Source organism: Cryptomeria japonica, chromosome 4 (genome assembly GCF_030272615.1).
Source record: "Cryptomeria japonica chromosome 4, Sugi_1.0, whole genome shotgun sequence".
Taxonomy (NCBI): domain Eukaryota; kingdom Viridiplantae; phylum Streptophyta; class Pinopsida; order Cupressales; family Cupressaceae; genus Cryptomeria; species Cryptomeria japonica.
Window position 1 is genome coordinate 85,551,844 of NC_081408.1, and position 144,179 is coordinate 85,696,022.

The 144,179-nt window shown below is 37.0% G+C and overlaps 8 non-coding genes and 3 pseudogenes across 8 annotated transcripts; 4 read left to right on the forward strand and 7 right to left on the reverse strand.

Moving 5' to 3' along the window:
- The first annotated feature begins 10,247 nt into the window (after positions 1–10,247).
- On the forward strand, positions 10,248–13,025 carry LOC131055760 (laccase-11-like; annotated as a pseudogene).
- Positions 13,026–23,519: 10,494 nt separating this feature from the next.
- LOC131055748 (laccase-11-like) lies at positions 23,520–27,511 on the forward strand (annotated as a pseudogene).
- On the reverse strand, positions 23,556–23,627 carry TRNAM-CAU (transfer RNA methionine (anticodon CAU)). The gene has a single exon. It is a non-coding gene; the product is annotated as a tRNA-Met (tRNA).
- On the reverse strand, positions 23,762–23,835 carry TRNAV-CAC (transfer RNA valine (anticodon CAC)). The gene has a single exon. It is a non-coding gene; the product is annotated as a tRNA-Val (tRNA).
- TRNAE-CUC (transfer RNA glutamic acid (anticodon CUC)) lies at positions 24,458–24,530 on the reverse strand. Its single transcript has one exon. It is a non-coding gene; the product is annotated as a tRNA-Glu (tRNA).
- Positions 27,512–35,362: 7,851 nt separating the features above from the next.
- TRNAM-CAU (transfer RNA methionine (anticodon CAU)) lies at positions 35,363–35,450 on the reverse strand. Its single transcript is given in 2 exon segments — positions 35,363–35,398; positions 35,413–35,450. It is a non-coding gene; the product is annotated as a tRNA-Met (tRNA).
- Positions 35,451–35,637: 187 nt separating this feature from the next.
- TRNAM-CAU (transfer RNA methionine (anticodon CAU)) lies at positions 35,638–35,709 on the reverse strand. The gene has a single exon. It is a non-coding gene; the product is annotated as a tRNA-Met (tRNA).
- A 793-nt stretch (positions 35,710–36,502) lies between these two features.
- On the forward strand, positions 36,503–36,574 carry TRNAG-UCC (transfer RNA glycine (anticodon UCC)). Its single transcript has one exon. It is a non-coding gene; the product is annotated as a tRNA-Gly (tRNA).
- Positions 36,575–43,621: 7,047 nt separating this feature from the next.
- TRNAV-CAC (transfer RNA valine (anticodon CAC)) lies at positions 43,622–43,695 on the reverse strand. Its single transcript has one exon. It is a non-coding gene; the product is annotated as a tRNA-Val (tRNA).
- Positions 43,696–43,978: 283 nt separating this feature from the next.
- TRNAE-CUC (transfer RNA glutamic acid (anticodon CUC)) lies at positions 43,979–44,051 on the reverse strand. The gene has a single exon. It is a non-coding gene; the product is annotated as a tRNA-Glu (tRNA).
- Positions 44,052–61,241: 17,190 nt separating this feature from the next.
- On the forward strand, positions 61,242–63,387 carry LOC131055749 (laccase-11-like; annotated as a pseudogene).
- Positions 63,388–144,179: the final 80,792 nt, after the last annotated feature.

Genomic DNA, 144,179 nt, shown 5'->3' on the forward strand with positions numbered 1-144,179 from the left:
GAAGAAACATTTGATAATTTACCGTTTGAGCCTAATGCAATTGAAGAAGATACCGCATTGAATAATCAATTAAATGATGAACATATTACACCTTCTCTACTTGATGAATTGAATGTACATAATGCATCGATGTTAACACCTCCTATAATCATTTGTAGGAAACCAAAGTATCTAATTGACATTGATGAGAATATATTGAAGTCAATGCCCAATAAAATGAATGAACAAACTTGTAGGAGAATGGTTAAAAGAATATGGCAAAACAATTTTAAAAACTTAAATCAAACCGCAAGATGTCAATTAATTGTTCAAATGATTAAAAATTTGAATTTTAGAGAGACAATGAAAATTCTAGGCCTAAGATCATCTGAAAGTAACAGTGAAAGAACTATTGTCAGAAATCTATTTGATGCATATCAATCTATTGGTTCAAAATCACATAGTAAAGATTCTAATGCTACTCGACGTGTCATTACATCAACCATAATGAGCAAGAAAATAAAAAAAGATCATTTGATAAGCAAACCAAGTAAGTCATTGAACATTAGTAGAACAACATTAAGTAAAGCATTAACGAGGTGAGAACAAATAGAGGAACCTAACAATAATTCTCTTTGGGCATTCTCGGGTAGACTACCACGCAAAGACAAGGTTGTTATAGATGCACTAAAAACATTAATTGAAAATTTTTGGCATGACAACACAAAAGTATCACCCAACCAAAGAGATGTTGTTAGAAGGCGAATTGGGTCTAAAAATCATGAGCCACATGCGAAACACTATTTGGATATGACTCAAACTAAATTTTATGAAAGATTCCTTCAAAAGTTTCCTCAAATAAAAATTTCTCAAAGATTTTTTGAAATGACAAAACCTTTTTATATTAAGATTAATCATGTACGCACCATGTGTTGTTGTAGGATGCATATTGAATTTTCCATGCATTATGATATGTTTCGTCATATTTGTTCTACTTTGCACATAACGATGTTTTGCAAGAATGTAATATACAAGCACCTCCTAAGTCGGCAAGATAATTTATTTCAAGTGTGTTATGTAATAGACATGATGGTTGCATTTATTATAAGATGCCTTGTTTGGAAGGTTCTTGTGCTATATGTGGTGGTTTGCAACGTTTACCAAGATGCATACATTTGGAGAGCACACATGAAATTGGTACGAAACTAGTTTCTTTTGGAAAATACAAGACAGTCACATATGGAGTTAAAGATGGAAAAGATTTGAAGAGATGTGAGCTAGTGAAAAATGATATATGTGTAGCTCAATTTATGAAAATGTTTCAAGAGAAACTAGTTTATGAGTACATAATGCATACACATAGAGCTCGATGGTTAGATGAGCAATTCAAGTTGTGTAAGGACACATATCCTCTTGGCACCATTGTCTCTATCATTGATTTCGCTGAAAATTATACTCTACAACCTCAAAATGAAGTGCAATCTATGTATTATCACTCTACACAAGTTTCTATTTTTGTACACATAGCATTCATGCATGCAGATGATAGCACAGAGGAGGATAGAAAGGTTGTAAGAGAGTATCACTTCTATATAAGTGATGATCGTACTCATTCATCGGAGTTTGTACAAGGATGCTTTAAATTTTTCTATGATAGTTTAAGGGAAAGGAACATACCATACAATCGACACTTAATATGGTCAGATAATTGGACCGCACAATTCAAGAATGCAAGGATGTTTTATTGGCTAACAAGGATGCATGTGACAAGCAGTGTACAACATTTTTGGAATTTCACTGAGGCTGGACATGGTAAGGGAGAGCACGATGGTGCAGGAGCATGTGTGAAAAGAGCCCTAGCCAGGGAAGAATTGAAGTACGAAGGTGGTGCTGAGTTGGTAGATGTAGAAACAATTGTGCGATGGTGTAAGTCTATGATGGGTCCAGGTAATCCAGGTACGTCATTGGTTCGTAGATATTTTTTGTTGATTACTGAATCTAACATTGAAAACTATCTAGATTGTTGTACAGTTGCAGGATCGAGTGACATGCACTCATTTATGAGTTCAAATTCAAGTTCACTGGTAATTTATACGAGATAGATGGTATGTTTTTGCTCTTCATGCATGTATTGTTTGTGGGAAGAATGTGAATCAGAAGAGTGGGTTGACAAATGGTCTTGTAGACCGTTGGTTCCCATTGATTCATATCAAATTCCCAAAGCACTACAATTGAGCCAGATGGAGACATCAATGGATTTTGACCATGTATCTGACCTAGTGGATTTAGGTGATTTTTTGAGTTAATTTTTTTGCAAGTATTCTTTTTGGTTCATTTTGTTGTACATCATACTTTATTTTTGGTATTAATTAACACTTTATAAAATGCAGGTCATGTGTATGTAGTTGTTGCAAAAGAGAACAATGAAGAAGGAACATATTACTATTTTTGTCATTGTATTGAGCCAAAAAGAAAATTGACAACCACAATCATTGATAGAGAGGGTATTGAGTACCCAATAGGGTCTGTTGTCGTGATAGGAACATGGCTTCGGAGATACCCTATCAAGAATTCTGATGTTTGGTTGTTTGAGGACTTTGAAACACACAGACATATTCTTCATTTCTCTAACCTTGTTGTTGCAACAAATATTCATTTGATGAAGTATCGTGGTAGACCTCATAACAAGATTTTATGGAAAGTTCATGAATCTGACCATGAGCCAATACTTGACACAATACGGGTTAGAGTCAATCCTGAAGGCTCACTTGATTGATTCTACAGTTCAGAGTAGAATGATTTTGAGAATTTTGTATAAATCATCGATGAATTGTTCTATTTTCATTTTTTGTATATATAAATGCCCATGAGCTGATTTTTACATGTTTAGGGGCATGATTTTGTATATTTAAGTGGCAATGAGCTGATTTGTAAATATGTACATGCCAAATTTTGTATATTAAAATGGCGATGAGCTGAATCGCATATATTGTAATGCCAAATTTTGTATAAAAGCCCATGAGATGATTTGTATATTAAAATGGCGATGAGCTGAATCGCATATATTGTAATGCCAAATTTTGTATAAAAGCCCATGAGATTATTTGTAAGACAATTTTTTGTATAATCAAATAGCCAAGAGCTGATTTGAATAATATGTGACAATGTTTTGTGACTATTTTGTGTGTCAATGTTTTGTGACTATGTTTTGAGTATATGTGATGTGTCCCTGGTCAATCATGAGCATTCTTGATTCTTGTATAATCATGGATAATTATTTGAGTCATTATCGGGTCATAGGGGTGATAGATTGAGACTAGATACAATTTGAGCAAAAATTGTCATTGTTGTCAAAAAAATTGTCAAAAAAGTTGTCAAGCAACTTCTACATTGCGTCAGTAGGGTATGACTCTCAACATTTTGGTGCTTTGGGATGCACGATAGGGGCATGCCTAGTGTAAACATGCCCACCCAGACGTGCTCGCGATGTCGGTTTGTGCAAACGAGGAACAAAATCAATTCTAGCCAATCTTGCAACTTTTCCTTGCAAGCAACTGACGGTTTTTTGAGCAGGCAAAAAATGCTACTAATTGAAAATGGCTTCAAGTACTTGAAAATCGAGATAGGCCATTGTAGAGGATCCTCACATGACCCCATGAGATCAAATAGATCGACCGTATGAGTCATGGATTGGAAGAAATAGTCCATCAAATTTTGACAATTTTTTGGACTTAGGGCACTTGAGAGATCTCACCGGTAGGGTATGACTCTCGACGTTCTAGTGCTTTGGGATGCATGACAGGGGCATGCCTAGTGTAAACATGCCCACTCGAATGCGCTTGCGATGTTGGTTTGTGCACATGAGGAACAGAATCAATTCTAGCCAATCTTGCAACTTTTCCTTGCAAGCAACTGACAGTTTTTTGAGCAGGCGAAAAAATGCTACTAATTGAAAATGGCTTCGAGTCATCGAAAAATGAGATAGACCATTGTAAACGAGCCTCACGCGACCCCACGGGATCAAACAGATCGACCATATGTGTCGTGGATTGGAAGAAATAGTCCGTCAAAGTTTGACAATTTTTTGGACTCAGGGCACTTGAGAGATCTCACCGGTAGGGTATGACTCTTGACATTTTGGTGCTTTGGGATGCACGACAGGGGCATGCCTAGCGTAAACATGTCCACCCTGACATGCTCGCAATGTCGGTTTGTGCACACAAGGAACAGAATCAATTCTAGCCAATCTTGCAACTTTTCCTTGCAAGCAACTGACAGTTTTTTTAGCAGGTGAAAAAATGCTACTAATTGAAAATGGCTATGAGTCATCAAAAATCAAGATAGGCCATTGTAGACGAGCCTCACACGACCCCACAAGATCAAACAGATCAACCGTATGTGTCGTGGATTGGAAGAAACAGTTCGTCAAATTTTGACAATTTTTTGGACTCAGGGCACTTGAGAGATCTCACCGGTAGGGTATGACTCTCGACGTTCTGATTCTTTGGGACGCACGACAGGGGAATGCCTAGTGTAAACATGCCCACCCAGAAGCGCTCGCGACGTTGGTTTGTGCACATGAGGAACAAAATCAATTTTAGCCAATCTTGCAACTTTTCCTTGCAAGCAACTAACGGTTTTTTGAGCAGGCGAAAAAATGCTACTAATTGAAAATGGCTTCAAGTCGTCAAAAACCGAGATAGGCCATTGTAGACGAGCCTCACGTGACCCCACAGGATCAAACATATCGACCGTATGTGTTGTGGATTGGAAGAACCAGTCCGTCAAATTTTGACAATTTTTTGGACTCAGGGCACTTGAGAGATCTCACCGGTAGGGTATGACTCTCGATGTTTTGGTGCCTTGGGATGCATGACAGGGGCATGCCTAGCGTAAACATGCCCACCTGGACATGCTCGCGATGTCAGTTTGTGCACACAAGGAATAAAATTTGACCATTGCGAGCGTGAGGGTGCTCTCGTACCAAACACATTGTTGTTTAAATTCATATTGTCAATTTTTGTTGTTTATATTCATATTGTTAATTACATATGCAAATATTCATTTAAATTTATAAAAGGGCAGCCACCAAATACAACGAATACACAATAATGAACTGAATACAAGGAGTTTTGTATGGTTAATTCAACATTTTAGAAATTTTATCAAATCATATTCCACGATTGCAATGCTTTATATCATATATTTTTGTTGTTTATATTCATATTTTTGATTACATATACAAATATTCATTTAAATTTATAAAAGGACAACCAAAAAAATACAACGAATACAAAAACTCATTACACATTTATTGGATCGAATATCGATATTTATATATATATAAAAAGGCATGTCTGCCAAGTCAATACAAGTATTACAAAAATGTGGCATATGCCATGTCCATATCGATATACAATAAAAATGTAGAATATATCTACATGTATTGGTCATTCTATGACCAAAAATAACACTCTATGATCCTAAACTTCTGGTGGATCATCAAAATCAAGCCTCTTCGGTGCAGTACGCGGCTCTGTAGATGGCTACAAAACCACAATTCAAAAGCCAAGTTAGAATTCTTTTGTAGAAAATAGATCACAATTGACATCATAACTATGCATTTAACTTTAATTCCTTTGCAATTGAAATGTAGATTACCTCATCGGCTAATCCAAGAGTTAATGTCTTCGCTCTCCTCTCCTTGTCACTCTTAGGAGTTTTCTTGAAGACATACTTAAATGGATCCACGTTATGGTTGTACCACGAAGGAGTCTATTGTAGATTAAATGTACAATTAATACAATGTACTAACATAAATATATCAAAAACACTTAAAAGCTATAATATAGAGAACAATGACGTACTTGTGCCTCAGATGCTTCTCCAATGGACTGAGGATGGCTCACCATCGATGTAGAAATGGTCACTATTACCTATACAAAAAATGTACAAAGATTAAATACAATTAATATAATGATAAGTATTGAAGGTTGAAAACAATTAATTTTACATATCAAACAAAAGTGTATCGGATCCTGATATGCTTCTCCAGTGCAAGGAGGAGGGTTCTCCATTGACGAAATAGGTATGGATATTTGCTGTATGAAAAAATATAAGATTATAATATATCACAAGTTCATATGTACGCGTGCATATAATCATGAAATCAAGAAAATAAAGTAGAGATACATACCTCCACCCTCTCTTGATTCATGGGCGAATCAGGTGCATTCAACATATCCACAAAGCTCAATGGCCGCTATACATGTAAAATAGACAAAAAACACTAATCAATCTACAAACCCCAACTAATACTTGATTTCAACATTTTCAAACAATTGTACAACTAAAAATGTGTTCAATTACCTTCTTCACATGTTTTGGTGTCTTTGAGATATTCTTTTTCTTCGGACGAGCCCTAGACGCGGAGGGGGTGCCCTAAAAACAGAAAATTAACATGAGATATTAGTATAGATAATAAATTAAACATAATTTTAAAAATCTAAAATGAAATGACTTGCATATTCCATCAAAACAATACATAAAAAGAGTTGTACAAAATATGATACTGTATAGCCTTGTAGGCCAAAATCGATTGCCGACAGTGTGATGTCATCAATCTGGGACATTTCGTCCCCTGTCAACACCTACAAACTAGAAATTGGACCAAGCATTAAAGATAGTTAGTATATCTTGTATTTTTTTGAATTCAAAGTGTACTATTCTATTTTAACATGTTACAAAATTTATACCTCAGGCATCGAAGTTGCAGTTGTGGTAACTAGGGGAGGTGTATGGGATACCGCTACTGCATCCTGAAATGCATATTATTTGTCTCAATTTAAATCGATGTATAAATGAAAATTCATTTATGTAATTACAAAATTAAAGTGACTGATAAATAAAATGTTATGAATTCAAATCAACACACCTGTGTCTGTGGCTCATGGGCAAACACCATGTCCATCAACTCATCTGTCAGTGCAATATCCTCAACCGTGTGAGCCTGACATCTACAACCGCAAATCATGCATAGATGATATGAGTATCTATTTACATCGGCTGCATCATCTATCCCTGAGCATATCCCCGAGCAACTGACACACATATGCTCGATGGGCTTTGTGTCGCCCTCTAATGGCTCATCATCCAATACAATAGGGTGTGCAAATGATGTCCTGTGCTGGATGATGGCACCAGTCAATGTTGTGGCTGCCTAAAGAGTCTGTAGCTCCATCAACTCTTTCAACTCTAATGGGACAACCTGATGCACCTTGGGTTTGGGTGCTAGGGGGCGATGACTCTCTGCGGCTAATTGCCTACGCGCTCCAGGTCTATCTTGGGCAGAGCCACCACCTCTACCATGAAACTCTCTCATGTCAAAATAATTTGGGCGCACATTGAGCACAAACTCACAATATATTTTTCTCAAAAAATATAATGGTACCTCATAATTATTACAAGGTGGATCGTCAAAGACCATCCACCACCTTTGCCAAAAAAGATTCTTCATCTGCACATTGGTACACCAATGTATGGGAAACCTCTTTGCATTAGGAGGTAATGACTGACCAGTTTTGGGGTCAACAAAAAGGGCACATATTTGTTGTTTAGAAATATTTTTGTTTTTAACTCCATCGTATGATAGCCCATTGGCATAGAATTGACGACACCTATCCCTAAAGCTTCCCCATTTGGTAATTTCAGTGGAAACAGCTATGGCACCACTAGCTAATGTTTCTAGGCTAGTGGCAAGGGATTGATGATGGTCAAGTTCAGAAGTTTTCAATTTTACAATCAGTCTATTGATTTTGGATGTATTTTGCCCTAACTGATTAATTAATTCTTTCTGTGTTTCGACTGTGCGGTCAAAAGGAGGAATTGGGGGTTGTTCTTGTGTGTTTTCAGGAGGTGCATTTGGTTGTTCTTCTGGGTTTTGAGGAGGTGCATTTGGTTGTTCTTGTTTTGGATTAGAAGAATCTGGTTTTTGAAACAAAAAATGAAAAAACCTAATCAAAATTAATGAAATTAAATTCAAAATATAAAACAAATTGCATAAACCAAAAAGAAAGACAAAAAAAACAAAAACTAACCTTGATCCATAGCCCGAGGACAAATTTTGCACCCCGTTCGCGGTTTAGCTTAAAAAATGGGAAAAAAAGAAAGTAAAAAATGCGCTTTTCGGGTAAATGAGGACCCAGTTTTTTTTTTAAACTTTTTTCATCAGGCACTGCGTATGCGGTTTTACTAGGATTATTAGCGCGTACACACTCATTTTCCTATAAGTAGCGCATACACGCTAATTTTCCTAGGCGTAGTGCGTACGCGCTCAGTTTCCTAAGCTTAGTGCGTACGTGCTACCTTTTCTATGCTCGGGAAGAACAAACCTAAGCGCGTACGCAAGAATTTTAAATTTTAAAACCGCATACGCGCTGCTTGTTTTTCCAAGTTTTTTTTGGGTGGTGTCCACTTTTCTGACCACCATCTTTGTGCACATGCCCTAAATTGGGACCTATAAGAATGTATGCAAAGACCATAAGTGAAATTCTTCTTAAGACAAACTTCATCCCAATAAATAAAAATATATAAAAATATATATATATATATATATATATATATATATATATATATATATATATATACATAAGACAAGTCATCCACACTATGGCCCAATGGTGCACGAGTCTCCAACAATCTTAGATCATGTTATTAAGGAAATCAATAATCCATTATCTCTATCACAACCCCTATCACTCAATTTAATAATGGACTCAAGCATAAGAACATGAAATACTTTGCATTTCAAATGCTAGAAACTTTGACATTTTGATTAACTATTATCTCAACTCTTAGAAGAAAAGGTAGTCATGCAAAAGTAAAATATTATCAAATTTGAGACTCCATTCAACTACATTTGAGAGGGAATTTGACATTCACCAAGGGAAATGATATGAAGTGAACCAAATTGTAGATGAGAGAATTCTAAGGAATATAGATGATTAGAAACATAAGTCTAAACTTGAATCATGGAAATAAGATATAAGTTTGGGAAAACATAATACAAATTTAATGTGTGGGCACACAGTTATTTAAAGTAAAATGTTGTAACAAAGAAGCTCAAATTTGCAACAAAATCAAAGGATACACATTAAGACATGGAGCACAAAATTATTAATGAGATCGATTAAAATTATTTTTTATATTATTTATCAAGAGGTTCAAATAGAGTTCTAATAAATTGTTGAGTGTTTTATCAAGTGATTCTAGGGACTAAAAATTGTTACTTCAAGATGGTTGCATGTCCAAAAGACCTAATATTAAAAATTTTATTAAATATAGCGAACAAGGTGGTCCATTGTTTCACTTTTGCTAGAGTTTTTCTTCCCAATAATGTAGGTTCTATAAGGCAAATTTCTTGTATCTTTAATTGATTTATATTGTTTGATTTATTTTCCTTCCAATTTAATTTATAGATTTCCTATAAAATAAATAGAAAAATGATTTCAACATCATAAATGTATAGATTCTATTACAATTCTTGATCAATATGATTGTTAAATTTTACAATATTAATTATTTGTAAATAACTTACTTCAATGACTTTATAATTTAAATAAATTGAAAGTCCTTATTATAGTTTACTGTTGTGCTTGGATTTACATGTTACTAACATTATAGGGCATGCACTTCTCTCATATGACTCTTCACTTTCATTTTTTTTTTAATATTTATAATTTCACAATCAATATATTCAAGTCTAACCAACCAAAGCTTGACAAATCATAATAATAAATCTTTTGCTTTAAGCTCCAAAAATGGAGGTTGACGTGGTAGATTTTGAGGGATCTGTACCATTATTTAATCTTTCATAAGGCATTGTTTGTTGGACAAAACATTTTCTAAAAATTGTTTTAGAGAAAATGTGGGTCTATATTTGATGAAATGGTTTACAGAACATAGCAATTTGAGGTCGCACCAGACGTGGAGTAATAAGTTACGTAGTCCAACAACATTTATATTTGCTTATGACGTTTCCCTTTGATTTCTTATTGTTACCCAACAAACTCTTGTCTGATATTTTATTAAGATTTACGTCTGTGGCTGACTTTATGCTATGTATAAAGGACCAAGGAGTCAATTTAGTGAGTACAGAGAGTAACAAAGAAAGAAAAGAAAGAGAAGTTTGAGAAACAATGGGGAAAGCAGTGATCTCAGTGTTGCAAACAGTGACAGTTTTTCTTGTGGTTCTTTCTATTTCAGTCTGGATGGTAGAGGGAAAAACCAGGCATTAAACTTTTTTGGCTTTGAGACTGTTACAATCTATTTGGTGTGGATTCAAATTTGAAAGTATTGTATGTTGAGCTTTAATCTTTTATATCAGTATATGTACATTCTATAGTTTATGTTGGACAAGTTTAAACAACACATTCTGAGCTTTGATTTATGTAGGTGGTTCATTTGAAATCATGCAAGTTTCTCTAGTAGAGTCCATCTACTCAGATGAACGAACTAAACAAATCAAAACTTAGACTATGTTGTTTAAGTCGCAATGTTTACGCTTTGCTAGTACAAGTACGAAGCCTTTTAAAAATGAGTTCTTATCTAAAATCTAGATTTTGATTTTTTTGTGTAGATTCAAATTCACAAGTATGTGATTCTAAATTATATTTTGTGAAAATCATCTGGCATCAAACCTTGCCTAAACTGAACCAAACACAGATTATATCTTGATATTCACACTTGATCTTACTATGATTGGATTTGTAATTGATGGTGCAAATACAATTGAAGAATGTTAGTAGACTGTGTCATACCAAGCCCATTGTCACAGTGAATGGGCAGTTCCCTGGGCCAAATATTTATGCCAGGGAGGGTGATACAGTGCTCATCAAACTCACTAATCATGTCAAATACAATCTCTCCATCCATTGGTATGATTTAGCATTACTACTATTGTTTCAGAATTATTAAAAACTTTGTAAGGGGTTTGAATAATGGTTGCAGGCATGGTATAAGACAGCTGCGTACAGGATGGGCTGATGGGCCTACTTATATCACTCAATGCCCTATTCAAACTGGACAATCTTATACTTACAACTTCACCATAACTGGACAACGTGGGACACTCTTCTGGCATGCTCATATTCTATGGTTGAGAGCAACAATCTATGGAGCCCTTGTTATTTTACCCAAACTAAATGTGCCTTATCCATTCCCCAAACCTCATAAGGATATCACATTGATTCTAGGTCAGTAAAAGGGTTATCGACCATTGAATTGTATTTGATACGATTTCATGCTTAATCATGGTATATAACACTGAGTTATGGTTTCTTGTGTATGCAGGAGAGTGGTGGAATGCAGATGTGGAAGCTATTATAAATGCAGCACTTAAATCAGAAGGAGCACCCAATGTGTCTGATACTCGCACCATTAATGGAAAACCAGGTCCACTAGGCACCTTCACATGTCCTATGAAAGGTAAAGCAAGCAATCAGTCTCAATGTTTCAGGGTTTGATTTAAACAACAAATTTAAGCTTTGATCTGTTTAGATGGTTCATGTGAATCATACTAGCATAGCCTATTTATTACTGTGATTTCATATTAATGTGTGGGTCTTATTAGTGTGAATTCATATGAACCACTGAACCACTAAATTACTCTTAATCTTAGTGTGACTTCAAATAAACTACCTAAACAAATGGAAGCTTAGAATGTGCTACTTATGCTTCCCTAATGAGATTTGCTCACAGACTTACCATACAAACAATATTTAGTAGAAAGAAAGAATTACAGATCCTGAGTATTCTTACCATTCTTGCTAAATAGTGTGTTATATGAATGATGTAATCGTATAACAAAATATTGCAATCTCCATTGTATTGCAGATACTTTTGTTCTTCCAGTTGAGCAGGGCAAAACATACCTACTGGAATAATCAACGATGCACTGAATGATGAGCTCTTCTTCGATGTGGCAAGTCACCACCTCAAAGTAGTAGAGGTGGATGTAGTGTACACCAAGCCATTTGAGACCAAATCTATGGTAATTACATCGGGACAAACAACAAACATTTTTCTCAATGCAAACAAAAACCCTAGCAGGTATTTCATGGTTGCTCGCCCCTTTATGGATGCCCCTGTTCCTATAGACAACAGAACCGCCACTGCAATCTTGTAATATATCAGTGCACCCAATTCGTCTTTTTCCTCCAACATGATTGTCATGCCTAAAATCCCATCTCCAAATGATACCGCATTTGCCACCAATTTTAGTAACGCCATCAGAAGCTTAAATTCTACTCAATACCCTGCAAAAGTCTCGTAGACAGTAGGCCGCAATTTGTTGTTCATAGTTAGGCTTACATTGGACTCGTGCTCGTCCTGCATAAATGGCAGTCGTGCATCCGCTTCAATCAACAATGTAAGCTTTGTCATGCCCACTATTGCCCTTCTGCAAGCACATTATAACAACATCAAAGGGGTTTTCACAAAAGATTTCCCAGACAACCCTCCCAATCGTTTCAATTACACAGGCACAACGCCAAATAACCTCTTCACTTCCAAAGGAACAAGACTCACTCGTCTCTCATACAATTCAATAGTGCAGTTAATTCTTCAGGAGACCAGCGTGCTGACTGTGGATAACCATCCAATTCATCTGCATGGCTTCAATTTCTTCATAGTGGGTACAGGTTTCGACAACTGCAACCAAAATAAAGACCCAACAAGCTTTAATTTAATAGACTCGCCAGAGCGTAATACAGTGGGAGTTCCAACAGGAGGGTGGACTGCCATTCGATTTACAGCTGACAACCCAGGTAAACATCATTTTCTTTCAATTTTCCCTTCATCTCCTATACATTTTGGATATAATTATGGTATTTGATTGTGGAATCGATATGCACACAGGAGTGTGGTTCATGCATTGTCATCTGGAAGTGCACACAATGTGGGGATTGAAGATGGCATTCATTGTGGAGAATGAAAAAGGACCCAATCAATCCATATTGCCTCCTCCGAAAGATGTTCCGAAGTGCTAGTGTTAGAGGGTTTGATTTAAACAACACATTCTTAAGTTGAGTTTTGATTTGTTTAGTGGTTTAACTTATTCACCAATATTTTAGTTTTAGATGCGTCGTGTAATAAAGTCAAGACTTAAAGAGTGTTATTTAAGACTGGTTTATTATCATTAATATTTTGGAAACAAAAAATGGTCTTACATTGTTTCTACATAATTGAGTGTGAAAAGTTTGGCGCATCATAATAGTCTTGTAATATGCCACTTGTTCCAAATCAAATTTGGGAATATATAAAATTACTTTTTGAAGTTAAGTTTAATTGAATAAAAGCAAGAAATGTTTGAGCATGTGCAAGGGCATAGAAATATTTTGTTCAATTTTATCTCTTGGAACAATAGAAAAGATATATGTTAATGTAATGCACAATTGATTTGTTAATGTTACCAAATTGATATTTTTGATGTGTTCATTGTTTTGAAATTTTAACATACTCAAAAAAAATTGAAGATCAAGTTTAAGTGAGTTGAGATCATATTGGGTACAAAACAAAAATATCCTATGAGGTGCAATTATGATCTAAGCAAATACAAAATTAATTGACTTGCTCCTCTATGATCTTTGTTGTATGATGATACATTAAGACTAGCAATATTTGAAAATGCCTCAGGGTTCTAAGGTATTTTAATTCCAATATAGGGTATGTGTAAGATCATGGTGTGCCAAAACAAGCCCTTAAGTGGCAATGAAATTTTAGAAAATCAGAGTTATGCAACTTGACATGAAAATTTGAATAAGTTGTGAACATTATTTTTAAAATATGTAAGAAGAGAATATATAGAAAATTGAATTTAGTTTCTAAGCTACTAGTTGTTTTTTGGAAAAAAAAAAAATCCTATTTGATGAAAATTTCAAATGTCAATGCAATGGTACTAAAATTTCAGGAAAAAAATAAGAAGTAGACGTATGTCTGACCACCCTAATCACAATCAAATCTTAATATTTTTTTATAATATTTATAATATAAGTATTAGACTCATGTCCAGATGTGACACATTTTTTTTTAATTTTTTATAAATTAAATAATTATTTATGAAATTTTTACTACAGCTGTTCAGAAATTTAGAAACTCCTACGTCTGACCACCTTAACTTGGTCAAAAATTTATAAAATTTAATTTTTTTTATTTTTCCCTATAGTAGATGAAGCATAGGATGTGACGCATGTTTCGGTTTCAAAAAATGTTATATTGTTTGAAAGTTATGAGTGGTTTTCAATCAGTATATCAATTAGGACTATTGTCAGAATTAAATTAGAAAATAAATAATAATTATTTATTAAAGTTGAAATAAGACAAGCCTTATATTGTTGGAAAGCTGGGAACGTCTTTAAAAAACCCTTTTTGTTTTATCAATTTTGGTTACAAAAAAAGTCGTCAGCCACCAGTGTAAAGTCTGGAAAATCAAGGAATACTGAAAAACACATTTTTTCAGTTGACTTTCCAGGCTTGTCACTTCCAAGCCAAATACCAAAGCATTCCCAAGCCTAAATTGGAAATTTTAAAATTTGTCTACAAAAATCGGATATATCGGATATCGGATTTTATCCGATATCCGATTTTAATACAAAAATTTGCAGTCCCCAAAAAATTCTCTCTCTCTCTCTCTCTCTCTCTCTCTCTCTCTCTCTCTCTCTCTCTATGACTACTAAAATCCGATATCCGATTTAATCGAATATTAGATTTCTACAATGTAGCAGATTACAAATAAATGGTGGCAACAGGAATTTTTTTGGGGGACCACAAATTTTGTACTAAAATCGGATATCGGATAAAATCCGATATCCGCTTTTTGTACAAAAAGCCAAGAAAAAAAGGGTTTGTGGGCCATTCTGTAGATTCCAACGGCCCATAGTCTGCATATTCTATTTTCTGTTGAGGATCACGGGTTTTCAGATAGCTAGAGACAAATTTGTGCTTTTGGGAGATTCTTAAAGTGAAAACTTACATTGTCAATCACGAAGGCGCATGTGTGGAGGGAAATGGGGAGTAGTAGTCATCAGAAGTCTAAACGCAAAAGAAAACTTTCAAATGACCAAATTGAAGTGTATAGAGAAAGAAATAGAGAATGTCATAGGAGGAGAAGACAAGGTATGTTAAATATTGCTAATGTTACTTCAACTGAAGAGGAAATTGAATTTGAAAATGTGCCACAAGTTATTGAAAATGAAAATGTAGATTTTGAAAGTGAAAATATTGAAAATTTTGAAAATGCTGAAAGTGAAAATATTGAAAATTTTGAAAATGTTGAAAGTGATAATGAAAATGCTCAACATGTGGAAAATTTTGACATAGGAGGTGAAAATGTGGAAAACTTTAACGTTGAAGGTGGAATTGCTCAACCAAGTGAACCATATGTAACACCTAATTACTTTAGAAATGAAGACCCTCTCATGGATGAAAGACAAATTCCAAATCCAAGACCTTCAAGAACACTGGATACTGCTATGGACAGTGACTACTACTGATCATGAAGCAATACTTGATACTCTTAAACAAAGAGATGACCCTTCAGGCACACTTGAGTAGTAGGTCTTTAATGGTGCCTTATTTTTTTATCATGCATTTCATTTCAAACAATGATCATTAAACCTTAATGTTCAAGTTTGTTACGTGTATATTAAGGATGTGTTCAAAATGCATGTTTATTGATGAACGTTTTTTTTTGGCAACATAGTTTTTGCATGCACATAGCGAGTACACTCGATATAATTGGAAGGGACGTATTTTTGCAACAGGACTTATTATCATGCATTTGATGAGCTTTACAATTTTTGTTATTAGACAACACTATTTGATATTTTTTTATGATATAATTATCGCATAACCTTTATGCTCATGAAGGTCTTTTTTGATGATATACAACAGTATCACATTACGATTTTTGCATCAACATAGTGGGTTCTGTTGATATAATTCAAAGGGACGTATTTTTATGGTATATAATCCCACCTTTTCATTTATTATCATGCATTTTAGTTGAAGTGATTGTCATAAATCCTTTATGTTCATCCATGCATTTTATGTGTAGACTAACAATTCTTAAAAACATAGGTTCATGCTAGATCATTCGTCGTTGACAAGACCCTCTCTTGGTGATGGTACATATTCCTTTGTGCATTAATGAGATTAAATTGTGGGTCTTTTTGTGTTTATTATCATGAAGATGATTCAAATGCATGTGGCCAAGACACATCTATAGTGGATCAAATTGTCATGACAGATGATCTATTGAATCAAACATTTGACATTGATGGTCAAGGTGGTCTGTTGAATCAAACATTTGACATTTGACATTTATTAATGTTGGGCCTTCAACATCAACACCTACTAGTCAAGGTGGTCATCAAACTTTCACTCAGGTAACCTTGTCTATTTTTATTCATTAATGGTTTATAAAATAAAGTCACTTAGATTTTGGCGATTGAATAACATTGTTTCATTTTCAAACATTGACATCAGATGCACTTAATATTCTCTCCACAATGGAGCATGGTGTTCTCTAGTAGTAGCATCTTTGATGCTTTTGATAGTAGTATGAGTCAGATTAGTAAATTTCTAATTTGATGCTTCCCACAGGGCTTTGCAACTTCAGATTGTGAGTGTGCCCCTATTACAAATGAATTGTACTTTAATCGACATAGATGGTCTATGATGGCTTTTTTGTAAGACTATATAGTTTTATAACATATATTGTACTTTAATCGACATATAACAATATCCAAGTGGTGGTTGGCATGAGCTTGAATATGGTAAGTTGTATGCATCTTGAAGTTGAATATGATATGTTGTATACATCTTGAAGTTGAAATTTGATTTGACTTTGTCAGCATTTGATGAATCATAAATGTCATTTCATTATTAATCTTGTGAGTGTGAGGTGTAGGAATAAATATCAATTACTTTGAAAGTCATGGATGGTTGTCTTGATATGATAACCAGCACATGGTTGTGCCTTATGAAGAAAAGCTGAACAGATAATAACTAATTGAGAACATCAATTCAAATCCATAATATAGAGGATACTAATAACAAATCTTTGTATATTTATTTTTTCTAATAATGAAATAGGTACAACTGTATTGAGATAAAATGAAGCTTTTCTCTCATATGAAGCTCTTCTCTCATGGATGTCACATGTGTAGGGTATGACCCCGAGCGTTTGATCGAGTGGGGGGGCAAAACAGGAGCATGTGTAGGGTAATTATGTCTAACTTGACATGTCGGAGCCGATGGTTCATCATCGCGACGAGCAGAACGAGAAATCGGCCACGCGACAACATTCCATTGAGTGAGATTGACGATTTTTTTGCCAACCGAAAAATTGCTGCCCTAATAAAACCGTAGGACAACTTGAAAAACCGAGATAGGCTTTTGTAGGGACCTCTCTCGTGGCCTCATAGGTTCAAACGGATCATTTGCAGGTGCCACGGATTTCGAGTTAGGGCCCATCAAAGTTTGACAATTTTGAGCACTTAAAGCGCTCAAGGGACGACGCCGGTAGGGTATGACCCTGAGCGTTTGATCGAGTGGGGGGGGGAAATAGGAGCATGCGTAGGGTAATAATGCCTAATTGGACATGTTGGAGCCGACGGTTCATCATCGCGATGAGAAGAACGAGAAATCGGCCACGCAACAACATTCCATTAAGTGAGACTGATGATTTTTTCGCCAACTGAAAAATTGCTACCCTAATAAAATCGTAGGGTAACTTGAAAAACTGAGATAGGCTTTTGTAGGGACCTCTCTCGTGGCCCCGTAGGTTCAAATAGATCATTTGTAGGGGCCATGGATTCCGAGTTAGGGCCCGTCAAAGTTTGACAATTTTGAGCACTTAGGGTGCTCAAGGGACGACGTCGGTAGGGTATGACCCCAAGCGTTCGATCGAGTGGGGGGGAAAAATAGGAGCATGCGTAGGGTAATAATGCCTAAGTGGACATGTCGAAGCCGACGGTTCATCATCGTGACGAGCTGAACGAGAAATCGACCATGCGACAACATTCCATTGAGTGAGACTAACAATTTTTTTGCCAACCGAAAAATTGCTGCCCTAATAAAACCATAGGGAAACTTGAAATATCGAGATAGGCTTTTGTAGGGACCCCTCTCGTGGCCCCATAGGTTCAAATGGATTATTCGCAGGTGCCACGGATTTTGAGTTAGGGCCCGTCAAAGTTTGACAATTTTGAGCACTTAGGGCGCTCAAGGGACGACGCCGGTAGGGTATGACCCCGAGCGTTCGATCGAGTGGGGGGGAAAAATAGGAGAATGTGTAGGGTATTGTTCATTAAATGAATTGTATTGTTCATTGAATGAATTGTATTATATTGTTGATTAAATAAATTGTATTGTATTGTTCATTATAAAAACAACACTTACGATGAAATGAAATGAATTGTGTTGTTCATTAAATAGCCATTATTAACCATTGTTAATTATTGGAATGAAGATTAAAGATTTCCATGATAACACCACACACAGATGAGCAACAATTTATATGATCGAATATCAACTTCTGTATATATAAAAATGTCAAATGATTACAAATGTATGTCCATACACAAATATGGCATAAACGCCAACTGAAACAAAATTTATGTCAAATACGTGAATGTATGTCCATATACAAAATATACATGCCAACTAGACATGTAAGCATCCCAAAACTATCTATAACATCCCAAGCTGCTGATGGATCATCAAAATTGATCCTCTTTGCCACACTGCTCGGCTCTAAAGGATCCTGCACAAGAAAAACAAACCACGATTAATATTAGTTATATTATATAATTCACATTTGAAAAGTTAACATAAAAATGAACTATTTAATTGAACTATTCATGTTTACCTCATCTCCATGTTTTCTCTTCAGCTTTGCAGGACTCTTGATGTATGTCTTTGGTAGAGGAGGTATGTTTTGAATATTTTGATACACAACCTACATATGTTCAAAAACATGAGACTGATACAAGTTAGCATATAATTGTCACTGATAATAACAAATTATATCTACTAATCAAATAATAAAATAAACACACATCTACTAGAGGCATCTCTTCTTCTTCTTCTTCTTCAGGTATATTGGGTGTAGTCATCAAGGATGTGAAGCCAAGAGTTCTCTGTATATATACACAACAAGTATATGAAACTATCAATCTATATCTAGACATGTATAATCACTATAAGTTATTTAAACTATTCATTCAATCATATTTGCATTCAATTACCTTTCCCTTGTCTCCAATTGCACTACCAGATCCTAGATCACACTGCATTGCACTCATGTTGCTTGTCCCCTACAAGAGTAAAATAAGATATACATGCAAGTTACTACATAATCTAATTAATACAAATATAAATGATGAGCATGTATGTACAATAAGATACAAACAACTAGGTGCAATAATATATGTACCGTCAAGCTATCGAGGCCAAATGAAATGGCCGACAAGGTGCCCTCCTGAATCTATCTCAACTCATCCTCGGTCATCAACTGTTAAATAGACCATGTAAATAAAAATTAGTACTTAATATTATCTAATTTATAAATATTTAATTAAAATATAACATGAACTATGAAAACACAAATCTTACCAATACATCATCAATGTATGATGACGATGCCTCCTCGCCTCTAGCATGTGAGGACTCCCCAGGGTATCCTCCAGTCTGTGTAATAACCTCTGGTGCATCATGCATCTCATGCACCTTGTAATCTGCACTGTCCACAACAGTATCAACGGGTTGTCCAACTGGACCCAAGCATACGTGCCCACACATGACACAACTATGGGGCACACATATGTGTGGAGTCAAGGATGATGTGTCACCGGCATTGGATGCACTGCTACCATCAAGAGTAGGCTGAGCTACTGATGCATCTTGAGAAACCAAAAGGCTACTCAAAGAGTGAATAGCCGATATGGTCCGTGAAGCAGCCTCACAAATGATATCAGGATGCTGAACTGCAAGTGGGGGATCAACAGGAGGAGGGGGGACATATGGGCCCTAGACTACTCTGACTATCCCAGGTCTATTTTGGGGCATACCTAAACCTACACCCTAGAAAGGTTGGATGTCAAAGTAGTTCACATGTTTGCGTAAAACAAACTCAGCATACAATTTTTTTATGAAATAGAAGGGGATATCAAGATTGTTGTTGGGTGGTTTGTCGAAAACCATCCACTAACGATCCCAAAAGTTTTTCACAATCTCATCATTTGTGCACCATTTGATAGAAAGTTTTGTTTCTTTGGGATCTACGGGCTGACCAATACGGGGATTGACAAACAATGAGGCGATTTCGGCTTTGGATATCTCATGATCTTTGATATCCTTATACGACAAGCCATCTGCATATTTTTCCTTCATAGAATCTCGTCACAAAAGGGTGGCATTGTGCTCCTCAGTCATGGTTTCCATACTTTTTATGATCGGCATGAGAGGATCAAACAATGGGTTTAGACGAGGGATCCTACAATATACTTCTGCAATCCCCCTCAATTCATTCAAATTTTGTGCAATCAAATCTTGAATTGAGGGGGGGTTTGGCAAATGAGGGTTTGGTTGTTGCAGTTGTGGTTGGTCAGTGTTTTCATTGTTATCCCCCATTTTTAACCTAATTGAATGTAAACAATTAAATTTAGTTAACAAATTTAAACAATTAGGTATTTGATTTTAAAAAAACCTAGTTTTCATGAAAAAAAACCATATTTTCAATGAAAAATCAAATAAACATTCACAAAAAATACAAAAAATGAATGAAAATGATTCAAAACGACAAAATTCTTACCTCTAAATCTATTTTTTAGCAATTTTTTGTCAAAACACTGGATATTGGATGGAGCGGATATCGGATTTTGACGAATTCGCGCAACCCGTGAGTTAAAAATGACTCACGGGACTGTCACTGTCAAAATATAAAAGTCTCAGAAAATCGGATATCCGATTTCAACACTTAAATTATTTTTAAATAATATATATAATATAATAATATATTATATAATATATTATTATATATTATAATATGTATTGTATTATATTATATATATTATAATATATAATATAATATAATATAATAGCGGATATCGGATTTTGACGAATTCGCGCGACCCGTGAGTTAAAAATGACTCACAAGACTGTCACTGTCGAAATATAAAAGTCTTAGAAAATCGGATATCCGATTTCAACACTTAAATTATTTTTAAATAACAAATATAATATAATAATATATTATATAATATATTATTATATTATATAATACGTAATGTATTATATTATATATATTATAATATTATATTATATTATATTATATTATATTATATAATATTATGTTATATTATATTATATTGTATTATATAATACGTAACATATAATATATTTTTTAAATTAAAATTACAAATAAAAATTGGATATCGGATAAAATCCGATATCTGATTTTATCGAATATCCGGTTTTATCCGATATCCGATTTGCATAGGTAATTACCAGGCCAAGGTGTACTAACACCCAAGCCAAGCAAAAAGTCAACACGGATTTTCGCATTTTTAGGCGAGTGAGGAATGCTATTTTTTTCACATCGCCACTTGTTGGCCCCCCTTGATCCTGCACTAACCCTATAGATGTGCACATTTTAATATTTAAATTTAAACGTTCATATGATGAATTATTTTTATTAGACATGGATTAATTACACAAATGAGTGTTTTCAATTACCAAGACATAGTGAATAGTCACACATTTACATATAGGAACGGTTGGCTTGCAATGCCTAGTGAAAAAGAGTTCATCATAGAAACTTGAATTTTTTAATGTAGCTTAAGGTTGACCCATGCATTGTTAAATTGAACCAATACAAAAAAAAGCATAGTTCTCAAGGCAAGGAATAAATGCATGGATAATAGTGTGATCATAGGTGCAATGCATGATTAATAATGGTGAATGATTGCAGATGGATGCAAAAAGGGATAAATTAAGGTCAAATATTTGGAAATTGTATGTCTAAATCGGATGTATAAAGGATTAAGGAAAGAGGTGAACTTAGCAAAGAATTTTTCATCAATGCTATGTAACCAAGTTAAGATACATTATCAAAATGGATCCAAAACTAATGGGAAGTTCAACATGGATATAAAACATTTATTATTTAATTTGTCCCTCACTTTAAAAGGCGTTTGAATTCTAAAATAAGCATATATATGAAAGCATATGAGATGAACAAAATAAATACTTAAGCAGCAACATGAAAATTAACGAATGAAAAAAATGACCTTCAAATAATCCTGAAAAAACTCAACAACTAAATTTTATTAGGAAGGCCTCTTTCATAAGACCCCAACCTAAACAATAAATTAGTACCACTATCATTTTACCATCTTTGCCACTATCTTAAAAGATTGTGACTTACTCTTGTTTTGTTCACAACAATATTGCTTAGGAGGTAAAATCAATTTGTTATTTTTTTAATCACAGTTTTCTTACATCTTGATAGGGGAAAGGACCGAGTAGTTGTGCACCCTAACTTTGCACTTCTCAAAATTCTACTGCAAGTCCGCTACTTATAACTAAGGTTTCAGGGCCACATCAGCATGCTTTTTGCCAAGGTGTCCAAAATAGCCCCCAATAAAAGTGAGACCAATAGGTGTGCAAAAGGACCCCAATACTTGTGCAGCTGATGTGGCATCATATGATTGGTTACTTTTCACAACAAATAGTATATTTCATTCAATTATTGTTACTTATCATACAACTATTGGTGCAATGTTGTACACAAGTTGAACATTAAATCAGGAAATATGGGGGTATTAAATCAACAACTTCTATCACAAGAATTGGAATGCGCTCAACTACTGGATTGTTTCCCCTTCCCCTAGATTATGAAGTTGGTCTAAAACATCGATACAAAATTTTTTGAATTTAAAAATCAATTATAAATAAACAAATAAACAGTTTCACACAATTAAATTCAAAAATTGCATACACTGAGTTGCAACTTTGTGTATGCTTTTACATTTTGCATACACCCAGTTGAAACTTTGTGTATGCTTTCAGGGTATGTGGAAGGAAAATCCAGTTTCGAGAACTACAATTCAATGCACTCTTTGCTAGATAAAGTATTACAGATTTTATTTATTTAAATGTACAACAGTAGCCGAAACTTTTTTTTATGGGGAAGTGCAACAACTGATATAAGATATGAGCAAAATTCCAAGTTGAATACAGTAGCAAAACGTTAAGTGGGTTGAGAGAGGCTCGAACTCTCGACCTCAGCATTACCCAATATCAGCTATGAGACCTACGCGCTAGCCCACTGTGCCACCACCCCTGTTAAGTATTAAGTGGCAATCAAAATTTTCAGTTTACAATAGAAATTGAAATGAAATTACTCCTCCACTGATGCTTGGCTTGTGTTCCCTGTCACAACCATTGAGCTTATAATCTTGAAAATAACAGAATACAAAATGGAAAAACGGAAGCCTCAGCTGATTACAACTTCGTATCAGAGCCAGGTTTCGATCCTGGGACCTGTGGGTTATGGGCCCACCACGCTTCCGCTGCGCCACTCTGATGTGTTGATATGAAGGGTTTTATTAAACTGACGGACTTCCCATGTCTGAGAGCAAGGAGTAAGTGAAGAGAGCATTGTTGCAGTGACTAATTTAGGACGATTCGTTTAGTAAAATTCTAAAAGTAAATTGAACCTTGTCTGAGCCCAGGTTTGAACTGGGGACCTTTAGTGTGTGAGACTAACGTGATAACCAACTACACCACCCAGACTATTTTATTAAATGATATGCAATATATTAGACAGAGAATCTTTGTAACATTAATAAAATCTCAACAAACATTTACAGTTAAGAGAGTATTTATGGATTCGATTGTGTGAAAGATTTTTGCATCAACGTTTCAGATCACACTCCGTGATCCATCATCAGGGTGAAGAGAGTCGGACGACCCTTCTGGATTCGATTGTGTGAAAGATTTTTGCATCAACGTTTCGGATCACACTCCGTGATCCATCATCAGGGTGAAGAGAGTCGGACGGGGTCGTCCGACTCTCTTCACCCTGATGATGGATCACGGAGTGTGATCCGTAACGTTGATGCAAAAATCTTTCACACAATCGAATCCAGAAATACTCTCTTAACTGTATGATGGATTGTGGAAATCTCTTAGAATTGAAACATTTACAGGATGCCAAAAAAAAAAAACAATGTGGCGTGCACAGGATACTTGTCTTCTCACCTACCCAATCACCTGTGAAACCCTCTAAAACGCAATCGTACATGCATTTGTAGTCCAACGGTTAGGATTCCAAGCAATAGATTTCACAAGATGCTACAACTTTATTTTGAATAAATGTCATTTCTTCACATTGAGATCGGAAGAGCAAAAAGTTTTCCGTTGCCGGGACTCGAACCCGGGTCTCTCGGGTGAGAGCCGAGTATCCTAACCAACTACACTACAACGGATTAAATGCTTACCCCCTGTCTCCATGCAGCTGCTTAACTGCATTATCTGCTTAAATTTAAGCAGTTGATGTGTCCCCATGCAAATTTTTATTTAAGAGAATTGGATAAATTGGAATCTCTCCCTATTTTAGTGGAGCAGCTACTGCTTAGAAATTAAAAATAAGCTTTGAAAAAAAGGGGGGGAGCTTTGAAAAAAAGGGGGGGCTGTAAATAAGCAGCAACTGCTTATTGAGAAAAATGATATGTGGCTCCACAAATTTCTTTCCCTCCTTTTTATTTGCCTCCAATATTTTCTCCTAAATTTACTCCAAAATTATTACATACATTTTTTCATCTAAAACTAAAATATAAGGTAATTGCTTCAAAGATAAGCAGTAAAATTAAATATCCATGGGGCCACCAGCTATATAAATTGCTCCTAAAAATGTTAAGCAGTGGCTGCTAGCAAAAATAAGCTTAGCAGCTGCATGGGGACCTGCCCTTAGTGCTGCTCCTGTTCATTCTATTGGAAACTTTTCTTAGACCAGTTTAAGATTCAATCTTATGAATGATATGCAAGTGGTTACAAGTGGTGTCATCCTTCTATCTTGGTTTTAAGAAATAAAATAGAGATATCACATAATTGTCTTGCATGTTTATTACTTATCAAGGACATGGAGCTGATTAATGTTGCACTCTTTCACTCTCATTAAAAATGTAACAGTATAATGTAACAGTTTCATATAGTGAGAGACAAGTGACAATAAAATATGCATGCATTTACCTGTCATCTACACGTCAAATTTATTCAAAATCAATTTTTTATTTATGAATATTTGTATGTCATTGTATACCTCTCGACATAATTATATCTAACAAAAAATTCAAGAATAATTTAGCAGATTGTGTCATACAAAACCCATCGTCACAGTGAATGGGCAGTTCCTAGGGCCAACTATTTATTCTAGGGAGAGTGATAGAGTGCTCATCAAACTCACCAATCATGTCAAATACAATCTCTCAATCCACTGGTATAGTCTAGTATTACTAGTATAGTCTAGTATTACTAATATTGATTCATAATTATAAAAATTTGAAATGGGTTTGAATTATGGTTGAAATTATCATTGTAGGCATGGTATATGATGACTCTGGACAAGATGGGTTGATGGGCCTTCTTATATTACTCAATGCCCCATTCAAACTGGGCAGTCTTATACTTACAACTTCACCATCACTGGGAAACAAGGGACACTCTTTTGGCATGCTCATATTCTATGGTTGTGAGCGACAGTCTATGGAGCCCTTGTTATTTTATCCAAACTAAATGTGCCTTATCCATCCCCAAACCACATAAAGAAATCACATTGATTCTAGGTTAGTGAAAGGGATATCAACCATTGAACTGTATTTGATATGATTTCATGATTAGTCATGGCATATAACACGATTACTAAGTTATGCTTCTTAGGAATGCAAGGGAGTGGTGGAATGCAAATGTGGAAGCTGTTATAAATGCAACACTTAAGTCAGGAGGAGCACCCAATGTGTCTGATACTCACACCATTAATGGAAAACCAGGTCCACTAGGCACCTTCACATGTCCTATCAAAGGTAAAACAAGCAGTCAGTCTCAAATAAATTTCTTTTCATTAGACTTCTCTGTTTCAGGGTTTGATTTCAACAACACACTTAAGTTTTGATCTATTTAGATGGTTCACATGAGTAATACTAGCATAGTCCATTTGTATAGCATATTTATTACTGTGATTTCAGATTAATGTATGGTCTTATTAGTATAATTTTAGATGAACCACCTAATCACATAAAAGATTGTGATCTCCCTTGTATTGCAGATACTTTTGTTCTTCCAGTTGAGCAGGGCAAAAAATACCTGCTGAAAATAATCAATGTTGAACTCAACGATGAGCTCTTCTTCGATGTGGCAAGTCACCATCTCAAAGTAGTTGAGGCGAATGCAGTGTACACCAAACCATTTGACAGCAAATCCGTGGTGATTGCTCCAGGACAAACGATAAACATTTTGCTCCATGCAAACAAAAAAACTAGCAGGTATTTCATCGCTGCTCGCCCCTTTATGGATGCCCCTTTTCCTGCAGACAACATAACCACCACTGCAATCTTGCAATATATCAATGCACCCAGTTCTTCTTTTTCCTCCAACATGATTGTCATGCCTCAAATCCCATCTCCCAATGATACGACATTTGCCTCCAATTTTAATAACTCCATCAAGAGCTTAAATTCTGCCCAATACCCTGCAAAAGTCCCGCAGATAGTAGACCGCAATTTGTTGTTCACAGTAGGGTTGGCATTGGACTTGTGTTCATCCTGCATAAATGACACCCGTGCATCTGCTTCAATCAACAATGTAAGCTTTGTCATGCCCACCATTGCCCTTCTGCAAGCACATTATAACAACATCAAAGGGGTTTTCACAAAAGATTTCCCAGACAACCCTCCCAATCCTTTCAATTACACAGGCATAGTGCCAAATAACCTGTTAACTTCCCAAGGAACAAGACTCACTTGTCTCTCATACAATTCAACAGTGCAATTAATTCTTTAGGACACTAGCGTCCTGATTGTGGATAACCATCGAATTCATCTCCATGGTTTCAATTTCTTCATAGTGGGTATAGGTTTTGGTAGCTACAACCCAAATAAAGACCCAACAAGCTTTAATTTAGTAGACTCATCAGAGCGTAATACAGTGGGAGTGTCAACAGGCAGGTCAACTACCATCCATTTTACAGATGACAACCTAGGTATGCACCATATTCTTTCATTTTCCCCTCACTCCTTTGTATATAGTTATGTCATCTAATTATTGAATTGAAATGCACACATGGGTGTGGTTCATGAATTACCATCTGTAAGTGCACACAACGTGGGTATTGAAGATGGCATTCTTGGTGGAGAATGAAAATGTTCCCAATCAATCCATATTGCCTCTTCCAAAAGATCTTCCAAAGTGCTAGTATTATTGGGTTTATCTCAAATTGTACTAATTTTGTCAATAGACCTGACTTATCAATGCAATTTAAGATGAGTCATAGAAGCAAGTCAAAGATGGTGTTATTTAAGTCTAGCTTATAGCAATTAATTAGCTTTACGTCTAATGTCATGAAAAAAAAAATGTCATTGTTGTTACATAAGGTAGAGTGGTGTGGAAAGCTTGGTGCATCATAGTAGTCATGCAATATATTACTTGGTCAAAATTAAGTTGTGAAATTATTTTTAACAGTTTAATTGAATAAAATCAAGAAATGTTTGAACATGTGCAAGGGCGTAGAAATATTTTGTTCAATTCTTTAGTATTTTGTAATTAGAACAACAAAGAAACCCTAAATCCTATAGATTTTTTAAAATTTTTCTTAAATCTATATGATAATCTAAAGTCATTTTGTGTTATGATGTGAACTTCTTATTTTGATTAAGGGAATTTAGTATGACAAATTGAATTAATTTTTATAGTTAGTTAATAAATTTTTATTAGTGGGACAATCTTATCATATTTCCTAACTTTCACAAACTCATGAGACTCCCAAACAAGACTTGAAATCTGCTTTGTTTTTTTTGTATAACATGAACCCACATACTATTTGTATCTATTTTTTAATTTTTTCCAAAAGATGAAATATTTAGACAACCAAAAATCTTTATGTTGTTTGCCAAACAATATGTCATTTCTAATATATTGATTAACTCTTGTGTGTACTCTTACACACATCATAAAGAAATTCATTATTAATGTATACACCTAAAAATGGTATGAATATAATTAATTAAATAAGCAATTATTTAAATAATCCCCTTTCTTAATTTAATTAAATTCATTAGGCAATTTGATTAAATTCTCCCTTTCATCTACTTATTAATAAATCTAAGGATTTATTTAATAGGTTCATTTCAATAGTCCCCTTTGATTAATTAATTCAAATTAATTAATCCTCCCCCATTTCAATCAATTCTTCTAATCCCCTAATTAATTAAAACAAATCAATTTATGAGTTGTTGAGAATTAATTAGTCTTTTCTTATTATTTGAATTTTTAAATTCAAATTACCAACATGCCTCCTAACTTCTAACCATCTAACCTAATCATCCCTCTAACCTAACCCATTCCACCTAACCTTGGGTTTAACTAACCCTATCCTATCTTGCACATTCTAACCTCCTTATCCTAACCTCCTATGGTGTGGATATTTTCTTCTTGAGACACATGGCACTTTGGCCACATGTCTCCTCTCTTGGACACTTGCCCTTTTATGAGCAAGGCTCCTTGACACTTGTCACCATAGAGATGAAAAGTGTCTCTTCCTCCAACCTCTTCTCCAGCTTCTTCCAATTTCACCCTTGATATCTTCGGACTCAATCTTGACTGTTGATTCCTGCCACCTCACCCCTAGCCTTGTAAATCCTATAAATATCCCCCATTTTGGAGCAATAAGGATCCCATCTCATTATCAATTTAGGCATTGTTACTATAGGCATATCATTTGAGCATTATTGTTAGAGTCAATTGCATTAGTTTAATTTGATCATTTTCTAGCATAATTGTTGAATCATGTAGCTTAATCAATCTCTTTTCTAGCCAAATTGCATCATCATCATAGCTTAATCATGTATATCATCTTTGCATATCATTATCATATCAAATCCTCTATCTAGGTGTACTCAAGTCACTGGGATTGCTTATCCAGATCTGAGAGCAAATTCATACTCGCATCTCTTATGAGGCGATAGGTTGTTTTGTCATGGTTCATCTTCATTTGCTTATTATTTTCTAACCATGCTTGTAATGATCTATTGAATATTTTTTGTTGCAGCTGCAGGTATCACACTTCACAGGCACGACAATTAAAAATCCAAAACCTAAAAGGAAATAAGACAAATCAAAAGAAATCCTAAACTAATTTAGAGGGGGAGTAATGTCCAAATTTTAGATCTTTACAATTGCAAAAAAGAGAAACACATATAAAGCGTACATAGAATTATACAACATAAGTATTTATGGAGAAAACCCCTTTTGAGAGAAAAACACAACACTTTAAACGATTGTATTATGAACAACAAATGTTACAACATAAACTCAAGGAATATTCCCTAGAAAATATCAGTAACATACGAATATACTGTATCTGGGTCAACCCCCTAGTTTTGGCTGCTTTTAATATAAAAAACATACAACTCTAGATTTATTCCAATAACATATCAAAACTTGCAAATTAGTTGTCAAAACCTCCATCCCGAACATCTAATAATAGGAGAGACAATACATGGCACCATAAAATAGTAGTTACTAAACCATGAGTTGAAACCACCTCAAAGGCGGCACTCAAATCCATGGTTAGAAATCCAATCATGAGTCCATACATTAGAAATAACATATTCCTTCCATTTGCCATTAAATTGTCATAACGTTCTGACAAATTTGAACATTCTAGTTTGGCTCCATTATCTCCATCCAAATATGGTCTTATTTTACACCATTCACACTTTCCTATATATTCACTATTATTGGTTCATTTATTGTACTCACATGGGATCACAAACATATGGATACATTTGATCTACACCTTGAGATTTGTACCTCCTTATACTAGGTGAATTCCACCATACATGTGACTAATTTTAAGGGGCTCAAAATTTACCCTTAGATTCTAAAATATTAAATTAAAATCATAAAGTTTTACCTTTTTTTCTATTAATCGTTATGAACCAATTATACTTATTTGTTTTCAATTTATTGTTATGTCATGGTATTTTCAGAGAGCCGTTAAAATTTCAATTTAGAGCTTAAAATGAACACATGTATACCAAATTTAAAATTTATATGTAGACTATTTGAGAGGAAAGAACAACATGAGTTTGATGGGTACCTATCAAACAAATTTGCAAAAGTTGAAGATTTCTTATAATTCCTTGCATCTTGTAGAACCTTTGCTAATATGTAGCGTGTGGTCCGAGAAAAATAGTCCATTCATGATATGTTTTATCTCATTAAAGGTTTCATTTAAGGAATTGCAATGGCATTCTCTCTTTACCATGCTCCATGTTAAAGAAAACAATGATCCATGTTAAAGAAGGAAGATTATAGTCGTCATGAACAACTTGCATTTGTTTGACAAGAACATAAGCATGTTATTTTATTCGAAGAAGCATGTCCATGGAATATATGGAATTTTCTAAAATTAAGAACTTGCATGTTGTAGATGATTGTACATCTGAAGGTGACATGTAACTAGAGAATATTGGACCATTCTCCTTACTAAAGTGGTCACAATTTGTATGTCCTATGTACCCTAGAAGATATATAGCATGGGAAAATATTGGTGACATGCAATTGGAGAATATTGTACTAGATGCTTCAATTTATGGGAAAACGAGTTAAAAAATCTATCCCAAGTCAAAGAGATGCTCATAGCATGAATTCAATTTATGGGACAATTTATAAATGAGTTAAAAAATATAACCCAAGTCGAAGAGATGCTCATAGCACGAGTAAATATGATAGTTCAAGTAACCCATGTTCATGGAGGACAATACAAATATAGTGATCACACAATTAGTTTCCCACAAGATATCAAAACAATAGCAAAATATCTCCCACATAGAATTACAAACTTAGATGTCCTAATAGTTTCAAGAATCCATACACAAGGGAACCATTATGATTGCTATGTGAGTAGAGGTCGTATATGGGCTGCATTACAATATTAGATCAAATATAACTCATACTACATTATAAAGTGTGACGCGCATGTGACTTCAATTTCAGTATTTCATCAACAACTAAATTATAGTGTTTACTTTACAAGAAAGTATATTCAAATAATTTTTTAATTTAAAAAAAAAATTACAAACATAAAATACACAAAAAAATATACATTGTATTAGTTTGTAAATCATTTCAAAATTCAAAACATATGTTTCACTTTCTATTGATTCAATTTTAAAAGTTGAATCAACATTGGCCATTTCCTTTATAAAAGTGTGAAGCAACTTTGTGCTTTTACCCATTAATGTTGAACATGAATAAATGTCAGCAACAAACATTGAATGTATGAATATTGAAGATCAACTTGAAAATGGAATAGCATACTCATCATAATTTATGGCTAAATTATCAAATGCGCACCATGAGCTAGAAATCATCAAAGAAACCTTGCAAATTATAGATGAAGATGACACACTTATTCAGTGGCCACAACTTCACTCTTCGTCAATAAATGAATACAATACTAAGGGCCTTCTAGAAATGGATTTTCCTACACTCTTCCCAAACGCTATTGCATTGCAATTGCAACCTCGATATAGACAAGTTGAGATGCAAGAGTATGTGTTACACTTGATGAGGTTTCATGATAATAGATTTGGAAGCCATCCAAGATTCTGATATTTCATATTGAATCTTATGATGAGACATCAAAGCCAAGGACTTTCATCTATTTATGTCAAGAAAAATGCAAAGGATTGCATACCAACCACCATCGATAGTCTTCACCTCCATATACAATAAATGCCCAACACTCAACTAGGTGAAGAATTTTAGCATTTTGGATCTTCCTTAAGAGGGATATGCTCATATTGGAACAAGTGTCACAATGAACTTTCAAATATGATCAATTAAATAGGATCCCCTACTCTCTTCTTCATATTAGATGTTGTAGATACTAAATGGCCAGATTTATAACAATTTCAAATGGCATCCCATCTAAACTGCAAACTAACAAAGATCACACAAACAACATTGTTAATAAACCACATACCATTGTTGGCATTTATTACATTAACAATCTTTTGTTATGCATGGTTATGTCACGGGTTGATGCGGTTTTACAATTCCTTCAGTTATAACCGCATCAAATACTGCATCCAATATTTGTATTAATTCTCCTCACATTTTCAAGTTATACATTAGAACATTTGCATTACACTTTGTCTCAACCACATCCCTATATTTGCATCAAGGATTCACAATCTTTCATGAAGAAGTAATGGAGAAGCTCCTTTATGTAATAGATTATTGGTAAAGATATGAATGGCAACATCAAGGATCTGCACATATACATGGATTCATTTGGCTTGACAACGCACCAGACATGGACAAACTTGACTACGAATACCATGTTGTTGTAGAAACAACAAAGTCATTATTTTACAAATACGTAAGTGCATGGAATCCTTGTACCCATCAGATAGAAACAACACACGACACTTATCTTTGCAAGAAGATCCTTGCTTGCTAAATACAACTGAGATCTTCTCTACAACTACACTTATTGACTATGAAGATTTAATCAATTGTGTTCAAAGGAACACATAATGTACTAAAGCAACATGCCTACACAAGCGAGGTCAACTTTTAGTGTTTCGTTACAAAGCTCATCGGACCAAATGTGTTATAGCTCTTCCTTGTCATGTGATGAAACTAGAAAGAAAACATATGCCCTTGCATGAAATGGTGATAGCTTGAATATACACAACCCAAAAATCATTTCAATATGGAGAGCTGATATGGAATGTCAACCAGTTGCATAAAAAGCACTCGTTCTTAAATATATTATGAAATATGCATCCAAAGAAGAAAGAAAATCAGAGTCATGTATTGATATGCTAACATGAATATGTAAAAATAAAGCAAAATAAGACCAAACAATAGTATAATATCGCAAATTTATGGCTAATATCATTGTAGACCGTGATATTGGTGCACAAGAGACATTTTTTATGCTACAAAAGTTACCGCTTGTTGTTTGCAACTGCTAAAATATGACACTAAATGTTGGAAGGAAAGTATTCTACCAAATCAAAAGAAAACCAAATGAAAATACATTACAATTGAGCTATCTACACTCCTACATACAATGCCTTGTTGACATGAAAACAATAACATTGATTGAATCTGCCAGATTTGTCTCATTTTCTTCCACTCGCAAAGGGTGAAAATGGAAAGATAGGAAAGAAAAGGCAATTGTCAATGTCTTTCCTTGATTTATGCTATTTTGAATGAGGATTCTATACAATTTGAAACATTTTGCTAGAGTGAGCTAATTCTATACAAGCATTTCCGTAATATTTCTATAGATATAGGTCTCACCAAAGATGACATTGTTGTGGATTGGAAGCAAATGAATGTAAATAAATACTGTGTGTGGCATGTTGATCGCATAGTTGATATAGAGGATAACCATGAACAAGACGAGGATATTAACAATGAGAAAGATATAAGAAATACAATATAAATGAATGAATGAGAGTTTCTATCTCACATTTACATGAGACTGCACAAAACATTTTCACAAGCACAAACAAGATGTCCCAACAAGATGAACTCTCAACATTATAGTTCAGTGATTCACTATATCCACTATCTTCCAAAAAGGAACTAGCACTCACCATTATTAAAGAACATTATAATGATAATTCTTTCAAGCAACCATTGCACATGATTATACAAGAAATAACATGGACATGAAAACCTACCTAATACATTGCATTAGACATGCACTTTGGGGTTTAGCATTAAAAAAGTGTAACCTTCTCCTTGTTGTATGTCAGGAATCCTATAAAAGTACAAAACCCATTCGACGCTATAGAATTGTGTTCAATTGTTTTGGCCTCTATTGCTATTTGATCTTTTGTTGTAAAAAATCCTCAACACTTTTGATTATTACGAATTTGTTTCTCTTTGTTAGCTATAATTGGTCAAAATATAATCTAATTTAATAGCTTTAAGTAAGTTGAAAGACATTTCAAGCAACCATGAAAATTCCTCAATTGTCCTTAGGATCTTTGATACTGATGTAATGCTCTGGAATGTAATGATGGGATAAACTACTATGAGATGGCTTTTAAAGTTAATTAGGGTCTTCCTTTTATTAATAAAATACTTCGACATTTCAAATTCATACTAGTTTCTCATATTACCAATAGTATATTCTCTCACTTATAATTCCTTTGTTTAATATAGACTATGTATCTTTAACATGAGACCAACCATGCATTTATGATATAAGTCCACTATCTTATTATTTCAATATGTAGGAAGAAAAATTGAACAAGTAAAAACTCTTTCTACATTCATTTCATACAAGAAAACGGAATCATTAACGATAATTTCTACAAATTCAAAATTTACAAATCTTTCCTTCACCTAACTATAAATAAATGTGTAGTACGAATATTTTTCAAATGTTAAGAGAATATTGTTTGTATTTTAAAGTTTTAATACAACACTATATAGACAATAAAGAATATATACCTCCATATCATGTTAATTTCGTATACCATTCTATTGGTGCAACCCTTGAACCCTTCTAGTATGTAGATGCTTTGAGAGGAAAGAACAACATGAGTTTGATGGGTACCTATCAAACAAATCTTGCACCACTCCTTGAGCAACCACATCATTTTGGCATCTCTATCAATCAATTTCAATGAAGATACTTTATGTTGATAAGACTATGAGACATATTATTTACTTGATTTCTCTTTTACTTAAAACGAGATTATATTTGATTTACAATTAGATAATTCAATATTGTTAATTTTATTTTAAATCTTACATAAATAGAAGAAAGTGATATTCTTTATATTTTGTTTCTCCATCTTGCTGAGCTTCTTTTGATTTCTTAAAAATTAAGACAAACAACTTCTAACACATTAATTTTTGGTCTCCACTAAAGACTTGCTCTTAAGTTTAGTCCCATTTCTAAAGTAGAAAAATTGTTTCAAAATTAATTGAAATCTTCCTTGAAAAATAACAATTCCTATTATTTAAATCTATGAAATTTAAGCAAATGAAAAATGCAGAAAACTAAAAATGGGGTGAGAGAGGCTCGAACTCTCGACCTCAGGATTACTCAATAGCAGCTATGAGACCTACGCGCTAGCCAACTGCGCCACCACCCCTGTTGAGTTTCAGGTGGTGATCAACAATTTCACTTTGTATTATATGGATAGAAGTTGAACTGAAATTAGTCATCCACTGATGCTTAAGCTTATACTTGTCTTATGTTCCCTGTCACAACTATTGAAATGTCTTGAAAATAACGGAATACAAAATGGATAGTGGAAGCCTCAGCTGATACCAGTTTTATATCAGAGCCAGGTTTCGATCCTGGGACCTGTGGGTTATGGGCCCACCACGCTTCCGCTGCGCCACTCTGATGAGTTAAGATTGATTGCTCATTAGACTAGTCAACTCTCTATGAGAGAAGTGAAGAGAGCACCATTCCAGTGACCAATTTAGGACGATTAGTTTAGTGAAATACGAAAAAGGGACCTTTAGGGCAGGTCCTCATGCTGCTGCTTAGCTTATTTTGGCTAGCAGCTCCTGCTCAAATTTTTTAGCAGCAATTTGTGGAGCTGGTGGCCTCATGAAAGTTGAATTTTGCTGCTTATAAAAACAAGCAGTTATTTTAAATTCTATTTTTAATATAATCTTTAATAATAATAAATTTTCACCTAAATTTTAGAGAAAAAATTAGAAACATAAAAAAAGGGAAAAAACATTGTGGAGCCACTTGTCATTTTTCTCAATAAGCAGTTGCTGCTTATTTTCAGCCCCCCCTTTTTTTCAAAGCTTATTTTTAAGTTTTAACCAGTGGCTGCTACACGAAAATAGGAAAAGATTCTAATTCATCCTTTCCTCTTAATTAAAAATTTCCATGGGAACACTCCAATTGCTTAATTTTAAGCAGCAGCATGGGGACATGGGGTTAGTGTGTGAGAGTAACGTGATAACCAACTAGACCACCAAGACGATTTCATCGATACAATATGCAATATACTATACGCAGAATCTTTGTAACATGGATAATATCTCAACAAACATTTACAGGATGCAAATAAAATCAATCTGCCGTCCTCAGGAATCTGTGCGGTTAGGCTCCAACGCCCACTATAGTTGTCTTTTAACTCACTTAAAGATTTATAGTATTATTACATATCACATTTCAAATGCGTTTGTAGTCCAACGGTTAGGATAATTGCCTTCCAAGCAATAGACCCGGGTTCGACTCCCGGCAGACGCACTGAGCTTTATGATTGGGGTATAATCATGTCAATTCCTACCTGCGATTTGACTTCCAAAGAGGAAAGCCCCTATAAAACCCAACGCCATTTTCTCTCTTTTGTGTGTATAGGATTTCAAATTTAGCAAATTTGGATTAAAGATTTGTGAATAACAAAATAAGACAAACAGATTCTAACTTTGAAGAAGCAGATAACCCTAGTCAATGTGGCTTAGTCACAACTGGTGCCCAACCGCATAGATCGAGGCTTTCAGGCTCTAAATCCAAACATGGGTTCCTTTCTGAGTACCATTCATAGATTTGTCTTCAAAATTTTCATATTTGTTATGTAGCTTATTATTCATTTTGATTATTATCAAAAAAAAATTATGCATCTTTATAACTAGTTCTTGCATTTTTTCATTTTATCTTATCCAGTCATATGAAATCACAAATGAAAAACACTCAATCATAGTATCCCTCTCTCCTAAGGGTTTAAAGTTTGTCCTATTGATCATTCTCTAATATATGTTGATGTGAATGGGTTTGATTCCTTGTTTGCATGTTTAGACTAGTGAACTCCATTCCACCTACATTATATTTTGGTGAACCTCGCACTTCTTACGTTTTGCATAGTTTTGATTTGGATTTTTTAGATCTCATCTTTCATTATGGATTTCAAAAAAAATGATTGGTTTCCACTTTCACATATGGTTACATTGTTCATTAGTTATATTTATCAAAATCATGTGTTTAATGGTGGCTTCTTTTACTTCATGTTCCTTGCATTGCTCCATTGCATCATAAGGGTTTCAAAGATGTTTTCTACATTCACTTCATTTCTCAAAGCTTTCATACATATTTCATGTTGCTATATGATGATATTTTTAAATATGTTCATTGAATGCTTAGATTTCATTGAAGATTTAGTGGATGTTCCAAGTGGTACCTTTGATAATCCTCCTAGGGGTGATGTTGAAATAAATAATGCTTGTACCTCTCCTAGAGTATCTTTATCATAAGGAAAGAGTTAGTACTCCTATCAATTATCTCTCCAATGGAGATGTAACATTGAAGAGTAATGATGAATCCTCCTCTCATAAGGTTATTTCACTATAAAAGGGACACACTAAACATATTGTCATCACATCTATCACCTTAGAACATCCTTATTCCCCTTGATCTTATCTTATCCATCAACATGTTTTGAGACAAGATGGTGTTATGAATTTCCTTAATGATATGTCACCTATTATAACAATGAGTAGAGATAAAAAATTAGATGATGAGAACATTTCCTCCCAACTCAAAAACTTGATGCAAAAAGACTCTCTTACCTCTCAAGTAGACATGAATGATACTAATAAAGATGTGCATCCTCCTACAAGGGTTCAAGTCCCCCTTCATCTATTCACCCCTTTAGTCCTTCAAAGTATACATAACAAACTTCAATGATGTCTATGATTGAAGTCCTTTGAATTCACAAACAAACTATAAGATTGGATTTGACATGATTTCTGAGCAAGGATATAATGGACGAGGTCTTGGAAAAATGGAACAAGGAATTAAAGTCCTTATATATCCTTCAATCCAATGCACTAGAGAAGGTGTAGGATTTTATCCTTATGAATTCTTGTACCAAAGCCTAACCTTCCAATCCCACAAGAGAAGGCCTATTCATTTGGACACTCATTTGAATCTAACAGAGATAACCTTTTCGAGACTTAGACATGATAGATTTACATATCTTTTTATTTTCATAAGATATATGAATAACTCTAAGAAAAACAACGATAATACTTTTTGTCTCTTTAATCGTAGTTATACTCACTCTCTTGTTGATTGTAGAGCAGTTCAGGAATTTGTTCAAGATTTATACGATAGAGCTTGTATTCATATTACATCTAATCTCACTCATTTGCTAAATCCAAATATACATATAGTGCCTTAGCGCTCCTTGGCCCTATTATTCGTGTCTTTAATTGATCTCAATTATTTTATTTTTGTTCCTTTCAAATTTAATTTATAGATTTCCACAAAATGAATAGAAAAATGACTTCAACATCATAAACATATATATTCCATTACAATCCAACATATGAAAATAATTTTTTTTGATATTGATTATTTTAAAATCTTTCTTCAATTATTTATCTATCTATCCAATGGAGATAATTTAAATTATTGAAAGTCTTTATTATAGTTTAATGTTGTGCTTGGATTTGCATGCTACTTACATTACTATATCTAGAGAATGCGCTTATCTCATGTGGCTCTTCACATTCATTATTTTTTATTAACATTTATGATATCACAATCATTATATTCAATTCAAAACTTCACACACCCCCAAAATTGCATCTAACCAAACAAAGATTGAAAAATAGTTATAAATAATGATGTTTTCATTAAAATAACATATAAATTCCTAAATTTATTATTTTAAAATTTTCTTGGAGACTTTTCTTCTCCTTGAGCTTGTGTAAGTATAAAAACATCTTAGTCTATTAATGGACCGAAATGGGTTAATCCATCAACTTCAAATGATAAAAGGGTGGAATGGAGTGCTCTTGACGGTGGATGGATTAAGATTAATTTCGATGGCACTTCAAAAGGAAACCCAGGTCAGTCGAATGTAGACTATGTTACAAGGGATTGGCAGGGAAACATCTCGGCTTGGAGTATCCAGAGGCTTGAAGCAGACACGAATAACAAAGCAGAAGCCAAAATAGCTTTCCTTGCAGTAAAGTTGGCAAAAAAAAAATTGTCGGTATCTAGGCTTCATTTGGAGGGTGACTTGCCGATCATTATGAATGCATTAATTAAGGGGAGGGTGGATAATTGGGGCAATGTCTACCCAGCACCTAAAATTTACCATTGACCATGTTTAATAATTAGTTGAAAAAGAAAAATATGTTATATTTTAATTTTTAATGATTTAAAAAACACTATCAAATGATAAATTTGGGTGCTGCATAGACAATGGTGATAATTGGAAGTTGGATAAATTAGTGAGGATCATCAAAAAAATTAACGGTAACATTTCATAATTTCAAAATCACTAACATAAAATGTGAGGGCTACTCGGAGGCAGACAAATACTCCAAGTTGGTGGCAGAGTTAATGCAGAGCAATGGGTAGGAGATTTGGGAGGAAGGTATGACTAGAATGTTTGCAGGGAGTTAATTACATTCCATTGATTCTTGTCTTGGTTGAGTTGTGATAAGCGTGTGAAGTAAGTTTTATTAGAACCAAGGGAAGTGAAATTATATCATTTCCTTAGCCGCATTGGATGATTTGATTCACTTAGTGTAGCACAAGACCATTGCTTCATTTCAGAGAGTGTTTATGAGTCTTGGGGTGTTGAAGATGTAGGCTAATTCTTTGCTACAAACATTGAAACCCATGGTGGCATTTTGGGGTAAGATCTTAAAGAAACAATTCAAAAATGTTTTCAAATAAATGATGACCCCTCATTCCTTCACAAGGTGAGACCATAGTATTGGGTGATGATTTCTTGAATGTGGAGTACAAGTACCACACTAATGCAGACAATGCATGCATCATTGTTCCTAGGACACATATTGATTGATGAACCAATGCGTAAGGGAAGAATGGTGTTGGGGTTGGGCTCCATCATCGTTATTTCAAGACAAGGGGTTGGTGATTGGCTCCAGGGATTCATTCCCCTATTGCACTCATTTTTCTTATGGAATGACTCTTGTGACAAGGAAGTGTGAAAGGCAACCACTCAAATTGGTTTGAGCACAATTAAAGACTTTATAAAAGAAAGAGAGGCTAGAGCTTAGATGGAAGGAGAAGAGATGAGGTTGGAGGAGAGATGTAAGGTGAACAATGAGATCAAGTGTAAATGGGGCCGACCAATGGGGTCCAAGAATAAGAAGAAACATGTGGAGGGAGGAGCTTTCAAGATAAATGTGACTCTTAGTCGGGGCATCACAGAGAGATGAGGTTGGCTCCTTGGGCCTAGGTTTGCAGGTATTTTTTCACTATAGGTGGCTTAGAATTTGGTTTCTTTGCTCTTTTTAGGTTTATGCTTCTTAGTTGGAGGTTGCAGGGGATGATTGAAGATTTTGTAGTCAGGTCTAGGGTTTGATAAACATGGGGGTATAGCTATTGATTGCTTGTTTTTGTATATGGTTTTATTTTTTAAAGTAGTTGTAGAGGTTACTTGTATACTTTTATATCTCATTATGTGGATTTGGTGGCTTGGGCAATTTTTGTTGGAGGTTTATGGTCTTTGATCTTGGTCATTGTTGAGACTTTGATAATTTGAATCTAAACAACTAGTTCCTCTTTGTAATTTTTGTTAATATTAATAATATATAACTATATTTATCGATAAATAAAAAAGCATAAAAACATCTTAAAAATACAATCTAAGTTGGACTAAGTATAACTAAAGTGACTTACATTGGTGATCAAATTTGTTGCTCCATTTTCATAAAGCAAACACTTGGTATAGAGGCAAGATAATTGCAATTAACCAATATAGAGAGGTTAAACTCAAGGTTAGAGAATGGATCTAGTTAGATTAGATAATATATAGAGGTAAAAATCATTGGTAGAGAATGAATAATTAGATACTAAGTGGTAAGAGAGAAAATATATTCTTCTTCTTCAAGCTTTAGTAGACCTAGGATGGTGTTTCCCATGGTCATAACAGGACAATTAAAGAGAAACACAAATTTGTGAATCAATCCTTCATCAACATTTTCCTACTATAGCCATTAACACAACTATTTGACCTCCTATTAAGCATATTGAGAGACATATTCACATGCAAGGAAAATAAACAATATATTTATATCACAATACATGAATTCCCTAAACCTTGCATGTACACATGTGCACACATGAAATGCAATCTTATATGGCATTGAATGTTTAACTAGCTATATGCTCACACAAGATTTAATATAATCTATATTATTAAATCATGGGAGATGAAATGACCTAAAAAACTATAAACAAGCTCAAATGAAAGATGTGTTTGAAATATATTTTAATTGGTTGTGGAAGGATAAAAAACTACAAAAGACTAGTGTATTGATCATTTGGGTTCAAACTAATTCAAACATTAGTCCTTAACATGACATAAGAAACCAAACACAATAACTCGACATGCATTTGTAACCATAAGCATGGATCAATGATGAAACAAATATGCACTTGTACAAAATATTTTATGACAAAGTATACTTCAAAGATCCACGACTAGAAGAAAAATAAACTCCATGGTGTAAGAACGAGACTTGTATCAAATGCACTTTGAAATTATTTTACAAATTAAGAAAACTGACCAAAAAATATGGCCTAAGAATACACATACAACATCTATAAATCTCCTAAAAATATTGAAGTCTAGCGATGAAAAAATTTGTTGATTGTAAAGGCTTTTCTATTCAATACCTTCTCTAGAATTGTGGCACACATAGGCATGAAAAAACTAAGCTTAAGCTACAATATTTTGTTTTTATTGAGTAATGTGCAATCAAGGTTGTAGAAATTGTATAAATTTATGCAAAAATACATAAGAGTGATAGATCCTTCAGATCAAAAAGTGGCCCCCATGAAACAAAAAAGAATAAGTCATTTTAATGCATATTCACCTTTAACTACCCACAGACCTATGCTAGTGAATCGACAAATCCAATTGACATAAACAAAAAGTAAAGGGACAAAACCAACAATAAAGGAAGAACCATACAATGCATGGACTAGACAATTGCCACCAAAAAACTTACAATCTAGATCATGAGAGCCCAAGCTAGTCATTGAACCAATATCCTCCATCGAATGACATAGAGTAGGATGAAGCACAAGGTCGCTAAAAAACTAGAATGCTTGATGATGGGATCATACATTAAATGTGAGGTCCACCCTTCACAAATAGATGACACAGTTACCATCATTCATTCTAAAAACAATTGCCAAGATTACCTCTAATCCCAAAATTTGTAGCCAAAGTAAATGTAATTGAGCTACAATAATTGATTTCCTATAACAAGAATTATTAATTAAAGGACAAACATCTATATTAGGACAAAGCATAGACAAACTAATCAAACCCCAATTACATCTCAAAAACATGCATAAATACTAGCAAAAATTTAGTTTCTAATCTTCATAATCATGAGCAAATGTGAAAAGTCAATTTTGTGGGTAGAAGAGAAGTTCTTGCATAAATAAGTAAATTTGTTCCTTGAGTTGATCTCACTACTTAGAATCAATGAAGAAAATCTCCACTTCCATTCAATGTCACCAATTTCTTTTTCACAAATTGATAAAATAGCGGTATTGTCTCTAAATGCCATGATCTCACACCTTAAACGCATTCCCTATCTAGTCCTCAAAATATACAACAATGACTTCTCCATGCACAAATAAGGTATCCAAATTGAATGATTAAGAGAGACACACCTACAAATGCTAGATTATTAAATTAGAACTTACAAGAATGTATGCAAAGACCATAAGTGAAATTCTTCTTCAGACCAACTTCATCCCACACACAATTGTACAAAATAAATAACAAACAAAAAACAATATACAGAAAGACCAACCTCATCCCCTACACAATTGAACTCTCCACCTCAGGATTACCCAATATCAGCAATGAGACCTACGCGCTAGCCAACTGCGCCACCACCCCTATTAATCTTTAACTGGTCATCAACATTTTCAGTTTGCATTAGATACAATAGAAATTGAAATGAAATTAATTCTCCATTGATGCTTAGCTTATGTTATGTTCCCTGTCACAACTATTGAGCTTATCATCTTGAAAATAACAGAATACAAAATTGAATGACGGAAGCCTCAGCTGATTACTACTTCGTATCAGAGCCAGGTTTCGATCCTGGGACCTGTGGGTTATGGGCCCACCACGCTTCCGCTGCACCACTCTGATGGGCTGATACAAAGGGCTTCCTAAAATGATCAACAGGGCATGTCTGAGAGCAAGGAGTAAGTGAAGAGAGCACTGTTGCAGTGACTAATTTAGGACGATTCGTTTAGTAAAATACAAAAATGTAAATTAAACCTTGTCTGAGCCCAGGTTCGAACTGGGGACCTTTAGTGTGTGAGACTAACGTGATAACCAACTACACCACCCAGACGATTTCTTTGAAGCGATATGCAATACGCTATGTAGAAAATCTTTGTAACATGAATAAAATCTCAACAATCATTTACAGGATGCCAAAAAAAAAAAAAGGTGGCGGGCTCAGGATGCTTGTCTTCTCACCTACCCAATCACATGTGAAACCCTCTAAAACGCAATCGTACATGCATTTGTAGTCCAACGGTTAGGATTCCAGGCAATAGATTTCACAAGATGCTACAACTTTATTTTGAATAAATGTCATTTCTTTCACATTGAGATCAGAACAGCAAAATGTTTTCCGTTGCCGGGACTCGAACCCGGGTCTCTCGGGTGAGAGCCGAGTATCCTAACCAACTAGACTACAACGGATTGAATGCGTAGCGCTGCTCCTGTTCATTGTATTCAAAACTTTTCTTAGACCAGTTTAAGATCTGATCTTACTGACGGTATGCAAGTGGTTACAAGTGGTGTCATCCTTTTATCTTGGTTTTAAAAAATAAAATATAGATCACATAATTGTCTTGCATGTTTATTAGTTATCAAAGACACAGAGTTGATTAATGTTGCACTCTTTCACTCTCATTAAAAATGTAACAGTTTCATATAGTGAGAGACAAGTGACAATAAAACATGCATACATTTACTTGTCATCTCCATGTCAAATTATTCATATTTGTATGTCATAATATACCTCTCGACAAAATTATATCTAACCAACATTTGGTAGGCAAATCATAATAATAAATCTTTTGACTAACATTACTATATGGAGGCGTGCACTTCTCTCATGTAGGTATTCACATTCTTTATTTTTTATTAATATTTATAATTTCACAATCAACACACTCAAAATTGCATTAAACCAACCAAAGGTAGACAAATCATGATAATAAATCTTTTGCTTTAAGATCCAAAATGGAGGTTGAGGTGGTAGATTTTGAGGGGTCTGTACCATTATTTAATCTTTTATAAGGGATTGTTTGTTGTACAAAATAATTTTTGGAAATAGTTACGTGGGTTTAAATTTGGTGAAATGGTTTATAGAAAGAACATAGCAATTTGAGGTCGCACCAGACGTGGACTAACAAGTTACGTAGTCCACCAACACTTATATTTTCTTTTGACGTTTCCATTTTGTTTCTTATTGTTACCCAACAAACTTTTGTCTGAAATTGCATTAAGATTGACGTCTCTGTCTAACTAAATGGTGTGTACAAAGGATCAAGGAGTCAAAGTAAGTGAGTATAGAGAGTAACAGAGAAAGAGAAGTTTGAGAAACGATGGGGAGAGCAGTGATCTCAGTGCTGCCAATAGTGACAGTCTTGCTTGTGTTTCTTTCTATTTCACTCCGAACAGTAGAGGGAAAAACCATGCATTATAAATTTGATGTAAGTTTTCTTGACTTATGTTTGTTCTAAAGAACTTTTGGCTTTGAGGTTGTCACAATGTGAATCTATTTGTTCGTGACTCAAATTTTTGAGTATTGTATGTATGTGTTTTAATCTTGTGGATTGGTATATTTACATTGTTAGTTTATGTTGGGCATGTTTATTGTTAGTTTATGTTGGGCATGTTTATTGTTAGTTTATGTTGGGCAAGTTTAAACAACACACTTGTAGCGTCCTAAAATTGCGACACTTGCAATTTCGACTGCATTTCAGTCTTCACGATGGCGACGCAACACACAACCTGAATGGAGACCCCGAAACCTGTTTATGACACCAAAAACTGCATTTTCTAGCACCGTGGCCTGAACCTCCTTTGCACCCTGCTGTCCCGGAAGGTGGGACCAGAGCGCCCAGCGCCCTGGTCCCCCAGGACCATGGCGCCCAGCGCCCTAGTCCCTGGCCCTATTTTGGGCCCGGTCTCCTATGGGGTCTTAGGTCTTTTTGTTTGCAAACTGGAAAATAAACTTTCCTGGTTGGCCTAAGGTCGGGAAAATCAGCCTTTTAACCCTAATTGGCAAGTATATAAACTACATTTTCCTCTCATTTGAGATATGATGGAAAAGGCGTGGAAACGATAATCAAACATTCAAGCATTCAAGCATTCAAACATTCCTTCAAGCAATTGATCATTCTAAGTCTCCATTCAAGGCTAAGTGTTGCATTCAAGACAAGGATTCAACCATTGAAGAGGAAATCACTTACTACATGCTACATACAACATACAACAAACAACAACATCTATACCTTCGCACATAAAGATACAAACATCCTTACAACAAGGTATTAGTACTTGTTTTACATTACATACATTTACATTTACAGCAATTTCTCATTTCTTGGTTAATTCCAAAACCGGGGTTTGACCTAAAGGCAAACCCCTAATCCATAACCCCCCAATCATCTTCGCTTTTCTGTGTGTAGGTTGCAGGTACGCGGCTGAAATTGAAGATCTGGAATCCTTGTGCAGAGACGAACAGATCCCCCTTCGTTTCACGGATTTTTCGGAGGACCGTGGCGCCGGGCACCATCGTCCCGTCAACTTTTGCTCAAATTTGCAGGACAGCGCCGTATCGACATTTTACTGCTAATTCCAGGTCCGCAACTTCATACTATATCCCTATCTCAGTTTATAAGCGAATCTTTCTCACTTTCTATGCATTCCTAGCTTAACTCTTCTATCAACATTCTTTACAAAAGAGGGTAGCCTTGCTGTCTTAACCCTTGAAACTCATTTAGCATCCAATCTTGCATTGCGTGGGATTGGATCTTGTGGGTTTCAACCTCTCTTTTGAATGTAAAGTCTCCCTTAAGTGAAAACCATCAACCCTAGCGACCTCCCTTCTCTCTCCTCGGAGTTGGAAGAGGGGAGAGCAACTAGGGTTCGATCGATTTTCCGCTTTACATTTTGGTGAACCCGACGTGAACATCCTTTCTGATTATTCATGATTAGATCTGAAAATTGATTCCTTGATTACATTTCCATGTTTGATCTTTTGCAAAATTTTAGAGGTGATTGCATAAAAACCCTAAAATTTTCTTTTTGAAAATTGAACTTGTGAAATGCTTAATTATTAATGCTTGTTTCAGATCTGCCCTTCTATTACAAATTATCAATTCATATCTGTGCTTTAATTTTAAAAATTAAGTGGTTAAGTGTCAAAACCCTAATTTTTGAAACCCTCTTGATTCAACCTTTGTCCGACAATTTCACTGATCAAAACATTTCCAAATCAGCTGTAACTTTGGATTCCGCAATAAAATCACAATATCTTTCATCCCTGAAAATTTGGAAAAAAGTTGCGAGGACCGTGTGCACTCCGAGCGCCATCGTCCCCGACATTTTTTTCGAAATTTCGGGAGCAAGATCTTACTGTATTTTCCTGCTAAAATCCAGAATTTTGGCTGATTTTATCAATTATAACACTTTCAAAATTACAGTCAAAGTTGGTCTTGTGATTGCTTGGTTTAGGGCTTCTAATCATTTAAAAATTATTGAAATTGAAATTTTGTGTCAAAATTGTGTTCCCACTGTCCTAAATCTAAAAAGTGTGTTTGCATTCATTCGAAATTTCAGTGCTTTATTCAAATTCTTGCAATTTGTGACTTTTGAAATTAAGTGTTTAATTACAACAACTTTGATTTCCGCTCTCAAAATCGAATTTTGCGTGAAATTGAGTCAATTTTTGAATTTCAAAACTTGCATTGCTTTTGACATTCCCTCTAAAATCATAAAATTCAAAATTTCAGTTTCCCTCTCTTTTTCAAAATTCAAATTTTGCATTTTTCGACAATCTGGGTAGGGTTCAATTTTGAAATTGCAACTTTAATTTGGCCTATCTACAGATCGTAAAATCACTCAATTTTTTCAGATTAGCTCTAAAATCATCATACCTTTCATCCCTGCAAATTTCGAAAAAAGTTGCAAGGATCGTGTGCACTCCGAGCGCCACGGTCCCGGACATTTTTTCAGAAATTTCGGGAGACTGTCGTGATTGCATTTAACAGCTTAAATCCAGAAGATTGACTGATTTTACTGAAAATTGCTACCTCTAAATTCAAAATCTTCTCTCCCTTTCTAGTGCATGAGTTTTACAACAATACGCCCTACTTACACTATTCCCGTTAGACGAAGCCGTAGAATTAAGTCTTTCCGAGGTTTAATTACCGAGGAGATGGAACCTAATTTGAATAGCCTTTTTAACGAGGACATGGGTAATTCCTCTAATCCTCCTAATGATGAAGAAGCTCTCCTTGAGGTTTCTGTAGAACAACTTTCGAAATTGGATAATCAATTTGATGATTTTCACCAATGGATGTCTCATGAGTATCCCGATAGTCAAGCTCTTCCTTTAATTGAGGGTTTTAAACACATGCTTCAAAGTGATAAGAATGGAATTGATATTTTGCATGGTATTGCACACATTGTGGATTCGAATGTGATGCCTATGAAGAGTTGTGCCGAAACTTTAGGTTATACACAACCTCCTACTCAAGTTAATCATTCTATTCCTTTGACAACTTCTATTGCTAGCATACCTACTTTTACATCAAACATAATGGCTACTTCTATACAAGACATTCCTCCTATGATTACCAGTCATGGGGGCAATCCTCCCTCTTCAATTAACCCTATTCCTTCATTCAATCCAACTTCTTCATTCATTCCTTCAATGAGTATTCCTATTACATCTCCACAAATGAACATGACGCAAGGGGGCAATTCGTTCAACCATTCCATTCCTCCTTGTAGTGTTCCTCTTGTCCAATCATCTCCTATGACTAATTATCATAGAGTCCCACCACCTTACTCTTTGCCTTCTTTCAATAACATAACACCTCCATCTCAATCTAACACATCTAATATGAACTCTTCAACTGAAGCGACCATTAACAATCTTGCACAAACTGTCTCTTCTTTACAGCAACAAATTGCCTCTATGAATCAATCCAAGTTTAGTGTGCCCACATTTGATGTTGCGAGCCCACTTTCTCTTGACATTGTTCGAGCTATCCCCCCTAAACATGTTGAAATCCCGCATTTGGAGCTTTATAATGGTAAAGGTGATCCTCTAACACATGTTAAGACTTTTCAAACAATATGTACTGATTTTTCTTATGACCAAAGGTTGCTTGCGAAACTATTCACTAGAACATTAAGAGACAAAGCCCTACAATGGTATTGCTCGTTGCCTTCTTATTCTATTACTTCTTTAGAACAACTTGCAAATGCTTTCATCCAACAATTTCAAAACAATATAAGTCCTAAAGTTACTTTGATTGATTTAATGCATTGTAAACAAGGTGTTAAAGAAAAAGTGACTGATTTCATTGGTAGATATAAGCATTTGTATGCTCAAATCTCTTTTCCAGTGCCTGACAATGATATTCAAAGAATCTTTATTTCTAATTTACAAAAAGATATTCGAGACAAACTTCTGTTTTCTGAGTTTACTTCTTTCCAACAGTTGTGTGCAACTCTTCACAATTATCAACTGACTGTGAGTCAAATGGAACAATCACATCCTATGGCTCCGAGTGATAAGGGTGATAGCAGTCAACAACCATTTGGGAAGTTTAAACCGAACAGAGATTCTATCAAATTCAATGAAAACATTATCAACAACAATGTGAATGCAGCATCAGGTGTGCCTCCTATTTCTAAGTTTTTCAAGAAAGAAAGAAAGTATACTCCTTTGAATGAATCATTGCATAGTATTATGAATAAGTTATTGGAACAAAATGTGCTTACTCTTCCTCCTATAAGACAAATTGATCCCACAAAGATTACTTCACCTTACTTTGATAGCAAAGCTTTTTGTCAATTTCATCGTCAACCTAGGCATGATACTGAAAAATGTTTTTCTTTAAAGGGTAAAATTCAAGATTTGATTGATAATAATACTATCTCTGTTTCTGGAGTAAATGATAAAGGCAACACATCTGTAGCTCCTCCTAACCAAAATCTTCAGATTTTTACTGATCCATTACCTTCTCATACTTCTCATACCTCTAATGCGATTGAGGCTAATGATTCCTCTCTCTCATCTGATGGTCTTGTGTCTATGACTCCGAATGTGATTAACTTTGTAGAGCAGCAAGAAAACCCTAAAGAACCTTCCATCACATTTGATTCTAGTGAAACCATTAGAGCACCTGATGGTCCTTTATACATAGTTGCAAAAGTCAAGAATACACCTTGCCGTGGAGTGCTTATTGATCCTTCGTGCATGGTTAATGTTATTACTGAAGAATTTCTTTTTACTTTGCAATTGAATCAAGTGATCTATGACAAAACAGATATGGTTGTGAAATTATTTGATGCATTTTCTTCTCCTGCAATTGGTTCTATTACATTACCTATTGAGGTCAATAACAAATCCCTTGATGTGAGCTTTGCTATTATTCCTTCATCCGAACAATTTCGTGTGAAGCTTGGCTATCCTTGGCTATCTTCCATGAAAGCTATTGCTTCTCCTATACATAAGTGTTTGAAATTTCCCCATAATGGTGAAGTTGTTACCGTCAATCATAGTCTCTTTAAACCAGCTGAAAGAACTTCTAGCGTTCCTATTGATTATTTTTGGCCTAAACAATTCCAATCTCTTCCTCCGCGAAGTGATCATCTTTTCAAATCTTATCAAAAGTGGAAAACAGATATGATCCTATCTCTAAGTGAACCTAGAACACCCAAACTTGACATTCTTATCGTTCTTGAGAAGGAAGTTCTCCCTTTGAAAGATAAAACTAATGTCTTTCCTCAAGAAGATTCTCAACCCATCCCTATGGATGTGACTATGTCTATGCCTAATAAACCTTCTAAAAGTAGACCTATACCTCCTCATCATGATGGACTTGGTCTTCTTCCTAAACCAAAAATTCCTCCTTTATATGGAGCAGTTCCTCCTCCTTCCTTCTATAGAGAAAAGAGACCTTCCTCTTCTCCTATCATCCAGCCTAAGAGACCACAACCTAAACACCCAAGTGATAAGGATGAGAACATTCCTCCTCCTCAATCTTCTTCACTTCCTACTAAGACTAGACGAAATCGTTCTGCGCGTGAACGTCGATGAAAGCGTCGTCTTAGAGCTCAAGCAACTGCTTCTCAAACTTTGCAATCTCCAAAAACACCTTCAACAAGCATTATTCCATTTTCTCCTCAGCCGCGAATTGAGCCTAAATCTCCTAAACATAAGATGCATGATGGTCTTGATCCTGTGCGAGTTAAAGATCCTATTTTTATAAATCTTGATGATGCTATAGATGAAAATGTTATTCATGATGAACATGTTACTCCTCTTGCTTCTGATAGTGAATATGAACTTGTTGATATTGATAACCATTTATCTAACGAATTTTCTAAAGCACTTATCCTAGCTCCTAGACAAGAACAACATGGCTTGGAACATGAACATAGCCCTTGTTTGGATCTTGTGATAGCTCCATCTGTTGTGTTGGATGTTCCTCCTCTAGCGTGTTCCCTGCCTTCCCGAAACATTGATCAGCAAGATCGGGGGGTAGATGACGTGCTAGACTAGTTACATTAGCATAGTAGATTCTCTCCTCCTCTCTTGTGTTACTTCTTCTATATGTTATTCTCATTCTTCTATTTGTTGTCCTTAGTGTTGTCTACTTGAGGACGATGCAAAGCATTGAGATCTCTTTTGGTCTCTCTCATGTTGACTCAAAAGACACATGTGTTCCCTTCTTCTAGGTGACCTTCCTTGATTGGGGAATGAAGAACAATTATGCATACATACATATGATATATATACATGAATTATCATACAGCATACTGACCCCGAGGAAAGCGAAGTCACCTCGTGCTTTGTGTCTATTATCCTTGGGTTTATCTCACACTTGGGGGCTAAATCTTTGTGATAACATGCTCCTTTCCTTTCTCATTTCTTATGTGTATCACTACGTTAACACAATCACCCCCGTTGAGGCGTGTGCGATCGCTTTAACGTAGGGGGGCATACACCCTGTCTATCCTTTCAAGATACTTGAAAATTTCTTGGCGAACTTAGCTTTGCCTAGAAAATTTTTGGTATTTCTTTTGCATGAATCATAGTGAGGGAACCTTACTACTGACAGTCATGGTTCTCCCTCGTGATCTTCCCTTTTACTTTGTCAATCGAAGTCGTAAGATCCTTAGTCCACTGGGGGCTTGGTGTGTCTTGCCTCCTTGACGTAGTGAAAGTCTTTCAATGTTGTTTCCTTGTACTTTACCGGAAGTATGAGCATACATACTCCCGCTAAAGTGGGGGCTAAATGTAGCGTCCTAAAATTGCGACACTTGCAATTTCGACTGCATTTTGGTCTTCACGATGGCGACGCAACACGCAACCTGAATGGAGATCCCAAAACCTGTTTATGACACCAAAAACTGCATTTTCTAGCACCCTGGCCTGAACCTCTTTTGCACCCTGTTGTCCCGGGAGGTGGGACCAGAGCGCCCAGTGCCCTGGTCCTTCAGGACCAGGGCGCCCAGCGCCCTGGTCCCTGGCCCTATTTTGGGCCCGGTCTCCTATGGGGTCTCGGGTCTTTTTGTTTGCAAACTGGAAAATAAACTTTCCTGGTCAGCCTAAGGTCGGGAAAATCAGCCTTTTAACCCTAATTGGCAAGTATATAAACTACATTTTCCTCTCTCATTTGAGATATGATGGAAAAGGCGTGGAAACGATACTCAAACATTCAAGCATTCAAGCATTCAAACATTCCTTCAAGCAATTGATCATTCTAAGTCTCCATTCAAGGCTAAGTGTTGCATTCAAGACAAGGATTCAACCATTGAAGAGGAGATCACTTACTACATGCTACATACAACATACAACAAACAACAACATCTATACCTTCGTACATAAGGATACAAACATCCTTACAACAAGGTATTAGTACTTGTTTTACATTACATACATTTACATTTACAACAATTTCTCATTTCTTGGTTAATTCCAAAACCGGGGTTTGACCTAAAGGCAAACCCCTAATCCATAACCCCCCAATCGTCTTCACTTTTCTGTGTGTAGGTTGCAGGTACGCGACTGAAATTGAAGATCTGGAATCCTTGTGCAGAGACGAACACACCCCCCTTCGTTTCGCGGATTTTTCGGAGGACCGTGGCGCCGGGCGCCATCGTCCTGTCAACTTTTGCTCAAATTTGCAGGACAGGGCCGTATCGACATTTTACTGCTAATTCCAGGTCCGCAGCTTCATACTATATCCCTATCTCAGTTTATAAGCGAATCTTTCTCACTTTCTATGCATTCCTAGCTTAACTCTTCTATCAACATTCTTTACAAAAGAGGGTAGCCTTGCTGTCTTAACCCTTGAAACTCATTTAGCATCCAATCTTGCATTGCGTGGGATTGGATCTTGTGGGTTTCAACCCCTCTTTTGAATGTAAAGTCTCCCTTAAGTGAAAACCATCAACCCTAGCGACCTCCCTTCTCTCTCCTCGGAGTTGGAAGAGGGGAGAGTAACTAGGGTTCGATCGATTTTCCGCTTTACAACACTCTACTTGCTTTAATTTGTGTAGGTGGTTCATCTGAAATCACACAAGTTTCTCTAGTAGAGTCCACCTATTAATATGATTTCCATGAACCACCTAAACAAGTCAAAACTTAAGTGTGTTGTTTAAACCACAATATTTAGGCTTGCTATTGCAAGTACAAAGTCTTTTAGAAATGGGTTTTTATCTAAAATCCTGAATTGATTTTTTGTATGTAGATTTAAATCACAAGTATTTAAAAAAAAAAGGATAAAGAGGGAGCGAAATGGCAGCGTTGGAAGGCAGCTGGATTGGCAGTGGCGATAGGAGCTGGTCTGTCGATGTGCGAAGTTATGACACTCAGGCCGCGAAGGTTGGTTCATGGAGCGATGAAGCGGATATTGTCTTTCCCATCGAAATAGGTAGATTGCAATCAACTCAGAAACCGGTTAATGTTGGGAAAGCAGACATGTTCCACGGTAACAGATATTCCAGATGGCGGTTGAACTATGGAAATCCATATTCAAGTGGTAACCGGTGCCCTAATGACCTGCATAAATGGAAGGAAAATGGTTTTATTTGGAATAACAAAGGTTGGTTTCGTAAAGCTAAGCATCCTGCTTCTGAGGCCCCTCGAAACTGGTATCCATCGCCTAAATCTAGTATCCTCGATGCAGCAATTGAGAGAGGCAATCCTCATTTTGAACCTATTCTGGTCCCTCCGAAAGCTCATGGTAATTTCCAAATGCAGAATGGGCGCTTCGGGAAAGATAACTAAAGGGCGGACCATGCCAGGTCTTGGAGATCCAACTACTGTCCTTAAATTCAGAACCCTTGGTCGAACCGAGAGAGCTACCCTGACTTCCGAAGACAGACCTTCCTCCCTCAGTGACCCCGTCATCCTAAACTGGTAAGAAAAACCTCAAGACCTACCATCTTTTTGGATGAAAATAAAATTAATTCTGCTCAATCGAGTTTGCTGGAGTTTTGCCTTTTCATCAAGTGGGGTGGTGGAAAATGGGTTAAGGACAACTTTGAATCTTGGTGTAGAGCACAATGGGGAAAGGATATTAACATTAATATTCTCCCAAATGATTTCTATATGATTGAATTTATGAGCAATGAGGAGAAATGACACGCTAAAAACAAAGGTCCATATATCTTGGATAGCATTGAAGTTCACATCATTGATTGACAACCCAATTTCAATCCCCGAACGCATGTATTACCGGACAACAAGGTATGGATAAGATTGTACAACTATCCCTCAGATTATTGGCACATTGATGTCATCAAGGATATATGCAAAAACCTTGGCACCTTTGTATCGGTTGATGACATTTTGGAGGATAAATTATGGGGAAGCTTCCTCAGAATTTGCATTAGCACAGATCAAATCACCAAGATCCCTGATGAAGTCAAATTTATTGGTGCTGGGAAGATCTGGATCCAAAAGATTGATAGAGAAGATCAGTTGCATATTTGTCCTAAATGCTTTTCCTTGGATCACACTAGCATTAGTTGTGATGTTTTGGCTTCGATACAACAAAGTTATTCCTGTATGCAATTTCCTATTGAAGAAAAGTTGCAACGAGAACCTCCTAGCTCCACGGATACCGGGGAAGATTTTTGTAACGGAACTCATGATAATGAGAATGTTCCATTGACGGAGGCAACTCCTTTGAACATAGCTCCTCCCTCCTCTAGACAAAGCAAGAGCCAACAAGATCTTCTCATGCTTCTGGAAAAGACTAAAACTTTATAGGCAGATATTGAATCCAAATTAGCTGATTCGCTTCCACCCTCTCCTCTTGTGCCCAAGAATCAATTGGTAATTGAAGATTGAAATTTTCACACTCAGGGTATGGAGGCTAGTACTTTGGGGAGATGGGAGGGAAGAGTTTCTCCTTGATAGGTATTGAATTGGAAGATGGTGAGATTGAATCTTCGTCCTCAGAGGGTGATGAAGACTTTGAACTTGACTCTGAGCTTATATTGGAGGTTACTACAAAAGGTTTTGGGAAGTCAGATTCAACTATTGACAAACCAAATTTTAATCCAAAAGGTGTGCAGGGGCGCAAATAAAAAAAAATTATGCTAGTAGTGGCTGGTGCTGCCAGTGGTCAAAACAAACTTAATTTAGGGAAGGGAAATGCCCTTCCCCAGGAGCAATGAAACTCTTATCTTGGAATGTCAGGGGCATCAATGCCTTTGACAAATGGCGCTTAATTAAGCACCAGATTGATGACACCAAAGGAGATATTTGGCTACTACAAGAAACTAAGTGGAGTAAGGATGAGACTGATGCTAAAATAAGAGTTTGGAAATAGTGGAATGGGTTGATTAGGCAATCAGATGGAGGCTCTGGTGGCTTGGGAATCATTTGGAATCCCATGATTGTTAGGATCTCTCTTGTTGGGGAAGCTAAGTATTGGAAACATTTCCTAGTAACTATTCTTGGTCGGAATGAGAATTTCAATCTTTTCAATGTGTATGGACCATCTTCTACTAGTGATAAACATGCTCTTTGGGACCTCTTAACCATCAGACTGAACAATATTACCGATGGTAGCTGTGTGGTAGCCAGGGACTTCAATGCGATCCTTTCCGGCATTGAGAAAAGTGGGGGTATTAAGAGGAATAGTACGTCCCAGAAAGACTTTTTGGAATTTGTTGAGAAGAATCACCTTCTAGACATTATTCCTAAAAATGGAGTTTTCACATGGATGAATAGGAGAGTGGGTTTTACTAATATTGTTGAACGGCTTGATCGGTTTCTTGTTACTGGTGAGTGGCTAGGACAAAATCTAGCTTTAGATTTGTCGATTCTCCCTCTTATCAGATCAGATCATTACCTGATTTGTTTGGAGATCGCTATTGGACAAGCGGAGGGAGGTACTCCTTTCTGGTTTGAGAAAATATGGTTCAGAGTGCCTGAGCTATATGATCTTATATCTGTTTGGTGGAACGAACCAGTTCTTGGGAACCATTCGAGATTATTCATTCTCAATAAGAAGCTCAAGTATAAGGTTAAGATCAAAGAATGGAATAAGAGCCAATTCAAGAATATTCATATGGAGAAATTAAGAATTAAGACTAAACTGGAAGAAATAACCAACTTTGTTATTACTTCAAGAATGAATGAGGATTTATTTATCAAAGAAAATACTTTCAAATCTAATCTAAATGAAATTCTTTGGTGTGAGGAAATCCATTGGCGTAAAAAATTATGGCTAAAGGAAGGTGATTAAAACACCAAATTCTTCCACCCGTCGGTCATTGCCATTCGAAATAGAAACAATATATCGGAGATTATGAGACCGGATGGAGTCACTGTTAGGAACTATGAGGATATTGCACAAGAAGTTGTAAGATTCCTTGATTCCTTGTTGAATGGTGATCACCAGATCGATCATGAAGCAAGAGCCAAAATTCTTAACTCAATCCCCTTCGTAATTTCTGATATTCAAAATATAGCTCTCTGTACTCCTATTTCAATTGATGAAGCAAGGAAAACTACCTTTCAACTGAAACCTGATAAGACTCCTAGCCCTGATGGCTTCCCTGTTTCTTTTTTCCATCATTTCTAGGATATCATCGCTTAAGATCTACATCTTGTCGTAGAAGAATCAAGAAAGAAAATGACTATGTTAGGTGCTATTAATCACACCTTTTTTACTCTAATCCCGAAGAAGCAAAACCCTCAACAGATGAGTGATTTTGGGCCCATTGCTCTATACAACATGGTATATAAGATTTTAACAAAGATCATAGCCAACTTATTGAAGCCCCTCCTTAAACACATCATATCAGATGAACAAAGTGGTTTTGCCCCTGGAAGATCCATTGTGGAAGGCATTATCATTGCTCATGGAATGCTTCACACGACTAGGAAAACCAAGGATTCCTGTATGATTTTAAAACTGGATATTTTGAAAGCTTATGATATGGTGGACAAGGATTTCTTATTTGATGTTCTTAATAAATTTGGAAAGGAAGGGATCACATGGGTCATGAGTTGTCTATCCTCCCCCAAATTCTTTGTTATGGTTAATGGCTCATCTTATGGCTTCTTTTCCTCGACAAGAGGAATTCGACAAGGTGATCCAACATCACTATTTTTATTTATCATAATGGCTGAAGCCTTAGGTTGATCAATCAGAGCTCTTCAGCTAGACGATCATTAGATTGGAGTCAATGTGGCAACATGGGTTGAAAAAAGACTCATTTGCAGTTTGTTGATGATACCATTTTGTTTGGTTCATCTTCCAAGAGGGAGACAAGAACAATTAAATCATGTCTTGATGATTACTGTATGGCTTTTGAGCAGAAAATCAATTGGCACAAATCTGAAGTGTTTTTTGTCATACTCCGATTAACTTGCAAGGTGTATTATCAAGGATTCTTAATCTCAAAGTTGCAAACTTCCTAGGGAAATTTCTTGGAACCCCCCTCTTCATTGGCAGTAACAAAACTCACTATTGGAAGCATCTTATTGATAAGTGCAAATCCAAGCTTGCAATTTGGAAAGGCAAGTGGTTATCCTCTGCTGGTAAACTCACTATGATAAAATCGATCCTCTCTGTGCTACCGATTTTTTCCATGGCTTGCCTGAGATTACCGATGGCAATTGAAGATGAATTGATCTCTCTAATGAGAAAGTTCCTTTGGAATGGTTCAGATGACAAAGGAAAATTTCCTTTGGTAGCTTGGAAAAATATCTGCTAACCAAAAAAGGTAGGAGGTGTGGGCATTCGCTAAATTTCAATTATGAATTTAGCTATGGGTGCAAAAATTGGTTTGGGAAATTTGTAGTGGTGGGAAGCAAAAATGGGCAAGGCTTCTAAAACATAAGTATCTGGACTCCCTAGAGCCAAAAAGGATTCTCACTATTAAAAACCCCCCCAAAGGCTCGACCATCTGGAATTTTATTGTGGATAGTAGGGAAATAATATGTGATCAGGTTACCTAGGATGTCAGGAATGGTAGGGGTGCCTCATTTTGGATTGACTCTTGGGCTGGTGAAGATGCCTTATGTCTCAATCCATCACTACAACCTATTATGGTAGAAACTTGTTGCCTTTGGGGGCATAATATCTGTGATTATGGTTATCCTATCCATGAAAATGGTATTGCTAAGTGGAAATGGAACTCCTTGGATCCCCTGGACTTGGATCAGCATCAGAAGGACATGTTTGTCAACATTCTCAACAAAAGGATTATTTTCCCTTCCCCTGAAAAGGATTTTATTAGGCGGTATGGTTCCTCTAATGGTAAATACAAAGTATGTTTTGGTTACAAATTGAAAGAAGCGGCCATAGACAAAAAAGATTGGTTTGTTAATCTTTTTGGGCATCGACACCTCCTTCCCAAAGCAGGCTCTTTTGCCTGGTTGGCTTGTCAGAAAAATATCTTAACTAAAGAAAGGCTCTATTCATTGGGTATCAATGGACCCAGCAGATGCACTCTATGTCTAGAGCATGAAGAGACTGCGGATCATCTACTTCTCCACTGCAAATTCTCTAGCCACTGTTGGTGGCATTTCATGGGAAAATTGAGAATCTTCGGCCCCTTCCCATCAGTGGTTTTTGCAATGGCCTAAATTGGCAGGAAAGGCTATTTTTGCTGATTTTCTTAATATCCTACCATCACTTCTGATTTGAGAAATTTGGAAAGAAAGGAATCGTAGAATCTTCCAGGGTAAAGAGATGAGCTTAATGTCTCTTTGTGGGAAAATTGAGATCCACCCGACTGAGCTCCTGAATGAGGCTACTCAATCCAAATCATTAATGAAGAATTTGTACATAGAATGGGATTGTAAGATTAAGATGGCTCTCCCAAATTTACTCATTCCACCGCTTTTTGGCTTGTTAACCCTGGTAGATCAAGTCAATCCAAGAGTGGGGGTGAAATGGGATTTGCTAGAACCTAGGTGGAGCAAGGTAAACTTCGATGGTGCTTCTGCAAGAAATCCAGGTCAAAGTGGTATTGGTTGTATTTTGAGGGACTCTGATGGTTTCTATATAAAAGAAATCTTTGAAAAGATTAGAGTTGCTACTAACAATGAAGCTGAATTCAGAGCGGCTTTAAGAGGTCTTTAGTTAGGGAAGGAGCTTGGGGTGCAGAGAATTCATCTGGAGGGAGACTCATTAAATGTGGTTAATGCCATCCATTGTAATAACATCCCTAGTTGGTGCCTTAACCAGTGGCTTCAACCGATTCTGGTGCTGTTAACCACCTTTGATGAATTTTGGGTTAGCCACATCTATAGGGAAGGCAATAGAGAGGCTGATAGACTCTCTAAATTGGCGATAGCTATTGGTGACCCCCTTGATCTTCCACCGGTGTTATGGCATGCTTATCTTGCCAAGCAATGATGGTTACCGGTTGAGCTTGTTGGCAGTGGCTTCTACTGATTGTCTGCTCCTTACAAATGATGCTTCTCTGTTGGGCCGGTTGGTGACGTTGTATTGTCTCCACTGGTTGGCATGGTATCCTCACTATCTCATTGAGCAGGGTGCTCTCTAGTTGGGTCTCTTATTGCTTTCTCTCTTCTCTCTTTTTTCGATTAAGTTTCTCTCCATATTAATCACCGGTTGTGGTGCAAACTGGTGCACTGCTCCCTAGTTGCCGCTTTACTCCTTCTCAACCTAATGTCATGTTTTCCGGTGCATAGACCGACTGACTGACTTGATATCCTATTAAGGTTTCTTCTTGTCACCGAGATGTGACACATTATCATCATCATTGATCTGTGCCGGTTTGGGCCCCGTGGCAATTGGAAATAAGTGTACTTTAATTAATATCTAGTTATGACTAGATCCTTTCAAGATTTTCTCATAATCACTTGATGGTTAAAGTCAGTCGACATTAAGTTGACGAGCTTTGGTTCAGATGTTGTTTGGACACTGGCATTTCAAGCGTATGTGTATTCAATTGGCATGAACTACTTGCAGGGTGTCGTATTCTTTGGTTTGATGTCTTGTTATTTAACAATGGAATGCCCTCTTCTTTCCATCAAATAGTTGCTTTCTTTTCTCGGTGCCTTGCTATGGAGACCCCAATTCTCCTCAAAGCTACTTGTTGCCAGATGGCTTTCTTGGGTGAAATCCCTGACATACGTCTGCAGGAGGTCCTCTTCTCTCGTCTCATTCTCCACAACCTTAAGAGGATTCTGGGAAAGGAATTCCTTATGGCTTATCACAGGTACAGATCCAATGCCGATATCCCAGCGTTTTTCCTTGCAATGATATTATACATGGGTAGTAGCAAGTAGAGAGAAAAAATGTTAACTCAAATGATGTTTAAATATCGCCTTTTGGGGCAGATTGATGCTGTATTGGATAATATTGATGCCAATCTATGAATTCCGCTTCCCCAAAATTACTATATGACCTTAGGCAACGGGGCAGAGGTGAGGAAGCTTGTGATTGTTAACTCCCTGGAATTTGATTCTCTTCAAGCAACTTGGCCTGTTATTACCAGGAACATTGAATTCCTGCTTAAAGCAACTGGCATTCAAAACGGCTTCACGTCAGAATGGAGGCCAAAATTGGGTGCTGATGATTTTGGGATTTTGGAGAATGGAGACTTGGTGGTTGGTAATGACTGGGGGTCTGGGCTTGGTGAGGAGTGGTTCCCAAATGACTATCGACTCCCTAGGGAGAAGGCTGAATCGACGACTCACTCGAACTATTGCACTAAATTCCCCATTGTCCTAGATGTGGCTCATGCTCCTGTGGATAGTACTTCTGAAGACTCCCTTTGACTCCAGTTGTCATTGTTTTCTCCGGTTTCTCTGATTTTGTTATTGTCTGTTTTTGTTTTAAAGCCTCTGTTATCTACCTTTAAGAGGTTGGTATCTGATGTCATGTACTCATCCAGCCTTCATTGCTGGTTTTTCTTTGTTTAAGGGGGTTTTCTTCCCGGTTCTTTGTCCTTACCGCTCTAACTAAATCAGGCCTTGTATTCTCTTTTTTGATTAATACAAGGGTGTTGCCCCTCTGCAGCTATTTACTTATTAAAATAAATAAATTCACAAGTATTTAATTCTAAATTAGATATTGTGAAAATTATTCAGAATCAAACCCAGTCTAAACTGAACCCTTGATCTTACGATGAATGGATTTCCAATTAATGGTGCAGATAGAATTGAAGAATGTTAGCAGACCATGTCCTACAAAGTCCATCATCACAGTGAAGGGCAGTTCCAAGGGCCAACTATTTACACTAGAGAGGGTGATATAGTGCTCATCAAACTCACCAATCATGTCAAATACAGTCTCTCAATCCACTGGTATAGTCTAATATTCCTAGTATAGTCTTGTATTACTAATATTGATTCAGAATTATAAAAATTTGAAATGGTTTTGAATTATGGTTGAAATTACCATTGCAGGAATGGTATAAGACATCTCTGGATAGGATGAGCTGATGGGACTACTTATATCACTCAATGCCCCATTCAAACTGGGCAGTCTTATACTTATAACTTCACCATCATTAGGCAACGAGGGACACTTTTTTGGCATGCTCATATTCTATGGTTGTGAGCGACAATCTATGGAGCCCTTGTCATTTTACCCAAACTAAATGTGTCTTATCCATCCCCAAATCCCATAAAGAAATCATATTGATTCTAAGTGAGTGAAAAGGTTATAAACCATTGAATTGTATTTCATACGATTTCATGATTAGTCATGGAATATAACAGTAGTACTGAGTTATGCTTCTTAGGAATGTAGGGGAGTGGTGGAATGCAAATGTGGAAGTTGTTATAAATGTAGCACTTAAGTCAAGAGGAACACCCAATGTGTTCAATACTCACACCATTAATAGAAAACTAGGTCCACTAGGAACCTTCACATGTCCTATCAAAGGTAAAGCAAGCAGTCAGTCTCAAATAAATTTCTTTTCATTAGGCTTCTTTGTTTCAGGGTTTGATTTCAACAACACACTTAAGTTTTGATCTATTTAGATGGTTCACGTGAGTAATACTAACATAGTCCATTTGCATAGCCCATTTGCATAGCCCATTTATTACTATGATTTCAGATAATTGTATGGTCTTATTAGTATAATTTTAGATGAACCAACTAATCACACAGAAGATTGCAATCTCCCCTATATTGTAGATACTTTTGTTCTGCCAGTTGAGCAGGGCAAAACATACCTACTGAGAATAATCAATGTTGCACTCAACGATGAGCTCTTCTTCGATTTGGCAAGTCACAATCTCAAATTAGGTGAGGCAGATGCAATGTACACCAAACCATTTGACACCAAATCTGTGGTTATTGCTCCAAAACAAACCACAAACATTTTGCTCCATGTAAAAAAAAACTGTAGTAGGTATTTCATGGCCGCTCGCCCCTTTATGGATGCCCCTATTCCTGTAGACAACATAACCAGCACTGCAATCTTACAATACATCAATGCACCCAATTCTTCTTTTTCCTCCAACATGATTGTTATGCCTCAAATCCCATCTCCCAATGATACGACATTCACCTCCAATTTTAGTAACTCCATCAAGAGCTAAATTCTGCCCAATACCCTGCAAAAGTCCTGCAAATAGTAGACCACAATTTGTTGTTCAGAGTAGGGCTAAATTGGAATTGGGCTCATCCTACAAAAATGACACCTGTGCATTTGCTTCAATCAACAATGTAAGCTTTGTCATGCCCACCATTGCCCTTCTGCAAGCACATTATAACAACATCAAAGGGGTTTTCATAAAAGATCTCCCTGACAACCCTTCTAATCCTTTCAATTACACAGGTGCGCACAACGCCAAATAACCCATTCACTTCCAAAGGAACAAGACTCACTCGTCTCTCATACAATTCAACAATGCAATTAATTGTTTAGGACACCACTGTCCTGACTGCGGATAACCATCCAATTCATCTTTCATAGTGGGTATAGGTTTTGGCAACTACAACCCAAATAAGGACCCAGTAAGCTTTAATTTAGTAGACCCACCAGAGTGTAATATAGTGGGAGTGCCAATAGGTGGGTGGACTGCCATCCAGTTTACAACTGACAACCCAAATATACTCCATATTCTTTCATTTTCTCCTCACCTCCTTTGTATATAGTTATGTTATTTGAGTGTTGAATTGAAATGCACACAGAGGTGTGGTTCATGCATTGCCATCTGGAAGTGCACACAACATGGGGATTGAAGATGACATTCTTGGTGGAGAATGGAAATCTTCCCAATCAATCCATATTGCCTCCTCCAAAAGATCTTCCAAAGTGCTAGTATTATTGGGTTTATCTCAAATTGTACGAATTTTGTCAATAGACTTGACTTATCAGTGCAATTTCAAATGAGTCATTGAAGCAAGTCAAAGATAGTGTTATTTAAGTCTAGCTTATAGCAATATAGTGTTATTTAAGTCTAGTTTATAGCAATTAATTAGTTTTGCGTCTAGTGTCATGAAAAAAAATGTCATTGTTGTTACATAAGGTAGAGTGGTGTGAAAAGCTTGGCACATCATAGTAATCATGCAATTTATTACTTGGTCAAAATTAAGTTGTGAAATTATTTTTAACAGTTTAATTGAATAAAATCAAGAAATGTTTGAACATATGCAAGGACGAATAAATATTTTGTTCAATTCTTTAGTATTTTGTAATTAGAACTATAGACACAAATCTGTCCACTTAATTAAATGAATATTTAGTATTTATTTGATTATTTAACCATCAGTCAATAGTTAATTAAATTAATATTTAGTTAATTCTTCCTCAAACCTCTTCTTCTATTAACTAAATAAATTATTTAATTTATTTAAACTAATTCATTTAACCATACTCTAACAATCAATTAAATGAATAAAACATATTTGTTTAATTTAACCCATTTCCTCATTTAAATAAATAAATAAATATTTATTTAAATCTCTAAACTCCCCCCACTTGCGTTCTCTTACAAATGCAAGTTGCACAATTTTAGTTGAAATAAATGAATTTTATTATAATTAAAATCCTATTTTCTCTCATCCACCCAACCCACTTGCATCCTAAACCCCTTCTAGATTCTTCTAATCCATTCCAAATGAGCCTAATCACCCTCCCTAATTATTGTCACATTCCTAAGCAAAGAGAAGTCACTTCTCAAAGCCTCCAAAATCTTTAAAAAAACATTAAAGGCTTTTTGTTTTCAACAAGTTAACCCCTAAAGTTTTCCAAACCATTAATGGTTCTTACATAACCATTTATGGCTCTTACATAACCATTAATGGTTAGCTCAACTTTCCCACATGGTTAGAGGCTTTCCCTTTAAATCAACCCCCATTTAATTCATGGGTCTCTTCAAACATTTATTGCTTTGACCATAGTTATCCCCACTAACTCTTGCACAAGAGTTTGTCCATTGGATAAAGACATTATTCATTAGATAAAAGCTTTATTAACTAACTCAAGCCTAACCAAACCCTCCCAAGGTAACCTTCATGTCATCTCAAGCATTTAATGCTTCTTCCCTCTCCTCTCAAGCCATCTCATGTTGACATTTGTTATACTGGGATTGGGTTGAAAGCCCTCACATGGATCACAAACCCATCAATCCTGACCTTTGTTGAGATTACTCAATCTCAACCATCCATTTCTCCATTTTTCCTATAAATAGAGCCCATTCCTTCTTCAAAAGGATCCAGAAATCTTTATGCATCAAACTTATAGTCATTTTAAGATAGAGCATTTAAGAGTATTTTCTTTATTATTTTGCTAAAATTAACATAGATTTAATTAGGTGCTTTCTCATAGTAGCTTATTTACACTTGCATAGGCATTTGTTCTTATTTTCATAATCTTGAATCTTCATAAGACATCCATAGATAGTGTAAAAACTTTGAGGGCTACACTCATGTGGAACTTGGAGAGGAGAGGAACAAGGGAGGAGCAACGATGAGCATTGTGAGGAGCATCTTGGGGAGTTTTCTTTTCCTTTTCTATTTTTGCATGCTTCTCATTGTCTGCTTTATATCTCTCTTGATATGCATGTTAAGGATCATAGGTTCATTTCTCTTTTATATTTTATTGTCACTAACATACTAACGATTTGAACTTGTGTGTCTTTGTGCTCCTTTTTAGTGTGCATCATTTGGTGAACTTGACGTGAATCGAACAAACAACCTTCTGATTATTCCAAATCTAACTTTTTGTCATTTTCCTATCATTTCCACACATGGGTTGCACTTTAGGGATTTTGTTAATTTATTAGCACCATTGTAATAATCTAATGCTTTTGTGCTATCTGTTTGTTAGCATGTTAATTCAGTTAAAAGTGTTAAAGTAGCACTAATGTTCATATTTTAGTGCTTTTGCAAGTTATTTTTGTGTTTTTGCAAATACTTCGGCGCTGTTGTCCGAAGTAGCACTTCCGTGTTTTCACAGAGTAGTGCTTTTGTAACAAAGAGCTCAAAATTGTAACCAAAAAACTAAATTTAGGCTTGTGGAAGCCCCCATGAGATTTTGGATTTTACTAACTTGTTTATTTGTAGGTTTTTAACAATTTCTTGGAGGTTTTGGAGAAGTTAAATTAGAAACATTTTTTTAGTCTTTGAGTTTAAAACTTAAACTTTCATGTTTTGTTCAAACAAAAGGATTAAAATTCACCTTGTAGTCTTTTTGGTGTAACTAAAATAAACCTCATTTTTTCACTTTTGGTGCTTAAAACAAACTTCATCTTTTAGGTTTTTCAAACAAAAGGAATTAAAATGAACCTCATAGTCTCTTTGGTGCACTTAAAATAAATCTCATTTTTCACTTTTGGTGCTTAAAAAAAACTTCATTTTTCTTGTTTTCAGGCAAAGGGATTTAAAATCAACTTCACTCTTTTGGTGCATTTAAAATCCACTTCATTTTCCAATTTGGTGCATAAAACAAACCTAACATTTACACTTTTTTCTACAAAGGCTACACGATTTCATTTTGTTGACCAAGTTTATTTTCAGTTTGTCAAAGTGTCCAAAACAGTTTTTATCTTGGCTAAAAAGAACACCATGGTTGTTGGAGCAACATCTCCAAATAGCAAATAGATTATATTGCAATAAAAGGCTAAAAAGAACAAGTGTTTTTTGTGATTGGCACGCTTGTGCAAAACTATAGAGTGGTCCCACTTCTAACACACACTATCCTCTCCCTTGGCTCTCATGGTCCTAGGTGCAAGAGAAAAGTGTTAGTAACACTCTAAATTTTCTATTTTTAAGAGAGGCCTGCCAAGAGACACATCACTCTTGGGAACGACCTTGCGCGGTAAATCCTTCGAGCCGCTATAGAAATCAGGTGAGAGCAAAAGCTATAGCCTTGGGTGTAGTTGTTCCTGCAGTGTAACTTGTTGAAAGGACGTATGGGCCCCACCACAAGTTACAAGGCTCTTAAGTGAGTCATTGCAGAATGAACTGACATCCAAAGACATCGAACATTACTAGACACCTCTTATTTTAGAAGCCCACCCGTTCTATTGATTGAGGATATTTGTGAAAAGTTCTTTGCAAGAGCATAGATGGTTTTGCTCCCGAGATACTCACCATACATATTTCCTTGAGTAGAAACAGGTCTTTTTGAAAGGCTACTTGTAGCTTGATAAAAGTGGTGACTTCCTCATCATAGGGATCATCTATATGTTATGCTTGTGCAAGACATAGTATATCACATCCTTACCTGACACGACAGGATTCATAAGGTGTGTAGTACCAAAGTCGAAGAAATATCAAGATGTGGGCTGAAAATATCGCAACTGGCCAAGACCTTAGGGATAAAAAGTGTTTGAGTTGTCTTCATCCTGTTTTAGACCAGTAAAAAATTGGGATGACTTCAGGCTTTGGGAAACATAAAATAATTTTGAAAAAGGGTCAAAAAGTTCATGATTGGGTTGATTTAGACCCACACCTATTGTGCCTTTTGTTGAAAATGGAGCAAGATTATTGTGCTTGTGTGCCTGTTGTGTTTTCTTGTCAAAGAAATTCAAAATAATTGAAACCAACTATCCATCCAACAAATCTACATCAAACATTGATAAACAAAACAACATCAATAAGTGAAAACAAAGTATCATTTTTTATGACCATCACTCATATCTTGAGAAAAATGAATCTTCATAAAAAGACCAAATTGAAGAAGAGACAACTTGGTTCAAAATCTTTTATCAAGAAAAGGAAATTTTTCTATATCAATAGACAACTATTTCTCTTACATAGGGTTTTCTTATGCCATATGCACTTGTACCTTCAGGACAAATCCAACAAATTTGACAAAGAGCCTTTGAGTAATAGAGCTTTCACTCAATACATAGCTTTTGATTATCACAAAAACAAAGGGGGCAAGATCAATCCTTCTTTCTTTCCTCAAATATGTATCACATACAATGAAGCTCAAGGGGAACCACCAACCCCTATAAGAGAGGAAGAAGTAGAAAACCCATTCATAAAAAAAGAATTTTATTGAGACATATATCCTACCCACTTTCACATCCAACAAATCCATTCAACTCTCAAACACAAAGAGGTTTTTGTCCTTAGTACTTTCAGATATTGCTTAACCAAACCAACAAATCATTTTAGAGTGTCTCTACATCTAGGATCAATCATCCTAAGAGGCATTTATACACATCAAGATAGGTTATAGTTTATGAGTGCATCCTCTCATTACTAGGTAGCTTGGATTGTAACACATCTGAAACCCTGCTATACCTCATCACATAAAAATTGTTGAAAAACACAAGAGCAATTCACAAAGAACTTTGTTGACATCCAACCTTGAATATTAGAGATCTATCTCCCACCAAAAATTTCACAAAGCTTGTCTTCCATCAAAACATTTAATCAACACCTCATAGTCATTTTCACAAATATCAACTTTCAAAAACATGGCTCAAACAAGATCAATGCAAAACCGACAACCGGAAATTGAAGAAGAGGAAGATAACCTCAATGACTATCATGAGGCCTTTGAAGGAGGCACTAATTATGAAGATCCCAACACTCCAACTCTAGAAGATATCAAAAGAGCACAACATAATCCTAAATTCAATAGACTTTTTGATGAAATTCTTAGAAATAATGTAAATGCTCATTTCTTAAGACTTGCTCAAGAAGGTGCCAAACTACCCTCCAACTTTGATACAACACAGATACGACAAACATCTGAGCAACATAGCCATCACAATGGTGGAGGATGTAGAGATTACTTCCGCTATGACCCTAATCATCACAGGAATCCTCCACCTCCTTCTCCTCCTCCTCCAGAAATATACATGTTGAGGCAACAAGTAGAAAATCTCACCCAACAACTGAACAATGGTGTGAAGACCACTCGGTTCTCACTTAACGACATTTGTCCCTATCCTTTTGATAGGAACATGCTTATGCCACCTTTTCCACGAGGGTTTGAAACACCCAAATTTGAAAAGTATAGAGGCAAAGGAGATCCTAGGGATCATGTGCGAGAATTTCACTCCGCTTGTTTAGAGGTGGCCTATGAGGACACATATCTAATGTGCCTCTTTCCTCAAAGTTTGGGAGGCACAACCACACAATGGTTTTCATGACTACCAGGTGGCATTAGAACATTTGAGGAACTGGTCCAAAAATTCATTGCTCATTATGCACACAACATAGAACGTGATGTCACCATGGTAGATTTGTGCAACACCAAACAAAAATGAGGGGAGTTGTTCTCAACTTTCCTATAACAATGGTGGACGCAATTGTCTAGTAGACGCTCCCTTCATCTACTTGAGTAGGAGCTAGTGGAAATTTTCATTTCCAACATAAATGATGAAATGAAATTTCATTTGGACATGAAGGGCACAAAATCATTTGAAGAAATGATCACTCAAGGACTAAAATGTGAAAGATCCCTCATAAAAAAGGGACTTATCAAGATTTATAATGAACCTAAAGATGACCCTCGTCCACATTATAATAGTGATAAACCAAAATTTTGGAACAAAAACAAGAACACTGTCAATGATGGGATAGTGGACACAAGAACAGTGAGGATTGCAGGTTTGTAGGACAAAACCCCCCTCCTAACAGCAACACCATCACTAATCCACAAAATCAAGGTCGCATTACACAACAAGAGGAACCAAAACAAAAGCAACAAAACTACAAGCCAAAACACACGTATACACCCTTAGGGGAACCTATTGAAATGATCTTACGTCAAATGGTATCCTCCAATCTTGTGACCTTACCAAAAACATCCAATTATGAGCCTCGGGTCAAGCCTCCATGGTGGCAAGATCATGAACATTGTGAATTTCACCAAGGAAGAGGGCATAAAAAAGAAATTGCCATCAACTAAAAGATCTTGTTCAAGATCTTATTGATAGAGGAGAAATTGAAATTGAAGGACATGACCCTAAAACATCCAATGATGATAATTTAATGTTCAAGAATCCACTTCCATCACATGATCAAAGGGGTCCTTCCACCTCAGGGAGAAACATAGATACCACAACCAATTATACCCAAGCTGCATAAAATTATACTATGAATCACCTTTATGATACGGATGAACAAGTTGAAACTCTTACCATAAAATATCCAAATCTTGCATGCAATGTTGTTACGCATCGTAGCAAGATTACTATTTGAGCAGCACCATAAGGAACGACACCCCTCCCCAAATAATATAATCTTGTAGAGAAATTGGATAAAATGCCATACCTCATCTCCATATTAGAGATTTTATGCTTATCCCCCTCACATAAAACAATCTTGGACCAAGCTCTCTAAGAAGCGTTTGTCCCCACTAATCTCAACACAGATCAATTTCAAGCCAAGGTTGGTAGTCTAAAGTCATCACCATGTCTCACTTTCACCGAAAGTGACAACACATCCTTCCAACAATCTCATAATTCATCCCTTCATATTGAAGGATTTGTAAACCAATATAGAATCAAGTGAGTCTTGATTGACAATGGAGTAGGCTTAAACATATGTACCTTGCAGTTGGTCACAACAATGGGTTATGCAGTAGAATCAGTAGATGTCATCAAAAAGATAACCATTAAAGCATATGATGATGCAAAACGTTCTTCCAGAGGAGTTGTTGTATTACCCATCAAAGTTGGGCCAATGGTGAAGCATATAGTTTGCCAAGTTCTAGACCTTCCTTTGTCATATAATCTCTTATTAGGAAGACCTTGGATACATGTCATGCAAGCCGTTCCATCTACCTATCACCAATGTATCAAATTTCCACATAATGGGGTAGAAATTACATTCCTTGGTGATGCAAACCCATTTACATATTGTAATAATATTCACCATCAGCCAAATATCACTATACCTAACAATAGAGAAGCTATCCCTTCCTCATCATATGTCAATCCAACCTCTCTTTCCATCTTAACAACCCCTACACCAAAGCAGGAAAAATTGAAAATGAAAATGGCTGAGGAAAGACCTGGGGAATATAATCTTAGCCAACTCTTTTATGTTGGGCAGTTACTCATATCCCCTAGAACTCATGGAAAACCCCAAGGTTTACTTCAAACACCACTGGCCAAGTTAATGTGCACTTTGGCACAAATCACCCCTGGTAGAAGTCAAGAGGAGGAAACCATGGATGAAGACCTGGCAGAATGGATTTACGCAGACCCTATCGACAAACAAATCTTGAAGGCTAAGTTCCCCACTGATAAATATGGCAAAGGCTTCACTATAATGCAAAGAATGGGCTATTATGACCATAGTGCTTTGGGGCATTACAAACAAGGACAACATGAGCCCTTACAACCTGAGTTGAAACCAAAAGATAAAACTAGATTAGGTTTTCAAAAGGAATCTCTTCCTAAGCTTCGATTCAAAGGAAAACCCAGCAAATCCATATATTAGCCAATTACTCCAAGGATGCAATCCTTGACTATATCTATGGCACCAAAAACCTTATCAATGGCACCAACAACATCAACAAAACCAACAACCCTATCAATAACACCAACAACACCAACAACACCAAAAATCCTATTAATGGCAACAACATCATCAATAGAACCGATAACCCCATCAGTAGCATCAGTAGCACTAGCAACATCAACAGAATCGATAACCCCATCAACAACATCAACAGGACCAATAACTCCATCAGTAACATTAGTAACACTAGTTATACCTACAACACTAGCAACCCCACCTATAGTACATAAAACCGTGACTAATGCATTATTCAATTCAAAAGACATCCCAACCTGGTATAGTAATCAAATGCTAGAGAGTGATTATGAGATAGACTCACATGAGTGGGAATGAGATTCAGTGAATCTAAATACTTCAAATGGGGAAGACACATCACCTTCACCACCTCGTAAAGATATACCAGTTTATGGAGAAGCATGGATAAAAACTGATGAATAATGATGAACAGTAAATACTCAATAGATACTGAGAGGGGGGGGTGAATCAGTATAGACAAAAACTTCTTTAACAACTTAAACTGCAAAGACTGCACTAACTGGTAAACAACATTACCGATCTAAATCAAGGCAATATCGGTAAAACACAGTATGACTATGAAAGACATGAACCGGTAACACTCAGATCTTAACAAGACCTAATATCTCCTTTCCACTTCACCCATATGCATAAACAAGTAATACATATGAAAAAAAATGACCACGGGATCAACATGCTTTACCGCTTAACAGAAAACACTAAGACATCTTATGAAAAAATATCACACATAACGCATTGATATTTCACATGGAAACCCAACTGGGAAAAACCACAGTGGGGATGAATACCCACAAGTTGTTCTTGAACTCTTCTGAAGTCTGCTCTCTTAGGAGCCTAGTCGGGTTAAGGACTTTACAACAAGTTCTACTAGGAATTGATCTTGCTAGGGATCACCTGGTTAAGGGATGGCTAAATACTCGGTTAAAGGTTAGAACCCTGTTAAAGGTTACCTCACAAGAGGAATTGAAGAACTCAATGATTTTGAGTCACCCTGTTAAAGGATTTACAAAAAGCTTGTTAAAGCTACCCGGTAAAGGGATTTTCCAACTGCTGAAATGGTTAGAAGTCAACAGGTAATACACTGACCTGATAAAAACACTTAATGCCAAGGCAGATCCACTTTAGTTCCTATACTTTTGCAATCACACTTTGTAGATCTCTGCTCACTACATCGGTCTGGCAAGAATCAAGTATCTCTTCACTTGGATACATACACAACATTTGCCAACAACTTCACAATGCAAATCATCATCGACCTTATAGACAACAATTAGGTCGGTAGCCAAAACCTAAAACCCTAAGCATCTAGGTTATCAATACAGTCGGTTGAATCCTGACCGTTTAATCACATTGCATAATGTAAAACAATCTTGAACAAATCTCAAGGCGTTCTCCATCATTCGTTCTTTGCCACTTCCAGAAGCTGATAACCCATCACGCGCTCTCCACCATTTATTGAGACTTCACACATTCCCGAGGTAGATAGGATCAATCTTCTTCATGCAAGATCCTCAAGGAAATTCTTCATGTGCACAAGGTTGATGTGGCAACATGATCTGATCTTCATTTCGATGCTAACTCATCACAGGATGTCATCGATTGAATCACACAAACTTGAAATGCATCAACCAAAAACCCCGAACTTGAGACTACCAACCAGTAGTCATATCAAATGAAACCCCGATACAAAAGTTGCATATACCGGTTCACATTCCAACATACTGGTTCACCTTTTCACATGTACCGATTCACATCATCATATTGGTTCACCTCATACCATCATACCTATTCTCTTGCCAGTTTGCTTTCTTCAATATACAGGTTTATACTTCAGCATATTGACATCAATGACAACATACAATATCATCATGTCATCTAACTCTGCACATATGCCAACAATCTCCCCCTTTGGAATTGATGGCAATATACAAAGATATCTCTCCGCTTAACATCTTCTCCCCAATCTCTTCCATATTATGTATAACCAATACTGTAGATATCTTTTCTGCTTCACATCTTCTCCCCCTTTGACAACAATGCCAAAGTGGAGGCACAAACATTCATGTTCCATTATGTTGCTCCCCTTGAGGAGTAGCATCCTTCAACACACCAATCCTAAAAAGATTTGAAAATGCAATACCTGACTAATGTGGAGCATATACCTTTAGTTCACCTCTTGAAGGGAAACACCCCTAATTCACCTCTTAAATAGGTAAATGTATCCTTCGGTAGAGGCTTGGTGAATATATCTACTAATTGCTCCTTACTAGAAACATGTTAATACAACCTCTTTGTTTTGAACTTTCTTCCTCAAGAAATGATACTTGAGCTCGAAGTGCTTGGTTCTAGCATGCAATATTGCATTCTTGGAAATATTAATTTCACTTGTCTTGTCACAAAATATACTCACCCGTTCAGATACAAGGACTTTGAAACCACTTAATACATGCTTCATCCAAATTGTCTGAGTACAGTTCATAAACCCTGCTACATATTCTTCTTCTGTTGTGGACTGAGAGATACAACTCTGCTTTTTACTCATCCATGAGACTAGTCTACCACCGAGAAGGAATGCACCACCAGTTGTGCTCTTCCAATCGTCCACATTACTAGCCCAATCGGCATCTATAGACACTTTGAGATTCAAATCATTACTGTATGGATACCACAATCCATAATCTATAGTTCCCTTCAGATATCTAAGAATCCGCTTGACTGCTACCAAGTGGGATTCTCTTGGACTTTTCTGAAAATGTGCAGCAATGCCCATTGCATGTGCAATGTCCAGTCTGTTGTGTACTACATAGTGAAACTTACCAATCATTGACTAATAATCCTTCTTATTCACCAAGGTCGAGTCATCTTCTTGTGACAATTTACAACTGGTCATCATCGGTGTACCAACCGGTTTGCTATCTTCCATGCCAAAGGTCTTCAACACCTCTTTGACATACTTGGACCGAGTGATAAAGATACCATCTTTCATTTGTTGAATCTGTAGTCCAATGAAGAACTTAATCTCTCTGATTAGTGACATCTCAAATTCCTTCTTCATCTCATCTGCAAATGCATGGCTCATCTTGTAATCTCCACCAAAAATTATGTCATCAACAAACACTTCACAGATCAGAATATGATCTCCTTCTGACTTCAGATAGATATTGCTATCTTCACTTGTTCTTTCAAATCCAATCTTCACAAGATGTGAGTGTAAATGTTCATACCATGCTCTAGGTGCTTGCTTCAATCCATACAAGGGTTTATGTAGCCTACATACCATATCACTGTCTTCAGATAGGGCAAACCCATCTGGTTGCTCTATATACACTTCCTCTTCAAGTATTCCATTAAGGAATGTAGATTTCACATCCATTTGATACACTCTGAATCCCTTGAAGGCTGCAAATGCAAGAAGCATTCAAACTCCTTCCAATCTAGCTACTGGAGAAAAGGTTTCTCCATAGTCTTCTCCTTCTTCTTGAGCATATCCCTTACATACCAATCTTGCTTTGTTTCTTACCACTGTCCCAGCTTCATTCAGCTTGTTTCTAAAAACCCATTTGGTGCCAATAACATTTGTATGCTCTAGTCTGGGTACCAAAGACCATGTACCATTCTTTTCTATCTGGTCAAGTTCCTCTTCCATAGCATTAATCCAGTCTTCATCATTATGTGCCTCTTTAAATGTTTTGGGCTCAAATTTAGAAATCATGCAAGAACTCTCTCTAACCTTTCTTCTTGTAAGAATTCCTACATCCTTATCTCCTATGATCTACTTAGGATCATGATGTAGCTTTACATACCTAGGAATGATCTTAACTAGTTCCTCTTGCTTTTCTTCTTCATCCTCATCTTCATCTACATCAACATCTACTGGTGTAGGAGCACTGTTACTGGTACTTGGTTGTTTTGGAACCGGTTCCTAGTAGGTTATAACCAATTCATCTACCACTCGCTCACCGTCGGTTTCCCTAGGTTTCTCAGAGGTTTCATCAACACTAACATAGATACTTTCAACAATTCTCTGAGTCCTATTGTTAAAACACTTGAGAGCTTTTCTCTTGGTGGAATACCTTAGGAATATGCCCTCATCACATTTTGCATCAAACTTGCTTTGGTATTCACTTCTCTCGATATAACACTTGCTACCAAACACTCTAAAGTAGCTTACTACAGGGGTCTTACTGGTCCAATACTCTTAAGGAGTTTTATCCTTACCTTTCTTGATGAGTACCCAGTTCATAGTGTAGACTGCAGTGCTCATCGCTTCTCTCCAAAAAGTGTGAGCAACCTTCCCTTGAATCAGCATCATTCTGGTTGCTTCAACTATAGTCCGGTTGTTCCTTTCTGCTAGGCCATTCTGTTGTGGAGTCTGGGGAGCAGACAGTTGCCTCTTGATGCCATTCTCTTCACAGTACTTATTGAATTCTCCAGAAGTGAACTCACCTCCTTGGTCAGTTCTAAGGCATTTGATCCTCTTACCACTTTCCTTTTCAACTAGTGCTTTGAAGGCTTTGAAATTTCTAAAATCTTCAGACTTGTCTTTCAAGAATGTGACTCACATCATTCTTGAGAAATCATCAGTAAGAATCATAAAGTACCTATCTCCCTGAACACTCCTAGTTTTCATAGGACCACACAAATCAGTATGCACAAGATCAAGTAAATTATTTGCTGTGAAAGATTTACCTTTGAAGGTTGAGGAAGACATTTTCCACAATTGACATTCTCTACACAAAGGATTCTCTAGTTTGTTCAGCACAGACAATCCTCTAACTGCCTTGCTCTTACTATCCTTCACAACGTTATCAAAATTTACATGGTAGAGACTCCTATGCCATATCCAATTATCATCAAACTTAGCCATTAGACATTGACGAATATTTGTATTCAATTGAAATATGTTACCTTTGGTCTGCATACTAGTGGCCATCAGCTCACCACTCTTTCCTTTTATTTTGCACACTCCATCTTTGAATTCCAGAGTGAGTCATTTATCATTCAGCTGAGCAAAACTCAAAAGGTTATGCCTGAGACCTTCTACCCAATACACAATATTAGGACTACTTTTTCCATTTAGAGAGATGGACCCTTTTCCTTTCCTTTTACTATACATGGTGCATCATTACCAAATCAGACTACACCTCCATCATACTCTTCCAGAGACAAAAAATTTCTCTGGTCACCAGTCATGTGGTGAGAACAACTAGTATCAATAATCCACTCATTAGAATTATCAAAGCGGGAGACAAGAGCCTTCTTGTCTAACACATCTTCCTTAACAACTACAAATACTATGTCTTCACTTTCTTCATCTTCTGATTCATCATCAGTGACACCTTCATCAACTACAACAAGATAGTTTCTCCTATTTCCTCCTTTGAACTTTTTGAACTTCTTCAGTTTGTCCTTATTATCACTATTGGGATAGTTGACAACAATGTGTCCTATCCTATTGCAAGAAAAACATTTCAAAGGGAGCTTACCTCTGTATTTTCCAGTTCCCTTAGGAAGTCTCTTGGCAAGAAGAGCTTCAAATTCCATCAGGATCTCCTCATCATCCATATCTCTGCTTTGTCTAGGTTCATAGCTAGTACTAACCTCTTTACCCTTTCTAGATAGTGCAACAGATGCTCTGAAAGTTGAATCAGTCTTCTGAACACTGCCATCATAATTGTTTAGCTCATATGTGGTCAATTTAGCAATTATAGAATCAAGGGATACCTTTGTCTTGTCAATAAATCTCATCTCCTGAATAGTAGCAACCCTTATTGCATAGACTAGTAATAGGGTTCTCAAAACTTTGCTAACAATGGTGGAATCATCCATTGTACCTCCTGCACTCTTGATGTCTCCAACAACAATTTTAATCCTTATCCCATATTGTTGAATGGCCTCTCCTTCAACCATTCACATGTCTTTAAACTTTCCTCTAAGGCTTTCTTCCTTAGCTTGCTTCACATGCTCATCACCTCCATAGATAGACTCTAGAGTATCCCATACATCTTTGGGATTGTCTTTTCCTAAACATCTATAAACTCAACATCAGATAGACTGCAGATAAGAGCTTCCATGACTTGCCCATTCTCCTGAATTTCTCTTCTTTGATCATCGGTGAGAGTACTGGTAGGGACAACATAAGTATTCTCAACATAATTCCAGTGTTGAGCATCCATGCTTTAATGTATATCTTCATTCTGTCCTTCCATATCTTAAAGTTATCTCTGTTGAACTTAGGACCTTCCCTCTTCATCATTAGAATAGGATCTTTTCCTCAAGTGGTTAAGCTTCTAACATAGAGGACCTGAAGGACGCTCTAATACCAATTGATGAATAATGATGAATAATAAATACTCAACAGATACTGAGAGGGGGGGGTGAATCAGTATAGACAAAAACTTCTTTAACAACTTAAACTGCAAAGAATGCACTAACTGGTAAACAACATCACCGATCTAAATCAAGGCAATACTAGTAAAACACAGTATGACTATGAAAGACATGAACCGGTAACACTTAGATCTTCACAAGACCTAATATCTCCTTTCCACTTCACCCATACATAGAAACAAGTAATACATCAGAAATATAATGACCACTAGATTAGCATGCTTTACCGCTTAATAGAAAACACTAAGACATCACATGAAAAAGCATCACAAGTAACACATTGATTTTTCATGTGGAAACCCAACTGGGAAAAACCACGGTGGGGATGAATACCCATAAGTTGTTCTTGAACTCTTCCGAAGTCCTCTCTGTTAGGAGCCTAGTCTGGTTAAGGACTTTACAACAGGTTCTGCTAGGAACCAATCCTGCTAGGGATCACCTGGTTAAGGGATGGCTAAATAACCGGGTGATCCCTAGCAGAACCTATTGTTAACAGATTTACAAAAAGCTTGTTAAAGCTGTTAGGATTCCCAAAGATACTGAGAGGGGGGGGGGGTGAATCAGTATCTAACCAGTTTGTAAATTTACTTGACTTAAAACATGAAAAACATATTAAAAATGTGTATCGGTAAACCAAAAATAATATAGTAAACAAGAATAACAACAACCACATGAGAAGCACACCATAACATAGTATTTTAACGAGGAAACCGGATGTGGGAAAAACCTCAATGGGATTTGTGACCCACAATATTCGCTTACTAGCCAATAAGGGAATATTACTCTTACAATAGAGGCCTGCACATGGAGGAAGGCCAAGTGCCTAGAGCTCTCTGCTCAATTACAAAAGAAGTCACATTGACTTACAAAAATGGATTACATTAATTCAATGTCTTGTACTGCTTCAGATTAGCATTTTCTATGCCAAATCCAATATCGGTTTAAGCTCTGCTACATACATAAACCCTTAACCTATAATTAACATATTAGGTCTTCTTATCTCGCATCCTACCCCATCTCTTTCATATTACAAAATGATCTCATACATATATGAGTCATATTACAACTCGCCATGTCAACTTACAATGATTTTACAATTAATTACAAAAAACATTTCAAACAAAATTGAGGTTGGCAAAGGTTCTGGTGTTCTTCCTTTTACTGTCAGTGTTCTGTGTGTCGGTGTAGAGTTTGTCTGCCGGTTTCGGTGTCAGTTTCTTGTCTTTCCGGTATCATATGATTGCAAGGTTGCCATCAATGACAAAACCTTCAATCACCTACAATTTCTCATTGGAGTGTGCATTTTCCAACAATCTCCCCCTTTGGCATTGATGGCAACACTCATGAGAAAAATAAAAAACGTCCAAAGTGATATCCAAAAATAGTTTGCCAAAATTGTCTTACCAAAACTGTATGCTCAAAACTATATGCTCCTCCTGAGTAGATGAAGTCCCTTCCTTTTGACCTTTTTTCTCATCCCACTACTCTCCCTTTGTCATCAATGACAAAGGTTGTCATTCACTGTTAGTGGAGTCCTGCCTGGATTCTTGTAACCGATGGGTTACAATATGAAAGATATCTGTCAAAACTAAATTTATGCCATTGCTGAATGTTTTGCAGTCTTTTATTACCTCTTGTGATCTCTGCACTATACCGGTGAGTATGTGCATTTTCTCTTTCGGTGTCTTCAGTCTGGGAACCAGAGCCTTATATATTTCTTTTCTGAAAGAAATAAGATACTCTAGTCTTGGACTAAGTCTGTATTTTAAGTCCTTTGCCTTATCCTTTATTCCTTGTTTGTATTTCTCCAATTCCTTGATTTTCTCTTCCTACTATGCAATTTTATTTTCTAATTCCAAAAAAGAATCTGATGTTCCAATCAAATTGTCAGCAATATTATTTATCTTCTCTTGAGCTTTGCTAATCTATTTGTCAAGATCCACTATTAAGATATTTGTTTTGCAAGTGTCCCTGTATAGTTTCTTGAAGTCATAGATTATTTCTCCAAGTTTCGGTAAAAGGGTGTCCATTTCTTCCTTTTTTTTCTTTACAATATCCTCAAAGAATTTCTCTTTTTCTTTTATCATTCTCTCCTTAAATGTATCCTCATTTATTCGATCAATAGTTAGTAGGTTGCCGGTGATAAACTTAGACAATGTGTCTAGTTGACCTAAAGAATCTTTATTCTCAACACTGCACTTTGGTGCTATCAATTTAAGAATTGGTATAGTATCATCAATAGCCTTATAGGCTTGTGCATTGCATTCCACGATCTTCTTTATTGAATCTAATAAGACCTCAATTACATTAGTAGGTATGAATTTTGTCATAGCTGTACCAGATGTTTTCCAACAATTTTTATAATAGCCATGCTACTAGTTGTGGTTATTTCATTGCTTTGTTCGACCTCTAGTAGGTCTGTCTGTGTTTGCATTTCCATAAACAAAGGTTTAGGCTTTTTAGTTTGGTCGGGTGGAACTATCTCTGTCTGTAACTGTGCTTCAACCTGTACCAGTTTGGGTTTCTCCAATTGTGTCTCAAACGGTTTCTTTGAGCTTTCAGTTGCCGGTTCCTCAGTTTGTGCCTCTGAACTTTTCTTAGCCGGTTATTCAGATGGTTTGTCAGTTATATCTACCGATTTCTCAGTGGTAACCTCTGTCTGTTGCTCTGCCTTTGTAGGTTTTTCTGTGTCTAACTCAACCTCAGCAATCGGTGACTCAGTGGTCACATCTTTCTCCTTATCCTCGGTGGTCTCTCCATCAACCATGACATTAACTTCCCAAGTATCAACATTTACTATATACAAAATTTTTGATTCAGGGTTTATATCTTCCACCGGAGTCTCCATACTCTCAGTGGCCGATTGATTTGCAGTAGTGTCTACTGGTGGAGTATCTCAAGGAGGTGGGGGCATATTGTTAGTTATTTTTAAACTTGGTGGTCCACCTACCTTGCCTTTACCCTTGTCTCTGTCCTTTTGTTATACTTTGATAGCTTTAGGTCTTAGTAATTCTTCCTCTTTTTGTTTGTCCACAAAGAAAATATCCCATCCATCAGTAGTTTCCTCATAAACTTCCTTTACTCTGTTTTCCATTAATACTACATACCGGTGAGTAGTAGAGAATACTATCCAGTTAGCCTCACTGATTAATTTATCTATTTCATCAGGTGAGTTAACTGGATGCACTGCCAGTAATTTTTCAATCTTAATCTTTTTATCTAGTTGAACAATATATAATCTTCTAGCTTCTAATCTCCTATACAAGTCATTTGGAATTTCATCAACAATCTGCATCAAAAATTTCTTGTATATATCTAAGTGTAGAATTACACTGTTCTCTATACTTTCCTTATCATCAGCTAATAGTGTATTGTATATTTTATTGATATTCTTCAGCTTACCATCTTCTATTATTTCACTAAGAAGTTTGTCTAGAGGAGAAATAGTCTGCTTCACCTTCTTCTTAGGAGTCATCTTCTTTGCTAGAGACCTTACTGCCTATTGCTTCTATCTTGTCCTTTTAGGTGTAGGAGAAGGTACCGGTGAAGGTTTTCTTTTCCTCTCAACTCTCTTGAATACAATAGGTATGTCACTTTCTACAGAAGTTTCAACCAGTGAAAGGTGAGTTTCTAGTTGAAGTGCTTCCAACTCACTTTTTGTTATACTAGTTTGTTTTAGCACATCTTCCTTGATTGCTTTTGCCTGCCGGGTTCCTTTTCTAACGGTTGTTTCTACCTTCTTAACTCTTTTCCTTGATTGTATAGTGCTCTTAATTGTTTCTACACTACCGAATACTTTCTCTTCCGGTTCCTTAGGAGCTTCAAGGAGGGCTTTTGCATAAGTTTCTATGATGTTATCATCTATCTCATAGCCCATTTCAGTTACCCCAAGGGTTCTAGGGATAACTGTCTCCATCCAAATTTCATCTTTCTTGATCACAAAACAGATTTCCTTTTGATACTTATCCACAATAGCTTGTGATAATCTTAGTTTGGTCTTCATTTGGGCCTTCAATGCTTGAAAATGCTCATTTATGTTTTTCTCCCTGTTCTCTCCCATATTGTTCAGTAGATCTGATATTTGTTTTCCTACCGATATATCAAATCCAAAATCTCTAGCACCAATACCGGGTACTTGTTTGGTTATGAATAGAATTAGACAAATGAGTAAGTTTCTAAATCTGAATGTCCCCTTTTTGTCTCTTTTGATCTTTCCCAAATTGTCTATCAACTCATCTTTAAGCCATTCACATATGTCTATCCTTGCATTATCATTGACCATATCATAGGCACTCTTAATACATGGGCTAGAAATTGAGTTTAACCTATTTGCATGTGTAGCCTTATAACCTAAGATCATACTGATAAATCTAATATTTGTATCCTTCACATCGTTTACCCTTAGAGATCTCTTATCAAATGTTGCACTAGTTAGGTTTGCCACTAAGTCATTTGAGACCTTCTTAGTTTTGTCTAGTCTCTTACCGATGGAGGGTAACCCTGTTACAGCTTTTACTACTTCTTTTGTGATTTTATGAATAGAATCTAACTAGAAAAATTCACCATGTACTCTGCTTAACATAATCCTTATGATATCCTTGGGGAAATATGAGATACTAAGAATTTCAGTGAAACCTAGGGTTTCTACTATCTTATGTTCAGGTTTGACATTTCCAGATTCATCACAAATTACGGTCTTATACATATTTTTAATTTCATCATCACCTAGTTCATCAATATGACAATGTATATACATTCTAGGGTCTTCAGCATATACTACTCCTTTAGGGATTTGAGATAATGGACCTATGCTATCATCTTTCTTAGCAATTTCGGGAACTAGCTGAAAAATGGGTCTAGGTCGCTTAACAACTTTAACAACATTAGGGTTTGCAATAAATTTAGGAGTGGATGAAGGTGCCATAGCTATAAATACCTCAGTCTACCTTAGGGATGAATGCTTTGATGGATTTCTTCACTTCTTTTCTTGGAGTACCTTCGCTTGGGAATTTTTGCACTCTTGAAGATTTGAATGCTCGAGGAATGAAAAAGGAGCCAAAACACTTGCTTTATAATGTTATTTTTTCCAACTACCACATTTAATGCTTGTCAATTAAGTCACAACTTAAGTCATCTGCCAGTATAGAAGTAATTTCAACTTCTCACCATCAACCAAGGGAATAATAACATGTTTTTCATTTTGTTGCTAAACCCCCAAAAGAATTTTCTTCAGTTAGATGAAGAGTCTCCTGTCGATGGAGTGTTACTCTATTCTGTTTTGCCGGTGGAGGAGTAATCACATCAAAATTCTGATCTGACTTTCTGACCCATTGTTTTGAGAATTCTTTCTTTACCTCTTCAACTTTTTCGTTACCTTTCAAACTAGGACCTTTGTTGTTTGCCGGTGAGGACTTGCTTCTACAAAATTTAGCAATATGTCCAATCTTGTTACAGGCATAACAAGTCACATTGTTCTTTTGAATAGCTTTCCCATATCCTATGCCGGTATGTGTTTTGCATTGATTAGATAAGTGTCCAAATCTTCCACAGACATAACATCTCACATTCATTCTGCAATTTTCTAAATTATGACCAACTTTGTTGCATTTAGAACATTGACTGGTGGGTGTATTGGTGTTCTGATAATTTCTAGATCTACACTGATTTTCTCTATGACCATACTTGTTATAGTTAAAGCATTTACCATTAAATTTGTAAGCAGTAGGTTGTCTTACCGGTTTGTTATGATCATGATTGTTTGCAGTACTGGAGCTTTCACCAACTTCAAAGCCAAGGCCATTTGTATCACCATTAGGTTTCTGATTCTTCAACATGTCACCAAGTTCTTCTGAACTTTTCTTGAATTTCTCCTTGTGATGATTTGCAACAGTTAGTTCACTTTCCAAGATTCTTTTCTGTCTTATGAGTTCAGTTCTGTCATTTTGTGTGTGCATTAGATCTATCTTCAACATATCATTTTCATTACTGAGTCTTGTGTTTTCATTTACAACATCATTTAGTCTTCTAACCAAGTCTTCTTCATTCTTATTTCTATCTTCAATTTCTTTACAAAATCTCATAGTCATATCCTACATCTCATTCTGTGTTGTATTGATCTCTTGTCTTAGCTTGTTTACCAGATCATTAAGAGTTTCCTTTTCATCATTCTCATTCTGCATATTTTCACAAAGTTCTCTTCTCTTGTTCCTTGCAATAGTAAAATTTTCTTGAAGTGCTTGAATAATATCCTGAGCAGCTTTTAGATCATCTTCAAGTTTGATATTCTTCACCTTTTCTGCATCATAGTCTGAAAGAGCTATTTCCAATTGTTTTCTCAAGTTTTCCATCTCTATCAGTGACAAGATCTTCCTCAAGCTATTAGGCTTCTGAAAATAGAGGACCAGGCTCTGATACCAATTTTTAGGATTCCCAAAGATACTGAGAGGGGGGGGGGTGAATCAGTATCTGACCGGTTTGTAAATTTACTTGACTTAAAATAGCAAAAACATATTAAAACTATGTACAATAAAACAGAAATAATGTAGTAAACAAGAATAACAACAACCGCATGAGAAGCACACCATAACACAGTATTTTAACAAGGAAAACCGGTGTGGGAAAAACCTCGGTGGGATTTGTGACCCACAATATTAGCTTACTAGCCAATAAGGGAATATTACTCTTACAATAGGGGCCTGCACATGCAGGAAGGCCAAGTGCCTAGAGCTCACTGCTCAATTACAAAAGAAGGCACACTGACTTACAAAAATGGATTATATTAATTCAATGTCTTGTACTGCTTCAAATTAGCATCTGCTATTCCAGATCTAGTACCGGTTTAAGCTTTTCTACATACATAAACCCTTAACCTATAATTTGCATATTAGGTCTGCTTATCTCGCATCCTATCAAAGTACATTTCAAACAAAATTGAGGTCGGCCAAGGTGCTGGTGTTCTGTGTGCCGGTGTAGAGTTTGTCGGTCAGTGCCAGTGCTGGTTTCTTGTCTTGTCGGTATCATATGATTGCAAGGTTGCCATGAATGACAAAAACTTCAATCACCTACAATTTCTCATTGGAGTGTGCATTTGCCAACAAAAGCTACCCATAAATATGTTGTTAAAGGTTTAGCTAAAGGAGCTAAACCTGTTGTAGTCACATAAATTTGTCCATTTTAATTAATAGAATATTTTCTATTTATTTGATTAAAAACCCACTAGCCAACATTTAATTAAATTAACATTTAATTAATTCATCTTCAAACATTCTCGTATTAATTAAATAAATTATTCAATTTATTTTAATTAATTCATTAAACTAAATTCACAATCAATTAAATGAAAAAATCCTATTTATTCAATTTAATCTCCTTTCCTCTTTTAAATAAATTAAATAAAACATTTATTTAAATCATTAAAATCCCCTCCACTTGCATTCTCCTAAAAATGCAACTTGCACCTATGTGTTGAAATAAATGAATTTTATTTAATAAAAATCCTATTTTCCCTCACCCACCAAACCCACTTGCAATCCTAAACCCCTTCTAGATTCTTCTAACCCCTTCCTAATTAGCCTAATCCATCCCCTAATTATTGTCACATTCCTAAGCAACTTGGAGTCACTTCTCAAAGACTCCAAAGTCTTTGAAAAATATTTAATGCTTTATATGTTCAACAAGCTAACCTTTAAAGTCTTCCAAACCACTAATGGCTCTTACATGACCATTAATGGCTCTTACATAACCATTTGTGGTTAAATCCACTTGCACCTATGGTTAGGGACTTTGACCCCTAACTCAACCCTCATGCAACCCATGTGTCTCCTCAAGCATTTATTGGTTTGACCATAGTTAACGTCACTAACTCTTGCACAAGAGTTTATCCATTGGCTAAAAGCATCATTCTTTGAATAACGAATTTATTCACTCAACTCAGCCTTAACATTACCTTCCAAGTTAACCCTCAAGTCATGTCAAGCATTTAATGCTTCTTCCCTCCCCTCTCAACCCATCTCACATTGACACTTGTCATCCTGGGATTGGGTTGAAAGTCCTCACATAGATCATAAACCATTCAATCCTGGCCCTTGTTGAGATTACTCAATCTCAACCATCCATTGCTCCATTTTTCCTATAAATAGAGCCCATTTCTTCATAATCTAGATCCTAAAAAATTGTATGCATTTGCATTATAGTTATTTTTAGAGAGCATTTAGCATAAATCAATCATATTCACTCTTTTGGTTTAAAATTAACACTAGATAATTAGATAATCTCTCATTTTAGCTTTTGTTCACACTTGCATAGCATTTAGATTAATCATTTTTCAATCTTGAATATTCATAAGACATCCATAGTGCAAAAAGTTGCTGAGAGCTACACTAATTTGGAACTTGGAGAGGAGGAACAAGGGAGGAGGAGCTACAAGCATGGTGGAAGGCATTTGGAGATGTCTTCTTGCATTTATTTTCATAGTTAAATACTTCATTATGTTTTTAGTGTCTCTCTTGGTATGCCTTCTTAGATTAGTCTTTGGTTGATTAACACTAACATTTCTCTTTGTTTCTTGTGCTTCTTATGTGTTATACGACCACAGGTTTTTATCTAACATAACCCCATTTTTTTGCAGAGCATCATTTGGTGAGCCCGACATGAATCGAAGAGAAACCTTCTTAAACTACTAACTTTTTTTTACTGTTTTACTTGACACACAGGTCGTGCTTCGGTGCTTTTGTTCACTCTTTAGCGTTATCGCACTTTGGTCTTTTAGCACTATTGTCCCAAAATTAGCGCTTTTGTCTATAGTGTAGCGCTATTGACCCTTAAGTAGCATGTTTGTTCCTGTTTTAGCGATGTTGACTTTCTATATAATAATTTCTTTTAGCGCTTTTGTCCTTACTGTCACGCTTTTGTGTTAAGTAGCACTTTTGTCTCACACAGAGTAGCGCTATTGTAACAGAGTGTTGTAAAAAAATGCCTTGTAACCGATAAATCCATTTTTCTTAGGCTTGTAGAGGCCCACCATGTATGCAGATTTTACTGACTATTTGCTTCTTGTGCAGGTTTGAACTAACCCATTTTATTGCTTAAAATTTTAGAAGTACACTTTTTTTTAATTTTCTTGCAAGTTAAAATTAACTTCAAAACACTTCATCTTGGTGCTTAAAAATCAAACCTCAAACACTTCATTTTGGTGCTTTAAAAACTCACAACAAACTTTGTTTTTCATGCAAGATAGGCAATTTGAACACTTCCTTTTATTTTGGTGCTTAAAACTCAACAAGACAATTTTTATTTCCTTGCATCAACTCAAGTTAAAATTCACAATCCACATTTTGTTTTGGGTGAATAAAAAGAACAATCAACTTGTTTTGTTTTTTTTAAAGCAGTTTCCTCTCAAAGCAAAACATGTTTTTCATTCAGTTGACCAGGATTTCATTTTCCTAGTTTACTCAACATATTGCCTTTGAAGGATAAAAAGAACGCCATGATTGTTGGAGCAACATCTCCAAATAGTTAGATCACCATTGCAATGATAAGTTAAAAAGAACAAGTGTCTTTTGTGTTTGGCACAGTTGTGCAAAAATTTTGTCGAGTGGTCCTACTTCTAACACACACTATCCTCTCCCTTGGCTTTCAAGGTCCTAGGTGCAAGAGAAAAGTGTTAGTAACACTCAAAGTTTCTATTTTTAAGAGAGGCCTACCAAGAGACACATCACTCTTGGGAACGACCTCATGCGGTAAATCCTTCGAGCCGCTATAGAAATCAGGTGTGAGTGAAAGTTATAGTCTTGGTTATAGCTGTTCCTATAGTGTAACTTGTCAAAAGGACAAATGGGCCCCACCACAAGTTACAAGGCTCTTAAGTGAGTCACTATAGAATGAACTTATGTCCAAAGACATCGAAAATTACTAAACACCTTTATGTAGTAGCACACTCGTTCTATTGATTGAGGATATTTGTGATAAATTCAGTGCAAGAGCATAGAAGGTTTTGCTCCCAAGATACTCACCATACATATTTTCTTGAGTAGAAACATAGCTTTTTGAAAGGTTACGTGTAGCCTGATAAAAGTGGTGACTCCCCCATCATAGGGATCATCTATTTGTTATGCTCGTGCAAGACTTAGTATATCACATCCTTACCTGCCATGACAAGATTCATAAGGTATGTAGTACCAAAGTTGAAGAAATATCAAGATGTGGGCTGAAATTATCGCAATTGGCCATTTGACCTTAGGGATAAAGTGTGTTTGAAGTGTCTTCATTTTGAGTCAAGAATAGTGATAAACTAAGTTGACTTCAAGCTTTTCAGAAAAACATACTCAAAAACATTTGGAAGGAAAGGGTCATAAAAGTCCAAAGATTGGGTTGATCTAGACCCATACTTACTTGTGCCATTTGAGGCAACATTCTTGTGTTTGTGTGCTTGCTTTGTTTTCTTGTCAAAGAAAAAATAAAAAATCTAGTTCCAAAAGACAAGTATTCATCCAACACAAACATTTTCAAATACTACCAAAGATAAAAAAACAAAGTGCAAAAACAAACTATCAAACTATATGACCATTCTACACATCTTGAGAAAGAAGAATCTTCATCAACACATCAATTTGAAGAAAAGATCATTGAGCTCAAAGGCTTTCATCAAAAGAAGGAAATTCTTCTATCTTAATAGACAAATCTTTGTCTCACATAGAACCTTTTTATGTCATAGGCGTCTATATCTTCAAGGAAAATCAAATGAATTTGATCAAGAGTCATTAAACCACAAAGCTTTTACTCAATATAAAGCTTTGCGCTATCATCAAAACAAGGGAGGCAAAATCAATCCTACCTTCTTTCCAGACATTTGCATCACATATAACTCAGCTAGGGAAGAACCACCAACCTATGAAAGAGAAGAGGAAGATTTTGTTCCTTTTGTAACACAAAGTTTCTATTGAAGTTCACATTTCATCCATTATCACATTCACATCTCATCCAATCCATTCCAACTCTCAAAACATCAAGAGGTTTTTGGCCTAAGCTCTATTTCGATATTGCTTGAATCAAACACAACAACATCACTTTTAGAGTCTCTACATCTAGGATAAACTCATCCTAAGAGGCATTTCTATGCAAGTTAAAACTAGTCTATGAGTGAATCCTCTCATTACTATGTAGTTGGGTCTATAACACATCTCAAATCTCTTTAAACCTTATCACATCAAACATTGTCAACAAAACACAACAAGTAATTCAAGGAAGGACTTTGGTAACATCTACCTTTAGTGCTAGAGATCCGTATGCAAAACACTCCACCAAACATTAATCTTTCATTCCATCACCAACTCATCATCATCTTCACCAAACTTCAACAAAAACTTATAAACAAAATGGCTCAAACCAGATCCAGGTCTAGACAACTAGAAATTGAAGAGGAAGAGGAGGAAAATCTCAATGAATTTCAAGAAGTCCTTGGAGGAAACACAAATGATGAAAATCCAAGTACTCCTACTCCTATAGCAATAGAAAGGGCACAACACAACCCTCTCTTCAATCAACTTTTTGATGAAATACTCAGGAGCAACGCCGATGCTCACTTTTTAAGACTTGCCCAAGAGGGAGCCAAACTACCCTCTGATTTTGATATTGCATAACTGAGGCAAGCATCAAAATGCCAAAGTTTATTGAGGAAGAAAGTGGTCGAGATCAAATTAGATACAGCCTTCATCAAGGAAATCCCCCACCTCCTCCTCCTCCAAATGACATAGACATGTTGCAGCAACAAGTCGAGAAATTTTGCCCAACAACTCCACAGTGGTGTGAAAACAAACTTGTTTTCACTTAATGATATTTGTCCCTATCCCCTTGATAGGAATCTACATATGCCACCTTTTCCATGAGGGTTTGAAACACCTAAGTTCGAAAAGTACCGAGGAAAAGGAGACCCTCGCGATCATGTTAGAAAATTTCATTCAGCTTGCCTAGAAGTGGCATATGAGGACACATACCTAATGTGACTCTTCCCTCAAAGTTTGGAAGGGACAACCACACAATGGTTTTCCCGACTCACATGCAACATTAAGACATTTGAAGAACTGGTCCAAAAATTCATTTCACATTACTCACATAACATTGAACGCGATATCACCATGGCCGATATATGTAACACTAAGCAAAAACTAGGGGAGCTATTTTCAGCTTTCTTGCAACGATGGCAACAAATGTCTAGCAGACATTCCCTTTAGCTACCTGAAAGAGAACTAGTGGAAATCTTTATTTCCAACTTGAACGAAGAAATGGAATTTCATTTAGACATGAAAGGTACAGAGTCTTTCAATTACATGATCACACATGGTTTAAAATGTGAAAGGGCCCTCGTCAAAAATGGGCTTATCAAAATATACAATGAACCCAAAGATGCGCCTCGCCTGTGATTCAACAATGATAAACTTAACTTCTGGAATAAAAACAAGAACATCATCAATGATGGGGTTGTAGATGTAAGAACTATTAAAAATGCACAACCTGTGGTCCACTTTGCAGGGCAAAACCCCCCTCCTAAGACCAACACGGTTCCTCCCCCACCAAATCAAGGATGCAATATCCCATAAGAAGAACCAAGACAATGCCAACAAAATTATAAACAAAAACAAACGTACACTCCCTTAGGGGAGCCTATTGAAACAGTGTTACGTTAGTTGGTCTCTTCAAATCTGGTGACTTTACCAAAAACATCCAATTACAAACCCCAAGTCAAACCTTCATGGTGGAGAGATAATGAACACTGCGAATTCCATCAAGTGAAAGGGCATAAAACAAGCAATTGTCACATATTGAAAGATCTTATTCAGGATCTTATTGACCGAGGCGAGATTGAAATTGAAGGACATGACCCAAAAACAACAAACAATGATCATCTTATGTTTAAAAATCCATTTCCATCACAAGATCAAAGGGGTCCTTCCACTTTAGGGCAAAACATAGATACCATTGATTATACGCGAGCTACTTATAATTACACTGTAAACCACCTATATGATACCAATGAACAAATTGCAACCATTACCATAAAAAATCCAAACTCTACTTGCAATGTTGTTACATGTCGCAACAAGATCACCATCAAAGAAGCTCCACAAGGCACACCTTCCATCCCAAAGCAGTATAACCTTGTGGAACAGTTAGATAAGACACCTGCACTTATCTCCATCTTAGAGCTTTTGCGCCTATCCCCATCTCATAAAACAATCTTGGATTAAGCTCTCCAAGAGGCCTCAGTCCCTGTGAATCTAAATACAGATCAATTCCAGGCTATGGTTGAAAATATAAGGTCATCACCATGTCTCACTTTCTCTGAAAGTGACAATACATCCTTCCAACAACCTCATAACACCTCACTCCATATTGAAGGATTTATAAACCAACATAGGATGAAGTGATTCTTGATCGACAATGGAGTAGGCCTAATATCTGTACACTACAATTGGTCACAACATTGGGGTATGCAGTTGAATCAGTGGATCCCTACAAAAAGATAACCTTAAAAGCTTATGATGATGCAAAGTGTTCATCCAAAGGAGCAGTTGTGTTACCAATCCGAGTAGGCCTAGTGGTGAAGCACATCATATGTCAAGTTCTGGACCTTCCTCTGTCATATAATTTATTGTTAGGAAGACCTTGGATACATGCCATGCAAGCCGTTCCATCCACCTACCACCAGTGTATCAAGTTTCCTCATAATGGTGTAGAAATTACAATCCCGAGTGATGCAAATCCATTTATATATTGTAACAATATCAACCATCAACCAAAGATTGTCGTTCTTAACATTAGAGAAGCCACCTCATCAACCTCATACATTAGTCTTGCCTCTCTTTCCAGTTCAAATGCCACTATACCCAAGCAAGAGAAGCTCAAAATGAAAACGACAGAAGAAGGTCCTGGGGAGCACAATCTCAGCCAACTCTTTTGTGTTGGGCAAATACCCACTTCTCCTAGAACTCATGGTAAACCTCAAAGGTTACTTCAAATGCCACTAGTCAAGCCAGTATGCACCTTGATGCCTTTCATCCTTGGAAAGAGTCAAGAAGAAGATACCAAAGATGAAGACTTAGCAGAATGGATCTATAAAGACCCTATCACCATGGACATCCCACAAGCTAAGCTTCCCATAGATCAATATGGAAAAGGACTTATCATTATGCAAAGAATGGGTTATGATGGTCAGAGTGCCTTGGGACCTTGCAAGCAAGGATGACATGAGCCGCTACAGCCAGAATTAAAGCCCAAAGATAATACTAGCTTAGGCTTTCAAAAGGAGATCCTTCCTAAACTCAGAATCAAAGGGAAACCCAACAAACCTCTATATCAGCCTACTACAAACATAAAGAGGTCACCTTTGATTATATCAGTAGCACCAAGTACCACACCAATTATTCCAATACGGTTGAACATCCCACCAATACCATCCACAGTACCAAACATCCCACCAATCAAACCAACAAATCCATCAAAAACAACAACCACATCAACAACATCATTAGCAATATCAGAACCCCTAATGATATCAACAACACTGGCAATTCCAACAGAAGCAACAGATTCAACAACATCGATACTCCCCGTATCGGATGCTTTGATCCCCATATCCTTCCTACAACACTGATCATTTCATCTACAAAGGTACATCAACCGATCACACCTGCAGTGTTTAACTCAAAGGACATCCCAGTATGGTATAGTAATCGGATACTAGAAAGTGACTTAGAGACTAACTCACATGAGTGGGAATTTGATTCTGTCTAGCTTAATACTTCAAATGAGGAAGACACATCACTACCTCCACCTCGTAAATCTATCCCTATTTATGGAGAAGCACAGATAAAGACCTCTTGGGTTCCTGAATTGGAAACATCTTCCATAGACCCTACGTCACATCCTATGCCTGATTCTGATAGGGAGAGTACCATCAATGACCTTCACCACAACGTCTTAACCCTCACTGACACCTCTTATGAACTTAACTTGATCGATGAGGTAATGCCTATTAAACATCCGAAACTCATCGAATGGAACCAATCTAATGTTAGGTCCCAGAGGCAATTGAGAGGGGGGGGTGAATTAGTTGTCAAATAAATTCAAACCAAAACTACTTAACCAACTTAATGCTTAATACCGGTAAACCAGTTTAATAAGTCGGTAGATAGTTTTAATAGTTAATTGCTATACCAGTAAAAATTAGTGCATGAAACATAAAGACAAAGTCATCCACAACACATAACACCAATATTTGTACATGGAAACCCTGTAAGGGGAAAAACCATGGTGGGAAACCTTACCCACAATCAGATGATACTATTGCAGATAATAAGTGTACATAAATGGGGTTTGCACATGTAGAAAGGCCAAGCGCCTAGAGCTCATTGCTCAATCACAAAATGGGAGTCACATTGACTACAGTTGGATGGTTAAATCCAATAAGAATGTACTGCACAAAATAGCATCTTCATATGCTGGATTTAGTATTGGTGTAGTTTTGATTGTATTCACAAAAACCCTCCTTCAATCTTCAAATGATGTCTATGTGTATAGCTCTACTTATTCTCGCATATACCTTCACACAATCCTTTTTTGCATTCCACATTTGATCTTAAAAATAAGATCTTACATTTATACCATAACCTAAGACCGATTTTAGTAGGTCGGCTCTACAAGATATTAAAATAAAACATTTTACAAACAATACAATATCCAATGCAATAATCGATTCAACATGTCGGCTTAATGCATTTACAATAATAATTAATCATCTCCTTAACATGTTGTGCTGATCTGGAGAAGATAAACTTGCCGGTGTAACCTGGACCTATTTGTCGGTAACAAAAAATATGCAAATTCTAATGTACCAATTAAAAAAACTTCAAAAAAAAGTGTCCACACAATGTCTTCGACATAACCAAGTATTTTTCATATTATTCCAAGTGTCAGTGATCATTATAACTTGCCGGTGTACCAGATAACGATGACTGTGCATGAGTCACTTGCTTGCCGGTGAATGTTGTTGATTCTCCAAAGTGCCAGAGTTGATAAGCGTTTAGTAGGTGTTGATATCAATGACAAAACCATACCAAAATACCAGCAATCTCCCCCTTTGGCATTGATGGCAACACAAAACAGAAATGCCAAATACCAAAAACTAACAATCTCCATAAAGAGATCATAACCAGAAATCAAAATACAGATACAGAGAGTAATAATCTCTCCCAAACAACAATCTCTCCCCTAGGAGCAACATGTGTTTTCTTTGTGTTTTTCCATACCAATCTCTCCCCCTTTGACATCAATTGCCAAAGTTCTTACCAAAAACATCTTACCAAGCCAAGTTCATATACAAAATACCAATCAATTTAGTATACCAACTACTCCCCCTGAGAAGTAGCTTCCCATCAAAGCCAGAAAAAATATTTCTCTATTAATTCTATTGGTTGATGACAATCATCAACTTCCTAAGTTTCTACCAGTGGGTATGACCCCGAGCTAATCTCTGAGATATTCAAAAGTCTCCTTAGGCATAGGTTTAGTAAAGATATCTGCAATCTGCTCTTTAGTATTCACATAAACCAGTTTTATTTCCTTTGCTTCAACATTTTCTCTTAAAAAATTCAGTTTGATAGAAACATGTTTGGTTTTAGAATGTAATACCGGATTCTTGGATATATCAATTGCTATAGTGTTATCACAATCAATAGTAATAGGTTCCTTGCATTTTACCTTTATGTCTTTCAACATTTTCTTAAGCCATAGTACCTGTGTACAGTTAATTGTTGCTGCAACATATTCTGATTCTGCTGTTGATAAAGATATACAACTTTGTTTCTTACTCAACCAAGAAACTAGTCTGTTTCCAAGAAAGAATGCTCCGCCGGTGGTGCTTTTTCTATCATCCATATCTCCTGCCCAATTTGCATCTGTGTATGCACATAATTCAAAGTTTTCATCTCTAGGATACCATAATCCAAGATTTATAGTGCCTTGTAAGTACCAAAAAATCCTTTTTACTACTAACTCATGATTTTCTCTAGGATTACTTTGAAATGTTGAAACAATACATACTGCATTCATAATATCAAGTCTGGTTTGTGTCAAATACAGTAAACCTCCCATCATAGATTTGTATCTAGTTGGATTAACAAGTATAGATTCATCCCTTAGTGATAATTTGTCATTTGTTTTCATAGGTGTGCTTACCAGTTTAGAGTTCTCCATCCCAAATTTCTTTAGTAACTCTTTTAAGTACTTGGATTGACTCAAGAATATACCTTTATCAGTCTGTGAAATCTGCAATCCTAAAATGAATTTTATTTCTCCAATCATAGACATTTCAAATTCTTGCTGCATTTTAATAGAAAATTCTTTACATAATCCATCTTCTCCTCCAAAGATTATATCATCAACAAATACTTCTATAATCAATATGTCATCATTAGTCACTTTATAGTATAAATTGTTGTCTGCATTCCCTTTAGTAAAACCAATCTTTAAAAGATACTTATCCAATCTTGCATACCAAGCTCTTGGAGCTTGCTTCAATCCATACAAAGCTTTTCTTAACCTGCAAACCATATCTTTGTTATCTATCTAAGAAAATCCATCAGGTTGTTCAATGTACACTTCTTCAAGATCTCCCTTCAAAAATGCACATTTAATATACATTTGGTATACTTTGTAGTTCTTATGTGCTGCAAAAGCCAAAAATAATTTGACTGCCTCAATTCTAGCTACCGGTGCAAAGGTTTCATTGTAATCAATTCCTTCTTTCTAAGAATGTCCCTTACACACTAGTCTTGCTTTATTTCTGACAATCTTACCATCTTCATTAAGTTTGTTTCTGAATACCCATTTGGTTCTGTGTAGGGGAAAAAGTGAGACTAGGTTAACATGCCCTAATCCTACCTTTTGACACACATTACGGAATACAAAAGAGCCTAGAGGTATCACACAATTGGCTACTTCTTCTTGTGAAAGAGAGAGCCACGGGCTACCTATTAGGATTTCTATTCCTTTGTTGAAATTGGAAGATCAAATGATGCAAGTTCAAGTCCTAATCCCAAAATGCATGCACCAACGTATAACAAGATTGCAGAATTGAGATTAAACAATGAATAGCTGTAAATACAAGGATGAGATAAGAATGCAGATGCATACTCAGAGTCAAAATTAGAGTGAAAATGTTCGGGATGGGGGCGTGGGCGCCACTGTCCTGATACAGTGCCGGAAAATGCACCTGAAACTGTTGTTTTGCACTCTGGAAACTGTCGGAAATGCCAAAAAATGTTGTCTGTCAGGAGGACCAGGGTGCCCAGCACCTCTGTCCCAGGGACTAGGGTGCCCAGTGCCCCTATCCTGGTAGGACCAGGGCACCCCACGCCCTTGTCCAGGTCTTCTGCTCTACAATTTGGTGTGGAGTGTTGTCTCGACTTGCTTTTCCCGGATCTGTATCCTGCGGCGTCGTCCGAGTCCCGAAACCTGCACTTATATCTGAAAAGGGTGTGTGGACGGCTATATAGGGTTTTGCCTTAGTCAAACCCCCACTTCGGTGATTTCCACCTCCACAAATAGCCAAGTTGTATTGTAAATATATTGTGTGTGCAGACCTAGTGTGTGTGCAAGGTCCTAAAATGCAAGAAAGAAAACTAGAGCAACCTAGAAAGTAAACCCTAATTGCTTGTAAATGACAATGTAAATGCTCTAAATCAAGATGCAAAGTGATCTAAAGCATGAATAAGTGATATATTGAAGCTTATGCAAAGACATGAAAACAACATGAAATCATACCCAACCCTCAAGGGAGGGGTACAAGCCAATCTTCAGTCGGTAATCTCCTATTGTTCTTCAATGTCTTCCAAGCCCTAAATGAATGAATTTGATAAGTGCTTGATAGAGGGATGTTGAATGTTGTTGAAGTCTTCAAAGATCTACTCTTTTGCTGCATATGAGGTTCCTGAAAACAAAATTCCGATCCCTTCAAATGAAGGAAGAGAGCTCTTATGTATGAAACCCTAGGTCATAATTTCATCTTTTGGCCGACCTAGAGATTGAATATCCCGCCAATTTCTTAGGTTTAAGCTTTATTTTATGATTGGATTGTACTCCCAAAATTTTGGGAAAAATGTCCGGGACCATGTGCACTCCGGCGCCACGGTCCCGACAACTTTTCACCAAATTTTCAGGGCCGTCGGATATGATGATTTTAGAGAGAATCCCGAAGTTACAGGTGATTTCGAGATATTTTGACCCCCGAAACCAAGCCCCCAAGTTCAAAATAGGACTTAATTAGGGTTTTTGATTAAACGATGTATTGGAGGAATAAAATGAAAAGGGCACACTTTAACAAAAGGGCCCAACTTTATGATGTAGAGGATGATGAAATAGGACCTTAGACCTAATTAATTTGATTAATTAAGTGCTAAAGGAGAAATGCAATGCAAAATGTAAAATGCACCAAGGCGGGTGCTAAACTAGGTGTGAAATTGTACCACCCTAGCAAGTGCGTACAATTTACGATGCTACATTTAGCCCCCACTTTAGCGGTCATATGAGTACTACGTGCATATGCAAGCTAAAGTACAGAAAAGTAAACATCATTTGAAAAAAGGATATATCCATAAGTTTTCGGACGAAGCCCCCAGCGGTATCTGCAGTACACAGTTAGGAACCACACCCTACAAAACACACATTAGATCACAAAATCACCTAATGCTTACTAAGGAAAGTGATGAAATTTGTGAGTAGCTATATGTCCCCCCTATTTCGACTTGCTTATTAGGGAGGTGAAATAGGGTAACATGTTTACTTACGACAAATTGTGTAAGAGAGTATTGATGAGGGATGTTCACTGAATAGGCTTCATCAGAGCACTTTTTGGAACATCCCGAGAGTAGGGGAATAAAAATATGATTCCTACGCAACAAACGGTTCGAAAATCACATCTCCCAAACTCAAGTTATGATGAAATGAGTGATAGAGGAAAATTAGGGTTTCGAAAGTAAAGGTAAATGAATGAAAGTATATACCTTGAAAGTGACATTTGCATTTGTCACTTTGTTGATTTCTGAATACTGTTCATTGCAGCGGAGCCCACATAGCTATCATCATGCCTTCACAATGACCGGAGCATCCCACGAGGATTGAGATCCTTCGCTAGGCTGTGATCGACGATGAACCACTGGATGAGGTGAGTTGACTGAACGTTTGACTTTTGATTTTCTGCATTTGACTTTTCTGTGATCGTTTGCGGGCCCTGAAGTCTGACCCGGGCCCCACCCAAGGTGCCATGGTCCGTGTGGGGCACCCTGGTCCCCTCAGGGCACCATGGTCCCTGACAGGGCGCCATGGTCCCAATCAGGGCTTGGCGAGAGGTATCAGGGTTGGCATACGATGTTCGATAGTTTGCATGAGCGATTTTGATGATTGAGTACTGGTTACGGTTATGTTTTTGTGTTGCAGGGTCTCCCATACATGAGAGAGCATACGGTGGGACATATTCTTCATAGTTTGCGAGATCAGATTCCATGGCTGACTCAGGCAGAGAGAGACACATTGTCGATCATGGGATTATGGTATGCGATCCTCATGCCAGCCATTCAGTTCCATCCTACGATGCTAATGGCATTGATGGAGCGATGGGATCCTGACACATGCACATTTCATCTTCCAGTAGGGGAGCTCACGGTTACACTTGAGGATGTGTACCGCATACTTCGTCTTCCTATCAGAGGAGCTACTTCGACATACACGACCGATCGGTCAGCGGAGGACCATCAGAGAGAGCAGGTATTTTGCATAGGGAGAGTCATGCCGAGCGAGATGAGAGGTCGCATCATGGTCAGCTGGCTCTTACATCCTACAGGGGAGGTACCCCTTCTGAGACGCCTTATGATCGTCATCATAGCACTAGCCGTCTGCCCTAATGGGTGAGGTACGGACATGCATGGGGGTCTCACATGGTGCATCAGAGCTATGGAGAGACACAAGAGAGTATACACTTGGGGTCGGAGTATGCTTGCACATCTCTATCACGACCTTGAGGAGTATGTGTTTGGACAGGGTTGCAGCTTGATGACATGCACACTTCTGCAAGTGTGGATATTGGAGCACTTCACATGCACCAGGCCCATCGGCTTTCCGATGAGTATGGCTAGCGAGCAGCCTAGGGTGTTTTCTTATCCACTTACCAGCGAGTGGAGATTTGGAGATCTGTTATATTGGAGAGTGATACTTGATAGATTGACAGCCGAGGTTGCAGTGTGGAGACCCTACCTACGGATGCACAAATGGGATGGGATGGAGAGATAGTTAGCATGCTTATAGAGGAACCACCTACTGTGGGGACGATATTCACATATCATAGTCCCTTTCTACTTCGATCAAGTACGGAGGTAGTTCGGGCTAGAGCAGTGTGTTCCAGCCGTTGTGCCCATCTATACTCGACACTCACGAGTCCTTCCCAGACCTCGAGCAGTAGCGAGACCGATGATAGATGACATCGAGACTATAGATATAGAGGGATCCGATCAGGATGTGGTTACTGATTACTCTGCAGAGCCTGGAGTACAGCGCAGGTACGTCTCATGGCTTATGAGATCATACCCAGGGCCTATCTTTCCACTAGATCACCCGACAGGCCATCCAGGCCCATGGAGACATGGAGACCGAGATGAGGATTAGGGATCGAGGTCAGAGGAGCCAGAGGAGGGAGAGGGTCATGAGGAGGTAGGAGATCCTGATCCACCTACAGGAGATCAAACTAGTGCCGATGAGGAGGAGAAGGAGGACATAGATAGAGATGAGGATGAGGAGGATGCAGGTGAGGATGCAGACGAGGACGAGGATGAGGATGACGAGGAGGAGGAGGAGGATAGAGATGATGAGGAGGAGTCAGATGCAGCTCCCCATCATTCAGGAGATGATACCATAGCCCTGGATCCTCCTCTTATTCCCCAAAAGGGGGAACATGAGGCGATACGGAGACCTATTCCTAGTACCATCCAGCCTACACCCATCGTGCACAGATTATTCGAGCGAGGGGAGCCTAGTAGTTCCCAGTCATAGATGCTACCATATCATGATCCCTACTGGCGTGAGGGAGATCTAGGTATAGTAGGTTTATATTGATTGATTAATGTTTTGATGATATAGAATGGTACTAATACAAGAATCTATTCTACTGCTACAGCTAATGTGCAGGAGTGGCGTTCCCTGATTCAGCAGTTAGTGACAGACATTTCCACGATAGCACAGATCCCCAGTTCCTCACAGATTGCTTATAGGCCTTAGGGGAACACGGGTCGGCATGAGGACTTGTTTTCCCCATTCCAAGTACAGGTAGACATATGGAGGGAGAGAGAGAGAGTCCTATCAGAGGATCTTCAGCGGGCGCGGCGAGATCTAGCAGCTGCTTAGGCCGAGGCTTCCTCCTATCGCGCGATCCTTATGGATAGGGATCATAGGAGTTCCTCTCGGAGTCACTCATAGTCTATATTGCGCTACACACCCATGGGTCCACCTTCATGGCCAAATCAGGAGGGAGCGTCCAGTCGACACTCTCCAACCACTAGCCCTAGGGATAGGAGATGATTTTATGATGTAAGAGAGGTCACATTTTGGATGTATAGTGACCTGTATTTGTATACGATCCACACATATACATATATATATATATATATATATATATATATACATGCTTCTCTTTTGTCTCAAATGTGTTATCTTTAATGTTTAAAACAATGTATATTTTGCTTTGATTAAATCTAATACATTTGGTAAATGTACATGTATGTTTAGGATTTAATTTCCATGTGATTGATTTCTCAATGCTCCATGATTAAATCGATACATGTGTGACTTAATTAAAATATTTAATCAAGTACTACATTGATGATAGGAAGAAATATGCATTAAGTCTAAGAATCATATAACTAATGTGATTTAATTTTGAACTTAAACACAACATGATACGATTCTATTTAACACATAAAGACACTGTATAATATGCTAGCATAATGGAATGTAAATCTTTCACAATTTACATAAATGAATTCAAGACAAACCATAAAGTAAGGAGACATGCTTGTCAAGAATGAAGCAATATAGATTAAACACCATAACATTTAATTCTATTTTGCTCTAATTAGGAGATACTAACATATTATCCAATGTTGAAGAACTAAAAAGAAGATACATAAGGAATGAAGAATTAAGCATAATATCTACGCAAGTGCATAGCATTTATAGGTCCATAATCTTCAATAACGATGTATGGTCCAAGCCAATTAGGACTAAATTTTCCCTTTTCTGCAGGTAAGGCATTCACATTGCGCTGATTCTCATAGAGGACTAAGTCACCTACCGAGAAGGAACATTGAATAACCTTATCATTATAGCTTCGTTGTAGAGTTTTGTGATACGCTTGAATATGCTCAAGAGCGTTTATACGCTGTTCATCAAGCATCTCAAGCTGTTGAAGTCATTGTTCTCTATAAGAGTCATCATCTACTATACCTTTGAGAGAAACCCTAAGTGATGGAATCTCTAACTCTAAGGGCGTAATAGCGTCAGCACCATAAACAAGATTATAAGGAGTAGTTCCCGTAGCAATTCGTACACTCGTTCGGTAGGCCCAAAGAGCATAGATTAACTGATTACTCCAATCCTTACCATGCTTATTCACGGTTTTGCGAAGAATTTGTTCAATTATTTTATTGGATGATTCGGCTTGACCGTTTGATTGAGGATAATATGGCGTAGAAAATCGATGTTTGATATGATACTTCTCGAGGAATTTCTTCACGTCCTTGTTCTTAAATGATGTCCCATTATCTGAGATTATAGTGGAAGCTATCCCAAATCGAGAAATGATGTTTTCTAGAAGAAATTGACAAATTACTTTAGCAGTAGTAGAGCGAAGGGGAATAGCTTCTACCCATTTCATAAAGTAATCTATTGCGGTTATAATGAAGGTGTGTCCTTGAGATGAAGGAGGAGAGATTTTACCAATGAGATCCAAACCCCATGCAGAGAAAGGCCAAGAAGCTACTTGAGAACGAAGTTCTTGGGTAGGAGCATGAATCAGATTATTGTGTTGATGACATTGATGACATTTCTTAACCAATGAAAAAGAATCCTTCTGCATAGTTTGCCAATAGTATCCCATACGAAGCAATCTATGAACCAAGGATTTGCCTCCAAAATGTCCCCCACAAGCACCTGAGTGTGCCTCTTCAAGAGCAACGGGGATTTCCGATTTGTTAAGACAACAAAGGAGAAGACCATCATAACCCCTTCGGTAAAGAACATTAGAAAGAATGATATATCTAGCAGACAGCTTGCACATTCTAGCCCTGGTGTTCCTATTGGCAGAATCAGGAAAGGTACCATCGGTCAGATATCTTACGATATGCGAGTACCATTCATCTGAGTCTATAAAGTCACAACATGTTACCAAGCTAGAATCGTCTACAATAGCTGGAGAAATAAGCTTATGAATAACAAATTTAAGATCAACCACAGGGTCCTCTAAAGATACAAGAGAAGCCACACATGCCATTGCGTCCGCATGTCGATTATCTTTTCAAGGAACGGGTTCCATGGTATAAGAATTGAAATTTTGTAATAAAGAGATAGCAAGGTCTTTATATTGTGATAATTTGTCTTGTTTTGCTTGACACAATCCTGTTACTTGTCTTATAATCAATTGCGAATCTCCATAGATATGTATATGTTTTATATTCAGAGCTAAGGCTGCTTTTATTCCTGCTATAAGAGCCTCATACTTAGCCATGTTATTGGTACACAGGAAATTTAGACGATAGGATAAGGGAATAGATTTCCTGGTAGGAGAAATCAGAACAACACCTGCCCCCGATCCCGTACAACACTTAGAGCCATCAAAGTATAACTCCCAAGTTTCATCTTTCTCTATAGAAAGAATGAAGTCATCGGGAAAAGACTCAGGGTTAGGGAAGGAGAAAGGTGAAGGGGCCTCAACTAAGTGATCAGTCAACGCTTGCCCTTTAATTGCTCTTTGTGAAACAAATTTAAGGTCAAACTCAGTTAACATCATAACCCACTTAGCTAGACGTCCTGATAAATCAGTTTTAGAGAAAAGATGCTTCAAAGGATCAAACTTTACCATGACATGGACTTCTGAATTTAAAAGATAATGTCTCAATTTTTGAGTCGCAAACACCAAGGCCAAGCATTGTCTTTCTATCACAGAATATCGGGTCTCATAATCGAGTAAGGTACGACTTATGTAATAAACCAGACATTCCTTACCATCTTTATCATGTTGTGCCAACAATGCTGCGAGAGCATGAGAGGAAGCAACTGTATACAGAAGGAAGGGTTTAGAAGGTTCGGTAGGTTGAAGAATAGGAGGACTAGCCAAATACACTTTTAAATCTTCAAATGCTTGCTGACAATCTTCGTTCCATTGAAAAGTGATATCCTTTTTGAGAAGTTGAGTAAAAGGAAAGGTACGATCCACAAGTTGAGATACGAACCTACGGATAGCTTGAATCTTTCCTTGTAAGCTTTTAAGTTGAGACACATTTCTAGGAGGTGGCATGTTGACAATAGCATCTATTTTCTTAGTGTCCACCTCAATCCCACGATGCGAAACTATGAATCCTAATAGTTTTCCACTATCCACACCAAAAACACATTTTCGGGGATTCAAGCGCATGTGATATTTACGAATTCTTTCAAAGATTTGACGGAGGATTTTAATATGATCTATGCGAAGAATTGATTTGGCTAGAATATCATCAACATAATCCTCTAAAATCTTATGCATATAATCATGAAAGATAAGGGTCATCGCTCATTGATAAGTTGCACCGGCATTTTTAAGTCCAAAAGGCATCATTATCCAACAAAACGTACCCCAAGGAGTGGTGAAAGTGGTTTTGAATTGATCTTGAGGGTTAATGAAAATTTGATTGTATCCGGAAAAACCATCCATGAAGGATAACAAGGCATGTCCTGTCGTAGAATCCACTATCATGTCAATGTTTGGAAGAGGGAAATCATCTTTTAAAGAAGCCTTATTTAAATCTCAAAAATCAGTACACATTCTTATTTTATTATCTGGTTTAGCCACAACGACAATATTTGAAATCCATGAGGAATAATCAATAGGGCGGATAAATCCAGCCTCCAATAATTTTTCAATCTCAGCTTTAACAAGCAGAGCTACCTTAGGATTCATTTTTTGAATCTTTTATTTCACAGGCTTAGCATCGGGAACTAAGACAATATTATGAGTGACAATCTTAGGATCTATACCAGGAATGTCAGAGTATGTCCAAGCGAAGATCTCAGGGAATTCATGCAATAAATCTTCATATTGTTTTTGTTCCTCTTCATCCAAACATTTTCCAATTTTAATAACTTTCTCTTTATTGCAAGGATCCATCTTAACATCCGTGGTGTCGCTTATGAGAAGATTACTTTGTTGAGGAGTGTCTTTTAACTGAGGGAATTCTTTCACAATCTCATCATTATCAATCTCTTTTCCAAAATAGGCTTCAGTGTTCAAACAATAAGGGAGTCCCCTATTGTGATGATAATGAGGAAGAGTATCATAGGCTCCTAAGAACTCAACTAAAGCATCATCGGTAGGGAAGATATCCAAAGCACAGTCACACGGAGGATCCCTATCAATATACTCAGGGTGTTGCATTGATAGAGATGTAGAAATAGCATTAACACTAATGCATGGTCTTTTAGAAGCTTTAGTGCATTTGCAAGGATTATAGCCAAGTCCAAAGGCATAATTGTGAAAAGTAGTCTCTAGAGGAACTTTTATCCCTTGTTCATGAGCACCACAACCATTTCCATGATACCCATGCTTAGCAAAAATGTGAAAACCACGACCATAACAATCAGCCATTTCAGAAAGAGAAGGCGATTTTTCATAAGACAAAGAATCAAACTCTTCAGAATTAGAGGTGTGAGGAGAAGAAGTTTGAGAAGTGGCCACAAAATTATTGCTCATAGGTTCAGGTAAGATTGACTGATTTTTAGCTTCTTCCTTCTTTTCAACTTTAAGCTCTCTAGAAGGAACCTTATATTCACCTACAAAGGTGGGATTAAAATCAAGAGATCCCCAATCATCTTCTGTGGGAACCTTCTCAGGATCAAAATCCTTCTTATGTGTAGATTCAAGTTGAGAAGAATCTTCTTCAGGAGCTCCAAACTCATCCAAAGAATTTTGATCATCAGAGAGTGAGGACTCATCGATAGGTATCTTGTTTAAAGAGTCATCACTAGACAAGGATGGCTTAGAAGAACCCCCTTTGGAAGTAGATGTTTGTAGACAAGCTTGGAAATTAGTATCACCTATCAAAGTATATGTCTTATTGTTATAGATAAATTTAACTTGTCTATGCAATGTAGAGGTTATAGCTTGCATGTTGTGAATCCAAGGCCTCCCTAATAACAAGTTGTATGTTAAATTTCCCGACATAACATGGATAGGAGTAGGCAAAGTAATAGGTCCTACTGTGAGGGGTAAGGTGATGATACCTAATGAAGTCTTAGCCACATTGTCAAAGCCATGAATGGGACGAGAGTCAAGCTCAATAAGAGATGTATCCACATTCATCTTATGCAATAGATTAATGCTACACACATTAAGACCAGAGCCATTATCTACTAGTGTTCATCTTATAGCAGTGTCTTTCATGATAACCACGATCATCAAGGGATCATATTGTTGTTGAATTTCACTAGTAGGCAACTCATCTTGGGTAAACACAATTTGAGCTTTAGGATTCATCACAGAGTTAACCAAAGATGCTATATTACTAGATGTATTCGGTGGAGGAACATTCAAATCTTTCAAGGCATCTTGTAACATTCCATGATGAGCGGAAGAAGTTTGAATCAAATCCCAGAGGGATATCTTAGCAGGGGTAGCTTTAAGTTGTTCTATGAGATCATATTCCTTACCCATAACTTGCGAAATACGGGGAGCTTGTGGAAGAATTGGTTGAGGATTAGGAAGAGAAACTGGAATAACAGGAGGAGGATTAGGGTGCCTATTATTTCTGGTATGATAAGTATGGGCAACTGCATGATAACTTTCTCTAGTTATTTGCTTGGCATAACTATAAGGACTTATAGGTTTTCTTCCTTGCACAGTGATGATTGGTTTATTTGGAGTACAAAAGGAATCATGATCATACCCTCCTTGGACAGTAAGGAGAGGTGATTTAGGAACTTGAAAGGTGGGAGAAGGATAAGCACCTTGGATTTCAAAGAGAGGCTTGCTATACTCATTCAGGTTTATCATGTTAACCAATTTAGAGGTCTTGTTCTTGTTTAAAGATTTCGACAAAGCCACAAAGTCATCAAGAGCATCGTCCAACAAAGCATGATCATATCGATTAAAAGGTTTGTCTTTTGATTGAAAAGGAGACATCTCCTCATAGAGGGGATTATTGAAAACAACCATGTTACTAGATTCAGGGGAAGAGTTGATAGGAATGTACCCTTGAGAGGAACCATTCGACTTATCTTTCTCATCACACCTAAATGGCATAGTAACAAGGTTTATGAGTTTTTGGTAAAAGGAAGGTTTGGAATCTTTAGGGTTCAAAAAATCATCTAAAGCTTCATCTAATTCATCTTGGCTATACTCAAAATAATCATCAAAAACATGAACATTTTGCAAATAAAAATCTGACATTTTGAAATAAAGGTTGCATAAAATTTAAACACACAATGCAAAGAAACACACTTTTTTTTTTTCTTTTTCTTTTCTTTTTAAGGAAAATGAAATGAAAACACACTAAATCTAGATCTAGATCTAACAAATGCAATGCAAGAGGAAGCAATGATAGATTCACGTCGGGTTCACCAAAATGTGTAGGGGAAAAAGCGAGACTAGGTTAACATGCCCTAATCCTACCTTTTGACACACATTACGAAATACGAAAGAGCCTAGAGGTATCACACAATTGGCTACTTCTTCTTGTGAAAGAGAGAGCCACGGGCTACCTATTAGGATTTCTATTCCTTTGTTGAAATTGGAAGATCAAATGATGCAAGTTCAAGTCCTAATCCCAAAATGCATGCACCAACGTATAACAAGATTGCAGAATTGAGATTAAACAATGAACAACTGTAAATACAAGGATGAGATAAGAATGCAGATGTGTACCCGGAGTCAAAATCGGATTGAAAATGTTCCGGACAGGGGCACGGGTGCCACTGTCCTGATACAGTGCCGGAAACTGCACCTGAAACTGCTGTTTTGCACTCTGGAAACTGTTGGAAATAGCAAAAAATGTTGTTTGTCAGGAGGACCAGGGTGCCCAGTACCTCTGTCCCAGGGACCAAGGTGCCCAGTGCCCCTGTCCTGGCAGGACCAGGGTGCCCCACGCCCTTGTCCAGGTCTTCTGCTCTGCAATTTGGTGTGGAGTGCTGTCTCGACTTGCTTTTCCGGGATCTGTATCCTGCAGCGTCGTCCGAGTCCCGAAACTTGCACTTATATCTGAAAAGGGTGTGTGGGCGGCTATATAGGGTTTTGCCTTAGTCAAACCCCCGCTTTGGTGATTTCCATCTCCATGAATAGCCAAGTTGTATTGTAAATGTATTGTGTGTGCAGACCTAGTGTGTGTGCAAGGTCCTAAAATGCAAGAAAGCAAACTAGAGCAACCTAGAAAGTAAACCCTAATTGCTTGTAAATGATAATGTAAATGCTCTAAATCAAGATGCAAAGTGATCTAAAGCATGAATAAGTGATATATTGAAGCTTATGCAAAGACATGAAAACAACATGAAATCATACCCAACCCTCAAGGGAGGGGTACAAGCCAATCTTCAGTCGGTAATCTCCTATTGTTCTTCAATGTCTTCCAAGCCCTAAATGAATGAATTTGATAAGTTCTTGATAGAGGGATGTTGAATGTTGTTGAAGTCTTCAAAGATCTGCTCTTTCGCTGCATATGAGGTTCCTGAAAATAAAATTCTGATCCCTTCAAATGAAGGAAGAGAGCTCTTATGTATGAAACCCTAGGTCATAATTTCGTCTTTTGGCCAACCTAGAGATTGAATATCTCGCCAATTTCTTGGGGTTAAGCTTTATTTTATGATTGGATTGTGCTCCCAAAATTTTGAGAAAAATGTCCGAGACCATGTGCACTCCGGGCGCCACGGTCCCGACAACTTTTCACCAAATTTTCAAGGCCGTCGGATATGATGATTTTAGAGAGAATCCCAAAGTTACAGGTGATTTTAAGATGTTTTGACCCCCGAAACCAAGCCCCCAAGTTCAAAATAGGACTTAATTAGGGTTTTTGATTTAATGATGTATTGGAGGAATAAAATGAAAAGGGCACACTTTAACGAAAGGGCCCAAATTTATGATGTAGAGGATGATGAAATAGGACCTTAGACCTAATTAATTTGATTAATTAAGTGCTAAAGGAGAAATGCAATGCAAAATGTAAAATGCACCAAGGCGGGTGCTAAACTAGGTGTGAGATTGTACCACCCTAGCAAGTGCGTACAATTTACGACGCTATAGGTTCCAATTAAATTTTTATCTTTAGACCAAGGAACTAATGTCCAAGTGTTGTTTTTCTCAATTTGTTCTAATTCTTCTTTCATATCTTTAATCCAAAATTTATCTTCACATGCCTTATTAACTGATGATGGTTCAATTTGAGAAATAAGACATACCTCTTCATTTTCCAATCTTCCTCTTGTCATAACTCCTTTAAACTTGTTTTCAATTATCTGATCTTTAGAATGATTTAGTCTTACATACCAGGGTGTCTTTGTTTGCTCTTGTTCCTCAGTTACTGTGGAATCCTCAGATGATATTGGGGTAACTAGATCTTCATTCTGTACTAGTGGATTCAGTGTAGGTTCATTTGTCAAAATTTTTGTTGCCGGTTCAGAGTCTATATACCTTGCAGTTCCTCTGAATTGTTCATCAATCTTTACATTTGTACTTTCAACAATTTTCTGCAATCTTTTGTTAAAATGTCTATATGCCTTACTCTTAGATGAATAACCAATAAATATCCCTTCATCACTTATAGGATCAAAATTTTCAATATACTCATCTCTTCTGATATAACATTTACTTCCAAAAATTCTGAAATATTTAAGAGTAGGAGTAATACCAAACCATAGTTCATGAGGGGTCTTACCGGTTTCACCTTTGATGTGAACTTTGTTGAATGTATAGACCACTATACTGACTGCCTCTCTCCAATATACATGTGGTAGGTTTGCTTTTGATAACATACTTCTTGCTACATCCAAGATAGTTTTGTTTGTCCTTTCAACAACTCCATTCTGCCATGGTGTTCGAGGTGCTGATAGTTGTCTTATGATTCCATTTACTTCATAGAATGTATTAAACTCCTTAGATGTAAATTCTCCTCCTTGATCTGATCTTAGACATTTGATTTTCTTACCGGTTTCATTTTCTACCATTGCTTTGAACAGTTTAAACTTTCCCAGTGCTTCTGATTTTTCTCTGAGAAAAGTAACCCAACACATTCTAGAATAGTCATCAATGATTAGCATGAAATATCTATCACCTTGTAAGATTTTAGTTCTAGTTGGACCACATAAATCAGTGTGAATTAAATCAAGAGCATTATTGGATTTTTCTGGAATACTTTTGAAACTAGCTCTAACTTGTTTTCCAAATTGACATTCCTTACATACTGTATTCTGAGGTTTGACAATTTTAGGTAAATCTCTAACTACCTTAGTAGTACTGATTTTCACCATGCAATCAAAGTTTACATGAAAAAGTCTCTTATGCCATAACCAACTTTCATCAATATGTGTAATTAAGCATGTCTGTTCATTGTTATTTAAATGAAAGATATTACCTCTAGTCTGATTACCGGTTGTAATTTCCACACCAATTCTATTCATGATTTTGCATTTTCCATTTCTGAATTGTAACTTAAATCCTTTTTCAACTAATTGACCAACACTCAAAAGATTATGCTTTAATCCTTCAACATAGTAAACATTTTCAGTGTTATGCTTACCATCAAGAGATATTGTACCCTTACATTTGATTAAACAAGCTTTGTCATCTCCAAATCTCACTAAGCCTCCATTGTATTCTTGAAAGTTCAAGAATTTACCTTTGTCTCCTGTCATATGATGCAAGCATCCAGAATCAATGATCCATTCATCCTTTACTTCAACTTTAGCTGCCAAGGCCTGTTCTACTGGTTGAGTAGTAGGTGTCAGTTGATCTTCTGTTATAGCAACAAAAACCCATCCATTTTCTGTCAGATCCTCATCAGAATCATCAGTCACACCTTCATCAGCAATGTAACAAGATTTGTCTTTATTTTTCTTAAATCCGCATCTTTGATATTCAAGGTTAGACTTGTATGTTCTTCTAGCTTCTTCTCTTAGTCTAGCATGCCTATTAGGGCATCTTGAAGCCATATGACCAATCTTATTGCAGTTAAAACATTTAAAGGGTGCTTTACCTTCATACTTACTTCCAATTGGACCTTTAGGCATTTTCCTTGCAAATAGTGCTTCAAGTTCTTCAAGTTCTTCATTTTCTTTCCTCCTTTCTTGAAGTTCTCTTGCATAAAAGGCTTTCCAATCAGATTTGTCAAATGATGGAGTAGATGATGTTGATGCTTTAAAGGCCAAATCTGTCTTTATAGTAGCAACAAGACCAAATTCTTCAATTTCAAAAGCTGAAAGTTTCCCAATCAATGTATCCCTAGTTACTGATGTATTAGGCATTGTTCTTAACTCATTTATAGAAGTGACTTTCATTTTATATGTCAGTGGAAATCCTCTTAAAACTTTTGAAACAATTTCATCCTCACTTAAGGTTCCTCCACAACATTTAATACCCAAAAAAATCCCATTTACTCTTTCCATAAAAGCATAAATCCTTTCATCTTCTTCCATTTTCGAATGTTCATACCTAGCCTGGAAGCTTTCAAGTTTTGCAATTTTGACTGTGGAATCTCCTTCATTCAGTGTTTCCAAATGATCCCAAATAGCTTTAGCAGTAGACATATTTGATAGTCCCATGATTTATTGATCTGATAATGCACTCAAAAGTGCTTCTCTTGCTTTGCAATCATTTTCCTCATCTTTAGTCAAGTTGGGTGGAGTGGGTTGACTCTGAGTAGGAGCAGTATAACCATTCTTTGTAACATCCTAGATGTCGTTTCCAATGCAATTTATATGTGTCTCCATTTTGATCTTCCATATGCCATAGTTGGTTCCATCAAGTTTAGGACTATCCTTCCTGAAATAGTTAGTAGACATTGGATCTCCTCAAGCTATTAAACTTCTACAAAAGAGGATTAAGCTCTGATACCAATTGTTAGGTCCTAGAGGCAACTAAGAGGGGGGGGGGGGGGGGTGAATCAGCTATCAAATAAATTCAAACCAAAACTACTTAACCAACTTAATGCTTAATACTGGTAAACCGGTTTAATAAGCCGATTGACAGTTTTAACAATTAATTGCTATATCGGTAAGGATTAGTGCATGAAACATAAAGAAAAAGTCATCCACAACACATAACACCAATATTTGTACGTAGAAACCCTATAAGGGGAAAAACCATGGAGGGAAACCTTACCCACAATCAGATGATACTACTGCAGATAGTAAGTGTACATAAATGGGGTCTGCACATGCAGAAAGGCCAAGCGCCTAGAGCTCACTGCTCAATCATAAAATGGGAGTCATAGTGACTACAGTTGGATGGTTAAATCCAATAAGAATGTACTGCACAAAATAGCATCTTCATATGTTGGATTCAGTATTGGTGTAGTTCTGATTGTCTTCACAAAAACCCTCCTTCAATCTTCAAATGATGTCTGTGTGTATAGCTCTGCTTATTCTCGCATATACATTCACACAATCCTTTTTTGCATTCCACATTTGATCTTACAAATAAGATCTTACATTTATACCATAACCTAAGACCAATTTTAGTAGGTCGGCTCTACAAGATATTATAATAAAACATTTTACAAACAATACAATATCCGATGCAATAACTGATTCAACATGTCGACTTAATGCATTTAGAACAATAATTAATCATCTCCTTAGCATGTCATGCTGATCTGGAAAAGATAAACCTGCTGATATAACCCGGACCTATTTGTTGGTAATAGCAAATATGTAAATGCTAATGTACCAATAAAAAAAACTTCAAAACAAAGTGTCCACACAATGTCTTCGATATAACCAAGTGTTTTCCATATTATTCCAAGTGTTGGTGATCATTATAACTTGTCGGTGTACTAGATACCAGTGACTGTGCATGAGTCACTTGCTTGCCAATGAATGTTGCTGATTCTCCAAAGTGCCAGAGTTGATAAGTGTTTAGTAGGTGTTGACATCAATGACCAAACCATACCAAAATACCAACATCTAATCCCCCATGCCTTGACCAATTCTAAAACGATGAGACGATCATTGACTTTTTGAAACTAAGGGATAACATACCAAGTGGGGATCACAAAGCTAGATTCGCCATTGAACTTAATAGCACAACATTCTTTGGGGCAGATGCCAAACCTTTTAGCTGCAAAAATATAACAATAAAACATGGATCTTCTAGTGAAAACCACATTGTGGCACTGTTTGATCCCACAAAAGTAAAAAGAAAGAGCGTATCCAATGGTGAAAACCTCTCCGAGGCACCTGAGGATGAAAGGTTTGACATCCTCCCCTCTAGTATGCAGTAGGAATGATCAACAATCCTTATTGAAGAGACAAAAGAATACAACATGGGGAATCCTGAAACTCCTCACCACATATATCTAGCATCTCTTTTAACTCCAGAGCAACAACCTAAGTTTGTTGAATTCTTCTAGATGTGTCAAATTAACTTTGCATGGTCATATGTAGGTATGCTTGGGCTTGATCCTGATTTAGTCATGCATCACCTCACCATAGCAAAAGGAGCTAAACCTATCAAATAGATTCTTCGCAAGATGGACCCTTAGATTGCGGTACTCGTCAAAGTAGAACTCAACAAACTCCTAGATGTTGGTTTTATTAGACCAATTGATTATGCAGATTGGATATCCAATACTGTACCTATTGGCAAACCAATTGGGGGCATCTATATTTGTACTGACTTCAAAGATTTGAACAAGGCATGTCCTAAAGATGACTTCCCCCTACCCAACATCGACATAATCATAGACCTAACAACAGGACATGCCATGCTTTCTCTCATGTATGGCTTTTCTGGGTATAACCAGATAAAGATCGCACCAGCGGATCAACATAAGACAACCTTCACATGTCCATGGGGAACATACTACTAGAATGTAATGCCTTTTGGTCTAAAGAATGCAAGAGCGACCTATCAAAGAGAAATAACAACCATCTTTCATGATATGATGCATACCATAATGGAAGATTATGTTGATGATTTACTGGAAAAATCACTCACCAGAGAAGGTCATCTAGAAATATTAGATAAAATCTTTGATAGATGAATAATATCATGTTCGACTCAACCCAAAGAAATGTGTCTTTGGAGAAACCTCAGGGAAACTTCTAGGATACATTATCTCAAGCAAAGGCATTGAGGTCGACCCAGCCAAAGTCAAAGCAATCATGGACATGCCACCTTCAAAGAACATCAGTCAGCTAAGGACATTACAAGGATGACTACAATCCATCCGAAGATTCATTGCACAACTAGCAAATAAGTGTCACCCCTTTACACACTTATTACACAAGAACATCCACTTTAAATGGGATACCAGATGCCAGCAAGCATTCTAGATGCTTAAAGACTATCTCATAAATACACCATTGATGATCCCACCAGATCTAGGTAGACCTCTATTGCTGTATATTTCAGCAACAAATACAGCATTGGGAGTGCTACTGGCTCAACATAATGGAGAAGAAAAAGAGTGTGTTGTATACTATATCTCTCACACACTAGTCGGTTATGAACTCAATTACACCCCTATTGAGCGAGCTTGCCTAGCAGTAATCTTGGCAGCCACTAAAATAAGGCACTATATGTTAACACATAAAGTACAACTCATTGCCAAGATCGATCCACTAAAGTACTTACTCAACAAAGCAACATTGATTGGCTGCTTGGCCAAATGGGTAATGATTCTAAGTGAATTTGACATCTAGTATGTGGACCCTAAGGCTATCAAGGGTCAAGTTATTGCAGATCAGTTGGCCGATGCACCACTCATAGGCGATCATCCTCTCATTTCCAATTTTCCAGATGAAGAAATATTCATGATCACAACAGCACAACCATGGAAACTATACTTTGATGGTTCATACACTAGGCATGGCTCGGGGGTAGGCATTTTGTTTATCACACCTGAAGGTGACAACATCTTGAAGTCTTATAGGCTCACATTTCCATGCACGAACAACATAGCAGAGTATAAGGCCTTGATCACAAGACTCTGACTAGCCGTCCAATGGAAATTGAAAGAGCTATAGATATATGGCGACTCCCAACTGGTCATCTGCCAAGTAACAGATGAATATCAGACCAAGGATGATAAACTCATGCCATACAAGCAAATGGTGGACAATTTAAAGGCATCATTTACTACTATCACCTTTGAGAAAATACCCCGAGATTAGAATCGAGCTGCTAACGCTATGGCTACTATCGCAACTCTCCTCGATCTTCCACAGAATTCAACACGCTACGAGTTCTTGGTCGAACAACTTTGGATTCCCGCTTATGATATCCCCAAAGCCAAGATGATATGTCACCTTATCAGTTCCGAATCCCCATAGTATGGTGAGTTCTACACCTATCTCCATGATCACACACTTCCTCCTAACCAATCAAATAACCAACGTAAAACCTTCATTCGCCAATCCACTCGATATAATAATATTCCTGAAACCCTATACCAACGCAGTCTTGATGGTACTCTCCTTCAATGTCTGGAATAGGATGAGATAACAAAGGCCTTGGAAGAGGTACATGAAGGAATTTATGGAACTCACACAAGCAGTCCTTCACTAGCCAAGAAGATCATACGTGTTGGATACTATTGGCCATCAATGGAAAAAGACTCATACTACTTTGTCAAAAAATGCAAGAAATACCAAGTTCATGGAGACCTGATACATGCACTCGCACATAAATTGCAACCAATCACAACACCATGGCCTTTTTGTCAATGGGGACTTGACCTTGTGGGTAAAATTCACCCATCTTCATCCAATGACCATAAATTCATTATTACCGCTACCAAACACTTCACAAAGTGGATCGAAGTTGTTCCGCTTACCCAATTCACCGATAAGCAAATCGCATCATTCATTCTAAATTACATCATCTTCCAGTATGGTGTACCCATGTCCATCATCATAGATAATGGTCTTCCTTTCAAAAATCAGGATGTTCGTGAGCTCTGTGAGAAGTTTCACATCCAACATCGCTTTTCTACTCCCTATTACCCACAAGGAAATGGTCAAGCTGAAGCATCGAACAAGAACATATTGAGAATCCTCAAAAAGACAGTCAAGGATGCCGACCGTGATTGGCATGTTCAATTAAATCCAGCACTATGGGCATATCGAACTAGCATTTGAACCCCTACAGGCGCAACTACCTACTCATTGGTCTATGGAGCGGAAGCTATCTTACCTATTAAGGTCAAGATACCATCTCTATGAGTTTCCTTGCATAATCTAATAGATGATGAAGCATATAGAGTCTCATGTCTTCAAGACTTAGAACTACTTGATGAGAAATGACAAGCTGCATATAATCACCTCAAAGCCTATCAACAATGCATGAGCAGAAGTTATAATCATTGAGTTAGACCTCACATATTTGACATAGGTGATCTTGTTCTTCAAGAGAATCCTTGTAACCAACCAAACAAAGAACATTAGGGAAATTTTGAATCAAACTGGCTGGGTCCATATGTTATCATTGTTGTATTTGAGTCTGGGGCATATCAGTTGGCTACTTTAGAAGGAGAACCGCTAGTAGATCCAATCAACAACATGCACCTCAAATGGTTTTATACATAAGTTGTACAGAGCATCAGGTTCCCATACATACCAGAAAAACACCAAAAACATTCAGATAAATGTCATGAAGAAAATACAAAAAAATCAAAATAGTAAAGAAAAATCATGCATCCAAACGTGAACAACCACTTCGGTGGCACCTTGGGTAAGTGCGATGGTGAAAACCTGGCAAACAAGCACCACTCGTAAAGGCTATGGCTTCATTTTCTTTCAGGCTTGTTGCGATCACATTCATTACACCCACACATCCATCAGTCCAAACCATGACTTTTTATTGATCTGCAATCAAGGATAGTACCTCATGCGTCTTGCATTTTGCTTTTTCATAGTCATGTCTAAACTGGGGGCAATGTCCTTAACCTATTGATGGAAGTGAATTCGGCATTACTTGTGATTCATTGGGTTCTTCATTCAAAACTGTCTCACAAAATACCAAAAACATTGGAAAAATATCTCACAAAATACCAAAAACATTCAAAAAACACTCACAAAATCCAAAAACATCAGAAAACATCAAAAATCAATCAAAAACATGGCAACACCCTGTACATATGCATCCAAGAAGATACCAAACAAACATTATGAAATACTCAAACAAATGACCACTTATCATATCAACCAAACAATCAACATCAACGCGCAAACTGTCTTAGCAAGGATGCATCCTTCCTTACCAAAACAAAGACATGATAACATTTTCTTTGACAAGAAAATTTTGTTTAAGCTATCAAGTACTTGGTTGGTTTGTAGGTTATTTACTCATTTATATCAGGTTCCTATGCTACTCCGAGATATCCACAAGTGATTAGAGTGGCCAAGATGGTTCCTAAGCATTGTTTGTATGTCTTTTGTGAATTATTCCAATGAAGTTCTGGGGCATGTATTAATGGTGTCTACATGGGAAGTTCACTAAGCTATGTGATCTTATGCAAAATACAGTCATGGATCACTATGGCTTGCTGACTACAGTGTATACCTCGACCATATGAGCATGAACCATTATGAAGGGTCCATATTCCATATTCTTTATTTATGTTGTTTGTTTGCAGGTACAATACTCCATCCTTGGTTCCTACTGCTTCATCCAAGATTGATACTACCATGCTCAATGATGAAATAAAGCACTATGGATTGTCATTCCATCTCATCTATTTATATTGTATTATGTTGCATATTGAACCCATCCATTTAATCATTCATTAATCATATGCATGGTTTTGTATGCAAGTGTGAACAAGATTAATATGAGAATTCATTTGAAAATGACTTGGTCTTGGATACAATCATGACAGAGTTCTCTGCTACATCATCAGTGCATCTTGCAAAGTCTAAACAACCTTGCATTCATCTATCATGATCACATAATCATTTCATTACATTTAGTTGTATTTAAATACATATAGTTCATTATCATGTACTTGCATATAGGTTTTATTACCCTCATTCTTCGATATTCATTCAAGTGCATTTAATATCATTTAGTTGCATTTACATACCTAAAGTTCATTATCATTTCATCATGACACAATCACAACATTTAGATTCATTTGTATGATAAATTTGTCATCCTTTTCATTTACCGCCATTTTGTTTTTGCCATTACTATGCATTCATTTAGTATTATTCACACCTCATCATTTATCATCATTTAAACTTGTTTCCCATACATTTGTTTAGATTTCCGTAGTTGCATGCATTTATTTATCTATCCATTAATTAAAAGTGCATTCATTTATCCATCTAGTATATTCTTATACTCATTCATTGCATTTTACAACCAAAATTCATTTAGGATTCATTAGAAAGCATTCATTATCCTTTTAACTACATTAAGGTACAATTATTCATTACCCATGAGTTGGATTATCATAACATTATCATTTCGCTTAGTCATATTTTATCAAAATCATAACAAAACCATTTGTCTCAACATTGGATTATACATTTTTATATATACATTCATTTAGAAATCATCATATAAACATTTGTACTTTACATTTGTTTATCCATATTGCATTCATTTTAACCATCTAGATGCATTTACATAATTCAATCATACATGGCATCAATCATCACTACATATCATCATCTCATTATCTCATCAACATAAAACACAAAAAACTGTCATTAAAATCATTAGCATCATGCATACATCATCATCATGGTATTACATACATAAAAACATTACATCCACAAAACATGCATACATCAACCTGCATCAACATGTTAGCATCACATTCATAAAACATGCATATAGACATCATGTACGAATAAATCATCATAAACCATGCATATAGGAATTATCTCATCAACACAAACATATAGAAAGCACAAATATCCATCTAAGAATACATCATAGATCATCATCCTGTATAAAAACCATACATATCATCAACATGCATATCATCACAAAATATGGGATCTCCTCATATATCATATCATCACAAAAATATACATGTATCAGAGTACAATGAAGTCCAAAATATCGGCTACCAAGAGCCATCCCAGATATAGTCCAAAATGACAAAATGATAACATACATAAATGCTATCTCAAATTCCACTCTGACCAGATGCTGCACCACCATCACCACCTGTACCACCATCACCACCTACTCCCCCACTACCCCCAGCAACCTACACTATCTCATCATGGAGGACCCATCACACCACCACTTCTCTACATCCTCTGAGAACACTCTGATCTCACCTGACGCATCTATGAATAGCTCAGTACTCGCTGATTCGCTGGCACCACCTACTCATATAAACCCCGCCAATACTCTATCTCAGCCTGTGCTCGCCAAATCTCCCTCATCACCTCCCTAGTAGGACCCTGTACTCCTACCCCAACCCGTACTCTCTTCTGCAACTCCATCAATCTCTCCACCGCATCATCTCTCTCCCGCAACACTACAGTCAGCTCTGACTCTCGTGCGAAAAGCTGCACATCTCTAGCTGCCACCTCCACCTCCACATCCTCTAGCCACGTTTGTAAAACTAATATCATATGGTCCCATAGATCTCCTCCAGTGGCTCCCTCCCCTGCATCCATCGGTGCCTGTCCCTCCCCTACATCCTTGCCACCTAATCTCATGCCTCCCTACATCAAAGGTCCCTGTGAGAGCCACAACGGCTGCCCACCTCTCCCTCTCTGTTGTAACTGTCCACCACCCCCACCTCCACCTCTGAATCCACCACCTCCTTCAAATCCTCCCCCACCTCCTCCTCATCCTCCATCACCTCCTCCTCCATCCCCACCACCTCCATCCCCTCTCCCTCATCCACCTACAAGACCTTCTCTCCTCCTCCGTCTATGTCTCCTCTCCTCCTTGAAGGATGGAATAGTCTCTGCTGGATCTGATATCCAAGGAATCAAATGTGCCACAATATACTGCATGTACTCATCTGACACCCTGCATCTACCATCCCCAGCTTCATCTACCATGGTCTCGCCTGTAGCGTGCAGAACTCTATCAAAGCCTGATCGTAAGGTAAAATTGGCCCCCACTAGAACCTGTCTCGGATCACCCGTGCATACTCTCCAAATCCACTCTGCAATCCCTACCTCCGTCCAAACTGTCTCAATACTCTCCTAGGAAGTTGTCTCTCCATATTGTAGGTTGTCCTACTAATGAGTTATCATGTCATGAACACATATGGCAAGGCCTTTGCATCATCCTCTTAGGACTTGCACTCAATGTAAGGCCTCCAGATCACTGCATCTAAATCATCTAGTGCCCCCCGCCACCACTCTAACTTCCCTAGGTGGGGCTGACTCATCATATCGCCATACATATATACATAGGGCTGGTCTACTACCCTAAATCTCAAACTCACCGGATGGGTAACAGGTAAGTGCTCCCACACCCAAATATGAAGCAGCGTGATCCCCACTCCCAATGAGCTCACCTCTCGGTATACAACCTCATGTAGCTCCCGATATAAGTGCGATAACATGCATGGTCCCCATGCAAACCGGGTCCCCTTTGTCATCATCTACTCTATAACCTAACCCCAACCAACGGCCAGTCCATGTGATCATTGATCTGGGCATAGCAATCCCCCAATAATCCCTGATAACACAGATGTAATGGCTCGTACAAAGTGGCTATATTCTCCCATGCTACTGAGCCATTGTCAATGAACACATCCTCATCAAAAAATCTTTGCACTATTGCTATCCCCTAAGCTTGATCATACAACACCAGCTCTCCTCGAATGGGAATGTGTAGGATGTGTCATACATCCTCCAATGTAACCGTCATCTCCCCCTGCGCTAAGTGAAACGTGCATATCTCACTATGCCACCGCTCTACCAATGTCGTGATCAAACCACGATTCATCTAAATCATGGGCATATACATAACATCATACAGTTGTCACTGCAATGCAATCTACCTTGGCCTCTGTCAATTGATCGTACAACACCTATGTGGCTGGATGCCTCTCGTGCATCTGTAAGATGCGAAGATCCTCATACACATGTGCATCAACCATCATCATTAGTTGCTTTGTTTCAAACTTTCTTAAGTTCAAACCTAGACTATCAACAGATACTTTGATCAAGTATCTTCGGGTCTCAACAGGTAAGCAATCATGGCACACCTAGACTACAAAAAACATTTATCCTAATGACCTAAGTCTTAATAGGGCTGCTATGGTTCAAAACAACTCTCAACTCACATCTCCATCCATCCACCATTGGCATCAAGAGATTCTTTTTTAAAACACTGGGGCATCTACCTTCCTAACAAAGGCGCTACTCTGCAAACAATAGCATTAATATTCTGACAACTACACTAAATCAACTACCCAATAGCGCTAAACCAACAATAGTGCTAAACCAACAATAGTGCTAAAACACCTATACAATAGCACCACATACAAACAAAAGCGCTACAAGCCATGCTCAATAGCACTAAAAACATAGCATTGTTAATTAACTATGCAGTAGTGCTAGACTTGACAATAGCACTAAAACCACTATGCAATAGTGCTATAGCAGCACAATAGCACTAATTAAATTGACAACAATGCCAAAACATAGTTTTAGCGCTATTGTTTTAACTCAACTTCGACAAGCTAAAAAACCTATTAAAAATGCATAAAAATAAAAAATTCAAATTCACATACCGTTGGTTCATAGTCATCTAGCTGTTGGAATCGATGAACTCACTCTAGCTAATGATCTATTATCGGTACCAGCATCCTGACTACTTCTTTCTCTTTCAAAAAGGTCACTATTAGAGCTTAGAAATCACTATGGAGGTAATCAATCTTTTCAGTGTCGGTGAACTGTATGCCAGTGTAGAGTCCGCTGGTGCCAGTGCCTGCCAGTATCATATGATTGTAAGGTTGCCATCAATGACAATACCTTCAATCACCTACAATTTCTCATTGGAGTGTGCATATGCTAACAATCTCCCCCTTTGGCATTGATGGCAACACTCATGAGAAAAATCCAAAAAGTGTCTGAAAAGAATGTGCCAAAACTTGTCAAAACTGTGTTACCAAAATGTGTGCTCCCCCTAAGCTGATGATGTCTTTCTTCTGATCAATTTTTCTCATTTCCACTACTCCCCCTTTGGCATCAATGACAAAGGTTGTCATTCACTATCAGTGGAGTGTGGTTCTTGCCTAGATCCTTGTAACCGATGGGTTACAATCTGATAGATGTTTGCCAATGCAAAATTTTGACCATCGCTAAACCTTTCGCTGTCCTTTAATGCCACTTTTGTTCTCTAAATTGTACCGATGAGTATGTGCATTTTCTCTTTTGGTGTCTTAAGTTCGAGAACCAGAGCCTCAGAAATTTCTTTTCTCAAAGAAATGAGGTAATCCAGTTTAGGGCCTAGTTTGCATTTTAAATCCTTTGCCTTAACCTTTATCTTTTTCTAACTTTTAAATTTTTTCCTTAAGAACTGCAATATTCTTTTCAACTTCCAAAAATGAATCTGATGTTCCTATTAAATTGTCAGCAATATTGTTGATTTCTTTTTGTGCTTTCTCGATCTCTGAATCTATGTCCTCTGTCAAAATATCAGTTTTGCAAGTTTCTCTATACAGTTTCTTGAAATCCAAAATTGTTTTTCCTAGTGTCGGTAATAAGGTTTCCATTTGTTCCTTATTCTTCTTCACTATTTCCTCAAAGAAATTTTCTTTCTCCTTATTCATTTTCTCTTTGAATGTATCTTCATTTATCTAGTCCAGTGTTATTAGGTTGCCGGTTATATACTTAGACAATGTGTCTAATTGTCTCAAAGAATCTTTATTGTCTATGTTATACTTTGGAGCAATCAACTTAAAAATTGGTAAAGTGTCATCTATAGCCTTATAAGCTTGTGCATTGCACTCTATTATTTTTTTAATGGAATCCAATAATACCTCTGTCACATTTAATGGCCTGAATTCAGTCATTGATGTGCTAGATGACTATCCAATTGTTCTCACAATCTGAGTCTGTTGGTTGTAGTGATAGCTTTGATTTCCTCTTTCTTTGGAGGATCTGTTTGAGTTTGTGTTTCTACTACCAAAGGCTTGGGCTTTTCAGATGAAGTCAGTGGCACTGTCTCTGCATGAACCTGTAACTCAACCTTTTTCTATTCCTATTTCTCAACCTGTGCCTCAATGGGTTTCACTGTGCTCTGTGCTGCCAGTTTCTTTGATGAAGTCTCAGTATTCACTACCGGTTTCTCAGTATGCACCTCTGTACTATCCACTACCGATATCTCAACTGGTTTCACTATGTTTTCAGCCAGTTGTTCTAGCTCCAGTGGGTTTAGCAATGTTTGTATCAGTCACCATTCTAGTAGATAGGGGATCAACTGATTGTTCAGTTTGTGTCTCAATCCCAATCTCAACATCTGCAGTCAGTGGCTCAGTAGCCACATCTTTCTTCTTATCTTCATTGGTCTCTTTATCAACCACAATATTTACCTCTTGGGTGTCTATGTTCATAGTGTACAAAATTTTAGACTCAAGATTTGTATCTTTATGAGGAGTCTCCATACTCTCTGTTGCCAGTTGTTTGTCAACAGTTTCTACCAGTGGAGTATCAAAGAGAGGTGGGGGCAAGTTATCAGTTATATTTAGGCTCGGACATCCACCTACCTTACCTTTCCCTTTATCCTTGTCCTTTTGGTAGACTCTGATGGTCTTAGGTCTTTTAAGTTCTTCTTGTTTCTCCTTTTCAACAAAGAATATATCCCATTGATCTGCAATTTCTTCAAAGATTTCATTCACTCTGCCTGCCATTAGTGCTACATGCTAGTGACCGGTTGAAAATACTGTCTAGTTGGCCTCACTGATTAATTCATCTATCTCTTTAGTGGAGTTCACTGCAAGTAATTTTTCTATTTTTATCTTTTTATTTAACTCAACAATAGCTACCCTTCTAGCTTCTAGTCTTCTATATAAATCATTGGGTATATCATCTACAATCTCCATCAAAAATTTCTTGTATATGTCTAAGTGTAAAATTACACTATTCTCTATGCTCTCTTTATCATCATTGAAAAGTGTGTTATACAGCTTGCTAATATTTTTCAATTTTCCATCCTCAGTTATTTCATTTAAAAGTTTGTCTAGTGGAGCAATAGCCTGTTTTTCCTTCTTTTTCTTTGGGGTTAACTTCTTAGCTGGAGGCCTAACTACCTGTTGCTTTTGTCTTGTCTTTCTAGGTGTAGGAGGGGATGCCGGTGAGGGTTTTCTTTTCCTTTCTACCCTTTTGAATACAACCGGTATCTCACTGTTAGAAGAAGTTGCAACCGATGAAAGATGTGCTTCCGGTTGAAGTCCTTCAAGTTCACTTTCCTTAATACCAGTTTTATTCAATACATCTTCTTTTATTGCTTTCACCTACCTCGTTCCCTTCCTCACTATATGTTCAGTTTTCTTGACTCTTTTCTGAGATTGGATACCACTCTCAATTGTTTCTGCATTTCTCAAATGGTTCCTTTGGTGCTTCAAGGAGGGCTTTTGCATAAGTCTCAATTATGTTGTCATCGGCCTCATATCCCATCTCGATTACCCAAATAGTCCTAGGGACAACTACCTCCATCCAGATTTCATCTTTCTTAATTACAAAGCATATCTCTTTTTGATATTTATCAACAATTGCTTGAGATAGCCTTATTCTTGTCTTCATTCTAGCCTTCAGTGCTTGAAAATGTTCATTTATATGTTTCTCTCTATCATATCCCATGTTGTTCAATATGTCCAATAGTTGCTTTCCTACCGGTATATCAAAACCAAAGTCTTTCCTACCAATACTAAATACTTCCTTGGTAATGTATGGCATTAAACATACAAGCAGATTTCCAAATTTGAAAGTTCCCTTCTTATCACCTTTGATTTTCTTTAGGTTGTCTATCAATTCATCTTTAAGCCATTCACATACATCAATTCTTGCATTGTCATTCACCATGTCATATGCACTTTTAATACATAGGTTGGATACTGAGTTTAACCTATTTGAATGTGTAGCCTTATAACCAAGAATAATACTGACAAATCTAACATTGATGTCCTTCACATCATTGACTCTTAGGGATCTTTTGTCAAATGTTGTGCCAGTTAAGTTCATCATAGTGCCATTAGAAACTTTCTTAGTTTTGTCAGGCTTGCTACCGATGGAAGGTAAGCCTGTTACTGCCCTAACTACCTCTTTAGTGATCTTATGGATGGAATCCAACCAAAAGAATTCACCATGGACTTTGCTTAGGACTATTCTTATCACATCCTCAGGGAAATCAGGGATGTTAAGAATATCCACAAAACCTAGGGTTTCCACAACCTTGTGTTACGATTTGATATTACCATTTTCATCACAGATTACAGTGTTGTTATCACTGTTTAAAAAATGGGTATTCTTTTCCCATAATTGGCTAAGTCTACGAAAATTTTGAGTTTGGTATGGCCTTGTTATTTTATTTCTTTGAAAATATAAGGGTTTAGGGTTTAAGTCTTAAATCGCTCCTATGTCTAAGATAAACCCTTATATTTCTATTTCCATGTTACTTTATTCACTTAAAGGAGGGTCCGTTGGTCGTGAAAAGTGTCCCCCCCCCTTCTTTAATTTTTCCTAGGCAAGTTTATTAGCGCATTATCCTTCTATGTCTTTCCTAAAGTTTTAATTTCTTACTTGGGCTCCTAAAAGGTGAGCAGGTTCCTTTTGATCTAAAGGTGCGCGTGGTTTCATTGAGCTAAGATGCTCGTGAGTTACTGATCGCGAAGTAGCGAAAGGCATAGGCGGGCCCGACTAGATGGACTAACTGTCAGATAAAAGAGTTGCATCTTGATTGTGATCCAATGGCTCGCATTGATTCGCTAGCCAGAGATGCACCAGGTTTATGTTCTACGAAGCAGCGAAAACACATTGCGGGTCCTAGAGACAAGTAGTCTTCCTTGGTTAAAGAGTGATCAAATTGGAAAAGGATCGACAGCTCGCGTTGATTCAAGGTCGGGAGATGCGCACGTTCTACCTTTCGTGAAGTAGCAAAGAGGTGGTGGGTCCCGCTATAGGTGGTGGTAAAGGTGGTAGATCTAGCTGGCGATGATAGAGCAATGATGGGGCACTTAGTTGGTGGTCCATAGTGGACCCGGGCAACGTTGCCATAGAAAGAGTAAACAACAAGCAAGTTCCTGAGATCTGACGGATCGCGTGGATTCACAAAGGTAAGATGCTAGTAAGTTAGTCATTGCAAAATAGAAAAAAGGCTAGTGGGGCCCAAAAGATAGGCATGGCATGAAGTTAGAAGCCGATCATATCTATTTTGATTCAATGATCCTCATGGTTTCATGGCTGCAAGCCAAACGAAGATTAATGTTCATGAAATGGTGAAAGACAGGTGGAAATCACACAAAGGCATGATGTGGCATGATAGCTACTGTATTTCATAGAGCTTGATAGTGATCTGTCGAATGCCACATGGCTCTGAAGGGTAGTTGAGGGCCCACCTAGGTGTAACCGACAGTTATGTGGGAATAATAAAGAGAACACATGGCGGATTCAGGGTGGAACCCAGAGGAGTTTCCAGAGCTAATGGCCGATTGCCATGTGGCATTTGTTAACTGACGAATAAATAAAGTAAATGATTTCCGAATAAAGGGCCCACTTAAAAGGTTTGAAGCCTATTAAAAAGTATTCATCTCATGGTCGATCCAATGGTTCTCATTGTTTTGTGGTTGGAAGATGCTTGCGGCTTAACCTCTGCGAAATGGTGAAAACCATTAGCCATCAAGATGAGGCGCAGTTAGTTACTGAGGTTGACAGTCCTGGTTAGAGTTAAAGACCAGGTGTTTTGAGCATGACCGAACGGCTAGCAGAGCTTCACGAAGGAAAAGTGCATGAGTGTTAAAGCCTGCGAAGTCATGAAAAGAAGGTGGGGCCCGACATTAACAAAGAAAGATCAGATGGTGGTAAAGGCGGTGTAGGTTCTTGTGATCCAACGACCAACGTTTTTTCATGAAAGAAAGATGCAAAGGTTTTACACACTGCGAAATAGCGAAAGAGAGAAACAGAGGAAAGAATCAGAGGAGTTATGACCCATTGGAGCTAGTTTTGAATTCGATTTGGTGAATTCAATTTTGAAAAGAAAGTCAAAGCATGCAGAGTTAATTTCTAAAATTCAATGCCAACTTGTCCTTTTGAGCCCACATCAACTTGATTGTTAGTATTGTTTCATCGAAGTTTGTTGCAGAGAAAATTGGTGCGGGGCGTTTCTCTTCAGGCGAATAATCAAGTTTTTTGTGCATTTCTTAATAATTCTAGTCTGTTTCCAAATATTGTTGTGTGAATTATTTCATTAGAGGTCTGTGCTAGTTTCTAGTGGTATAGTTGCTTGTTCAGAATGGCACCAAGAAGAGAGCTGATAGGAAAAGTCAATTATCAGGACATAAACATCTATGATGATTTTTTAGAGCAATTAACCATGTCTACCAATGTCGGGGCCAAGGCCAAAGAGCTAGTACCAAAAAACCCTCGTCTGAAAATTGGGGATGGCCTATATGATAAAGACAATTGGTTAAGGGACCCTGAAATAGCAATATCAGGCTTAGGACTGTTCAAAGTTGGTTTTGGGCAAAGACATTCCCCAGCTCCCTTGAATAGCATATGGGAACTGGATGTAGGAAAGCTTGTGGTCCCAGGTGTTTTCATTGATGTAGATTTGTTGACCCTAATTGCACAGAATTATGACCCTATGGCAAGATGCATCAGGAATATAAAGGGATCAGTCCTGATTGAAATAAATGAAGATGAATTCAGGAAAGTGTTTAAACTCAGTGAAGCCACCAATTTGTTGGAGCCTATTGACTTTGAGTCATTAGCCCAGGTTTACAATGCACAGAGGGATCATCTTAGGAGTGGCCCATTGAAAGAATTTTTTGTTAAGATAGGGGGGTTAACAGTTGTAGGCCCCAACACTATGGAGCCATTCTCCCTCAATTTATTCACTCTGAGGGCTAAGGGTATGTATTGGGCATTATGTCAGATCTTAGGAGAGGATGCTAAAAGGAATATGGTAACCCACTATATGTTAATGATTCCACAAATTCTAAACCCCTCTTTAGCAATAACATTTGATTATGCCTCATACCTTGCTGATGCAATTCATAAAGGGCTAGTAGGGATGAAAAATGGTAACGTGGATAGGCTGTTTGGATGGTACTCCATGTTAATGCACATGTTCTTGTTCAAAGGTGCTAATTACTCTGCAAAGGAAATGGACTTGATCAAGGTAAAGGATAAGGAATAGATTCATGTTCAACTTTGCAGCACTATCTTATCTTGGGATAGAGAAGATGCTAGTTTCTTGAAGTTTGATAGGTGCTTTGCATCTAAAATTAGAATTCTTTTATGCAGGGAAAACCCTAGAATTCCTAAGGCTCTTTTGGAATTCCTCAGACCTAATGAGTTTAAAGAGGACATTAAAATTGTTCACAATTGGCGAGACATGTATTTGTACCCTGTGTCAACTGTTTTCAGCGTGTATGGATTTAGATGTACCCCCTATTTACTACCCTATTAGGTCCCATTAAAGATAGGGATCACAAAAGTATTGAGATAGATTGGAGGAGTCCAAGAGGTAGAGCTAACAAATAGGGGTAAAGGGACCATTTTCCCAACTATTACCATGGCCCACCATTTTGTAATCACTAAGGGTGGATGGAAATATTTTGAAGAATTATTTAAGCCATATAGGCTGTCAACTATAGTTTCAAGTTGTGCAGACCCTGAGGACTTCTTCAATGGCATGTTCAAAAGGAGAGTAGTGTGTAGAGGTAGGCCTCACCAATTTCAGTTCCCAGAAGATTTAATCAGAAATGAATTTAGCCTAGATGAGCAGGAACTAAGGAAAGAGAAGTGGATTGCATACAAGAAGGCACTTGATTTTATCCATCAATTTGACAGTAGCTATGATCCTCTTTCTAGCTTCAGCCCTTTTGAGGAGAAAATCAAATTCATGATTCTCTATTTTGAAGACCTCATGCAGACCTTAAAAGAAAAAAGGGAGGCTATAATGCAAAATGATCCTGATAAGGTTAAGTTGGTCTTGGCCAAGCCTGCCTTCACTAAGGCTATCCCACCTAGTGACTATGTAATGCATAAGAAGTCAAAGTACACTATGATGATGCCAGTGATAGGTGAGCCTTCCACTTCAAAAGGCAAAAGGAAAATTGAAGATGTCATTGACATTCAAGATTCCCCTAAAAGACAAAGAGTGGGAAAGGAAATAGAAACTGATTTACCTCAATATTCTCCATCTTAGTCCCCCATCCACATTGGAGATGAACAAGCAGTGGCTGAACAATTATTACAGTTAGGGAATCTCAATGAGATTGCCTATACTTATGAGGAGACCCAAGAGGGAATCCCTGAAGAGCCACCCAGTGCTGAAATGAATTTGACTAATTGTGACCTAAAAGGCCAAGAATTGGACCTTATTTTTAAGAAAGCCAGTGAAGAATTCTTGGTTGATAGTAACTTTGTCACAATAGGGGCTTTTAAGCAATTTGTATGGAAGCAAAACATGGAGAAATTCAAGGTCAGATGTGAACAGAGGAGGAGTGAACAACCTCTTAGAGATACAACTCAGTGGAGGAAGAGATAAAGCAAGAAATGATGGAAGAATTTAAAACTATCACCCTCGAGAAAGGAAGAGAAATGGTAGCAAAGGCTAGTGTGGTTATTCTCCCTAAATGGGATATAGATGATGATCTAGTGCTTGATGCAGTAAGGAAGGAAACAAAGCCTATGGAAGGAGTGACATTCAGCAAGGATAATGCTGCTCTTGTGATGTGGTCTTTAAAGAAGGATGAGAACAAAAGAAGGAAAGATGCATCAGATTCTAGCCTCCTAGGAGACATGATTGTTAAGAGAGTCCAAGATACAACGGTAGTGGAAACTGCAAGCACTGTTTTGGAAACTACAAAGTTCAATGAGGCAATAGCAGAGAGAGAGGCACAAGAAAAGAGCTAATCTCCAATCGAAGTTGGAGACTATCTTAAAGGCCTACAATGAGGCTAAAGAAGGAATAGCCAACAGGGATAACATCATTACTAGACTCCAGAGTCAGTTGGCAAGTCAGCACCATCCAGGTGAATCCTTTACACTCATGATAGCCTCCTCTCTAGCAAGACCCCCTCCTACTCATCCCATTGTAGAATACCCCCCTTCTCCTATGCCTTCTAGTTCCCAATCACCTAAAAGTGTGCAACATGAGTTGGAAAGGTTGAAACAAGCTGAAGCCTTGTTTGCAAACAAATATGAAGAGAAGGTGAAAGCCACTGTCTTGAAGTTTGCTGACTCAATCAAGGCCCCCATTGTATACATAAATATGAAAAGGATTTTGGATGTTATGATCAAATTCAGAGAAGATGAGGCCACTTTGGAACCAATGCTTAATAAGTGGATGCCCAGAGGTAAATAATTGGAGCTCATGTGCTCATCCCATCCAGATGCAGAGGAGAACGAACTTCTAAGATCCACCAGTGAGTTTATAAAAGAGATGAATATTCTCTCAGAGGAAATGGTCGGTATATAAAGGAAAGCCCAGCTTTATAGAAAAGAATATTCGGATCATAAATTTGAATTGTTTCCAGGAGCTTTTATTGGTCCAATTCAGCTAAAAGAAGAGAAGACCTAGTGGAGAGAGGTGGACCACAATTTGTCCCTAAGGATCAATCAAATTATCAAAACTGATGACACCTCCCTATTTGTCCAAACAATTGAAGAAATTGAAAAGGTGAAATCTCATTACGGTTTCATAGAAACAGAAATTGGACATTTAAGGGTCACTTGGAAAAGGTTAGAAGACAAGAAATAGAAGGTTGTTAACTTCGCTTGGCCAAGTGATGATGTTTTTTAGCAGTGGAAGGACAGTTATGTGGAATAGAAAGAAGATGCTCCGGTGCAGTCACAAGAGGCTGTGGATGTTGAAAAGGACTTGTAGCCATTTCTTGGAGAGTAATTCGGTTTATATCAAACCTTTTTGAAAAGTGTCCGAAGCTTGTATGCATCCATGTTATTATAAATGGATACCATGACAATAAAGGAGGGATCACAAGAATTAGTAGAGAAACTCTACAGAAATTTATTTGCGTTTTTCTAGTGTTTCATAGAAAGTTATCTGAGTTTTTGTAAGATTTCCCATATTGATAATAAATATACAGACCATTAAACTTTGAGACTTAAATTTGTGTTGTCTTCTAGTATGCCTTCAAATATTTTACTGGTTTCATTTGGGCAACTTAGGGTTATTTCAATCGAATAGGGATTGCAATGCAATTTTTATAAATATGTTTCTTAGCTTTCTTCTTCAGGAGGGGAATTAAATACATGAGAAATATCTTTATCAGTAGGTTATTTGTTGGGAACTTTGAATTTGATGAACATTGTTTAGTATAATAAGGGAGGATTCTCATACATGTCAGGCATGTATGGAATTGGTAGAAGCCAAAGCGTTTGAGATGCATGGATATGTTTGATTCTGAAGTTCTTGTTTAAACATAGATGACTTTGTGGCCTGGATAAGGCACTGGTATCTATTAGTCTTTTCTTTTCTAAATCTCTTGAAGATCAACACTGAAAATGAGCCTAAGTTTTCCTATATTTTTTTAGTTTCTTGTTTAAGGCTATAAGATCCACTGGTTTTTGGACAATGGTTACTATGGATTTTGTTTAAAAGTGTGAAAGTATTCACATGAGGTATACCCGCCTGAACTTTGGAAAAGTTTGAAGTGTAGAAGGTTATTAAAACCTTGTCATATGTTGGTCTAAGGTTCTTGTTCCTTGATTTCTCTATTCACATACACAATTAATTCTTTTTCATCACAAGAGATAAGAAGGGAATCAGAATTTGAGAACAACAAAAGTGGCGACTCTGCTGGGGAGAGTCACAGTGTGAACCTAGGTGTAGATTGGTGCTTGGATTAGTTTGGAATGATCATGGTGTGTCTGTGTTATAGATCAATGCTTCAATAAAATATCAGTGTTGTCTGGATATCTTTATTTAGAAATTTTCACGATATATGATATGTGATTTTGGTCTGAAGATTTGCAATATTTTGTTCAAGCTTGTTTTCATATTTCCCATAGTTTTGTGGGTGGTGACTCTATTATTATTAACCAGTCCTTTTGAAATAAGAAGATTCTGAAAAGGAAACGAGCACAATGCAAGGAGGACAAAACACTAGGTCCTTCATGAAAAAGCATCCTCGTGAGATGTTGCAGGAGGGATTACCTGAACAGTCATGAAGAGGTCAGAAAAGATCAGTACTACATGAGCCATCAAACATTGCCTAGGTGTAGAAAAACAACAATACTGGTAAGGTATCTGATAGACCTATTTATGCAAAGTCTAATTCTTCTTCCTGAGAATTTGAACATGATGTTTTAGGTTTCCACTCTGGATTATTTGGAAATGTAGATGATGTTCATGTTTTAAATCAAGATATATCTCATGCTAGTTTTTTCGGGACAGACAAAAGTAGTTCGAATGTAGTTAGACATTACGAATGTAGTTAGACATTATGTGCCTAGAACAGTTGATGGAAACATTAGCTTAATTGATATAGACCAAGTTAACATATCTGACTCTAAGGAGATTTTCACTGATTGAAGATAAAGTATCCCAAGAAATAGAGGACCTAAATAGAAAGGTTCATCACTTAATCTCCTTAAGAGCCCAAAAGGAAGCAAATAGGGAGAAAGAAGTCAAGGCAAAACTGATGGAGAGAGATAGGCTTCTTAGATAGATTGCTGATCTTGAATTGTTGGCCCAAGAAAAGGAAAAGAGTGACGATGAAGGTCCTGTGATCAGAGAAATTCTAGTTCCTAAAACCAAGCTAGCATATAGGTCAGTAATCCAACCAAGTAGAGAAGTTCCTAGCGACCCACAACCTGCTAAGAATAATATTGATAAAGGAAAGTAGAAGTGCATGGAAGATGGGTCTGGATCTAAGGCTATAGTGGAAATTTCTCAAAGATTATTAGCACATGCAAGAGAAATGGAAAGAATGAGGAAAGAGAAATAAGATCTACAAATGGAGCTAGAGAATGCTGAGTTAGAGGCAGCTAACCAAGAAGTTAAAAGAAAATTTGGTTATCTAAAAGCTCCCCCTATCATCTTCCCATCAGAAGATCTCAATAAGCCTGTTCCTCAGCAAGTTTCCCTCCCCACTTCTAAAATTCAGCCCACTTTGCCTGTCAATACAACAATAGCTAGTCAAGCCCTTGTAATTAATCGGAATAACCAAATCTCTCAAACTCAAATCCCCAATGTGAGAATGAACATGGGTAATAATAATATTGTTAACCCTTTCCAAAGGAGACCTATCAGCTTAGAACAGTATTGAAATTTATTTTTTGATGGAATCCCAGGATATCCCAACCATGTTCCTACTGAGTTAAGAGATAGATTCCATAAATTTGCTAGAAATAATGCAATTAGTGCAGAGGAGCATTTAAAATATTTTGGTGATTTGATAAATGATTATGAGATAGTAGATGAAGATGTCATAATGAAATTATTTGTCCAGTCCCTAATAGATGATGCAAGAGATTGGTATAGGGGTCTCTCTATTGATAGCATTGGGTCTTGGGAGGATTTTAAGAATTGCTTTCAAGAACAATATGGTGACAAAACAAATGTGAGCTTCATGCTCAATGAATTAAATAATATTAGAAAATCTAATAATGAAATGGTCACAGATTTCACTACTAGATTTCAGAAGGCAATGCATAGGTTGTATCAGGTGATGAGATTAGATGATAACATGTGCCTGAACACTTATTACAATGCATTTAATTCCAAAATGGGTTATATTTTAAGGGATAAGAATCCACATAGCCTAAGAGATTCATTCATAATTGCTATCAATGTGGAGAGCAACAAAAAGACGTTTGGAAAATTAGGAAGAAGAACTAATGGTAGGCTATGGTAGGAAACAAAACAACAACCAAACAAAGTTGCTAAGGAAGAAGATAAAATAGAAAAGTTGGTGACAGCCATGAAGGATCTCACTGCCAAGGTGAACAAAAATGATAAGCCTCATTACAATTGGCAAGATAGACCTCCTAGATTGCATGATATGTCGTACAACACTAATTGGAAGGATGGTAAGCCTCAGAATGAGAAGCTTTAGAATTTTTAGAGCCAAGATACCCCTGATCCCTTGAAGGGAAAAAATGTTCATAATGTAGAAAATACTCCTTGGTACATGGCTTGTGATGGACCACACTCTCCTCATCAATGTGCAGTAGCTCAAGCCCTTGAAGAATCCATGAGACAAGAGGATGAGCCTGATATAAACATGTTTGAAACTATTATAGAAAGTGATGAGGAGTCCTCCTTACAGAGTGAATTTAGTAAGTACGATGTGTCAAATAGTAAAAGGTCTTTTCAAGGACAACTAACACTTGATTGGAATCCTACTTTGAATGTGGTAACCATTGAGGATGAATAAGTTCATCTTAGAAGGCCTAGTGAGGAAGAAGTGAAAAATATCACTAAGGCTGCTATAGCCAAAGCCAAACACAACTATAATATGAGGAGTACCAAAAGGGATAGTTATCAAGGTGAACTTGGTTCAATGTTTATAAAAGAGGTATCCTAGAAGAAAGCAACAAGTAATGCTACCTTGCCTCAAGTTGGTCAAGAAAAGAAAGATCAAGTCAAAGAAGTACCCAAGGATATAGATAATAAAACTACTAATGATACACAAGGAGCTGCCACAACAAAGAAGGCAGGTCAGCCTAAGGTAGAAAGAGATAAAGCTAATACTGAGTTGAGTACTAACTCCACATTTGATATGACTCAAGCTCTTACTCAGATGAAGGTCACTGTCCCATTAATAGAGTTGTTAAAAATAAAAGAATAGAGTTGTTAAAAATAAAAGAACACAGAGACGTTGCTTTATCTTTATTTTCTCAATTGTCTGACAGTGATATAGCTTCACCTTCCAGTTCTAATAAGAATGAAAAGGGTCAGGAACTGCAAACTCCAGAGGTGTATGTAGGAACAACTATTACTCAAGAACCCTCACAAGTAGATCCTTTTTATGTTACTCTATTAGTGAATAACCAGTTGATAAAGAATTGCATGATAGATTCTGGTGCAGCTGCAAATATAATACCTTATGGTGTTATGAAAGAACTAGGATTATCAGTGAACACAGTGTATGGGAAATGCTATGCTATGGATAACAGAGAAGTGCCTGTGATAGGTACAATGAAAGATGTTGAAGTTAAAATAGTAGCTTTCCTCGAGGCAACATATAAAATGGATGTCATTGTAACTGACACAAAACCCCATTATGGCATGTTGTTATCTAGGTAGTGGGCCAAAGCAGTGGGTGGAAATGTTTAGTTGGATTTATCATATGCTACCATCCCCATTAATGGAAATCAAGTAAAGTTGTATAGAGAGCCACATGCCCCTAGGGTAATTGAAAAGGTAGACCCTAGTATGCTAAATTGTATGATTGAAGTGGATCTTGATAACTTTAAACTACAACCAATTCTACCTCCATTGAAGAATACTGACAGTATTATGACTGAATTGAAGTCTCAGCAACATGCTTTGTGGCACATGTACTTTGATGGAGCTTGTTCTAAAGAAGGATCTGGTGTAGGAGTTCTCTTTGTGTCCCCTTTAGGTATTACTTTCAAACATCCATTTTTGTTAGCTTTTCAATGTACCAACAATACTGCAGAATATGAAGCCTTGTTATTGGGGCTTGAAGTGGCAAAAAGGAATGGGATACAAATGTTAAGAGTGTTGGGAGATTCGGAGCTGGTTGTTTCTCAAGTTAGGGATAAATATGCATCTAAGAATGAGAGACTGAAATGATATAAGCATGTAGTGTGGGATGTAATCGAATATTTTAGTGCATTCTCTATCAATTGGATAGAAAGGTCCAAGAATATCATGGTGGATTTTTTAGCAAATGTTGCATTGAAGAATGATGATGTAACACTAACAGGTGTATCCACAATAAAGATAAAAGCTAGGCCCGCTATCCCTGACAATGTTTATAACTGGCAAGTGTTTGAGGATGATGAAGACATCCTTAGGTTTATACAATGCATAGATGATTATGACAGAAAGAAAATTGATTGCAATGCATTGGTAGAAGTGGTTGATAACAGAGAAACAATATTTGGGAATGACTTGGTCTAGCTAGAAACAAATGAGATACCTAAGGGGTTAGTAGAGCTTGAAGGTATGTTTAGTTAAATGATAGTCATCTGCACCAGCAGTCAACCACTAAGTTAGAAGAACTAGAGGTAAACTTAGGGACTGCATCATCCCCTAAGTTGGTTTATATTGGAAAGAACTTGCCTCCTCATGTCAGGATTAATTTGATTAATTTATTAAAGAAGTACAAGCATGTTTTTGCTTGGTCTTATGAAGACCTAAAGGCGTATACAAAGATCTGTTTCAGCATGAAGTTCCTTTGCTTCTAGATGCTAAGCCTTTCAGACAAAAGAAGAGACCTATTAATCCCCTGTTGGAAACTAAGATGCAACAAGAATTGACCAAGCTGAGAGATGGGGGGATCATTAAGCCTATAAGGCATTCTTCATGGGTCTCCAATTTGGTCCTGGTTAGAAAGAAAAATGGAGACATAAGGCTCTGTGTCGACTTCATAAATTTGAATATTGCTTCCCTAAAAGATAATTATTCATCTCCGAATATGGAAGCTATGTTGCAAAGGGTGACTAGTTGTGATTTACTATCTATGATGGATGGATTCTTGGGATACAACCAGGTACTAGTGAAAGAATTAGAACAATTCAAAACCGCTTTCACCACCCCTTGGGGAACTTATGTTTATGTCAGAATGCCTTTTGGTTTAAAAAATGTAGGAGCTACCTTTCAGAGGGCAATGGATGTAGCATTCAAAGAATTTATAAATATCATCATGGTAGTATACCAAGATGATCTAACATGTTTCTCCAAGAAGGCAAATGACCACTATGGGCATTTAGAAAAGGTTTTCAATAAGGCTTTGGAATTCGGAGTATCTTTGAATCCTAAGAAGTGTCATTTTGTTGTTACTGAAGGGAAGCTGCTAGGGCATATTGTCTCCAAAGAAGGAGTTAGCTTAGATCCTGAAAGAATTGAAGCCATAGAAAATGTATCTGAGCCCACAAGTGTAAAAGGTATTCAGTCCTTCTTAGGTAGAGTGAATTTTGTAAGAAGGTTTATTGCAAATTTTGTAGAAATTGTCAAGCCCATTGTTAGACTGCTCAAGAAGGATACCAAGTTTTGCTGGGATCAAGAAGCTTCAAAGGCTTTTGATGAGATAAAAAAGTCCATTTAGGAAGCACCGGTATTGAAATCCCTTGATTATAGTAAGCCTTTCTCTTTGTTCTCTTTCACATCATATCACATAGTGGCTGTTGTGCTTTTACAAAAGGATAATGAAGGGTATGAGCATCCCATAGCTTTCTATAGTAAATCTTTGCAGGCTGCAGAGTTAAAGTATGAAATCATGGGAAAGCAAGCATATGCTTTGGTCAAGGCTGTCAAAGCTTTTAGGCCATATCTAGTAAATGCACAAATAGTTGCTTATGTTCCACATGTTGTAGTCAAAGACATTTTATCCCAATTTGAGGTCACAAGTAAAAGGTGCAGATGGATAAACATAATTCAAGAATTTGATTTAGAGATAAAGATTACTAAATTGGTAAGAGGCTTAGGCCTTGCAAAGCTCATGAATGAATCAAATCTTCTTAATGTAGAAGTAAATAATGTTGAAGTTGCTAACACCCTGGTCACCAGTATTGAAAGGTAACCCTGGTATTCGGAGATAGTCCATTTCTTAAGAGATGCAACATTGTCAGAAGGGATGACCCGCAATTAGAAAAGAACATTAAAACTCAAGCCACAAAAATATGTTCTCATTCAAGGTGATCTATTTTGGAGAAATAGAGACAGGGAACTACTAATGTGTTTGGATGAATCCCAGGCTAAGAAGGTGCTGATTGAAATGCATGATGGAGTGTGTGGAGGTCATTACTCTGCCAAGACAACTACTGGCAAGATAGTCTGAGCTGGGTATTACTGGCCTACTTTATTTAAAAGATGCCCATGAACATGTCAGGAAATGTGACCCATGTCAAAAGTTTTCATGAAAATTGAAGTATGAAGGAGCTTTACCCCTAAATCCGGTCACAGTGGAAGCCCCTTTTGTCCAATGGGGCATTGATTTTATTGGAGAAATTATTGAGAGATCAAGAAGAGGTAACAGGTGGATCATAGTAGTGACTGATTATTTTACCAAATGGATTGAAGCTATTCCCACCAGAAGAGCTACAAGTAAAATTGTCATTGATTTCCTAATGGATAATGTTATAACTAGATTTGGAGTCCCTAAAAAATTAGTAATGGATAATGCCATGAGCTTCAGGTCAGAAGAGTTTGTTGAATTTTGCACTAGTCATGGAATAATCATGTCTTACTCTTCACCTTATCATCCTCAAGGAGATGGACAAGCTAAATCTAGTAACAAAAGCCTCTTGAACATTATCAAGAAAATCCTGGAAGAAAACAAGAGGTCTTGGGATCAAAAGTTGAAATTGGCTTTGTGGGCTGACAGAGTTACTGTCAAAAAGGCTATTGGAGTTTCACCTTTTGAATTGGTTTATGGTACACAAGCCAGAGTGCTAGTAAATAATCTTCTTCCAGTATACAAGTTCCTGCAAGATGAAGACATGGAGTTGTCTGAACCTATGGAGGACCAAATGATTCAGATAGTGGAGGTGGAAGAAATCAGAACTCTAGCTCATAAGAGAAATTTAAAGATCCAATTGTAGTCCAAATATCTTTTTGACAAAAGAACATTGCTGAGAAAATTCTAGATTGGGGATGTTGTTCTTCCATGGAATCGAAAAGGACAAGACAAGGGAAAGCATACAAAATTTGAGTCATTGTGGATTGGCCCCTCTATGGTTTGTGATTTGATTGGAAATGACTCATATTTTTTGAAGAATATGAGTGATGAAGTACAGGAATTTCCAGTGCATAGAAAATTCCTGAAACATTATTTCTCTTGAAGTCCATGCACAATAGGTCCTTGTTTGTATATATTTAGGTTTGCTTTAGTTGTTATTTTTTGGGCTTGTTTTTGGTCTGTTTCTCTAGAGTTTTCTGGGTTCTTGTGTTAATCTTGTGATCAACCATCCCCAGTCAGAGTCGTTGTTATCATCGTTTAAAAAATGGGTATCCTTTTCACATAATTACCTAAGTCTATGAAAATTTTGAGTCTAGTATGGCCTTGTTATTTCATTGCTTTGGAAATATAAGGGTTTAGGGTTTAAGTCTTAAATCGCTCCCGTGTCTGAGAAAAACCCTTATATTTCTATTTCCATGTTACTTTATTCACTTAAAGGAGGGTCTATTGGTCGTGAAAAGTGTCCCCCCCTTCTTTAATTTTTCCTAGGCGTGTTTATTAGTGCATTATCCTTTTATGTCTTTCCTAAAGTTTTAATTTTTTAATCAGGCTCCTAAAAGGTGAGCAGGTTCCTTTTGATCTAAAGGTGCACATGGTTTTGTTGAGCTAAGATGCCTGTGAGTTACTGATCGTGAAGTAGCAAAAGGTATAGGTGGGCCCGACTAGATGGACTGACAATCGGATAAAAGAGTTGCATCTTGATTGTGAACCAACGGCTCGCGTTGATTCACTAACCAGAGATGCACGGGGTTTATGTTCTGCGAAGCAACGAAAACGCGTGGAAGCTCCCAGAGACAAGCAGTCTTCCTTGGTTAAAGAGTGATCGGGTTGGAAAAGGATCGATGACTCGCATTGATTCGCGGTCGGGAGATGCGCAGGTTCTACCTTTCGCAAAGTAGTGAAGAGGTGGCAGGTCCTGCTAGAGGTGGTGGTAAAGGTGGTAGATCCAGCTGGTGATGACAAAGCAGTGACGGGGTGCTCAGTTGGCAGTCCATAGTGGGCCCCGACAAGGTTGCCACATAAAGAGTAAACAACGAGCAAGTTCCTAAGATCTGACGGCTTGTGTGGATTCGCGAAGGTAAGATGCTAGTAAGTTAGTCATTGCGAAATAGCGAAAAAGCCGGTGGGGCCCAAAAGATAGGCAGGGCACGAAGTTAGAAGCCGATCATATCTGTTTTGATCCAACAATCCTCGTGGTTTCATGGCTGCAAGCCAAATGAAGATCAATGTTCACGAAATTGTGAAAGACAAGTGGAAATCACACAAAGGCATGACGTGGCATGATAGCTGCTGCATTTCATAGAGCTTGATAGTGATGTCTCGAATGCCATGTGGCTCTGAAGGGTAGTTGAGGGACTGCCTAGGTGTAACCAACAGTTATGTGGGAATAATAAAGAGAACACGTGGTGGATTCAGGGTGGAACCCAGAGGAGTTTCCAGAGCTAATTGCCAATTGCCATGTGGCATTTGTTAACCGGTGAATAAATAGAGTAAATGATTTTTGAATAAAGGGCCCACTTAAAAGGTTTGAAGCCTGTTAAAAATTATTCATCTCATGGTCAATCCAATAGTTCTCATTGTTTTGTGGCCTAAAGATGCTTGCGGCTTAACCTTTGTGAAATGACGAAAATCGTTAGCCATCAAGATGAGGCACGGTTAGTTAGTGAGGTTAAAGGTCCTGGTTAGAGTTAAAGATCGGGTTTTTTGAGCACGATCTAATGGCTAGCGTGGCTTCGCAAAGGAAAAGTGCATGGGTGTTAAAGCCCGTGAAATTGCAAAAAGAAGGCGTGGCCCGACATTAACAAAGAAAGATCAGATGGCAGTGAAGGCGGTGTAGGTTCTTGTGATCCAACAGCCAGCGTTGTTTCACAAAAGAAAGTTGCAAATGTTTTATTCACTGCGAAATAGCGAAAGAGCGAAATAGAGGAAACACTCAAAGGAGTTATGATTTGTTGGAGCTAGTTTTGAATTCGATTAGGTGAATTCAATTCTGAAAAGAAAGTCGAAGCATGCGGAGTTAATTTCTAAAATTCAATGCCAACTTGTCCTTTTGAGCCCGCATCAACTTGATTGTTAGTATTATTTCATTGAAGTTTGTTGCAGAGCAAATTTCTCTTAGGTGAATAATCAGGTTTTTTGTGCTTTTCTTGATAATTCTAGTCTGTTTCCAAATATTGTTGTGTGAATTATTTCATTAGAGGTCTATGCTAGTTTCTAGTGGTATAATTGCTTGTTCAAAATGGCACCAAGAAGAGAGTTGATAGGAAAAGTCAATTATCAGAATAGAAACATCTGTGATGATTTTTTAGAGCAATTAACCATGTCTACCAATGCCAGGGCCAAGGCCAAAGAGCTAGTACCAAAAAACCCTCGTCTGAAAATTGGGGATGGCCTATATGATAAAGGCAATTGGTTAAGGGACCCTGAAATAGGAATATCAGGCTTAGGACTGTTCAAAGTCAGTTTTGGGCAAAGACATTCCCCAACTCCTTTGAATAGCATATGGGAACTGGATGTAGGAAAGCTTGTGGTCCCAAGTGTTTTCATGGATGTAGATCTGTTGACCCTAATTCCATAGAATTATAACCCTGTGGCAAGATGCATCAGGAATATAAAGGGATCAGTCCTAATTGAAATAAATGAAGATGAATTCAGGAAAGTGTTTAAACTTAGTGAAGCCTCCAATTTGTTGGAGCCTATTGACTTTGAGTCATTAGCCCAGGTTTACAATGCACAGAGGGATCATCTTAGGAGTGGCTCATTGAAAGAATTTTTTGTTAAGATAGGGGGGTTAACAGTTGTAGGCCCCAGCACAATGGAGGCATCCTCCCTCAATTTATTCACTCTGAGGGCTAAGGGTATGTATTGGGCATTATGTTAGATCTTTGGAGAGAATGTTGAAAAAAATATGCCAACTCACTATATGTTAATGATTGCACAAATTATAAACCCCTCCCTAGCAATAACATTTGATTATGCCTCATGCCTTGCTGATGCAATTCATAAAGGGCTAGTAGGGATAAAAAATGGTAACGTGGATAGGCCATTTGGATGGTACTCCATGTTAATGCACATGTTCCTGTTCAAAGGTGTTGATCACTTTGCAAAGGAAATGGACTTGATCAAGGTAAAGGATAAGGAAGAGATGCCTATTCAACTTTGGAGCATTGTCTTATCTTGGGATAGAGAAGATACTAGTTTCTTGAAGTTTGATAGGTGCTTTGCATCTAAAATTAGAATTCTATTATGCAGAGAAAACCCTAGAATTCCTAAGGCTCTTTTGGAATTCCTCAGACCTAATGAGTTTGCAGAGGACATTAAGATTGTTCACAATTGGGGAGACATGTATTTGTACTCTGTGTCAACTATTTTCAGAGTGTATGGATTTAGAGGTACCCCCTATTTACTGCCCTATCAAGTCCCTTTAAAGATAGGGATTGCAGAAGTATTGAGACAGATTTTAGGAGTGCAAGATGCAGAGCTAACCAATAGGGGTAAAGGGACCATTTTCCCAACTATTGCCATGGCCCACCATTTTGTAATCACTAAGGGTGGATGGAAATATTTTGAAGAATTCTTTAAGACATATAGGTTGTCAACTGTAGTTTCAAGATGTGCAGACCCCGAGGACTTCTTCAATGGCATGTTCAGAAGGAGAGCAGTGTGTAGAGGTAGGCCTCACCAATTTTAGTTCCCAGAAGATTTAATCAGAAATGAAATTAGCTTAGATGAGTAGGAACTAAGGAAAGAGAAGTGGATTGCATACAAGAAGGCACTTGATTTTATCCATCAATTTGACAGTAGTTATGATCCTCTTTCTAGCGTCAACCCTTTTGAGGAGAAAATCAAATTCTTGATTCTTTATTTTGAAGACCTCATGCAGACCTTAAAAGAAAAAAAGGGAGGCCATAATGCAAAATGATCCTGATAAGGTTAAGTTGCTCTTGGCCAAGCCCGCCTTTGCTAAGGCTATCCCACCTGGTGACTATGTAATGCATAAGAAGTCAAAGTACACTGTGATGATGCCAATGATAGGTGAGCCTTCCACTTCAAAAGGGAAAAGGAAAATTGAAGATGTCATTGACATTCAAGATTCCCCTAAAAGAAAAAGAGTGGGAAAGGAAATAGAAACTGATCTACCTCAATATTCTCCATCTCAGTCCCCCATCCATATTGGAGATGAACAAGCAGTGGGTGAACAATTATTACAGTTAGGGAGTCTCGATGAGATTGCCTATACTTATGAGGAGACCCAAGAGGGAATGCCTGAAGAGCCACCTAGTGCTGAAATGAATTTAACTAATGGTGAGCTAAAAGGCCAAGAATTGGACCTTACTATTAAGCAAGCGAGTGAAGAATTTGTGGCTGACAGTAACTTTGTCACAACAAGGGCTTTTATGCAATTTGTATGGAAGCAAAACATGGAGAAATTCAAGGTCAGATGTGAACAAAGGAAGAGTGAATAGCCTCTCAGAGATACAACTTAGGTGGAGGAAGAGATAAAGCAAGAAATGATGGAAGAATTTAAAACTATCACCCCCGAGAAAGGAAGAGAAATGGTAGCAAAGGCTAGTCTGTTGATTCTCCCTGAATGGGATATAGCTGATGCTCTAGTGCTTGATGTAGTAAGGAAGGAAACAAAGCCTATGGAAGGAGTGGCATTCAACAAGGATAATGCTGCTCTTGTCATGTGGTCTTTAAAGAAGGATGAGAACAAAAGAAGGAAAGATGCATCAGATTCTAGCCTCCTACGAGGCATGATTGTTAAGAGAGTCCAAGATATAGGGGTAGTGGAAGCTGCAAGCATTGTTTTGGAAACTACAAAGTTCAATGTGGCAGTAGCAGGGAGAGAGGCACAAGAAAGAGCTAATCTCCAATTGAAGTTTGAGACTATCTTAAAGGCCTACAATGAGGCTAAAGAAGGAATAGCCAACAGGGATAACATCATTACTAGACTCCAGAGTCAGTTGGCAAATCAACACCATCCAGGTGAATCCTCTACACTCATGATAGCCTCCTATCCTGCAAGACCCCCTCCTACTAGTCCCATTGTAGAATACCCCCCTTCTCCTATGCCTTCTGGTTCCCAATCACCTGAAAGTGTCCAACATGAGTTGGAAAGGTTGAAACAAGCTAAAGCCTTGTTTGCAAACAAATATGAAGAGAAGGTGAAAGCCACAGTCTTGAAGTTTGTTGACTCAATCAAGGCCCCCATTGTATACATAAATATGAAAAGGATTTTGGATGTTATGATCAAATTCAGAGAAGATGAGGCCACTTTGGAACCAATCCTTAATAAGTGGATGCCCAAAGGTAAAGAATTGGAGCTCATGTTCTCATCCCATCCAGATGCAGAGGAGAATGACCTTCTAAGATCCACCAGTGAGTTTATAAAAGAGATGAATATTCTCTCAGAGGAAAGGGCAGGTATAAAAAGGAAAGCCCAGCTTTATAGAAAAGAATATTCGGATCATCAATTTGAATTGTTTCCAGGAGGTTTTATTGGTCCAATTCAGTTGAAAGAAGAGAAGACCTGTTTGAAAGAGGTGGACCACAATTTGTCCCTAAGGATCAATCAAATTTTCAAAACTGATGACACCTCCCTATTTGTTCAAACAATTGAAGAAATTGAAAAGGTGAAATCTCATTATGGTTTCATAGAAACAGAAATTGGACATTTAAGGGTCACTTGGGAAAGGTTAGAAGACATGAAATAGAAGGTTGTTAACTTCGCTTGGCCAAGTGATGATTTTTTTCAGCAGTGGAAGGATAGTTATGTGGAACAGAAAGAAGATGCTCCAAAGTAGTCACAAGAGGCTGTGGATGTTGAAAAGGACTTGTAACCATTTCTTGGAGAGTAATTCAGTTTATATCAAATGTTTTTGAAAAGTGTCTGAAGCTTGTATGCATCCATGTTATTATAAATGGATACCATGACAATAAAGGAGGGATCACAAGAATCAGTAGAGAAACTCTGCAGAAATTTATCTGTGTTTTTCTAGTGTTTCACAAAAAGTTATTTGAGTTTTTGTAAGATTTCCTAGATTTAATATAAATATATAGACCATTAAAATTTGAGCCTTAAATTTGTGTTGTCTTCTAGTATGCCTTCAAATATTTTACTGGTTTCATTTGGGTAACTTAGGGTTATTTCA